General features: G+C 34.7%; 6 protein-coding genes and 3 non-coding genes across 9 annotated transcripts; 6 read left to right on the top strand and 3 right to left on the bottom strand.

Moving 5' to 3' along the window:
• Window positions 1–741: 741 nt before the first annotated feature.
• On the top strand, window positions 742–3446 carry LOC142987123 (cathepsin L-like). The gene is made up of 6 exons (XM_076135675.1): window positions 742–961; window positions 1223–1450; window positions 1624–1747; window positions 1818–1993; window positions 2535–2648; window positions 3292–3446. The coding sequence occupies exons 1-6, from the start codon at window positions 742–744 to the stop codon at window positions 3444–3446; spliced, it is 1017 nt and encodes a 338-aa protein (XP_075991790.1).
• A 1946-nt stretch (window positions 3447–5392) lies between these two features.
• Window positions 5393–7555, top strand: LOC142987120 (cathepsin L-like). The gene is made up of 6 exons (XM_076135674.1): window positions 5393–5630; window positions 5920–6141; window positions 6221–6344; window positions 6523–6701; window positions 7069–7182; window positions 7401–7555. Exons 1-6 carry the CDS (start codon window positions 5408–5410, stop codon window positions 7553–7555), a joined length of 1017 nt encoding a protein of 338 aa, XP_075991789.1. The 5' UTR covers window positions 5393–5407.
• Window positions 7556–11219: 3664 nt separating this feature from the next.
• LOC142987119 (uncharacterized) lies at window positions 11220–24006 on the top strand. Its single transcript, XM_076135673.1, has 17 exons — window positions 11220–11468; window positions 11550–11771; window positions 12242–12365; window positions 12817–12992; window positions 13305–13418; window positions 14043–14196; window positions 15597–15772; window positions 16502–16732; window positions 17074–17200; window positions 17826–18007; window positions 18528–18635; window positions 20175–20405; window positions 20925–21146; window positions 21842–21965; window positions 22397–22572; window positions 23047–23160; window positions 23610–24006. Exons 1-17 carry the CDS (start codon window positions 11246–11248, stop codon window positions 23762–23764), a joined length of 2859 nt encoding a protein of 952 aa, XP_075991788.1. The 5' UTR covers window positions 11220–11245; the 3' UTR covers window positions 23765–24006.
• A 2427-nt stretch (window positions 24007–26433) lies between these two features.
• LOC142987118 (uncharacterized) lies at window positions 26434–42239 on the bottom strand. Its single transcript, XM_076135672.1, has 14 exons — window positions 42017–42239; window positions 41504–41725; window positions 41302–41425; window positions 40880–41058; window positions 40277–40390; window positions 39900–40049; window positions 33202–33274; window positions 31193–31341; window positions 29431–29745; window positions 29018–29239; window positions 28537–28660; window positions 27864–28042; window positions 27418–27531; window positions 26434–27042 (listed from the first exon to the last, which is right to left on the bottom strand). Exons 1-14 carry the CDS (start codon window positions 42237–42239, stop codon window positions 26888–26890), a joined length of 2343 nt encoding a protein of 780 aa, XP_075991787.1. The 3' UTR covers window positions 26434–26887.
• LOC142987698 (uncharacterized) lies at window positions 34257–39167 on the bottom strand. Its single transcript, XM_076136647.1, has 6 exons — window positions 38954–39167; window positions 38477–38701; window positions 37406–37532; window positions 36566–36750; window positions 35652–35759; window positions 34257–34995 (listed from the first exon to the last, which is right to left on the bottom strand). The coding sequence occupies exons 1-6, from the start codon at window positions 39162–39164 to the stop codon at window positions 34850–34852; spliced, it is 1002 nt and encodes a 333-aa protein (XP_075992762.1). The 5' UTR covers window positions 39165–39167; the 3' UTR covers window positions 34257–34849.
• Window positions 42240–70132: 27893 nt separating the features above from the next.
• Window positions 70133–120472, top strand: LOC142987696 (uncharacterized). Its single transcript, XM_076136643.1, has 5 exons — window positions 70133–70380; window positions 82358–82617; window positions 94154–94348; window positions 110137–110279; window positions 118368–120472. Exons 1-5 carry the CDS (start codon window positions 70337–70339, stop codon window positions 118815–118817), a joined length of 1092 nt encoding a protein of 363 aa, XP_075992758.1. The 5' UTR covers window positions 70133–70336; the 3' UTR covers window positions 118818–120472.
• A 15208-nt stretch (window positions 120473–135680) lies between these two features.
• TRNAR-UCG (transfer RNA arginine (anticodon UCG)) lies at window positions 135681–135753 on the top strand. Its single transcript has one exon. It is a non-coding gene; the product is annotated as a tRNA-Arg (tRNA).
• Window positions 135754–139978: 4225 nt separating this feature from the next.
• On the bottom strand, window positions 139979–140097 carry LOC142987743 (5S ribosomal RNA). Its single transcript, XR_012960531.1, has one exon. It is a non-coding gene; the product is annotated as a 5S ribosomal RNA (ribosomal RNA).
• A 109-nt stretch (window positions 140098–140206) lies between these two features.
• LOC142987742 (5S ribosomal RNA) lies at window positions 140207–140325 on the top strand. The gene has a single exon (XR_012960530.1). It is a non-coding gene; the product is annotated as a 5S ribosomal RNA (ribosomal RNA).
• Window positions 140326–144179: the final 3854 nt, after the last annotated feature.

Raw genomic sequence — 144179 nt, 5'->3', positions numbered from 1 at the left:
CATCTGAAGATCAAGCGCAGGTCCTAGGGCGTGCTTTCCGAGGAACGGGGTCTACAGACCTTAACTACTTCATTTCGACCAAACACTAAGCATTACTTGACAGAAAACTCATTAAAAATTAATAAATTTTTGGCCTGACTAGGAATTTGAACCCGATGCCTCTGAACGACAGTGGCATACACTACCGACACGACACGCCATGTAATAGGGGGCAAGCCCATTGCCATTCATTGGGCATATTACCAAACGCCATGCTAATATTGAAAATACTCTAATATTAATTAGGAAAACGCAATAGCATTTTGCCGAATCGAATACGAGACTTTAAGATCGGCAGTCTCCATGTACTATCTAGATGACGGAGGTAAGGTAAAGCAGGGCTTGTTGACAACTACTATCGAAGATTGCACATCACTGTGCAGATCGGCTTATAAGGGAAAATGAAGCAAAAAAACATTTTTTATTATATTTTTTCGATAAAAACCGCCAGATTTTAATAATTTAATTTAAATGTATTATCCGTATCAGTTGAAACTTAGATGAACTTACAAACATAAAACAAAATAACAAATGTCGATATGGTTTGTTTTTTATCAAACACGGATAAAGCCCTTATTATTATTGTATCATTTATTTTTTACAGTTAATTTCAGATAATACGCACTTCCTATTGATTAGCATTAATATAAAAGCTCATAAAATCCTGTCCATTGCACATTCCCGTTAAAAAATTGATCAACAATGAAGTACATGTTGTTGTTGAGCGCATGTTGGTGCGCGAGCGCAATACAACCGGAGATGTACTCTCTCCTGGACGCGGGCAGACATTTTGTACAGTTCACTCAACGATTCAACAAACACTACCACAGCGATGAAGAGAGGGCAGCTCGCTTCCAAATATTCAAAGACAACTTGTTACAAGCAAACCGACTGAACAGAGAGAGTGATAATGCTGTGTTCGGTAAGATTTGTGCAAACCATTGTACCAATTTCTTGAAAGAAGGATTGTTATTAGTATAGTACTGTTACGATTGGTATTGTTGAATGTTTAAGAATATTTTTATTTTCAACGCCCACAAGCACTCTTCGCTTCATTACCTTATACATTATGGGCAACCAATTTTCTAGCTGATTTTTTATACTGCCAATATCTCCGAGAAATAAGATGTAGCATGGCGTTTAAATTGATATTATATACATATATATCATGTTTATTTTTAAGGTATTTCCAAGTTCATGGATTTGACTTCTGAAGAGTTTATCCGCCAGTATGCAGGTGTATCAATGAGTATAAAAAATATAAGCGTTACTGAAACTTGCAGACGTATTAGGGATCGTGATATTCGTAAAGGTGGGACACCAGCGTTCCTAGATTTTCGTCTTAATGGCTACGTAACAGCAGTCAAAGATCAAGGATCGTGTTCATCCTGCTACGCTTTCGGTGCCATAGGTAAGTAGATTTATCCAAGATTAAATATACGTACATACAAAATATTACGGTTATCATATTCGAAATAATAGGTAGAGCACTTTGCCCGACCTCAATAATTGCGGCTTATTCAATAGATAACAACTAAAAGGCAAACGTTTAGATTCATAAAAATAATTATTCTATATTTGCAGCAAACATCGAAGGACAATGCGCTAAGAAATTTGGAATACTTAGACCACTATCTGAACAACAGGTTATTGACTGTGACACGAGATCCGAGGGCTGCAACACTGGTAATCCTGCCAAAAGCTTTTGGTGAGTCATAAAAAAAGTGGTGATTGTTTAAAACAAAAATATTTCACACGCATAGTGATCAATTTTCCAGGTCGCTCATGGAGCTCGGCGGTGCAGTTCCTGAAGCCGACTACCCATACATAGCCAAGGAACAGCAATGCAGGCACCCACGTGCTACGGCATTGATTTCTGGCTGTCACTTTTATGATCTAAAATCTCAAGAAAAACTAAAGAAAGCGTTAGTTGAAAATGGACCCATAAGCATAAGTAATGAAAGTTACTAATAAAAAAAAATTGGTAATATTTTCAGAATAGCAATAATTCTCATAGAACAATAAGGAGTTGCCAGCATTCATCAATTCAACTTGCTCCCGAAATCGCGTTGTCGATGAATGGAAATAAATTTTAAGTGACTTCTAAACGGTTTCATTGTGTCGCTCTATATAGCTGGCTATTTTTCCCACATAGTAGTAGACTCAACCTTCTTTAAACTCTCCTTCCACTTCGCCCTATCCTTGACGTTGTCTTCCACAACCTCATATGCCTTCATATCTCACTGCAACACTCCTCTCCACTTGGTCTGGGAAAAATACCCCGGAAAAGACCAAGAGGGAGACCTCTCGTATCGTAGTCTCCTTCTTATATCATACAACTTTTTGGACCCGAAGTCAAAAGCCCGAAAAACGTCAAATCGCCGCTGACGAAAAAGTGACTCTTATAATATTTCAAATGACGTTCGATATAATTAACATGTTTGTATTAGAGGTATTTAAAAATGATATGCACTTATTGTTTAATATATCTACAGCTATGGAACCCGCGCGGCTGCACTTTTTCATTGGTAGAACATTGACGGACAGTATGTGCTATACCCGTAATCAACCAGAATTACATTCGGTTTTGCTAGTTGGATATGGAACAGGTAAAGTACAGTCACTCGTATTATATACTTAGTAATATAACTAACTAGTAGACCCGCGCAACTTCGCTCGCGTCACATAAGAGAGAATGGGTCAAAATTTCACCCGTTTTCTTAACATTTCTTATTGCTATTATGCTCCTATTGGTTGTAGCGTGATGATATATAGCCTTTAGCCTTCCCCGATAAATGGACTATCTAACACTGAAAGAATTTGTCAAATCGGATCAGTAGTTCCTGAGATTAGCGCGTTCAAACAAACAAACAAACAAACAAAGTTTACAGCTTTATAATATTAAGTATATCACAAATACCTATAGTTTTAAGATATTGTTTTAGTCGAGGTCGAAGACCTCCGTGCCTCAGAGAGCACGTAAAGCCGTCGGTCCTGTGCCTGACCTCTCACTGGTCGTTTCGGTTATCCGTCCCATCGGGTTATGAGAGTAAAGGAATAGAGAGTGAACCTGTGTATTGTGCACACACTTGGACACCATAAACATAGTCCTGCATCGTTGGCCAGTTCACTGAAACTGACAGCCGTAGACGCATCGGCAAGGACATTATTATTATTATCAAGATTCACAACACATTTAAATTACTTTTTCTTCACTAGTGTTCTTCACTTCACTTCTTCATACATTTTCAGATAAAAAAGGCATTGACTACTGGCTTTTGAAGAACTCATGGGGTGCCGATTGGGGAGATAATGGCTACTTCAGATTCCAGCGTGGTGAAGGTGCCTACTCTTGTGGAATGATGCAACATTTGAGGATATCAGCAGACGTATCTGCCTGCTACTAAACATTGATGTTATTTCCATACATTTTTTCTTTTATTATTTGCTTTATTAGAAAGTATATAAGGTTTAAACCTAAGTAATGTTACATATTTATCACCAAGAACTGGAAAAGTAAACTAGATTTTTATGCGAGCTATTTTTACTTATTTCTGTAACCAAATTAACCTCAAATTGTACGGTACTCATCGTTTAGGGATAATTACAGTAAGTAATATGTTGCAGTCAGAAATCATTTATATCAAAACAACATGTTTATCTTAATAGCTAATTAGATGAATTCGTTGAATGCATTATCGCTTTAAATTTCGATAATTTTAATGGAACCTAAACTTCCAGACTTCAGGTAAATAGCGTTAATCGATATAAATTGGTGATATTTTCCTTAACAGCTTTGTAGTAGGTTTACTACCTGCGATGTTAAATTATAATAACTATGAATTTAAAAAAAAATTAAATAATTCGATTTTAATATGTCATTTTTTATTAGTACTTTTTATAAGTTGGTTAGGTTAAACGATTTCCCATCACCAAGTTTCGATTCATATGAAGATTTGAGACCCCATCCGAGTAAATTTGCAGACATTCGGTAAATCTCCCCACTTTCACCACCTACAACTTTTTAAAGGCTCAATCGATTTTCATTAAACATATCAAAAAACCACATAACTATAATAAAAAAAAACTAATTGAAATCACTGCACAAGTTAAGGAGTTATGATGCCACAGACAGACAGTCACACAGACAGACAGACACGTCAAACTTGTAACAACTCTCTTTTTGCGTCGGGGGTTAAAAAATAGAATAATCAATTGTAATAAATCCATACAATTAAATGCTCAAGCACGAAAAAGTGATTGCAAATTGGGCTGCCAATTATTATATTTATTTAACCAGTAAACATTTAATTGTATGTATTTATTACATTATTGATTATGATCAAAATGCTTTTGCAAGATTGCAAAGGTTTTATTCTATCCTGTAGTATGGTTAGTGGCCAACCTAGAGTCAAAGTCGTTTAAGTCGCCCTTAAACGACTTTGACTCTAGATTAGCCACTAACCATAGGCCTTTGACATGGCTTAACGACTTCTTAGGAGACATCAACCGAGACCGACTTTTTACGTGCCCTCCGAAACACGGAGACGCTCAGTTCAAATACCACTATGCGGTCACCCATCTATAGATTGATTGAAAAATTTGTTTAATACATTTATTGAGGGCATGCGAAGTCCCCAACCCGCACTTGGCCAGCGTGGTGGACTCAAGGCCTAACTCCTCCCCCTCGTTTGGGAGGAGACCCTTGCCCTGCAGTGAGACAGTAATGGGTAAATAAAAAAAAAGTAGGGACAGGATCTTCGGCTAAATGTAGTCATAACAGATAAATAAATATTTGACTGATTAATGTCAAATAATGGGATCACACTATCTTGAATACCTTTAATGTTTGATGACAAACAAAACTCGGTGAAAATATTTAAATGTGGCAAAACAAGAATAATCAATTCACTTCACACAGCTTGATTATCAAGCTTATCCTGTGAGCGGATGTCTAAATGATGATGAAGAAAGTATCTTACGCTTGTTTCACAGTAAAATGAAGACGAGTGATCTAGATGTCCTGATTGTGCTAGCTTCCTGCCAGATATGTAAACAATTTTGAAATTAAATTACTGAATCCACTTCATTATAAAGAACAAAGATAGTAACGAAAAAATAGGCATGACTTTTCTAAAACATGAGAAACTATGGTATCTGAAATGTAGAGGTGCCAAAACTAATCTGATGTCTCTTGTGTGAAACAAAGTTAAAACCAGATTCTATAGATAGAATTAATTAACGAACATATAATATGGCTTTTCCTCATATTTGTAAGATATTTACCGTAGACACTAACCAGGAATGTATAAAAGCGGAGAACTGCAGTATTCCACAAATTCGAGTAGTGAAGATCACTTGATCAACAATGAAGTACATGTTGTTGTTGTTGAGCGCATGTTGGTGCGCGAGCGCAATACATCCGGAGATGTACTCTCTCCTGGACGCGGGCAGACACTTTGTACAGTTCACTCAACGATTCAACAAACACTACCACAGCGATGAAGAGAGGGCAGCTCGCTTCCAAATATTCAAAGACAACTTGTTACAAGCAAACCGATTGAACAGAGAGAGTGACACTGCTGTGTTTGGTAAGATTCGTGCGCTTCTCGATACAACTTGCTATTCTGTAATTGTTCTCTCGTCGTCGACATGGGCCCACCAAGCAAACCCACAACGTGGCCCTTGAACACTAGTGTGTTCTCGAAAACTACTCAAATTTTATTTCATTAGTAGTTATTAGAAGCTCTGAGCATAAGATAATTTCAATTTATTCGGTTATTATACTATTATCCTCCTCTTTTCGATTTGTTGCCTAAACTAGAGACGCAATGAATATTTGAAGAACAAAGTCGATATTATATAGCAATTTGCTTTCAGGAATATCGCCGTTCTTAGATTTAACTACAGAAGAATTCAGCCGACAGTTTGCTGGTATACCAGTGAACAAGACACTCAGTACCGCGCCTTGTCAAGCACTGACCGACGCTCAAATACCTAATGTGAATGCTCCAGAGAGTCTGGATTATCGTAACAGCCGCTACGTGACTGCAGTCAAGAACCAAGGATTATGTGGTTCCTGCTACGCGTTCAGTTCTACTGGTGAATAGACATTCTCATATACTCGAATACTAAACGCTTTTATAATTCATCATTTGATATATTAATATTAACATGACAGGTAACATCGAGGGTCAATGCGCCAAGCACTTCAGGAAACTACCAACATTATCTGAACAGCAAATTGTTGATTGTTCCTCGAGAAATTTTGGGTGCAAAAGTGGATGGATGTCGGAAGCGTTCTGGTGAGTATCAACTTGGTTTTGATATACATAACTCGTGTACTTTTTACCACGTGAGGGCTTTTTAATAACTCCTAGTCCTACACTCAATATTTTGTAATTTTTCAATTCTTTATCACTTTATTACACTTAATGGCAGTCAACTTTGAAAATAATGACAACTATGCATGTCGTTTCACAGGGCACTCATTCATCTCGGAGGATCAGTATCTGAACGTCAATACCCGTACGTCGGTCAACAGACACAGTGTCGTCGTCCACAGCCTGCAGTGGCGCGTCTCTCTGGCTGTCGTATATACAACCTTAAGTCTCAGGACAAACTAAAGCAGTTACTCTATCAAAATGGACCCGTGTCTCTTAGTAAGTTTTTGATCAATTTAAATGACTTCAAGACATATACCTATTTCTATTACGTCTGCCTGGTATACCCAAAACTACACGGATGCTTATCCAATTCACAATTTTTTTACCGTTCTTAATGTTGATCCTGAAAGCGAGTCAACATTAAGAACAAAAAGCAGCAAAAAGAAACCTGACACCTAACATACGTTGAAAACAATTCAAGATAAACTGATCAACAAAATTGCACTTTGTTTGATGCAGAAATCGAACCAATTAATGTAGAATTGCAAATAATCAGCCCACAGCCTTTTTGCTTAACTAGCAAAAAGGCTGTGGGTTTTTAACGGGTTTAAAAATGGGTTTTTTAACCGTGGTTTTCTTTCAGTCTTGGAGCCGACAAACTTTCAATTCTATAGAAGTGGAATATTATCTGACAAGGATTGTTACCAGCCCAATCCGGGACTATTGCATGCTGTTCTGCTAGTGGGATACGGAACAGGTATTTGAGTTTCCCTTTCGCTTTCACAGTTATAATGTCCGATACTTTCTGATTGTTTCACAAGGAACACGACTAGCTTCCTCAAAACAAGCGAGGAAAGAATTGAACAGGGTTTTTTTTATTGTAGGCCCCAATTTTCTTAAGGCGTTGATGCTAATTGAATGACCAACATAATTACTACATGCAAAAGCTGACTAAAATGATTATTTCTGTTTCAGACACCAATGGTAATAAGTACTGGTTACTGAAGAACTCGTGGGGAGTGAACTGGGGTGAACAGGGCTACTTCAGGATTCATCGTGATGAAGGTGCCTTCTCCTGCGGCATGATGAAATATGAGAGATCGTCGGCTGTCGTCGCTTCCTGCGGTTAATTTCTCATTTCTATAATTCGCTCGCTAATTATGTGCCCAATTTTTTTTATTTTTAATGAAGAATAAAAGTTTTGACGATCAGTTCCGTATTTTTATGTACACCTATTGTGCCTTTGTTCGAACTTATTGAATGGGATCAATGAGAAACATTTTAATATCACTAAATTATAAATGTCTTCCGTCAGTGATCTACACGAGAGATGCAAAGAGTCGACACCAAATAATATTTCTAATACCATTTTAAAATATTATTGTTATACTTTATTCAATTAAACCAATGATTGAATAACAGAACTGGGGGGCTATCACGTGTTTCAGTTGACAACTATTTGAAAGCCACTATGCTGTACATTGTTTCCTCCCTTAGGTAATAGTAATTAACATGTAACATTAAAGCAGTAATGTACTGAATAGTGACCATCAGTTTGACGTACACTAACTGTCAACTGAGATACGAGATAAGGCTGCTAAAATACTTACGCAAGGCGACCACTTTACCACTGCGCCAAACGTGCAGTTAATTTTCAATCTCGGATGTATCTGGTTTACAATTAGTTGCCAAAGAAAAATAATCCTTTCATACATCAAGCAGATTTTTTCACTTAAATTCATCTCAGGCTACGACAACGGCGTATGTAATTTGCGCCGAAACGTTAGGCACTCTAAGGCAGAAGGTTCAAGGTAACTTCCGTATACGAATATATTAGGTCGGAGAAATATCTTTTCGCATTATAGTATGTGTATATTGTGTATGAACTTGTAATAAAATCTTTTCTCTACACTTAAAAGCTCGATATTTGGGTACCGCACGAGCTCACTGAAAGAAACCTAATGAACCGTGTACTCATTTGTGATTCTTGAAGCCAAAGAGATTTTATGACCAATTCATACATACTATAATGCGAAAAGACTTTTTCCCCGGCCTAACATGTGTATCAGTATTTTATTCGATACTAGTGGAGTGGCCTTGCTTCGTCCGTGTATAGTAAAATTTTATCCCGTTGATTTCATTCCCGTGGAAATGTTGATCCCATCGATCCCATACAAACCTTGTCCCGACAGCAACGAACATATAACATAAAAACATTATGCAATTTAGTTCAGTTGTTCAAAAGTCATGCGTGTACCTCTACATAAACGGTAATTTTACTTATAAAGGTTAAGATATTAAATATGAATGTGCCCATAGCAAGCATTCCTTTTTTTTTCCACCGCACTCAGATTTGCTCTACTGTCTCGGGGATTTTTACAAACATACAAAAAGCAAAGCAACGGACGCAAACGGACACAAAGCACAACCAGACTGGAAACAATTATTTGTGGATCGCACAAATAATTGCTCCGTGTGGGAATCGAACCCACGACCTCCCGACGCAATGGTATCGACGTGGCGACCTAAACCACTGCGCCACGGAGGCAGTATTTTTTTTTATGGACTCTCTTTTCCTTTGCTCTTATAGCCTGGTGGGACGATCGACACGACCAGAGAGAGGCTTTACGTGGTTTTCCGAGTATTGGGAACTATAACCTGAAGTTTTCAACCACGGGCAATCACTGAGAAATTATTTACAGAAAACCATTTTTCCCGACCCGGGATTTGAAAACCTCTGCGGCAGTCAGTTGAGGATTTCATGACCTTTGTAGCTGCCCGCTAATTATTTCTATGTTTTTGAAAACATTATGTATCAATTATTAGGAGGCAAATACGTCGATCAAACCCATACGTATTCAAGTTTTAAATATTCTTTTCTATAAATATGCTTCTTGTTATACAATAAATTCTTTCCTAATTTTTTTCTCAGCAATGATTGCCGTCAGTATGCGAATTACCTTTACTTGCGCCTTCGAATCTTATGCTGGATAAATCTCTCTTATCAGAGTCTCACGGTCTGTTAGGGTATAGTCTGATATTTAGAGCAGATAGGGGGGATGTTATTTACTTTCCAGAACCCCTCACTATTTTTTTTTACAAAGTGCTGTTTCATGTTCACTATAATTAAAAACAGGAAATGTTGCACAAAATTACTGTTGATTATTACCACGATTGTATTCATTTCCAAGCTTAATTCGAATAAAATTTCGAATATTCGAATAAAATCTTCAAAGCCTATGAATAACTAAATTACTAAACCAAAAATCCATTCAGACATGATTGTTATTGAACATCGAAACTCACAAAACTTTGGATTAAAGAAGCTAGTTTTCTTGCAGCTCTGCGTTTTTATCGACATAACTAAAACAATATCGGTAAAACAGGGTTACTTTTAAATACAGCGGCGACTTTAAAATGAAAAGATATGGGCATGCTTAAGATCTACATATTACCTACTATATTCGAAATGCTAAAATTTTATTCATACCGATATTTAGTACCTATCAGCTTAGCCTTTCCTCCAAGCTATGTTGGAGTCGGCTTCCAGTCTCACTGGATACAGCTAGCTACGAATGTTTTACATGGAGTGACTGACTATCTTACCTCCACAACCCAGTTACCTGGAATTATAACACGATACCCTTTGGTAAGACTGATTAGACTTTCAAGCTTCTGACTACTGTTAACAACTGTCAACAACAACAAGACGTTCGAAAATGACAGCCGGGACCCACAATTTAACGTTCCTACCGATATTTAGTACCAGGAACCGAAAAACTAAACTAGACACTAGCTTTTTATGCGAGATATTTACTTATTTCTGTAACCAAATTAACCTCAAATTTTCTTAAAGTAGCCCTATTTTACGGTATTCTTTGTGTAGGGATAATTACAGTAAGTAATATGCAACAGTCAGAAATCATTTATATCAAAACAACATGTTTATCTTAATAACCAATTAGATGAATTCGTTGTATGCATTATCGCTTTAAATTTCAATAATTTTAATGGAACCTAAACTTCCAGACTTCAGGTAAATAGCGTTAAATGATATTGGTGATATTTTCCTTAACAGCTTTGTGGTCGGTTTACTATCTACAATGTTATATCAAAATAATTAACATATACCTCAAGTACGAAAAAGTGAGTGCAAATTGGGTTGCCAATGTTTATGTATGTTTTACTAAGTGTTTTAATATCTAAGTATTTTAGTTATTCTAGAATAGGGACAGGACCCTAGGCTAAATGTAGTGATAACAGATAAATAAAACTTTGTCTGATTATTGCCAAAGAACAATTTTGGAATAATGTTAGATGCCACACACGACTCGGCAGAAATATGTTGCTGTGGCGTAACGCAAAAGTGACTAAAGTACATAGGCCAGCTCATCCTGTGAGCGGCTTTCTTTATGATTATGATAAAAATATTTAACGATGTTTTTATACATTTGGATTTTGATATACTGATTTGGTAGCTTACTATCAGACATGTAAATGTAAAATAAATCCACTTTATTAAGTTTAACTTCAACAACAAAGACAGTAACAAAAAAATAGGCATAATTTTTCTAAAAACTGTTAAACTGTGATACATGCCGTATCTGAAATGCGGAGGTGTTAAAACTAATCTGATGTCTATTGTGTAAATGAAACAAATGTTAAAACCCAATTCTATAAATAAAATTAATTAACGAACATAAAATATGACATTTCCTCATATTTGTAAGATATTTCCCGTAAACATTAACCAGGAATATATAAAAGCGGAGAATTACAGTATTCCACACATTCGAGTAGTGAACATCACTTGATCAACAATGAAGTACTTGTTGTTGTTGTTGAGCGCATGTTGGTGCGCGAGCGCAATACAACCGGAGATGTACTCTCTCCTGGACGCGGGCAGACACTTTGTACAGTTCACTCAACGATTCAACAAACACTACCACAGCGATGAAGAGAGGGCAGCTCGCTTCCAAATATTCAAAGACAACTTGTTAGAAGCGAACCGACTGAACAGAGAGAGTGATAATGCTGTGTTCGGTAAGATATGTCTTTAACAGGATAGTTTTTTACGTATTTTTTTGGTATTGCTAATTCTGATATTATTGTTTTCTTTTCTAGGTATATCCAAATTCATGGATCTGACTACAGATGAGTTTGTGCAGCAGTATGCGGGTATACCAATCAATGCAACATATGGGGCTCCATATTGTATTATACATACAGATGCAACTGAACCTTTTATACAGACACCGCCGACTCTAGATTTCCGTCAGAACGGTTATGTCACAGCTATCAAGAACCAAGGACGATGTGGTTCCTGCTACGCGTTTAGTGCTATAGGTAATATATTTAATGTACATCGGTGTGGTACTGAAAACAATCCGTTGCAGACCGACCAGAATAGAATAAGTTAGGGGAGAGCTTTAGCTTCACTTCGATCTCTCGCTTTAGGTGTTTTTTTTATTGCTTTGACGTCAAACTCCGGCGACGTACGATGGAGTGGTGATGGCTCGCTGCGGCAAGGCAAGGGCAGACCACCGCCACTCAATCGACGTCGCCGGAGAAGGACGTCACCATCGAAGTGGAGCTCTATCAGACTTTTGTTTAGTTTATTTACCACTACATGATGTAATTTTTTAGATTTGTAGAATGCATGATAGTTAAAATCCAAATTAAAAGCGGAATTCTGGCAATTTCGGCTTTCTTATGGCGAGGATTGTTATTCTGAAGGGTTTAGTGCAATTCGGAAGTTTACAGTATTAAACACAATGTTCTATAATCACCAGGTATTGACTCATTCTTATTTTCAGGTAACATTGAGGGCCAGTGTGCTAAGCACTTCGGGGTTCATAAACAATTATCTGAACAACAGATTGTGGACTGTGCCGCGGGAACTAATGGATGTACTGGAGGATGGCAAACAGAAGCATTCCGGTAACTAAGACTTGTTACATATTTTTCTACTAGCAACTTTTCTTTGGCATCAACTTTTTTGCAATAGTTACGTGATTACCTCGCTACGATGACTTTCACGCCACTTGTTAGATCAGCACTCAAAAACTGTGTGTTGAGTACGAATCCAATCCTATGTGGTACCGATGGCCTGTTTCATTTTAACCAGACCATGGTACGAAACTTTGTTTATCGTGTACAAGTGTGTGCATAATACACAGATACACTCTCTACTCCATCACTCTCATATAGAACTTAATAGAATTGTCGGTGAAGGCAGATAGTAAGTCAAATGCTTTACAGACCATTGTGCAAACGCTGCAACTCGATTAAAACGATTATTATTTCAAATAGACGGTTTCACTCTATAGACGGCATATATCTGTGTAACTTTGTTATTTTGCTGGAAATAATTTTTTTATCTTTATTTTAGGTCACTCATTGATCTGGGAGGTTCTGTTTCTTTGGCCGATTATCCATACATACAGCAGAGAGGTCAGTGCAAGCGCCCTCAACCATCGGCTATACTCTCCGGCTGTCGTCGTTTCAAAATTAAGTCACAGGAAAAATTGAAACAAGTGGTGTATAACTACGGACCCATGTCTATAAGTAAGTGGTTTTACTTACTCGCTTAACATTTTTAAATAGTATTTTGACACTTGGTTGACCACTAACCATAGGATAAGAAGAAGTTACAATTTAAGGATATTATTATGTTTGAATATTTTGAAGATAGATCGACGATATAAATAAATATGATTTTTGTTTGTCTAGAAGACCTGTACCTACCCACATTACCATCGTGTAGCTGTTACGAAATAAGCTAGGGGCGAATCTCTTTTATATTTCTTGATAGCTTCTCCGATGATGGTGACAGACGTGGTGATGTTGGTGATGCTAATGTATGTTTGTCGTTTATAGCTTTGGAACCAGCGCGCTTGAAGATGTACATCAGTGGAACTTTGACAGACACAATGTGCTACCAGCCGAACCAGAAAACTTTGCATGCAGCCGTAATTATTGGATATGGCATTGGTAATAATTTCTACTTTTGATATAAACCCCATAAAGTCAGTTTCAGTTGCTGTCAATTTTATTAATAGTTGTTATACATGGTCGGTAAACGATGTCTCCGTGCTTCAGAGGGTACGTAAAAAGTCGGTCCCGGGTGTTTTCAATTAAGATAACAGTCGTAAAGCCACGTCAAAGGCTTTCGGGCGGCTTGAACAACTTTGACACTAGGTTGACCACTAACCATACGATAAGAAGAAGAAGAAGTAAAAGTCGCGGGAAGCCGGACGTTTTGGACATCGTTAGGGAGGCCTAATCCAGCAAGACGCGGAGTATCCAATTGGAGGTACCGCGTCCTGGCCACTTTATGGTGACTGTTGAAGGAACACCGTCAGGTTTTTAGTCGGTATGCCCAAATTTAAAAACCGGAACGCCTAGCCGGCGGGAGAGCCCGACAGACCCCCGCTACCTCCCTGGAGCGGGACATGCAGTAATGCATTTTCCTGACGAAAAAAAAAAGGCCTAATCCAGCTGATATTACGATTATGATGATGATAATGATTCATATCCAAATCTTACAACAACTTTATACATCGTTGACTCCACGAAAAGTATTTCCAGTTATATTAAACTATATATTGTTTTCAGATGAGAAAAATATACCGTACTGGTTAATAAAGAACTCGTGGGGTGCCAACTGGGGAGACCACGGCTTCTTCAAGTTCCAGCGTGGAGAAGGCGCCTTCTCCTGTGGAATGATGAAGTATCAAAGGTCTTCTGCGATTGTCAGTTCATGCAAATAATTATTAGATCAACTTTATCTTGTTTTTATTAAGCTTTTGATTATTAAGTCCTTAGCACACATAATAACCAACTCGTAAACGGAGTGACCAACACCAACCAACACTGCATCAGTTCTAACCCTTTCAATTCAATTAAGCGACGTTACTTAATGCAAACTAGTGGACATCATAGTCAAAGTCAAATAAGCTTAATTTCATAAAATTTTAACAAGTATTAATTAAATCGTCATAGTATTTTTATCTACCACCGTTTCGGAAAAGTGGTTGCTCGTGAGAAGAAACGGCAAGAAACTCACGGCTTGCTTTTTTTAAGGATAGGAAAGGCTAAGCCATTCAAGATGACGGTCCGTTTCTAAGTAAATTTGTGTGCTATGATAAATAAATAATAAGAAAAAGAGATAGATATTTTTTAAGCATTTTGTAAATTTGTGTTTTGTGTTTGTTAAAAAGATTCATTCTTTGATTTCATAGTTCCTTTATATAGTTTATTTAGGCCTTGTTAAAATGTTTCGATTAAAATGGTTTGATTTAGTGTAAGCCTTTCAAATACTGTTGTAAAATGTAACATTAGTGAGAAGAAACTGATAAGACTATCGTATATGCTTACTCAGTAGATATTTCACTTTTTCTTTTAATAAACGTTTCTATAGAAAAATGTATTTTTATCTGAGTACTACACCCCGTCCTCCTCTAGCATTTTATCTATACTATCTATACTATTATTATAAAGCTGAAGAGTTTGTTTATTTGTTTGAACGCACTAATCTCAGGAACTACTGGTCCGATTTGAAAAAATCTTCCAGTGTTAGATAGCCCATGTTTCGAGGAAGGCTATAGCCTATAGCCTTTCTCGGTAAATGGGCTATATTATTATCATCACGCTACGACCACAATAGAAGCAGAGTACCAGTAAAAATTGTTACAAAAACGGGGAAAATGATGACCCATTCTCTCTTATGTTACGCAAGCGAAGTTGCGCGGGTCAGCTAGTGTGTCATAAACGTGGTCGCGGTTGCTTTTATACCTAATTGAATACAATGCTTATATCGAAGAGGTGACACACTCCATAATATAAACCAGAGTGATTCATGAAGGGTCACGGAAATATCCAATTTTCAGGTGTCAGTAAAAAGTGGAATAATACAATGATATCATTTACCTCGAATTGTAATGTGCGTATTAAACGGGAGAAACCTAAATTGACAATTATCTAGAAATCAATTTTTTTTTGAGTCCACGCCTTGTATGGTACCGGGGTTTTTTTTGTACCGATAAATGATTGATATAAAAGTGGTCAATGGATTATCATTCGCACATATCATTTGTACATTCGATTGTTACAACATAGATCCACAATGAAGTACATTTTGTTGTTGTTGAGCGTGTGTTGGTGCGCAAGCGCTATGGATCTACAGAAACCGTTGATCTTGGACGCGGAAAGACACTTTGTACAGTTCACTCAACGATTCAACAAACACTACCACAGCGATGAAGAGAGGGCAGCTCGCTTCCAAATATTCAAAGACAACTTGTTACAAGCGAACCGATTGAACAGCACTAGTGATGCCGTGTTCGGTAAGATTAGATTTTTAAAAAAGATTATCTGTTATACACCTGCTTCATTTGTCCACAGTATATTGTCTACAGTATGTAGAAAGAACTTTTTCAGAAGTCATGACAATTTTAATACCATGCATGTGCTTGTCATAATTTCGTCTAGTCAATAGTTATACTTGAGCCCGTTTCAATAAGTGATATCCGAGCGGTATAAGTTGATACCTCCCATGCAAGTGGTCGCAGGTTCGAACCCGAGGCAACACACCAATGACTTTTCGAAGTTATGTGTGTATTAGAAATAATTATCACATGCTCCAACGATGAAGGAAAACATCGGGAAGAAACCTTGCAAGCCTAAGATTTGTTTAATACATTTATTGAGCGCATGCAAAGTCCCCAACCCGCACTTGGCTAGCGTGGTCAACTCAAGGCCGAACCCCTCCCTCATTACGGGAGGAGACCCTTGCCCAGCAGTGGGAGTTTTATTTATTATACGGTATAAGATTCATTTTTATCTTTTACGGCCTTTGAATTTACCTTATGTATTCACTAAGAGTGTATTCGTAGGTTCAGTCAGACTTCATATACTTCACCCTATTGGCTATACTTTCCAATTAGTCAGTAAAGCATCAACTCTAACTTTGATAATCATAAGAGTCAGAAATGGACTTAAAAAAAATATTTTCAAACGCGAAAATTAAAAAAAAATGCTTTTGGAGTAGTCGTTTAAAACAAATTCTGTTTCAGGAATAACAAAACTAATGGATTTAACTCCTAGCGAGTTTCGAAGACTGTATACGGGTCTTAAGTCAGTGGGTACCGATGGTGTTGCTGACGTATACTGTAATACAATAGTCACTGATAAAGATATAACATACAGTGATGCACCAGATTCCTTCGACTGGCGAGATGAAAACGTCGTTACTGCGGTCAAAGATCAAGGAGGCTGTGGATCTTGCTTTGCGTTTAGTACTACTGGTATGATTAAAATTATTTTATCTGTTATTTATATTATTATTTATTTTTATTATGACGCAGTGTACCTAGGCTGCCTCTGAGACGCAGTGGTTAAGGTTGCCATGCCGCTACCATTGCGTCGGGATGTCGTGGGTTCGATACCCACACGGAACAATTAGTTGTGTGATCCACACATAGTTGTTTTGGGTTTGGTTGTTCTTTTTGTCAGTTGTTTGTCTGTTTGTAAAAGACCCCGTGACAAGAAAGCAGTTTTCAGTGTAGGAGTTGTCTTTTTTAAGAAAAGAAAGCACTAAATATAGGTTAAAATGAATAATTACGAATGTTTTTCACTTTCTTTACAGGTCTACTTGAAGGTCAATATGCTATCAAGAATAAAGTGTCACCTATTGGCCTATCAGAACAGCAAATCCTTGACTGTGATCATAACTCCTCGGGCTGCGGAGGCGGACTCATGTCATTCGCTCTTAAGTAATACAACCAACTTAACACTAAAACATACACCAACTCTGGTTGTTTTATACATTATTATATACATTGGCTTAGCCTTTGTTCCAAACTATGTTGGAGTCGGCTTCCAGTCTCACCGGATGCAGCTGGATACCATTGTTTTACATGGAGCGACTGCCTATCTGACCTCCACAACCCAATACCTGGGATATAACACGATACCCATCGGTAAGACTGGTTGTCAGACTTTCAAGCTTCTGACTGCTGTAAGCGACTGTCAAAGATCTTCGAAAATGACAGCCGGGACCCACAATTTAACGTGCCTTCCGAAACACGGAGGAACTCGATATGTATAAGATGGTCACCCACCCACAGAACAACCTCGGCAAGCATAGCTTAACCTCAGAGATCGATCTGCGCGGCTGTTGTTAACTAAGCACATTATTGTAAATTAAAATTATATGACTGGTTTTATGGTCCGAAAATCCTAGATTTTTTCGAATCGATCGTAACCAACAAATGCTCATCGGGAGACGTCGTCGTCCACAGTTCTAAACATATACGACAAAGCATTTCCAATGCGTCTTTTGTGATATTTGTAAACAGCTCAAGATGATGTGAAGTAATAAAAACTACTGCTCCACAGGTCTCTCATAAAAGAAGGAGGATCAATAAAAGAAGAAGAATACGACTATGAAGGTTCCGTAGGAGAGTGCCGTACAAAGAACTTCACACCATTTGTAAAGGTTAAAAAGTGCTTATCGTACAATATGGCGTCGCAAGAGAAACTGAAGCAAATTTTGTATAATACTGGACCTATATCCATCGGTGAGGCAAAAATAGTTATTTTATTCGTAGCTATTCCTATATACTTTAAATGAATTCACTGTTATATTGTACTAGAGGCCGCCCGCGACTTTGTCCGTATGGAATCCCTTCCCGTGTAAATCTAGATCCCTCGGGAACTACGGGATAAAATGCCTATGTGTTATTCTGGGTCTTCAGCTACCTACATACCAAATTTCATCATAATCAATTCAGTAGTGTTTGCGTGAAAGAGTAACAAACATCCATACATACTCACATACTTTCGCATTTATGATATTAGTAGGATAGTAGCATGTAGCATATTTGCTTATTATGTTATAGTTTTTGGTGGTATTCTTTGGTAATAATAAGTCTGCTACAATGTTCTTTTGCCCTTTTAACAACTGCTTAGTTTATCAATCACGGTTTTTCATTTCATGGGGATACTCGTATATAGAGAGGAAAACGCTATATGTCTACGATCAACAGAAACTATAATTGTATACAACAATCTTATAAATATTAAAATATTTTTATACAGCTATCCAAGCAGAGGCACTTCAACTGTACTCGGAAGGAATAGTAAGTGATGAGGAATGTAATGTTGGTGATGTAAACCATGCCGTTTTACTGGTGGGATACGGATCAGGTAATAATTATAATTTGATATTCAATATTAGATATCTGCCCAGACGAGCCATTTACCGGGCTCGTTTCCAAACTTCGGGTTATTTATATTATTCAAACCCATTACTGTCCCACTGCATGGCAAGGGTCGCCTCCCAAACGAAGGGAGGGGTTAGGCCTTGAGTCCACCACGCTGGCCAAGTGCCGGTTATTTATTGAAGAATATATTTTCATATAAAAAAAGCCACGATACCACTTTGCCCAACTCGAGAATCGTAATTAATCCACTACCAATAAAATTGCTCCGGCGGCAGTCGGTACTAGCTTAAAACGGTTCAAAATTACATCCTTCAGTTAAGATACCTTAGATATTTTTCGTTAGCTTATTTGACTGTCCTATGGCTGAGCAAAAGCTTCTCTCTTTTCCTTGCAAATCACCCTATCGACGGCCATAGCTCCGCGCCACCTTCGTTTGGGTCTTCGGCTTCTGCGATAACCATCCCTTGGCAACTTCAACTCATATGTAAATGTTATACGTTTCAGAAAATAACAAGCCTTTTTGGATTGTGAAGAACTCTTGGAGTAAGAATTGGGGAGAAGATGGCTATTTTCGCATGCAGCGGGGAGACTATGGGCTCTCTTGTGGCATGATGAACACTCTCATGACTGGCGCGGAAATACAATGACAGTTTCTTTCGCATAAAGATCATTTTTAACTTACTATTGTACCTCCTATGGTTTTTGTTACCTTAATTTATTATCTAAAATATATGAATTTGAATAATATTTGCACTTTTTTTAACGAACGATGAAACATTCTCGTTTATTTTTAATACAACATGATTTTAATTTTAATTTACTTTATTCTACAGAGGCTCTTTAACAGACTAGACTAGACTATAGTTTTTGACTAAACTTCAAATTTATTTATCGAAAATAATAATGAAATGAAGAAAGACACGTCAAAGATACATTTAGGTATCTAAATAAATATTTCATAAATTGATAATTCCTGTGGATTTAGCGTAAACTTTTTACAGTGTCTGATTCCAATTAGAACAGTTGATAACATAAATGTCAGCCATTCGTAGTGACTTTGCAAAGATTCCAATAAAAATGTATGATATAAGGAAATTCCATATGATTTCAATAATAAACATTACATAAAACCGGATGGTATATGGAGTACAACAAGGTAATCTGATAGGTCCTTAATTAGGAATGATATAACAGGAAAGCCACAACAGCGATTAACAGCGCACAAAATGTTAAAAATGTCAATTTAACACCATTCCTTTATTGTCGATAAGCTTGAAAAGTTAGTTAGAGATAGAATAAGGAGCACTGTTGAAAATAATCACCATTTAATACCTGTATTGTAGAGATATTGATACTGATACAATAATAATAATCGTGTATTGAACAATACATAATCTGAAACTAGATTTTTAATTAGCATACTAAATGATTTCCTCAAAGCGTACATTTCCTGTAGGCACTAATCAGGATTGATATAAAAGAGAAGAACTATAACACATCACACTAGTAGTGAGCAGCACTTGATCAACAATGAAGTACATGTTGTTGTTGTTGAGCGCATGTTGGTGCGCGAGCGCAATACAACCGGAGATGTACTCTCTCCTGGACGCGGGCAGACACTTTGTACAGTTCACTCAACGATTCAACAAACACTACCACAGCGATGAAGAGAGGGCAGCTCGCTTCCAAATATTCAAAGACAACTTGTTAGAAGCGAACCGATTAAATAAAGAGAGCGACAATGCTGTTTTTGGTAAAATTTGTATTTTTCATATCTTTATTGTCTGTTTAGAGACGCCCATAGCCAGTTGCGCTCACCGGTCGGTAAGCGATCTGTGGGTTAAGCAAACCTTGGCGCGGTCATTCCATAGATAGGTGACCGCATAGTGGTATTTGAGCTGGGCGTCTCCGTGCTTCGGAGGGCACGTAGAAAGTCGGTCCCGGTTGTTGTCAATTAAGATAACAGTCGTTAAGCCACGTCAAAGGCCTTCGGGCGGCTTGAACAACTTTGACACTAGGTTGACCACTAACCATACGACAAACGAAACGAAAATTGTCTGTTTGAAATTCATCTTGGCTATGAAACTTTATTTGGAGAAATCAAATCCTTAATTTTTATTTCTGTTCTACCAATTTTACAACGCTTCATGCTATCGTTTAGTTTATGTTTTGTGAATACTCTAGTTCTTTATGTATCTGTATTTATTTTTGGCTGTATGATGGAGTTTGTAGGTTCTTTTAGCTTAGTACTGATCTCATAATATTTTTCTAGGTATATCCAAATTCATGGATCTGACTACGGATGAGTTTGTGCAGAAGTATGCGGGTATACCAATCAATGCAACATATGGGGCTCCAAATTGTTTGATACATACTGATGGAAGTATTCCTTTTGTACGAACACCACGATTTCTAGATTTCCGTCAGAACGGTTATGTCACGGCTGTCAAGAACCAGGGGCATTGTGGTGCCTGCTACGCCTTTGCTGCTATTGGTAAGTAGAATATATTACAAGTTCATACATACTCGTACTATAATGCGAAAATTTTTCCCCGACCTAATATTTTGAGTTAACCTGCAGTTGCATTATGTAACGTGTACAAGGCCGTTTGCTTGCCTCTTACAAGAGGCCAGCAAATTGATGTTGGAAGTGGGTGTTTTCCATACACCTTCTCTTACGTTTTTTTAAGACCACCCCCTTCCGCGAATCTCTTGTGTCGCGGAGACTTTTACAAACATACCAACAACGGACACACAGAGAACAACCAGACTCTTAACAGTGTTATTTACGGATCGAAAAAAAATGTTCCGTGTGGGAATCAAATCCACGCCGTCCCTAGTAGTAAAAAGTAAACCACTGTACCACGGGGGCAATCATCCTACTATCCCACTAATATTATTAATGCAAAAGTTTGTGAGTATGTATGGATGTTTGTTACTCTTTTACGCAAATACTACAGAATCAATTACGATGAAATTTAGTATATAGGTAGCTGAAGACCCAGAATAACACATAGGGTATTTCTTATCCCGAAGTTCCCGAGGGATCGGGATTTACACGGGAAAGGTTTCTATGCGGACGAAGTCGTGGGCGGCATTTAGCATTCTATAAATGTATAACGATATATTTCTGTACCTACAATATAAAAACATGAGATATTAGTTTGCGACCTAACTCTTCCTTTTCAGGAAACATTGAGGGTCAGTGTGCTAAGAATTTCGGAGTTCGCAAACAATTATCTGAACAACAGATTATTGACTGTGCCGCGAGGACTAATGGATGTCGGGGCGGACACATGTCAGAAGCTTTCCGGTAAACGTTAACTCTACTTATTTATTTTTAGATTCTTATAATTTTTCTTTCAAAAATAATATGTACATATTTTATTAATTTATTTACTTGGCCAGCGTGATGGCATCACGGCCTTACTCGTCCTTCGTTCGGGTGAAGACCGGGAGAGAATTTTGCATGTCCACAATAAATGTATTAAACAAATTATCAATTACTTCTAATTCACATATAACTAATTGTTAAAACATATAACTAAATCATTGGTGTGTTTTTACGTTTTTAAACTTTCGCGACTAGTACACATAATATTATAATGCAACGGGTCTTAAACGCGATTGAAAATTAAAGGTTAGAATACCTTACTTGATCACCCGACGTTGGTGTGTTGCCTCCAGTTCGAACCGTCGACAACTTGCGTGTGAGGTTATGTAAATACTTTATGTGTTTCATAGGTCTCTCATCGATCTGGGAGGTTCTATTGCTCAAGCTCAGTACCCGTACGTAGCGCAGAGAGGTCGATGCATGCGCGCTCGACCGACAGCAAGACTCTCTGGCTGCCGCATCTTCAGGGTCAGATCCCAGGAAAAACTGAAACAAGCGTTGTATCGTATTGGACCCATTTCTATAAGTAAGTAGCTTTTTTCTACGGTATGTGAGAGGATATTATTGAAGCTAAAGGAATATATTATTTCCAACTTAAAAAATGAGCTAAATATACACTATAATTACATACAAATAGAAAAAATATTAAAAATAATAGAGATGAAAAGGGCGCTACGCATCGTAGTACTTCTCCCCATCGCTGTCTATCGGGGACGTTCATAGAATGCTGGCAGCATTGCCACGTTGTATTGCTTGTGGAATATGTACCTAATTGTGAATTTTACAAAAGCTACTCTGTACCACGATTCTCTGTCACTATCGACTATTGAAAACTCGTTAGTTATCAAGAAAAGTTGGAAAATGTGATTAACGCCTCTAACGGGCGACATTAGAACTATTTTCGCATTACATTTTAAATGTCAAACTTTCGATATTTATTTGTACCGACTGAAGAGAATCGTGCTACTGATGATTGTAAAAGTTGCTTGTTGATTTATAGCTTTAGAACCAGCACGCTTGAAGTTGTACGTCGGTGGTACATTGACGGACGCGATGTGCTACCAGCCGAACCAGAGAGTATTGCATGCAGCCGTGATTGTTGGATATGGAATTGGTAATCATTCTTCTTTACTTTTAGTAAAAATTTATTGCAATAATGTAATTCTGCGCGCAGGATTACGCGTGAGAAAGCCGGCGCGCTCTTCGCTGATGAGCGCCACTAATGACTGACCTCTCCTGCACACCTTTTATACGCGCACTCCTTCACGCACGATTACTGTTTCATGTGCAATAGGGTGTGTGTGTACAGGTGGCTATCGTATTTCCCCAACAACTGTAGCTCGTTTCTCTACTACTATCGACTACCGACAACCGACCTGACATCGAGAAATTTTGTATGAAAATCTGATCAGCGCCTCTGACGGGCGGCATAGGAAATATTTTGGCTGTACATTCTAAATGTCAAAATTTCGATACTCAACAGTACCGACTGTACAGAATCGCGCTACTGTTTGAAATTGTCAAACATTCATGTTTGATTAAATTAAATGTTATTGTTTTCAGATAATAAAGGGGTGCCGTACTGGTTAGTAAAGAACTCGTGGGGTGCCAACTGGGGAGACCACGGCTACTTCAAGTTCCAGCGTGGAGAAGGCGCCTACTCCTGTGGAATGATGAAATATCAAAGAACCTCAGCGATTGTTCGTTCATGTGAATAATAATATCAACGGGCTTATCATGTATCTCAGTTGACAACTAGTGTACGTCAAATTGATAGGCACTATGCAATACATTGCTGCTTTAACGCAAGGCTATAATTACTATGATCTGAGGAATAAAACTATGAACAGCATAGTGACTTTCAAATATTTGTCAACTAAGATACGATATAGCCACTTTGACCATTTTCATCAGGTCTTATACTTAAAATTAGTGTAACCCTGTAAACTTAGTAGAAAGAAAATATGTTCGACTTTCAAAAATACTATGTTTCTCTTTTAAATAAAATTTTCAATAAAAGTTTTATTGTTTTAATTTGAAATCACAATACTTATTTTTTGTTTGGAACAGTTTTACTAACTTATTTATTTATTAAAGTCAATTGACTTTGATTGATCAGTAATGGCCAAGTTAGCACCTCCCACACAAGTGGTCACAGGTTCGAACCCGCGGCTATACCCTAATAACTGTTCGAAAGGAAAATATGTGATGAAACCTTGCATGCCTAAGTTTTTTAAACTAAGTTCTTGAAGGTATGCAACCCGCACTTGGCCAGTGTGTTGGACTCCAGACCTAACCCCTCCTTCATTACGAGAGGAGACCCTTACCCAGAAGGGAACAATCACTTTCAACGAAAATTGGTTTAAACGGGATACTGTCAGTAGTTTTTTAAACTTTAAATTTTTTGGAAACCACCAATTATGACTTACAACAAAAGATTTTCAACATGACTGATTGTCGTCAATCTAAGTTTCAACACAAGCATTCAGTCAAATACTCAATATCATATGTCCCTCTAGCGCGATTCTGTACAGTCGGTACTGTCGAGTATCGAAAATTTGACATTTAAAATGTACTGCCAAAATATTTCATACAACGCCCGTCAGAGGCGCTGATCAGATTTTCATACAACATTTCTCGATGACAGGTCGGTTGTCGGTAGTCGATAGTAGTTGAGAATCGAGCTACTGTACCTCGATTCTCTTCCACTATCGACTACCGACAACCGGCTAGCTATCGACATTTGACATTTAGAATGTACTGCCAAAGTGTTTCCTACGACGCCCGTCAGAGGCGCTGATCAGATTTTCATACAAAATTTCTCGATGACAGGTCGTTGTCGGTAGTCGATAGTAGTAGAGAATCGAGCTACTGATCTATACTTGCTTTAACCTTGAAGTGCGAGGCCGATTAACACGGTATTTTTTTTTAAATAATCGCCAAAGAGTCAAATACAATAAGAGGAGTTATTCCGTTCGGATCCCCAATACTGATACCCTAGTATTTTAAAATTATTTTCTATTCCGGTCTGATCCCCTGACTGTCTATTATCACATTTTTAGGACAGTCAATAACAAAATATGTATACAGGTTCTATTAGATTATGATAAAGAATTAATATATGTATATATTTTTATTAATCTCATCTCTATACATTTTGACCCAGAAATCTCCAAATCTTTCTTAGTATTTCAGGAACATGCAGTCTATTTAGATTTATTCATTTATTTGGCTAGCTCAACAGTTGAATCCTATTTATTTATTTGTTTTATTTTTTTTACCCATTACTGTCCCGCTGCAGGGCAAGGGTCTCCTCCGAAACGAGGGGAGGGGTTAGGTCTTGAGTCCACCACGCTGGCCGAGTACAGGTTAGGGGACGTTGCATGCCCTCAATCAATGTATTAAACAAATTTTAGGCTTGCAAGGTTTCCTTACGATGTTTTCCTTCACCGTAAGAGCAAGTGATAATTATTTCTGGCATCGTTGCGGCAAAGTCTGAAGCTTTTGTAATATATTTACCTGCGAAATAGGCTGTTGGTGTGTGAATGTATTGTCTATTGATTCCAAAGTAACCAATCATTGATGAGTTAAGTTCGTGATGTCGTTCTGAGAAATCGGTTATTAATGAGACTGTATTAGTCTTATTTCTACACTGAATATGATTACTGTGATAATTTTATATCAGTATTTAATAATTGAAATTTGATGTTTGTTATTTGATTTATGTTTACATTTTTTTATTATATCTTTTTTTTCAAATCCTAGTTTTAACAAAAGATCATTGTGCGATAATGTGATTACTGTTATAATGTTATATAGGTAGTACTTCTATTTCAAAAGACCAAATAATATATAAATCTGCGATGATTGTAACTCGAATCAGTTTTTATTTCTATAAATAAAAACTGACTCAATACTTTATAAGGCTTTTTACCCATAGATGAAACTAATGTGTATCGATAGGATTATAAACCCTAAGTTATATACTGAAGTCCGTCAACTTTTTGAGATATTTAATGTAATACCTACACTTAAAAATGTATAAAAATACCATATTTTTACCAAAACTTTTTTGTATGAGACTCACAAAAACTCAAAAATGGCACAGGTCATTCTTTTTTTTTAAACTGATTTTGATCAGCGTCTCTTAAAATAACCCAACAGTAATCGACTAACAAACGTTTATATCCAAAAACCTTTGAACTTCTCTTTACAATTTTTTTTTATAAAGTAGTGAATAACATCTGTTTTTTATTGACTGTACTTATCCATTAAATATAGGAAGGGGATCAGACCGGAATTAAAAAATAATATTAATTGGTAGTGGATCGGTTTGGGGGATCAGACCGGAATAACTCAATAAGAGTACGGTAATAATTGCAAAATATTTATTATCAAGCATATACAAATAAATCTTTCATAGTACAACCAATAACAATGACGACGAGTAGGCAAACAAGACAAGTTAATTTAAATTAAATAAAAACATAAATATAATATAATAAATAAATAATAAATATTATTGGACAACTCACACACGGTCATTTGATTCCAAACTAAGCAGAGCTTGTACTATGGTAACCAAATAACTGATAAACATAATACATACTTATATAGATACATTAACATCCAGGCTCAGAACAAGTACTTGTGTTCATCACACAAAAAGTTGTTGATATAATAATACTATATTTAGATTATGACACTTAGAAAGTTATATAAGACCTGAACAGGTTTGAATACATCTTCCCCATCGTCAAGACATCATTGATTTGTTACATTAGTCACAAAGTAAAAAAATGCATAAAACAGGTACAATGGCGAATTATAGAAATGAGAACTTAACCGCAGGAAGCGACGATAGCCGATGATCGCTCATATCTCATCATTCCGCAGGAGAAGGCACCTTCACCACGCTGGATCTTGAAGTAGCCCTCTTCACCCCAGTTCGCTCCCCACGAGTTCTTCAGTAACCAGTACGGCATACCATTAGCTTCTGAAACATAAAAAGAATTCAGTTAACACCTACATCTTATCATAATTAGGGCCTGCAATAATAAATCCTATTTAATTCTTCTCCAGGTTTGTTTTAAGGATACCGGCAGTGGTTCCAGATTGTCGTCAAAAAGGATCCGTAGTGCAATTCTCTACAGTCGGTACTGTCGCGTATCGAGAATTTGACATTTAGAATGTACTGCCAAAATAGTTCTTAAAGAGCCCGCTAGAGGCGCTGATCAGATTTTCGTACAATATTTCTCGATAGCTAGCCGTTTGTCGGTAGTCGATAGTAAAAAAACAAATAAATAATATTAGTAGAGTATCGAGCTACTGTACTTTAACGTTGAGAAAGCAAAAGGTATAAAATAAATACCTGTCCCGTATCCTACAAGCAAAACTGCATGCAATTCCGTCGAATTGGGATCGTAGCAAATTCTGTCAGTTAGTGTTCCAGTTTCATAATATTGTAAATGTTTCAGCTCCACAACTGAAATAAAAACACACATAAATTAATCATAATCATGAATAAATTGAGGGTCCCCTCCCGTAATAAGGGAGGGGTTAGGCCATGAGTCCACCACGTTGGCCAAATGCGGGTTGGGGACTTAAGACACCACATCAAGGGATCTTGAGTCCGATTACTGAGTCAAACAAATTACTATTCGATAATAATATTATTATTAGTGATCTCTCTCGGGATCACTATTAATAACAGTAAAAAGATGGTGTATTTGATTAGCCTCCGTGCAGGGTCGGGCATAACTGGCAGACGTTGTGAGAAATATGGCCTAGAGTCCATTGGCTTGAACGAATACTTACTAACTGATATGGGTCCATTTTGATAGAGCAACTGCTTTAGTTTGTCCTGAGACTGAAGGTTGTATATACGACAGCCAGAGAGACGCGCCACTGCAGGCTGTGGACGACGACATTGTGTCTGTTGAGCGACGTACGGATATTGATGTTCAGATACTGATCCTCCGAGATCAATGAGTGCCCTGAAACAGTTCATTCTAACGTTGACTAACAATAAATCTGCGAAATAGTATGATAAGAAATTTAAAAAAAAATGTTAAACAAATTGTTATCAATCTTTTTTTTATTTTATTTAGTAGAACGATTCTCTACAGTCGGCACAATCAAGTATCGAGAGTTTGTCAATTAAAGTTTACTGCTAAAATAGTACCAATGGCGCTCGTTAGGGGCGCTGATCGCATTTTTATACAAAATTTCTCGATGGCTTCGGTTTATCAAAGGTCGATAATGGAACAGAATCGCACTAAATGTTTCAAAAAAGTTTTAAACAACATAACATTTAATTATACTGTGATTATCTGAGTCTTTTGCATACAACCGTTAAATAATTATTAAAACGTATGTTTCAATGATCAGTTTCATCATTAAAATGGTTTTTGTATTGTAAATCTGTATCTTTAGATATTAAGCTATTATAGCTGTTATAACGATATATTCAACCTAAGTTAATATTTACCGGAACGATTCCGACATCCATCCGCCTTCGCACCCGTAATTTCCAGTCGAACAATCAACAATTTGTTGTTCAGATAATGTTGGTAGTTTCTTGAAGTGCTTGGCGCATTGTGCCTCGATGTTACCTGTGATATTATATTCGTTACATTATTATGATTATCATTACCCTAGGCTTTTCTTCCAACTATGTTTGATTCGGCTTTCAGTCTCACAAGATGCAGCTGGACACCAGTATTTTACATGGAGCGACTGCCTATCGGACCTCCACAACCCAGTCACCCGGGTTATAATATTGAAAATGACAACCGGGACCCATAATTTAACATGCCTTCTTTGAAGTTGATATGTATAAGATGGTCACCCATCCACAGAACAACCTCGACAAGCATAGTTTTACCTCAGAGATCGATCCGCGCCACTGTTGTTAACTAATCCACGAGCTTCTCCCGATAATAATAATATTAGAGCGACAGTCTACTCACCAGTAGAACTGAACGCGTAGCAGGAGCCACATGATCCTTGGTTCTTGACTGCAGTCACGTAGCCGCTGTTACGATAATCCAGACTTTCTGGTGCATTCACATTAGATATTTGAGCGTCGGTCAGTGCTTGGCAAGCTGCACTACTGAGTGTCTTGTTCGCTGGTATACCAACAAACTGTCGGCTGAATTCGTCTGCAGTCAAATCTGAGAACGGCGATATTCCTGAAAGCAAATTCTGTGTATATTCACTCAGTTCTAATAACGTTAAATGCGACCGTCGCTAAAAACAAGAAGGATAATGTTTTTGTTATCAGAGCTCCTAAAAAGTTTTAACTAGTATTTTATGTTTTGATTACAACAAACAATAAAATATGATCAACAGCAAGTTGTAACGGGAAGAGCACGTAACTTACCGAACACAGCATCATTACTTTCTTTGTTCAATCGGTTCATTTCTAATAAGTTCTTTTTAAAAATTTCGAAGCGAGCTTGCTTAATTTTAGCGTTGTCGTAATGTTTGTTGAATCGTTGTGTGAACTCTAAGAAGTATTTGTCGGCGTCCTGGGGAGAGTAAATATTCGGTTTAATCGGTTTAGTATCTGGTTTTATCGGTTTCGTATCTGGTTTAATCGGTTTCGTATCCGATTTTGCCGGTTTCTGAAGGAGCTGCAAGGCGCTCACGCTCCAGCACACGCTCAACAACAACAACATGTACTTCATTGTTGATCAATTGATAGTTACAACTCGAATGTGTGATCAACAGTCGTTGACTGTATTTATACCAGTCCAGAATATTACTAGGCAAAAACAGCCTATGTTATATATGGGTATAATACGTCAAAAAATTATACGTAAATTGTATAAGGTGTTGCATAAACCACAATATCAAATGGTCATAATTTTGTTGGCTATTTTTCCTCACGTACTAAGGTAAACAACTAGTCTCGAAAAGTTTTATTCAAGAACCACGATTTTATTCTTGCATTGAATAACTGGTACCATACCGCTGATTCAGAATTTGTTGATGAATTAGGTCTCAGAGAACAGCATCACTAATCTCAATGAAATTGCCTGATGGTTGACATTTTGCTCGCTTGCCTTCGAGTTTTACTAACAAGCTTTGTTTAGTAAGTAATTCATCGTTGTCGTTCTGTTTGTTGAATCATTGAGTGAACTGTACAAAGTGTCTGCCCGCGTCCAGGAGAGAGTACATCTCCGGTTGTATTGCGCTCGCGCACCAACATGCGCTCAACAACAACAACATGTACTTCATTGTTGATCAAGTGATGGTTACTACTCGACTGTTGGATGATAATTCGTTAACAGACCTGTACTTATATTAGTCCAAACCCTTGCGGAGTTTCCCATGATTTGTACCGAAACTGAGTGTTTGTTATGTTTGGGTATTTAGGTGACGCACCTAGTAACAATAACATATTTCAAATACACTATCTACGCAATCGAACTAGAAAATAGTGAATCACATCTGCTGACAAATCAATAGCTTGATTCACTACTACTATCGACTACCGACAACCGGCCTGTCATCAAGAAAAGTATGAAAATCTGATCAGCGCCTCTGATGGGCGTCGGAGGAAATATTTTGGCAGTACATTCCTAATGTCAAACTTTCAATACTCGACAGTACCGACTGTACAGAATCGCGCTACTGAATTCAATAACTAAGTAAAATGTAACTGAGCCTTTTATCTCGACATGAATTAAGCGTGTGTGTCTGATGTAATTTACCGAATACGGTACTTCGTTACAAGTCACATTTTGGTTTGGTTTATTTTGGTTTAATTAAATAGCCATTTCCGCAATTAGAGTTGTTCTTGTGTCGCGGGGACTTTCCAAACATACAATCACCGGATGCAAAGTACAACCCGAAACAACAATTTGTGAGTGGCACAAGTAATAATTAATGACTTAATTTTTCAATTTAAGTAAAAATTAAGTTACGTGCTGGCCTAGAAATGCAATTTTAGTTATGTTTTGTCTTCTTCTTCATTTGCAGCCACTTTATTTCGTTTTAGAGTTTAGACAACTTGTTGATATGATCTACTATTTGAAGTACGTTAAAATTACTGGGTACAATCCCTGAAAATCCCAACATAACAAACACAGTATTTTTTTGTGTAAATCATGGGAAACTCCTGAAGGGTTTTTGCCTACCAATACTCTGGACTGGTATAAAAACGGTCAACGGCTCTTCATCACACATTCGAGTTGTAACCACCACTTGATCAACAATGAAGTACATGTTGTTGTTGTTGAGCGCATGTTGGTGCGCGAGCGCAATACAACCGGAGATGTACTCTCTCCTGGACGCGGAAAGACACTTTGTACAGTTCACTCAACGATTCAACAAACACTACCACAGCGATGAAGAGAGGGCAGCTCGCTTCCAAATATTCAAAGACAACTTGTTACAAGCGAACCGATTGAACAGAGAGAGTGGCAGTGCTGTGTTCGGTAAGATTTGAGCTCTTCTTGGTATAACTTGCTATTCAGTACTTGCTCCTTCGTCGTTCGTATGGGCCCACCAAGTAGACCCACTAGTGGGCCTCTGAATAAGTAGTACATATACTTCAAAGTATTAGTAGTTTTTAGGTGATTTTAGTTTCGAATATTGTTAGTTGTTAAACTAGTGTAGCATTTAATATATTCTATTTGCTTTCAGGAATATCGCCGTTCTCCGATTTGACTGCAGACGAATTCACCCGACAGTTTGCTGGTATACCAGTGAACAAGACACTTAGTAGTACAGCTTGCCAAGCACTGACTGACGCTCAAATATCTAATGTGAACGCACCAGAAAGTCTGGATTATCGTAACAGCGGCTACGTGACTGCAGTCAAGAACCAAGGATCATGTGGCTCCTGCTACGCGTTCAGTTCTACTGGTGAGTACATATATTATCCTCTAACACTAGAATACTAAACACTTTTATAATTTATTCATTAATATATTTAATGAATATCACAGGTAACATCGAGGCACAATGCGCCAAACATTTCGGGAAACTGCCATCATTATCTGAACAACAAATTCTTGATTGTTCCGCTGGAAATCACGGGTGCGGAGGTGGTTGGATGTCGGAATCGTTCCGGTTAGAATTAGCTTGTGTTCAATATAATGTAACTTATACTTCTTATTTAGTTATTCAGTAGTTTAATACTTGCAAAATATACCATAAAATTATTTTACGGATTATAATGGCTATCATTTCTTTCATTGAACAATTTATTTTTGCATTTTGTAAATTTTCAAATCCCTAATCACTTTGATAGTTATTTATACAATTATGTATGTCGTTTTACAGGGCACTCATTGATCTTGGAGGATCAGTATCTGAACGTCAATACCCGTACGTCGGTCAACAGACACAATGTCGTCGTCCACAGCCTGCAGTGGCGCGTCTCTCTGGCTGTCGTATATACAACCTTAGGTCTCAGGAGAAACTAAAGCAGTTGCTCTATCAAAATGGACCCGTGTCTCTTAGTAAGTTTTTTTTCAAGTCAAAGAACTTAAAGACATAATATATTTCTTGAAACGTCTGCCTAGTATGCCTGAAACTACACGGAGGCTTATGTAATTCACATTTTTTTTACCGTTCTTAATGTTGATCCTGAAAGCGAGTCTGCAGCAAAAAAAAACCTGGCACCTATCGTACGTTGAAAACAATTCAAGATAAGCTGATCAACCAAGAAGCTTTATTGACGCAGTAATCGAACGAGTTCCTTAATGTGGAGTCGCAAATAATCAATCCACAGGCTTATTTGCCAGTTATTATGGGTTTAAACTGTGGTTCTGTTTCAGTCTTGGAGCCGACAAACTTCCAAAACTATAGAAGTGGAATATTATCTGACAACGATTGCTACCAGCCCAACCCGGGACAATTACATGCAGTTCTGCTAGTGGGATATGGAGCAGGTATGAATGTTGCCCCTACACTTTCACACTGATAATGTCCGGTTCTTTCTGATCGATCTACAAGAACACGACTAGTTTCCTCAAAACAAGACTGGAGAGAATTGAGCACGATTTTTTTACTGTAGGCCCTAATTTTCATCACGGGTTTGTGCTAATTGAATGACCAACACTACTAGTGTACTACATATTTAAACTAACTAAAATCATCCTTTGTGTTTCAGACGCCAATGGTAATAAGTACTGGTTACTGAAGAACTCGTGGGGAGCTAACTGGGGAGAACAGGGCTACTTCAAGATCCAGCGTGGTGAAGGTGCCTTCTCCTGCGGAATTATGAAATATGAGAGATCATCGGCTATCGTCGCTTCCTGCGGTTAACTTCTCATTTCTTTAATACGCCTTTTTACCCGTTTTATGTATTTTTTTGCTTTGTGACTAATGTAACAAATTGATGATGTATCACTTGACATGACGTTGAAACCTGTTATTTATATTTAAATTAAAATTCAATTAATTTACACAATCTAATCATAAGAAAAACATCGTGATGCAACCTTGCTTGCCTGTCAGTTCTTTAGAACAGTTCTTGAAGGCTTGCAAAGTCCCTGACCCGCAGTTGGCCAGCGTGGTGGACTCAAACTCCTTCACCCTCCCTCATTACGGGAGGAGAACCTTGCCTAGCAGTGGGACTATCATGGGTGTGTTCTGTGTCGTTATCAAGGGCAGAATATACCTATCACATGTTAACAGTTCTATGTGTGTGATACTTGTTGGTTATAAGCTCATATTTCTTCAATTAATCTAATAAATGTTTTGCAATCAGTTCCCTATTTTTATTATTTCTTTTTTGGTGGTCTTAGATGTTTATTCAAAGATCGAAAGATACATGTTTCGGTGTTTCTGAAGGTATAACTTGAGACCGTAGTGAGGTGGTTCATTAAACATGAGGAGTGCTTTTCAGCAAGTTAGGAAAATTTTGGATAGCATCCTACAGTACTAAAGTTTGATTATGGCCGGTCGGAAAATGTAATGTGGTTTTAGTCGGTAGAAATCCAACATAACCCGTCTTTCAGCCCCTGTGAGACTTGGGTATCTACTAGAAGATTTCCCTCTCTATAAAAAAAGTATAACTGGAGAGTGGAGAGGTCAAAATAGGGGATTTAAGTATTTATCACTGATGCTTACTTTTATAGCTATAAATTTCTACACCGTCTATAAAAACAAAACAGTGATAAACACCTCATACCCCATAACTGTATCTTGCTGTATTGTATACAAGAACACAAAAACAAAATGTGGTATTTATGATAAGTTTATTAAATTTTTAAGGGATACACAGCTTTATTAACGTAATAGAATATTATTTTTTAATAATGTTTCAAAAATACAATAAAAAATAAAAAAACGGAAAAAAACAGGGAAATGGAGTCCGTTACGCCTCTTATTACTCCTTTACATTGACGGCTTTTATTTGTGCCAAGTAAATACACGCATTCAGTAGGCGTATCATGTATCTCAGTTTAATGGTCACTATTCAGTACATTGCGGCTTTGACGTGACGTATTATTCACTACAATCTAAGAAAGAAAACAATGTAAAGCTTACTGGCTTTCAAATAGTGTTCAACTGGGATACGCGATAGCCCCCCTGCTCACGGGAAGTGGAAGAGCCCTGCCTCACTAGGACGCCATGGCGACGTCCGCAGTTAATATTAAAATGTTACGTTGCCACACCGTCGCCACGTGAGTTAGGTGACATACATTTCAATATTAACTGCTTAGATACGTAGCCAGCGACGCCGCCATGGCGTCCTAGTGATGTAGGGCTCTGAACCAGGTGTTTAGCAATGCATTTGAAGAGTAAGTAGGCGCTCGGTCACCAAGGTCCTATAATTGTAATTAAACTATAGCGGCTATAGTGATATGTTCATTCATAGCGCCGCAAGAGTGGGCCCTTTCTCCACGAACCATTCTAAAGTAGCCGGATTCTCCGAACTTAGTCCCATATGAATTCTTCACACGCCAAAAGGGGCCTTCTGCTGGATCTAAAACATACATATTACTCGGTTTACCCGAAGCTGTAGGCAGAGGTGTTATACACCCACGTTTCGCCGTTAAAAATAATGAAGCCGGCGTAATTTTGCCCTACCAGGGAATTGTACCCCAGACAAACTAAGTATGTATGATTTAATTACTAAATAAAATTCGTTACAGACGCTTACTAGTGTTTAATTAAATGGTAAATAAAAATATTTTTTTCAGGTCATGAAAAGTCCCCAACAAACTTGGCCAGCGTGGTGGGCTCAAGGACTTACACCCTTGCTTGTTTGAGAGGAAACCCTTGCCCAACAGTGGGATAGTAATGAGTTAAAAAAAATACTAGTGTTTGAGTAAGACTAGTGCGCAATACCGCATTTGAGTATCATACAATTAAATAAGCGGATAGTTTTGAGGCGCTCCTAGCCAGTTGTGCTCACCAGTCCGATGAGTGACCGCATAGTGGTATTTTGAACTGAGCGTCTCCGTGCTTCGGAGGGTACGTAAAAAGTCGGTCCCGGTTGTTGTCGATAAAGATAACAGTCGTTAAGCTATGTCAAAGGCCGTTCGGGTGGCTTGATCAACTTTGACACTATAGATAGAGCGGATAGAATGTGAACGGCACATGAAAGTGTATGAAATACTTGCAAAAGTAATGTTATACCTGTTCCATATCCCACCAGCAAGACGGCATGATTGACAGCGCCTTTACTACAATTTTGATCCTTTATAACACCTCCTTTATACTTCTGGAAATTATCACCCTTAATAGCTGAAACGTAACAAATACACTTTGTATTAGTAGCGCGATTCTGTACAGTCGGTACTGTCGAGTATAGAAATTTTGACATTTAGAATGTACTGAAAACATATTTCCTACGACATCCGCCAGAGGCGCTGATCAGTACTACGATTCTCTACCACTATCGACTACCAACAACCGGCTAGCTATCGACATTTTGACATTTAGAATGTACTGCCAAAATACTTCCTGAGACACCCGTCAGAGGCGCTGATCAGATTTTCATACATTTCTCGATGTCAGGTCGGTTGTCGGTAGTCGATAGTAGTAGAGAATCGAGCTACTGTTTTCACATCACTTCGGTCATGCGCCTGATGGTAAGCGGTTATCGTAGCTCATGGACGCTAGCTACACTAGCAGCATCACAGACCGTTGCAAACCCTGCAAAAACCTATTAACCCATGTTTTGAAAGACCACGTACTGTAGTCCCTTAAAAAATCCTCCGCTAGTTCGTTCCATAACCAAAGTATACTGGAAGAAAATTACTCTTAAGAAGGCTCTCTCTCTCTGAAGCCTTGGAGGTTCGATGCCGTTATGTTTTTGCGATAGGCCACCATTGTTGTCGACCAAATCGCAAGGTTCAAGGAAAACAATCTTGATGAAACCTTGCATGCCTAAAATTTATTTACTTAATACATTTACTGAAGGTATGCATAGTCTAAGACACGCACTTGGCCAGCTTGATGGACTCAAGGCCTAACCCCTCCCTCGTTTGGAAGGAGACCCTTGCCCAGCGGGTCCCAGTGGGACAGTAATACGATAAAAATATATATACCAATAGACACAGGTCCATACTGAACAAGAAGTTGTTTCAATTTTTCTTGAGATTTCAGCCTAAATGTGCTGCAACGGTTAACTTTGACGACGATTTTATTCTTGTTCAGAAGACATCTAGGTCCATCTTTTGCTGTGTATGGATAATCAGCTCCTTTCATGATCCCTCCAAGTTCCATGAGAGACCTAATGAAGAAGCAGGTTTTTTGAATATTAAATACTAGAGGCCGCCCGCGATTTCGTCCACGTGGAAACCCTTCCTGTGTAAAGCCCGATCCAAACTCCGGTATAAAAAGTAGCCTATGTGTTATGCTGGGTCTTCGGCTACCTACATACCAAATTTCATCGTAATCGATGAGTAGTATTTGCGTGAAAGAGTAACAAACATCCATACATACATATGTACATACTCACAAACTTTCGAATTTATAATATTAGTAGGATTTGTAGCCACAAGGAAAATTGTGTCTGATAGGCTTTTATGCAATAAATATTACCCGACCAAATTGGTTTAGCCGTTTTTACATAGAAGATGTACGTTTACTCATGGGCCTTTCCAACCTGTGGTAGCTTGAAATTTTGATAATTTATAAAATTGGTTTCTGCAACTATTGAGCTGCTAGTTTTGAAAATAAACTAGTAGGCATACATATTCTCTGGTCTCTACCTACCCCGATGGGAAAAAGGCGTGATTTTATGAATATAAGTATGTAGGTTTCTATACAACATTGCCTGACCCGAAAATCGAATATGAGATCTCAAGAATTCGTAATATATACGTATCTGAAATACATAGTAGAAACCAAGAAAAAATATGATAATATATAACAATATAAATTACGTGAGGGACCAAGACATAAATCCTCCACTTCTGCAACCATAAGACCTCTTGTCACAGTCCAGGATCTGTTGTTCAGAAAGTTCCACCAACTGCTTTTTTTTGATAGCGTTTTGCCCTTCAAGCAGACCTGCAAAGAGACCTCAATTTTACTCACCTGACTATAATATATGTTGATTTGTTATTGACTTTAAAAAAAACTTCTGTATTTTTCTTCTCCTGTTTGTTTTAATAAAATGTTTGTTTTAATAGGTGGGTATTCTACATCGTCTCATGCATTTGACAAGACGTTTATGAGATGTCCGTAAATAAAAAGATTATGATAATATTATGTTTGTGTTTGTTTGTGATGAAACCTTGCATTAAAATTTGTATGTTGGGGTATGCTAAGACCCCGAGCCCCACTTGGCCAGCGTGGTGGATACCGGGCTTAGCCCCTCTCGTTCAAGAAAAACCCTTGCAATGAGTAATTAATGAGTTGAAATAACAATATTTGTGCGTGGTATTACGTGGTGCTTGGAATATATTTGTTAAATTTCTTCAAAAATGACATTATATGGTTGCATTATACCATATAAATATTTTTTCCTTGAACTTCGAATTACTTTGAAATTACTCGTAACCTGCCTAGCAGGGAACAGCCCACTGCAGTTATTTATCATAATATACTATGAATCATCGTAACTAATTTTTACTAAAGATGGACACCATTAACCACACATATGACTTAGTATAAGTAAACATACGATGAAGGAAAATATTTACAAAAATCTAAATAGTACGACAATAATTTATTTAGAAAATTCGCCCAAAATGGTTAAACTAAAAAAAAGTAATCATTCGGAAATCATCGGTACTCCTTTTTTGATGTCGGTAAAAGTAAAATTACATATAACAATTTACATATTTATTTTATAGGCAATCGTAAGTATCAAGAGATTGAAATTTAAAATGTACTGCGAAAGTAGTTCCTGCGACTCCCGCTAGAGAGCAGATTTTCATACAAAATTAGTTCATAGCTAGCTGGTTATAGATTTGATAGTGATACAGAATCGATTACTATTACGTACTTACCCGTAGTACTAAATGTATAGCAACTCTGACAAACGGGTCCTTGGTTTTTGATTCTGGTCACCGCGTTTTGTTTGGTCCAATCAAATTGTTCAGGTGTCTGCACCGCCGGTATGTCTTTATCGGACAAAACCCTACATTTAGAGTTAAAAGTCCCATTTAACCTTCCAAAACCGTTGTACATGCTAGAAAACTCTTCGAGAGTCAAATCTGAGAACTGTGTAATTCCTGCAAAAAATAATAATTAGCTGACAAAAATTATGTCAATAATATTATTTGATCAATTTTGTTGTCCAAAATAAAATAAAATCAAAGAGTAAAATTATCTTCAATTTTATTAAAATATGTATTAACCCAACCCACTCGGTCATCGTGATGAGCTCAATGCCTTATAACATCACCCTCGTACGGGGGAAGACCCTTGCCCAGCAATGGGACGTTGTGATAACCTAAACAAAGAAAAATAATTGTGTTACGTACCAAAAACTTCACTGTTTAATACATTGACGTCATGCAAATTCGATTTGAAAATTTCAAAGCGAGCAGCCTTTTCGTGTTCATCAATATAATGTTTATCAAACTCGCGGATAAATTCTTCAAAATATTGAGCCGCGTTATTTAAATCATATTGAATCGTGGCATTTGCTAATGTTAGCGCAAAAAACGCACTAATTATCAATATTAGATACATGCTTGTGGTGTTCAACTATTCATAAAATTCGCTTGATGCATCCTTTTATATCGTTTAAAGGAATGTTGTTCTGGAATTTTATCGTGGCTCAAGTTTTCTTTGATATGTATTTAACAGTATTCCAATGAATTCCGACCTTCATAGATTTTTGTATATTTAAATCAGTAAACTGACATTTCTTGGATTTTTCAGATAATATTGTAATAAATCTAACTATCCGCAAATATAGTATTCTTTTACGCAAGTAGTACCGCTTTAATAGCGCAAAAAAATCAGCTCTTTACGTACACTTTTACTGGATTTTTTGTTTGCCTGTTTCGATTAACGATCACAGCTATTTACTTCCTCCGTGGCTCAGTGGTTAAGGTCGCCACGCCGCTTTTTTTCAGATCTGGTTGTAGTTTGTATCCGTTATGTGTATGTTTGTAAAGGTCCCCGCCACACAAAAGCGACTCTTGCCCCCGGTTTCTGAGATACATTTAGCGGTAGTATATCTATTCAATGGCGTTTACACTCATATAAAAAAGACGCTATTGAATACATAAACTACCGCTAAATGTATCTTAGAAATCGGGGCTAAGTCTTCACGTGTTTTCGTAATCTCAATGGGCTAAACAGCAAAATATAATAAAAATACGGAACTGAATGCAAAACTTTTATTAGATTAATTAAAAAACATAAACAAAAAATCTGAGCACATAATTAGCAAGCGAATTATGGAAATGATAAGTTAACCGCAGGAAGCGACGATAGCCGATGATCTCTCATATTTCATCATTCCGCAGGAGAAGGCACCTTCTCCACGCTGGATCTTGAAGTAGCCCTGTTCTCCCCAGTTAGCTCCCCACGAGTTCTTCAGTAACCAGTACTTATTACCATTGGCGTCTGAAACACAAGGGATGATTTTAATTAGTTTAAATATGTAGTACAGTAACTGTAGTAGTGTTGGTCATTCAATTAGCACAAACCCCTGATGAAAATTAGGGCCTACAGCAAAAAAACCCTGCTCAATTCTCTCCACGCTTGTTTCGAGGAAGCTAGTTTTGTTCTTGTAGATCGATCAGAAAGAAACGGACATTATCACTGTGAAAGTGTAGGGGCAACATTCATACCTGTTCCGTATCCCACTAGTAGAACTGCATGTAATTGTCCCGGGTTGGGCTGGTAGCAGTCGTTGTCAGATAATATTCCGCTTCTATAGTTCTGGAAGTTTGTCGGCTCCAAGACTGAAAAAGAATCACAGTTTAAAAACCTATAGAAGATCTGGTAAAGAAGGCTGTGGGTCATTTTTTTGGGACTACACATGATTAGTCCTTTGTTACTTCAGACGTTGTAGACAGAGCAAAACTTATCAATTTTGCTGTGCACCGATCCTGGAAGATCCATTATTTTTCTTCATAAACCGTTACATTTAAATTATTACTAGCAAATAAGGTTGTGGGCTGATTATTTGCGAATCTACAATCTCCAAATTAAGGAACTCGTTTGATTAACGCGTCAAACAAAGCTATTTGATTGATCAGCTTATTTTGAATTGTTTTCAACGTACGTTAGTTGCCAGGTATTTATTTTTTGCTGAAAACTCGCTTTTAGGATCAACATTAAGAACGGTAAAAATGTGAATTGGATAAGCCTTCGTGTAGTTTCAGGCATACTAGGCAGAAGTTTAAGAAATATATTATGTCTTTATGTTCTTTGACTTGAAAAAAACTTACTGATAGACACGGGTCCATTTTGATAGAGCAACTGCTTTAGTTTGTCCTGAGACTTAAGGTTGTATATACGACAGCCAGAGAGACGCGCCACTGCAGGCTGTGGACGACGACATTGTGTCTGTTGACCGACGTACGGGTATTGACGTTCAGATACTGATCCTCCGAGATCAATGAGTGACCTGTGAAACGACATAATTGCATAAATAACTATCAAAGTGATAAGGAATTTTAACATTTAAGTACAAAATGTAGCGTATGCGAGGTATTAAAAACCGTCGCATGGTAACAATTTTTTTGAAATGTGATGTTCGTTATGATCGGTATTATAATTTTAGTGACGTATTTTGAAAGTATTAAACAACTTATTAAATAAAGAAGAAGTATGCAATAGCTGCATGTATTGAACGCAAGTTGATACTTACTGGAACGATTTCGACATCCATCCACCTCCGCACCCGTGATTTCCAGAGGAACAATCAAGAATTTGTTGTTCAGATAATGTTGGCAGTTTCCCGAAATGTTTGGCGCATTGTGCCTCGATGTTACCTGTAATATTCATTAAATATATCAAAGTATGAATTATAAAAGCGTCTAGTATTCTAGTGTTAGAGGATGTGTACTCACCAGTGGAACTGAACGCGTAGCAGGAGCCACATGATCCTTGGTTCTTGACTGCAGTCACGTAGCCGCTGTTACGATAATCCAGACTCTCTGGAGCATTCGCATTAGATATTTGAGCATCAGTCACTGCTTGACAAGCCGCACTATTGAGTGTCTGGTTCACCGGTATACCAGCAAACTGTCGGGTGAATTCGTCTGCAGTCAAATCTGAGAACGGCGATATTCCTGAAAGCAAATTCGTACATAATATTGACGTTGTTCTATTTAAATATTAATTGTGACTCAAGCTTAGGTAACAACTAAACATGAGGAGGATAATATTATAATAATCGAATAAATTCAAATTATCTTATGCTCAGAGCTCCTAATAACTACTAATAAAATAAAATTTGAGTAGTCTTCGAGAACACACTAGTGTTCAAGGGCCACGCAGTGGGTTTGCTTGGTGGGCCCATGTCGACGACGAGGGAACAATTACAGAATAGCAAGTTGTATCGGGAAGCGCACGAATCTTACCGAACACAGCACTGTCACTCTCTCTGTTCAATCGATTTGCTTGTAACAAGTTGTCTTTGAATATTTGGAAGCGAGCTGCCCTCTCTTCATCGCTGTGGTAGTGTTTGTTGAATCGTTGAGTGAACTGTACAAAGTGTCTGCCCGCGTCCAGGAGAGAGTACATCTCCGGTTGTATTGCGCTCGCGCACCAACATGCGCTCAACAACAACAACATGTACTTCATTGTTGATCAAGTGATGGTTACAACTCGAATGTGTGATGAAGAGCCGTTCACTGTTTTTATACCAGTCCAGAGTATTGGTAGGCAAAAACCCTTCAGGAGTTTCCCATGATTTATACACAAAATTTCTGTGTTTTAAGTGTTGGGGTAATCAGGTGACGCACCCATTAACAATAACATATTATTTAAAATACCTACACCATCTACACAATCGAAACTAGAAAATAGTGAATCATATTTGCTGACAAGTCAATGAATAACTAGGTAAAGCTTCGCCCGTTAGTATTTCCTCTGCAACAAGCTGTAGAGTGGCGGCCATGGGCGTCAGCCATGTGGGGCGAGCAAACGCATGAAACTGCAAGAAATATGCCGTTGTCTATGTGTGGTCAGTAGACCGAGTGTGGTAGCTCTCAGTTTCCACCTTTACACAATGCTGATAAATCATACTATATAAAAAACTTCAAGAATTTTTTCCATGGGGATAGCAGTTAGAGTACAATTTCAAAAATAAACAAAAATCAGTCAATCTAAAACTAAGTACAAAGTTTAATTTCACTCACAATACATCTAATAACAAACATGAATACACATTTTCATTTGATATTTCCATTTAATTTCAATTTCGAAACCCATCTAAACGACAAAAGGACGTTCCACAATGGGCGCAGAGATTGTACTATAGTAAGGGAACCTGTTGTACCTAGGCCGGTTTTTTAGAAATATATTTTTTATTGTGATTTGACGTGCAGCACACAAATCATATTTGCATAGTTTGAAATGTCAATTATTTGGGTACTCACCAAAAAAATATCAGAAATGTATATTTAATATTTACATAATATTTCTAAATTAAAAAAAAATGGGAAATGTGGCCAAGGTACTACATACCCTATGTACCTAGGCCAGCAGTACGTTGTACCTAGGCCACATTGAAATTTGGGGGTAATTTAAGCAAATTATCAAGTTTTGTTAACTAAAATCATTTTATTTGATTTATTACAGTACACAGTATTATTACAGTATACAGTATTTAACAAAACATTTAAAAAATTCTCAAATGATCAAAATTTAAAAATGATAAAAATTAAAATAATATTCATAGCTTTTTTTATGCTTTTCAAACAAAATATTTAAACAAAAACAACTAACTTTGGCCACCGTTTCGTTACATTACATCGCTGCGCCTGCTAAACTCCATATGTGTATTTTGATGTTAAAAAAAATGAATATTGTGTCCCAAATAAAAAAAAAAGTTTTCCAAAATCTCACAAAAGACACATGTGGAACTTGGCAGGCGCAGCAACGATATCACATAATATAATATAGCAAATCAATATACCTATATAGCATAGCAAAGGAAAACAAAATATTGAAACAACTAGCTGACCCGCGCAACTTCCCTTGCGTCACATAAGAAAGAATGGGTCACAATTTTCCCCGTTTTTGTAACATTTTATACTGGTACTCTGCTCCTATTGGTCATAGCGTGATGATATATAGCCTATAGCCTTCCTCGATAAATGGGCTAGCTAAAACTGGAAGAATTTTTAAAATCGGACCAGTAGTTCCTGAGATTAGCGCGTTCAAACAAACAAACAAACTCTTCAGCTTTATAATATTAGTATAGATAATATTAGTATAGATAATTAGTATAGATTATCTTTACCTATATATAAATTATTATTTCTCTCTTAAATTTTAATCAGTCATTTGGACTAGCTATTATAAAAACACTATCAATAATGTAGATATATTATTCAGCCTTAAGCATTTAGTAGAAATCCCAGTACTTCTGTATCTCTGGAACATAATAAATTTCTCTGTTCTTGTTAACTTTTTGCGGGGTTTTAATCTCCTCTTTTTCAGGCCATTTCCAGTTTTTAAGTGATTTTTGCATCGATTTCTGAAATAATAAAGATATTTAATTAGGAATATTATTACGTAAATGTGAAATAATTTAATAAAACATTCTCCTGGCCAAAGTATAACATCCAGGTTGTACCTTGGCCAGTGGCCAAGGTACAACTGATCGACAGTGACCGAGGTACAACACTACTCCAACTTCACTAAAACGGTGATTTTATATAGTTTAGAATTTAAGTATCTCGTAAGTTTTTTATTGTGTTGAGACTTGTAAAATCAAAGAACCGATAGCATATAACAGTTAAGTGACTATTAGAAAACTTTTAAAACTATTAGACTTCAAAATATATTAGAAATACTTACTTTTTCACACAAAAAAGTTTCAGCGTCGATAACACCAAACACCGGCTTAATGGCGGTATGCGACTAACTTTAAATTAAATAGTCTGTAGTGACGTATCGAATACCGTAAACAGTAGAATTTAGTATCGCGCGAATATTTGAAAACGAGCCCAGTGGCCTAGGTACACATAGTGCCAAGGTACAACAGGTTCCCCTACTCAATGCTACTGTTGCAACTATGTTTGTGACCAATGTAATGAGTTACTTAGAAGGCGCAAATTTCATGGTGTTGTTCGATTTCGGCTAAAGTTGATTGTTAAATGTTCATTGATAGTTTTTTTGGACGCTATTGTGGACTGAGTCGGTGGATATACAAATGTCTCGTTTTTAGGATTCCGTCATTGTGATGATAAAACTAGCTATATAATAATGCAACAGTCTCAATGTTCAACTGAACTTATTTTCATCAATCATTTATACATTAAGGTCCAATTTTTAAAATTGATTGCCAAGAACTGCTTGTACATTGCTTCAATAATTTTAATTGTTAAACAACTATTTATTGGAATATTTTCTGTAAACTACACATGTTAAAGGAAATAAATAACACAATTTAAATTGGGGTACATATTATTATACCATTTATATAGGTAATAAAACAATGAAGACAATACGTTTTTCTATTACATTTTAAACATAATTACAAACAAACAAACATACAGAACCACTATCAAAGAATACACCAAACAAAGCATTGTACGTATATTAATGCACACACGACAAAATCGTTATAGATAAAGAACTTGGAGTTTTTTTAACTCATTTGTTACCATGAATGGTTGGTTCCAGCCAGTCTGCTGCATCTATGGGGCCCATTCATCATGGAGAATAACTTCGTCATATTACCTACAAAGGCTTTGTGTCCTCTTTATTGGCTGCTCACGTATTGTGGCCGTTTTCGGAAATTATCGGTCACTGTGTTCTGAAGTGGGAATGCATTGGGAATTAGATATCTTTTTCTTGTAGCATTTTTTGGATTTAAAGAGTCTTAAGTATTTTAATGCTACTTCTCTTTGGAATTGCTAAAATAATGGTCTCTTCCATTTAAGGTTTATAAACTATCGCGGCTTGTTCTTATAATAATAAATTACTGAAACGGGTCTTAACTTAGCAGCTACATTAGTCCTCCCGTGACAATGGTTGATGTAAGTCTAAACGTTGGGTAGCAAATAAAGTGTTGTAATCTTAAAAAATATTTTTTAGTTAGAAACTACATATTATTGAGAAAGACAAAATACAGATTAACCACTCTTATTTTAGTGTACACACGACAAAATTGCGATAAATAAATAACTTAGAGTTTTTTAAGCCATTTGTTATCATGAATGGTTGGTTCCAGCCAGTCTGCTGCATCTATGGGGCCCATTCATCATGGAGAATAACTTCGTCATATTACCTACAAAGGCTTTGTGTCCTCTTTATTGGCTACTCACGTATTGTGGCCGTTTTCGGAAATTATCGGTCACTGTGTTTTGAAGTGGGAATGCATTGGGAATTGGGAGTTTCTTTTAGTTGAAGTGATTTTTGGTTTAAAGAATTTGGTTCTTCTTTTTGGAATCGCGAAAAATTGTCTCTTTCAAATTAGGTTTTTAACTACATATAATATTAAATCACTAAACCTTGCTGTCGTTGATCGAAACGAAAGACAGCAAATAAAGTATTTAAGCTTAAAAAAAAATTACACATTTTTTGTAAACCGAAGATTTTTTTTCAATTTCTGTATTTTTTTTCGCGCGTTTGCGATTTCATTCATCAAACCATGAAACTCAAGCCGTAAGAAATAGAAACCAGTAATTTGGACAAGGAAACTACATTTCCATTTCTAATATTATCTTTATAAATGACATTACACAATTCCTTACAAAGACAAAATTCATTCTAAAGAGTGGTTGACACCCTTATTCATGGGTGTATGAGACATTATCATACACATCCGCTGCCCGCCTACTTGTCATACATTCTGTCATACATCTCATACAATTATGACAGTTTTTTGTTCTGTCATTTACATAAAATGTTGTCAGTTTCGATATAATGTTCTTTCTAGATTCATTTGTTTTCGTTACTGAGTATTTGCCGTGTCAGAAATGGTAAATGTAGCGCAATTCTCTACAGTCGGTACTATCGAGTAACGAGAGTTTGAAATTTAAATATACTACAAAAATTGTTAAATAGCCAACCAGTTATCGATTGTCGAAAGTGGTAGAAAATCGCGCTACTGGTCAAAATGAAGCGATTGCCATTAGTCCTAGGCACCCAAAAATATCGACGATTGATTGACAAGAATTAAATATAGCTTCCTAGGTGCTCTAAGGACATTATTAGCGTCACGATAGCAAATAAGAATTTTCGTAAACGGTTTTCTGAAACTTAACCTTGGTATTATTTACACTAAAGTCCAAGCCCCCTCATTGTCCATCCTATTAATAACAATATCTCTAATCTTGGAACCAAGCAACAGTTCAAACTCCCAGCAACGCTTATTTCGCCATAAAAAATTCCATTGTCACAGTCATAAAGCAAACTTTGACTTTCAACAATAAGTCCAGCTAAATCAAGTTTATTAAGAAAACAACGTATAATATAATAATGGGTATTTATCAAATTTATCAACGTCTGATCACCCCTTAGACTTACGCGTCGGACCGTATCAGATCCTAACCAAACTGCCCGCGGCAAAGATTAGGAAACGAGTTGGATGTTTTGTCTCTATCTTCGTCGTATAGAGTGAAAGAGAGGGGTATATAATGCGACAGCAAAAGAGCAGGTTTGGAAAAAATCCAATGTTACTGGTTCGACAGGTTTATAACAAGATACGTGGGTGCCATTGTGCATTTAGTACCCAATTGTTAAGGACTTAACGCCGAAGGGCTGAAGGACACCGGGAAGAATTGTGAACGAAACAGAAAATTGTTTGGAGCTTGATACTTTGACCTCCAACGTTAGAATTATAGGTATTATCAAGCTTATGTGTATGGATGAGTAATGAAACTTACTGTCAAATTAGTTGGCTTTGTAAGCAACTGTGTATGTGTAGTGAGCTTGAGTGTGAATACAAAACGAAACCTATTAGATTACACCGATGTTGGTGTTTCCTAGAAATATTGACTGCCTATGTGTTGCGGTCGACAATGTATCTGGCTACTGGCCACGATGTCCTTGGTTCGATTCGCAAGTTGGATTAAGTGCCACTGATCTATTTCGATAATAGTCCGCAGTTTAGCGCTCGATTCATAGCAATATGCTCGCCTCCTATTACGACTAACATTGTTAATGGCTAAAGGCAGTTGTATTTTATGCACCTCTGCCTACACTTTCAGGTATAACAGGCGTTATATTATACATGCATTATTGATTAGAACCCCTTCACCGAATTTATCGAGGTTTAGTAAAACATACATACATAATGTCACGTCTTATTGTCATTGAGGTAGACTAACACCTAAGAACACAACTTGGTACAATCTGTACAAACTTTCTTTGCCTCATTTATTCACGTATCTACAAAATAAAAACATTTAGCCAAATAACAAAGTACATACTTATTCTTTCTTTATAGCTATTCGATCAGCTATAAACATGATCAATTATATTATCGAGCTGATAGACTATTTTCCGCACAATATATGAAATAAAAGGCAGATCCTTTTAAAAAATAGCAAATACAAGTCTGTGACAAAACTGTAAAAGGATATTAAAGAGAAAAAAATACCAATTTAACATTTATTTTTCAATCAAAACGATCGCGGTACACTATAATAGGCTCTATTCAGTATATGAAAGCTATTCGAGTGGCGTTTAAAGCCAAGTGGGTTTTCATAGAAGCTTTGATGTAAGGCCTTGTATGGAGACTCCCCCTAATGTGAGGAGTGCTTTAAAGAGTGTCCACTGCTCTGGACTCCGTTCGACCGATTGTAAAGGTGTAATCATCAAAGAACGGTTGTTTTTTGACGGCAATTATAATTTTACCGGCGGGCTTTTCAAATAAAAATATTTAAATTCATCCTCCAACTTCAACGTTATTAATATACCTACAACTTCGAGCTAAGCAAAGATATTTATATATTATATAAAAACTGCTTTTAGACTCTAAATTTCTACAAAAGGGTAGTTCTCAAAATAAATTCGTGAACCACTTTCCACGAATCCAATCGAAATAAAACTCCCTCTGAAGTATTGAATTTAATATTTCAAAAGACAATGCACGAAAATAGACATTTGTATGATTGTAAGCAAATAGAAACATATGTTGCGTGACGTCACGGTGTGGGGGTGATTCGATTGTAATTGTATTACATGTAAATTGTAAAGTATGACATTATGCGTAAATTGATAGAAGTCAAAGTGGGGTGTGATGACCCTGCAAATGTTACGAAACGCTTACTTTTTTAATTAAATTATTTATAGGAGAATAGAAGATACTAAATATATTTTTTGTTTTTGTACTTCTTTCCACTCTCTACATGAAAAGAAATACTAGTACCTATTTTCTTTTGTTTAACTTCATAGAGAATGTGGTTTTAAGCATAATTACGAGAATAAGACAGTACCGATATAATATTTTTAAGTCACATTTCTTTCTAGAATCTATTAGCTCTTTTTATGGCCAATTTTACTGCTCTTGATTATCAGTACCAGTTAGTCAATCAAGCGAAATATCGACAGATTTTTTTATACACTTGCTATCAGTTTATCTAGTAAGTAAGGTATCCGAAGTCGTGAGACTAGCCCTATGCTTGCAAGTTTCAGGTTTGTATTATCTTCTGCAGTTTTTGATTCCAAATAATATTGTCTATATTTCTACGGGAAATCCTTCATTTACAACGCTTCACTGTTTGTCGTTCGATAATAATTTAGTAACATCTTTACATTCAGTCTTAAGACTCAATCACACATTTTAAAGTATTTTTTTCTTTTCCTTATTCAAACTGTTAAACTCAAAATATAACACATTTGTCCCAACCCCAATTAATAACAACATAGATGACCCAAAAAAATATATTCCAGAATTTGAGGTTCCATCGTTGGTGCCGTTCTGTCTGCTGCGGCAGACGCTCCGGCACCTACCTGTGTTCTAAACCCTCTTCTATCTCACTCCCACGCATTCACATTATATAAAAAAGAAAAGGACAGCAACACGTCATTCCTTTCATTTGAATGAAAAAAGTATGGCGTACGATTTTGTTTGTTCTAGCCGCCTGAACTGACCCACGTCATTATAAAGTGTTATCTCAGTTGAATATATTTTTAATGCTGGCTTTTTTTCATTTTTGAATGTGAGGAATGATATTTTTTGAATGTGTAGACCATAATGTGTAGGATATGTGAGGTTTTTAGAAGCTTTTGTGATGTCTAATTGTTTTTTTCTCGCATGCAAGTGATAAGTATTTATGTGTAAACTTTATTTTATGTCTGTAAAAGTATAATTATGCTAAATTTAATTTTCATGCATTGGTTTGGTATTCAAAAGCTTCAATAAATAAATGCCTTACGAGGGTCTTACCGCAATTGTTGTGGAATATTGAGTACTGGGCTCCCTAAAAATCTGGGCTTATCTAATAGGAACATTTCTATCAGCACTGGCTAATAGTGTGGCTTTGATATGACTACATAGAAATTCACTCTAAAAAGATATAAAAAAATAAAGAGAACTTATTTTAACATACCATGACGAATACAAAATTAATTTCACCGTGTATGTGTTGATTCAATTAATTTAATTAATAAAAACATTTTATCTAACAACTTTGCATATACTAGGGCCACCAGCGCCCGCGCACGCAAAGTGATCGAACTCGGTTTTATTAAAGGTTTTATTAATGTAGCTCGGACGGAGGCATTTTTATATCTCTGCCTTGCTCCCGAACGGCTAGCGTGACGTGGGAACTTGTGACGGTGACTTTACAATATTAAACGTTCATTTTTAAAATATAAACGTGTGTAGGTTTGGTTATGAATGATAGTAGGGTATCATCCGAGTTTTCTATTATTATGTTCAGTTCGGTGTTTTACGGTGGATTTTATTCCAAAGGGTTTTACTTGGTGATGTCCTTTACGAAATATTTTCTATGCGTAGCAGACGATTATCTGCAAAACTTTATACTGATATTGTTATTAGTTACTGGATTAACCAATGCTGCCTATATTTTTAATTAAACAAAAAAATACGACTTGTTCCCATAGGGATAGGCAAAGACCGTAGACCGCTATTGGTACGATCCTTACAAACTTCCCTAGCTTCATTCATCTAAAATGCATCCATACATCTTAAATATGTTTTTTACTCCGTCTAGACTTAAAACGTGCCTTTTAATATTCGGTAAAAGTTCGACTATAGTTCCTCTATTACCAAATCGTTATAAGATAATCGAAACTCGACAATCGAAATATTATATTTTATTCTAAAAAAATATACTGTTTTCAACTTCAAGGTATTAACTATTACTTAACTTTTGAAGATCTCTAGTAATACGTACAGTAATATGTAAACCTAAGTGATGTTACAGTCAATGAACTCAATTGTCAGCCGTGTGGAACAAAACGAGCTGAAATAGAAATATTATGTGATTATAAATTACTCAATTGTAGCATGTGGCTTTATTTGAAACTTACCGACTTTGCTTAGGTTTTATTAAGTATTGGGCAATCCATTTTAACCTACTAATATTATAAATGCAAAAGCTTCTAAGTATCTTTTTGCTCTCTTTCACGAACTACTGGACGGCTGTTATAGTTTGGCGTCTTAACCACTAGACCGATTACGATACAATTTTGCAAGCAAATAGATGAATACCCGGTATAAAATATAGACATATTTTATTTGCAGAAATCTGAAAAAGATATGGAAGACGTAACTTTCTACACAGGCAGAGCTATGCGGATAATACTGCATAATAAAGAAACTGATTATTTATTAAATCTTTAGTTTTGCGACTTATATAAAACTAAACTTCATCAAATATCACGCTAATAACATACACTACCAGTACAAGTATAAAATGACCCAATGATTTACAACGACTGTCACTAGGGCGTCACAAGGCGGGCGATCGCACCATGTCAAATTAAATTGCCCCGCACAATGCAACTACAATGAATAATAAGGTAAACATTATTTATGGGTCGTGTTTTAAATCTTATTTTATGGGAAATGTGGTCGGAGAGCTTAACGGGCACTTAGGGGAGTGTCCGGTTGTAGACCGGTGGTGTTACGCTAGTCATTGTCCGTTGGTTCGCCTGTACTTAGTTCGTTGTGCAAACGTCTTGTCTTTGAAAGACAGGTTCTGGATTACATGATTAGTTTGTATTGTATTTTTTGTCTAGTTCTATTAAATAGACACATTTTCATATGTCACTAGATTAATTATTGTATCAACCACATTGTAAATTTTATTCGGCGATTGAAAAGAGTGGCCGTGAGTTTCTTGCTAGCTCTTCTCACAAGTGTCTACCCCCTTTCCAAACTAGTATTAGATTCAGTAATTGTAACAACTACAAAACGTGAAAATACTTGACTTAAATTAATAAATCGACAGATCGAAATCTGAAAATCAAAGTAATTTAAGCGATTTAGGAAATTATTAATAATTAGAAACGTACGTTATAAGATCATAAATTTAACCTATTTATTTTTTAGGTATCTACCGATATTAGGTAAAAATCACTACGGAATTTAAAAAAATACGATGTTTGCATTAACTAATAGAAATTTTCTTTCGAAAACAACTTTAAGATCTCGTATTCGAGTAAGTTCCCACACAATCATACTTAAATTCTTCTCAACCTCATTAGGTGTATGATTTACAAATATTATGAATATTCTTACAATATAAGAGATGAAAATCACCAAAACGCTTAAATAATTCTTTACCTTCAATGGCCGACACACGGAAACAAAATTATTAAAAAGAAAGTGATATTCATGAAGTAACGTATATATTTTGAATAAAAACTCATAATTTATATAAACAGACCTTCTGTCTGCGGTGGCCGTGAGTTTGGTGCCGTTTACGACAACTTCGAAATTATAATGAACGTTAGTGAAGTTTTAAGTTATGGGATCAGGCGATTTTGATGTCAGCCGAGTTTTAGGAGAAATAATTGATCAAATATTTCGTCACTAGCTACTTTATTCTTTCAGGGTGACAAAAATCAGTGTAATTTTGCAAAAATAGTCATAATTAACTGCCAGACCAGAAATCAAATCTTTAACTGTTGCTAATGCAATGATAAACAATCTCATTACCACGTAATTAGCCATTTTAGATCCTTTTTGAAACGAATTGCAAGATCAATTTTATTGCGCATCGATCGCCCGATTGATAGAAAAGTCAACTGAGAGTCCACTGTACTGAGCCTACATTCAGTTTGGTTTCTAAAACACCTACTTGCGTTCAAGTTATTTAGCATCACCTATATTCTTAATTGGCAAGTTGAGAGAATTTATAGGAAACTCAGTTCGTTTTCCGCTTCTGCTTTTAACTTAAAACTTCATTTAAAAAACTGTTATACACATCCCGATGATAACACGTCAACATTTACGAGTCAAGCTAATAAACTATCACTTGTTTATGATATAGAAATACATAATATAACCCGACATATACAAAAAAATACCTTATTTACTAAGAGATAAGGTTTAATTCAGTTTGGTACGTCTTGTAAAGGATGTTGTGGCTGTAAATCAGTGCATAGGAAGAGGTTTATTATTTTAATGAAATTAATTAAAGTATTAATTAATAAGTTTGAAAGATTTGACGTTCACTTGTGGGTATTTATTTTTTCTACTGAAAAAGTACCTGCTAAATTCGTATATATGTAAAAAAAGTAACAAAAAAACTACATTAAAAAGTCAAACCTGAAACAGAAGTGATACAAAAATTCCACTACTAGTGTATTCTAACTGGAGTGCAAACAAATTAGTTTATTTAAGTACAGTTACATAAAATTCTAACTAGAACTTAATTAAATTATTAGTATTAGTATTTGTTAACATATCACAGTTAATTGTTAATGTTAAAAGCAATTCCCAACTGCTTATCTTCGCTTAAAGATAAGCTTATCTCAAGTCCGAACCTAGTTCAGTTGCTAGGCAACATCACTATGTATTATCTGTATCAAATCTAAAGATATCATATTGGGAGCCAGCTTTAGCAAATGTTTTTATTCATTGATATTTTAAATTTGAAGACTATACTCTAAGTAGCTTAATCTTATTATTTGGAACATCAAATCGACTATTACATACATAAAATCACGCCTTTTCTATAGGAGTAGGCAGAGACCAAGAACGCCCCCTTCTTACCTCAATCACATCCTTATACCTTGTCATACAGGACTGCTGATTACGAGTACTACGCACCTGACCTTTTTCTAAGACATCGCCGATAATATAATCTGTCTATTTCTATTACAATCATTTTTCAACTAACCAGTAAGACCATTAAAAATCTAAGAAATAATATTTAATAGTCATTATCGATTTATACACGCCAATTCAACTCCGCCCGAAAATACAATACATTAAGATCTCAATACAAATAAATTCAATATAAAATATCATACGGATAATATCTTCCGCACGATTTATTAAAACTGACATCTAGTTACGCCTACTTCACCCTTAAATGTACCAAATTTGCTAATAGATACCCCTTTGAGGTCTTCTATCTCTGTCTAATGTATGGGGTAAGAAAGAGAGATCGTAGAACCCTCGAAGCAATAAAGTTGTCAGCGCACAGTCGCGAATTTGACATTTATTGCTAAATTATACAGGATTGCTTCCTATTTAGTTTTTTTTGTTGGTCTGTGTTCATATTGTTTGGAGTTTTCTTCAATAACTTGTTTTTGTGCAGTAGTTTGATTTAGTTGCGTTGGCGCCGTGCACGAGATCGATTAAAGGACTCTGCAACGGATGTAGAAGATTGTCATCAAGGTTGGATGCCTGCAGTATTTGCTGAAAGCCTTATTATCCTTATTACGCATAAGAATTATGTACCAGGTCCAATAGAACTAAAGGTGGAAGTAGAGTTGTATATAAGAACTCTCACATTTTCGACTATAGACTATATTCAAATATATTTATAATGATAATCCCATGTAATAAAGGGCCGCCAGCATTCTACCGTATACTGGGCATGTCACCAAACTTTAGGTTGCTCTCGAGAATAATCTAAAAAAAGGAAAAATACCAGTAGCCATTTGCCCTATCTGTGAATCGAACATTAGATTTCGTGATAACTATCGCTCGCAATCAGTTTATTATTTTACATCAAAATATGAGGTTAAGTTTATTTCCCACACGAACGATACAGTCACAAGCAAAAATATGTATACAATATCACATTATCAATCGTACGTTTTTGGTACGATAGTTTCAATTTAATCATTACTATTACTCAAAAATAAATACACAAGGATAATAAGGTTATCAACTGCAGTAATTTTACCACATCCTTTGATAAAAACGCTCTTGAAAATGTGAGAGCGTATATATATTTTTGATTCTTACTGTACATTATGATGTCCATCGTAACATTTAATCCTATTTAGTCAGTCACTTTTACTCTACTACGAAAGCGAGAGTGTTAAGAGTATTAAGTATTTAGTGATGTTTTTATTAATTCACTCGTAAATTTATTTTGATCATAATCTAATAAAATCAACCCATACGAAATCCTATTTAATATCATAAATGCGAAAGTTTGTGAGAATGTATGTTTGTTTATAGCTGTTCCATACAAAAACCGCTGTATGATTTTTTATGAAATTTGGTACACTGACAGCAGTCAGCAGTCAGAAGGCTTGAATTATAGAGAATACTTTTTCCACCAGGAAATCTACTTACTTGAACTCGCAAAGTCGCGGTACTTGGTAAAAATAGGTCTTGTTAACTATGGCCGCCCAATAGTCAAGGCAAGTCAAAGAAAGAATTATACCTTAGAAGCTTAAACTTTCTTACAATTATTGCTAGCAAAATGAAGTTTAAGATGATATTAAAAAATTACTTTTATTTTGTAAAAACGTCCCAACTTTAAAACACTAGAACATGTTTTATTTCTTGTTAAAACTTCATATGCAAATCGTTATAAACTCATAATTTTGCTAAATGCTTTTTACGGAAACGATCTACTATTTTCATAATTTAAATCTTTATTTATTAATTTTTAAAACAATGAATAAACTTTCTCTAATAACTGCGAAGATCGTTAATTATAATTTTATTATTTCTTTATATTATTAAAAAGAATGACCCCAATAATTGGGACTTTTCTTTCTTTTTTTTTAAAGACAACTCCCGCATTAAGTTGTGCTCTTGTGTCGCGGGGACTTTTACAAACATACAAACAACGGACACAAAGTATAACCAGGCCCGAAACAATTATTTGTGGATTGCACAAATAATTGTTCCGTGTGGTAATTGAATCTACAACCTCCCGACGCAATAGTAGTGGTGTGGCAACCTAAACCACTGCGCCATAGAGGCAAACATCGTATTATTGAAAAAAACCGAAACAGCAGTTCCCAATACTGTTCCTTACAAACATACAAAAAGTACCATTACATAAAATAAAGAATTTAAGGCAGACAAACGATCAAGTTTAAATTAGGTTAAATAAGTAGCAACGTAATAATATTCATAGAAATATTAATATAGCGGTCGTAATTTTAATATATTCCGTGATATATGGGTCCGTTTTAGTGTCGAATTGTTTTTCTATTAATTCTTAATGTTTTAAGACATGTTATGTAAGAAACTGGCTTAAGAGACACATATAGAAGGACTACTATTTAGTTTCTTGGACTGTTAGTGTTAGTGACTGTAGAGAAGAGCAATAAGGCAAGACAAGACTTTAAGAAGCATTAAAAGCTTTTGTTTTTGGTATAAACTGAAGAACTCAAACAAGTAAAAAAAAATTTAGCTTACTTAAATAATGAAATTATACTCGAATGCGTATAAAGTTAGTCCCATGTAATAGGAGGCGAGCTTTTTGTATTTTTTAACATATTATTATCTTTTAAAATAAAAAGTGCGAAGCATCAAATATCTGCGACTAACCTATGAAACTACCGAATCTATTTACACCCATGTTAGTCCCATGTGATAGAGGGCGAGCACATGGCCTTTTTATGCAATTTTCAATATTATATTCAAAGAGTGTGAAGTATTTGATATCTGCGGCGCGGTAACTTAATAAACTACCGAACCTTACACATAAAGTACATACCTAATACCTGGTAACTGTATTGTGATATTCACTATAAAACATTTATCTTATATCAATCGTAAACTATACCAATAAAGGAAGGAATAATACTTGTTACCTCTTTAATTTATAAGTTAAAGTATATATCATTACAAGTTTATTTATAAAATGTTTTATGACGTCAAATAATTGGACTCTGAAAAAAATATTTCCTTTATTCCTATAAAATAGTAAAAAGATCACCAAGAATTTATTCAAACATAAAAATTGATTTTATTTCCATCATATAAAATTATCGCGATATTTCTTCAATAAACTAATCTATACTAATATTATAAAGCTGAAGAGTTTGTTTGTTTGTTTGTTTGATTGTTTGTTTGTTTGTTTGTTTGTTTGTTTGAACGAGCTAAACTCAGGAACTACTGGTCCGATTTGAAAAATTCTTTCGTGTTAGATAGCCCATTTATCGAGAAAGGTTATAGGCTATATTATTATATCATCACGCTACGACCAATAAGAGCAGAGTACCAGTAAAAAATGTTACAAAAACGGGGAAAATTTAACCATTCTCTCTTATGTGACGCAAGCGAAGTTGCGCGGGTCAGCTAGTTAATGAAATGTCTTATGACGTCAAATAACTGTATTCTGCAAAAAATATTTCCATTATTCCTATAAAATAGAAATAGTAAAAAGATCACCAAGAATCAAACATAAAAATTGTTTTTATTTCCATCATATAAAATTATCGCGATATTTCTTAGATAAACTAATAGTTTATAAAACATTTCGCATCCTCCTATTAAACGGAGTTTAAGTTAATCTTAAGTAAGCACTTAGCTATTAGCTTTACGACATGTTAACGAGACGTTAGGGATTAGTGTTTATGTGGGGATTACATTATAATGAGGTGTCGGTTTAATGCGATGCCTGACTTGTTTAGTAGGATTGTCAGTAAGTAGGTGGATGTTACGACCATTTCTTGATAAGTATTGAATATCCTATTATAAATGCGAATTGTGAAGTACGTTTGTCTCTTGAAGCAAAAATTACTCAAGTGTTTGTGATGAAATTTGGTACAGTGATAGTTTACGTTCGGGATAGGATACTTTTCAGCAATTTTAGTAATTTTAAATAATAAGATCGTGACCGAAGACGTGAGTTTCAGCATTTTTTTTTAGGTTTTTGTTAATTATTTAAATATACAGACTTTCACAGCCGATAACTAATATGCCTAAAACGTGGCCTTAGAAATAAGAACGCGTTTAAACCCCCGAAAGCACAGAGATGAGGCACATTTAGCGATAGTTTATTCATTCAATCTGTCATAAATAAGTCTTGTGTGTCTTAAACGCTAATTATTAGATAAACTACCGTTAAATGTGCCTCAGAAACCAGGTATTAGTCACCTAAAGCGTGTGATTTAAGATTACAATTAGGGGGTGATAAATGCTGAAAGCGGGACAATCCTGCTGAAAAGCTAGAACATGGTCACATTATGCATAAAACCTATGGGAATGTAAATAAGCGATATTTACAGGGAATCGGAGTTACAGGATGTAATGGAATATTATTTATCCTGTATTTGAACAACTCACAGAGATAGCATGCTGTAAAAATAGTCTAAGAGGAATAATGAAAGCAATTAAATATGTACGCGTTTGTTTTGGTTCAATAATTGGTTGTCATTTATGTTAACGAACCTCACTTATGATATGTCACGTTATTCTACATTTTTAGATCCAACAATCCAATACATATAATATATAATTATAAATTATAATTCAAGATAACGATTATTGTATTATTTGCTCAAAAAAATCTATAAATTTTTAATAATTATGAATTGACTCTGAAATGTCTTGCCCTGAGGTACTAGCCCACATTGATTGTCAAAAGAAGAACTATCACAAAAATTATAAAACATTTTTTAGAAAATAAAAAAAACTGGAGTATCTCTAAAGAAATAGACAACCGCGTCTTCAATGAATCAACGATGATTAGCCCATTCTGTTTCAAAAAGGGGTGATATTTCTGCAAAAATTGTCTTCTGCAAGAATACAAAAAGCGAAAGGACAGATGGAATTGTGCAATACAATATTCAAGACGTTGCGAAACAAAAAATACAAAAAAACAGACGTACAATTGTAAAGAAATTCGTACCAGTTATATTAAATTTAAACCCCTTTTAAATGCAATTGTATGATATTTATTGGAATTTTTTTTTTCGTCAATCGATTCCTGTGTGTATTGTGTGTAATGCTCCAGATAACGGATCGAATAAAAAATAAATAAAACTAAGGGTGCTTTATGGGTAACTTGAGGTCATACTTGCTCACACCCCTGTACTTCCTGTCTTAGAGTTACAGGGCTGTCACGAAGCACATTTATGAAAATATTTAGAATATATCTATAGATAATATAATATAATAATATGCAGGTATTCTAAGGATTGGTTTTTCTATAAAAAGGTGACAGAAATAAGTAAAATGAATTATGGAATTGTTGGATCAAATAATTAATTATCTATATAAGTATAACTATAACGGTGTAAATGCAAAAAAATGTCGAACATATATTTATTATACATCATTTCACGCTTAAGTTACAATTGTAGCAAAAAAACACAGACGCTTGCATTTTTAACAACCTTTTACATGATATTTTAAAATATTAAAACCAGTCTCATTATTCATAATTATAAAATACGGATTCTAGTCTGAATTTCTTTTAAACTCGACATTTAAACAAAAAACTACATTATTATAATCCGCATTTTACGACCGAAATCTCCATATCAAATATTTTAAAGTTTATTAGTGAAAACGTGAAACTGGTCTCTGTCATCCTAATATTATATCTTAGTATAAATCAAAATGGCCGTGATTAATTATATTAAAAATAACATTCACTTTTAACCAAAACAAATTTGAATATAAATAGGAAATTGAAAGAGGTTTGTTTTTTAAATCGATTTGAATTGGTAATTTATTTGGAAACAATAATTTATTCTGTTTAGCGAACGAGTATTTTATTATAATTAACGGAATTGTTGATGAAATTAACAGTGAGTTTCAATTTAAGATTTTAATATCAATTATTAGTAATTGGTTAATGTAATTTATAATAAGATTAACTGCAGCAGCATACAAGTATTTCAAAATAAGTATAAATTAACTAGCTCGTGCCCGCGATTTCGTTCGCCTGAAAGATTTCCTGGGATAAAATGTAGGTATCCTATAATTATGTTAGTCCAGTTAACAATCTTATCTTATCTTATGTGTGGGGTACTAATAATATAACCGGATGACACTTCGATCACTATTGATGCTTTCTACCTAACCAAGTTAAAAACACAAACTGAACAGAATTTGAAATGAAATGTCGTAGTATTGGAGTAAAGTAACAATTTTAAAAAAAATCGTATCTATCATATCCGATTTTAATTTTACAAAAGTGCCAGCCCTGACGAATATCGTAATTCGCAAGTACAACCGTACAGGTCACGGTTACATACGACAGATCCGTGAGAATGCGTGCTCGCAGCTGACGTCACCCGATCTTAGCCGATGACAGCCGATGACACCCGACGATGCCTGATGATGCCCGATGATGCCTATTGTTGAAGCCACCTTGTTTATTTGCCAAATGCTTTTTATTGTAGAGCAAAGTTTGTATATTCTTGAGAATGGTATTGGAATTAAAAACAAACATTGGATAAGGGTTTAAGAAATTGATTACTTATAAACATGTTTTACAAAAGGCTTAGCCAAATACGATTCGACGATTATTTTCTCTTAATTATATTATTTAAATTCACTAAATATGGGAGCTTGCAAAAACATTGGCGGTAGGGTTATCTGCTTTGTTTTTCAAAGTATATAGTACTATATTGCCAATATGTAGTCCAAATACATGGACTATGTACTATGTACTGTGTGTAGCTTTGACTAATTGCGTATGATTCAAAATACTTTCTCTGGTGGGACCTACCTGAGTAAGCTGTCAACATAAACAATGGATTTTCCAAAATGTTGTCATTACTTTCTTATGCACCTTGAATGTTGTTTATTATTGTAGAAAAGAGTAAAGAAATATAGAACAGCTTTAATAATTTTCATTTTGTAAAATACAGTATGCGTGTTCGTAGAATTAACAGTTGAAGATTCCCATACTAAATCGACAATGAACTGTACATCTGCAATTTCGCATAATAAGTACAAAACGAACCAAAATTGGTCCAAATCCATTCACTGATTAGTCGGAAAGTTTACTCTGAATCGAAGAATTATACTACAAAGTACCAACCAAGCATATGATCTTCAGATACAAATCTACTCAAGTCTTAATGAATGGGACTTTAGCACAATATAGGACTTCCGATTACGAGAATAGGTCATTCAAGTTCCATCTTTTCATTCATTATGTTCGAAAGTGAATGCCTTTCCTTACAGCAGATGACACCACTTAACTTGCAAACGACAATTCAATTAACCAGAGATTAAGTGTTACAATAATGTAAGCACTTTCTTTAATCCCCGATTTATAAAGAATTCAAACCGGATATTGTGGAACCGGCCACATAGATAACGATCTAATTTTGAATGCAGATTTGCGGGATTGCATTCTATTTACAAACTTGATTGTTCCACTATTCAAAAAACAGCTCTTGACTCTTATTGCATTGAGATAGAGATTAATTTCCAATAACGTTTTTTTCTTTAGCTGCATTGTTAAGTTTGTAATTCCATACTGAGCTTTTGGTGTAACAACAATATCTTTACAGTTACTATCGACTGTATTTCTACACAGTTAAGAATCAATTTCGTCTATCAAAGTGTAAGAGTTATTTGGTAAAATATCTCGTTCATTGGTAGGATTATCGATGTCCGATTTTCGTTAAAGATTCCCATAGGTTTTGTTTGTATCGGCAGCTTTGACTGTATACATGGTGTTGCGTATTGTCGCATTGTCATCTACAGCTGGTTGTTTTTTTAATTAAGTGGGACTTTTGAGGTCTGCTTTTACGGAAGTTACTTTGTGTGTATTTGTAAAGAAAGTTGTCCTGTTTAGTGCATTTCATGTAATAGTGAAAGAGTTTTAAAGTACCGGTTTCTGTATAGACTTTTCGAAGAAATGAATAAAACTATTTCTGTTATTTGGCGAATAATGGCAGTTAGTACGAGAAATTGTGAGAAATTATGAGTTTATTTTACCGCATTTTATAGGTACGAAATAAACTTAAAGTACGGTGCTAAATACCAGAGCTTAATTACTCAAATAAAACTAAATAATGCTTATTACAAAGATATGTCAAAGTACAGAACAAAAAATCTTAATTCAAAATCTATTAACCGTACCCTTTAAAACTTCATTAAACCAATATCGAGTCAAACACTCGAAAACTTAATAAAAATATTACAACTGATTTGAACTCAAGAAAAAACGAAATGTATAACGGAAATTCATCAACTATCTTTGATCACACATTCACATGAAAATCCACCTTAACTCTATAACCATAAGTTCCACATTGCCTTACATTTTTACAGGAAGATAATCCCTATCTATACCAAAGAAATTTGAACTGTATGAAACAGAAAATAAGGTTGATATTCTTTTGAAAATGTTTTCTATAAGAAAGGCTTAAGGGCTGTAACTATTGTATGTTTAACATCACGCCAGCAACGGAAGTGGGTAAGTAGATATTATAAATTGTTATTTAGTCGAGTGTCTGTACAATGGCGGTGGATGTTACTTGATATTGTGTTCTGAATATGTTTTGTGGAATTAGATCAAAGGAGGCTTTTGGATGTAGGTTGTATTTTTATAATCATATTGTAGTAATAGAAGATTCTTTTCAGTATTACCTTATAATAGGGTCGTTTTATGGGTTATTTTTATGAAATAATAACAGATTTAAGCTATGACTAAAACTAAAACAAGTTGCGATTCATTTCGGATCATAAACTCTCTCTATGCCAAATTTCATCATAATCGGTTCAGTGGTTTAATAGAAAAAGCGTTACAAACAGACAGAACGTTAGAAATACTTATTAAATGCGTAGGGTTTATTTAATAGGAGGAAAACTTAACGGTCAGGTAATTTTCTAAAAAAATAGTTTTTTGAAATCCATTGCTACCATAAACACAGCAGGATACGTGGCTTTTCCGTCTCTGCTGTTTCAACAGGAGTAGTAGGTTTAACAACCACGCAGAATACTTTTTTCTGTACAACAGTCATTGGCAGAAAGTTGAAGAATTTTATAAATATCTTAGACTACCTATATCGCAGATGTATGGATGTGAATGAAGTAAAGGACATTTGGAAGGATCGTACTAAGTGACATTCTCTTGTCGCTGCCTACCCCTACGGAAAGAAGGCGAGATTTTATAAGTATGTATCTGTCGCCTCTACATTTAAAAAAATCTCTAGATTTTCTCACAATAAACGGAATTAAACGTGTCTCAAGTTAACACTTACTTATTTTTAAGAATAATTATTTGCCAAAGGATTAAGTCTACGGCTTCTTCACTTAATACACGAACTAACCTGACAGGTTTCAGTACATTTTCCACTAGATTTAACACATTTACACATTGATACGAATTCATTGCTTTGATCTTATCACTGCACCTAAACAAATACGAGATGGATCTATTTAATCTCTTTTTTGAGGCAGGGTTTTGAACTTTATATAAGTATGGTAAGGTTGGATTTTGTGTGGGGTGACTGGTAAAAAAATGTCTCATTATGTGGTTTATTAGTTGGCGGTGACGTGTGGTATAAGTTAAAAGAAATGAAATTTGTAATCTATCGGTAGTATCGACGAATCCGACTTGCCATAACGCTGCTTGCTGTAAGCAATATTGGCGTTTGTTGTGTAAGTTAGTGAGTTTTGTCGCTAAATACAGTTTCTTAATTATCTAAAGCAAGGTCCGATATTTTTAAAGCAAGTCTAAAGAAAACTCATACATATAAATAAAAGTAGAATAGTAATACATATCTAGATATGTAATAGCATCCAGCAACCCTGGGTTCCCATATAGGAGTTCGTAGCGAAAAATCAAGCAACAGCAATAAGAGTTCACTAGAAGTTACCTATGAAACTATGCTAGAGACAATTAAATAATTTTATGACTCTTAATGGCCAAGAGTTTTTTAACAATACCGCTTTGCAAACAAACATACATAAAAGACACGCCAAGAGCAGTAAATAGAGACAAAAGAACCACTACTTTATCTAGCCCACCACTTATTGACAGCCTTACTGAAATTCTAAATCAAGTCATGTTTACGGCACTTTTATCTATAGCAATTCATTGGTACCTAAATCTGTTAAACTATCGGAAATAACGCGATCTCCTATAAAACTGTACCACATTAAACTTTCACACAAAATCATGGCAGATTAAGTGGCAGGTTTTTCGCTCTACTGACTGTGTATGCGCACTTTATTTGCGCATTTTCGGTCCCATAGACCCATGGAGCCTATTGTTGATGCAATAGTTTGATGGTATTAAGCATTGGTAGGGTTTAACTGATGAGATTGGCTACTGGTTTTAAGATAAACTTTTTTATAGGTTTTTATTTGTGGTTTAAATTCGTTGCCAAAAGGCTTATTGCGATGTCAATTGAAAAAAAACTGCAAACTGCAACAATACGACAAAAACAGAACTGAATCGTGTGATAGATCTTTTTCAAAATAAAATAGTTATCTGTAAGGAGATGTGTGATAGAACAAAATTTTTATAGGTTTAAAATTTCGCTAAACTTTTCCAGTTGCATTTTCATAACATTAACGTTTGGAGTACCAAACTAAGATTGCATCATAATTCAGAAGTAAAAAAATATTGCCTATCTTGAAAGCAATTTAATTTTCATACACCAGTTTCTGCTGTGCAGAATGTATTCAAACAATACCACAATTTAGTCACTAAGTATTTTGTCATTAAGTATGCTGTGAATTACCACCATCAGGGGATGGGTTCATGAAATGATCGCCGGTAAAAGATCAATGAAGCATCATTAACCGCATCAATCAGACGTCCACTCCACGTCTCTCACGACAACTTGTAGGTGAAAATGGTGTTCATTTCTGAGGACTACAGTTTACCACATAATTTAATCAGCGTAGGATTAATCTGATTAAGAGGAGAATTTCCTAGTTATTAAGTATCAAAAATAAAAAAGCATAATAAAATTTACCCCCGGTTTCTGAGGTACATTTAGCGGTAGTTTATCTATTCCATAGCGTTTTTTATATGAGTTTTAACGCTATTAAATCGAAATCAGGAGATAGTAGTTACCTCAGTTATTAGATACTTATCTACTTAGTGTGAGACAGTTATTTGCAATTGTTATAGGTTATAATAAATAAGTGTGGTTTCGCAGTTTCTATATACATATCTATTAGATCGCTTATCCGATGAAATTTCGACCGTTCTTTTCATAATATATTTCGTGTCACTTCTTTTAGTATGGGTTGTTTGCCACTAACCAACAACTAAGGATTTTAGGAATAACTGTTATGCTGGCCCTTATCAATTGTTGAGTTTTCTGTTTTATTAATCAGTTTAGCCATTCGGTTTACCTCTAACTACATTGAAGGATTGAAGAAAAGACTATCTGAATTTTAAACAATCAGTAATGTAAATTTCTTTGCAGATTTGAAATATATTAAAATAGAATTTCAGCCGTTTATCTTTCTTTAACAACCCTCTTAAAAATTGGATATCCGTTACAAAATAGGTTAAAAATTATAATGCTATTCTTAATCTCATTTTAATGTCTTTTATATAGAGCACAAACTTCTTCAGTTCCCATTGATTCGCAGCGTTATAATCCAATCTAACCGAATCGGGTACTTATTTAAATATCAATAAATCAATCGAAAACGGTTGCATCAAAATTTTGCATAAGAAACGGTATCAATCAAAAAATTTCGAATAGTAACGTTTCACGCCCTTCTATACATAAAGGAATCATCGATATTTTTCGAAAAATTTGCATGAAAATATCGATATAACGGATTTGTTCGATACAAACCGTAACAAATGCGCGAATTTGTATCCCTTTTGTTAAATCGAATGTGACATTATGTCAGTGGATAGGCCAGCGATATGCTAATGATATTTTATTGTGATCGGCGAAGTGAATCGCGCGCGCATCGAAATTATTTGTTGTTACGCGATTTCACGGAAAATCTGATAGCTTTATAGCTGACGCGAGGTATGGAGAATGTCTTTAAAGTAATGCGATACTATACAATACTTTTTGACTGAGTTATGTAATGCTTTGCTTTTGCATCGCTTATTGTACGTTTGTTCGATATTTTAACAAATGTTACAAATAGTTGTATGGCTTTGTCGTTTTTAGATAATGTAAATTGTGTTTTATGACTATAGATAGGTGGTATTAAGCTATAAATATAACTAATAACTGTGTTATCTGGAGATTTGGCTTAATTTAAAGTTCTATGTCAAAATTACGCAAATATAACTTATATTTATGTAATTTTACTTTCAGTCTGATACAATGACAGCCTTTCTTTATATAAATGATGAATAATAACTTCTTCCGAATAAAATGCTGCCAAATTTTCATTAAATCATTTAATGGATTGCCACGGGAAATAGTAGCAAAAAATAAAGAAGGCATCAAACAATTCGAGCCGGATGTCAAGTGATTTAGCCGCTCTATCTAGGTTATAATCAAATCTAGACTTTGAACGAATCAATAAACGTTTTACAAAGACACTCAGACATTAATTTCATGCTCCAATAAAATCACAAGATTTAGTGGAGGGGTATTATTACATTTAACACTTATTATCATTCAAAAGCCTTTCATTAATGGCCCATTTGCCTATTACTAAATTAAGTATTTATATCACTTTGCCAATAAACGAATTTGTAACGGTCTGTCGAGTTCCGTTGTGATCCGCAACGTAATTTAAATCACAGTGGTTCAAGCAATAAAAATAACAATGCTACCTGCATGTACACATGTTACCGAAATCTACATATCCATGCCATCCAGTCATATGCAAAAATCATTTATCGACATTTTGAATTCCTTTATCAGTGGCACATGTACAATGTTCAATAGATTTTTTTATTGCCAATAAAATGTGTACGTTGTTAATTTGCGTATGTTGCATTGTAGACCGCATTGTGTCCGTGTGTCGCCGCCCTAAGGGCGCGAGTCGCGACCCGCTGCCCTCGTGTCGCCAACATTTCACACAAGCTAACAATTCAATTATTGAACGCTTTCATTGTGTCATATTCATAATTTTAAACGGCCCACCATTTTTCGGTGGCCATGTCGATTTCTCAACAAACCTTCATTTGAATTTGAAAAGCATATGACAGTAGAATTTTTTGCATTTTGATATTTCTTGTATCACTTACGTATTTGCATATAAGTTTTGTATTGTGATGTTATTGGATCATATCGTTAGACACATGTAAATTTTAATAGAAATCTTATTGATCCTTAAGTTATTTCGTCCTTGCGATGTTATTCTTCAATTTAGCTTCCGTTATGATTTCTATTGATGTTATAATTTTTATATTGTGTACTTCGATTCTTGACCTTAGTATGTATTCTAACGGTTTTTCGCTTAGAAATCGATACGTATTGTATATTTGAGTGTAGGTATTGTGTTAAATGATGTGAGAAACTGATTCTCTTGTGAATGTTAACTGAATATTTCGATATTCAAAGAACATATTTTATGGAGATTATTTCGAGAACATTCTGTAAGCCCTTTTTCTTTTCAACAGACGCAATCTTATACTTATTGTAGACACAAAACATTCCCAAACTCTAAAAAAATATGAAACTTTACCTACCTTGTAAAATTGCAATTCCTGAAAAGGCTACTAAGTTGGTCACTGTCCTAGTATAAGACCTTTTTGAACATAAAACGTAGTAAGCAATTAATTACTCGAAAATGAATTAGAAAAAAGACTTTACAAAAACAGAAACGTATGTAGTGACAAACACAAATCGATATGAATAAGGGAAGTTTGTAAGGATCATTCCAAGTGGCGTTTGATCTCTGCCTACATCTATAGGGAAAAAGGCGTGATATTACATATGTATGTAGACTATTATTTGTACTGTAGACTTAACGTTAACACATCTATAGCCTGCAACCTAACAATAAACTATCTCATTCGCTTGAACGTCGCAGTTTGTGCAACGTGACATGGAACTTCAAGCAATTTGTTTTTATTGAGCAGAGAGATCGGATGTAACATATCTGAACGTATTGAAGGATATAAATATGAAAGTGTTATAGGTTTTGAGTGGGTGTGAAAATGCTTTGAAATATACCTGAAAATTATATATTTGCGTATTATTTTTGTAAAATTGTTAAATAGCTTTGTAGGACCTGAGTATATTATTGAATTATGTGGTTTGCCGTCGATTGCAGTTAAATAATAGATTATGTTTTTTTTACATTTTGCGCCTTTTAAAGCAAGCATTGCAATTAGTTGTTGCAACTTATTAAAGTTTATAATACATCTGTAGTCGTTTACTGTTATTGACTGAAAAATTGGTTAATAGGTATAAATGGCAATTAAATAAAAAAAGTGCTAATAAGAAAAGAACAGAATAAGATTTTGTACGTAAAAAAAGTAATGTATTTGTCATAGTTTTTTTTAATCTGATAAGAAAAGTAAGCTATATTTGTTACGTTATAATAAGCAATAAATTGATTCGATCAAATTACTGTCAAAAATGTTTATGGGAAAAATTTAATCTAGTTATTTCTAATAAGCATAATTACATCTCTGTACAAAAACGATAGAAATACCAGTCAATACTATATCTTGTTTATAAAAGTTAATCGTAATATGCTTTTATTTAGAGTAATCAAAACAATTCTATGTTATCTATGAAGCTTAACTCCTTTAATCCATACCCATCAAATCTATTTAACCTGAGCAAAAGTCTTAATACTAAAAACAGGTAAACCCGAACTAAATTAGCACATTGCTGAAATATTTTCTCACTTCAGTACCAACTACCAACTTTACCTACATAAATACATATTTAAAAAATAAATAACTCTATTCCATATAAAATCTCTATCAATAAATAACAACCAGTCGACATACAAGAAAGAAAAATATTTGAAACTTTGTTGAAATACTGATGTCAATTCAAACATTATTCATTTATATACAAAAATATACATAATATGATTTATATTACAAAACATATTACCTTTCTAATTAATCATTTCAACTGAAAAACTAAAAACTAGCCAAGTGCGAGTCGGACTCGTGAACCAAGGGTTCCGTACTATCCATATCTTATAAGTAGCTATCAATATCATGCGAATACAAGCAAAATAATCACGTTTGTTGTATGGAAGCCCTCTTAAATTTCAATTTTATTCCGAATCTTAGTATTTGTTATTAAAGAAAAACAGAACTAAATTATCTATGAACATTTCAACTGCTTTATTTGCTCGATCATGAGATACAGCAGAGAGACAGATAGACTGAAAGCGAAATAGTGTTCCCGTTTTACCCTTCGGATACGGGACCCTAATAATTCCTATCAAAATGTTTGAAATTGTACAAATATTTCTTCGTTTTGTACATAATTGATCAATTACTTACTTGTTTGACCCGAGTCTTAAGTAATGTGTCTTGTTGGTTATGTGATTTATTAAACTTAACTTTTACTGTAAAGTTCACGTTATATGGTAGTAGACTTGCTTAAGATGTGAGACTGAAAACCATAAAATATATATCTTTAATTCTGTCTATCCCTAATGATAATAAGCGTTATGTTTTCAATGCAGCAAAAGTTACTAAAAATATTTTATTTGATGCAATAATAATAATAATTTATTTGATGTACTATTAAAAGCATCAAAATGAAACCTTAGAATAAAATCAGAGTGTGTACTTCTATCTATCCCTAAGAATAAAAGGTGTGATGATACAATAATGTATAAGAAAACCACCGAAAATAATAGGATCGGAGGATTCGTCATATTAATTCATCATATTATTTCAAAGTAACAGCATATCAATACAAAATAATATAGTAATAACGCATTGTTTTCTGAACAAGCAGTATAACGAAATACTAAGTAGGATCAAGTGGCTCAGGTGTCCGCTGTCATACGAATTTATACACCGTAGTCCATACACCGAGTCATCGTAAACAAAAAGTGTTCGGAACGAGAAAGACCGCGGCACGAACGCAACCAATTTGCATTGTACGCCTCTAGTAAACGTTTAAAATTCTTATTTCGTTGGTTTCGTTCTGCATAATAACATCCGTAAGGCAATGGCAGTTGCTTGGCCAATGGGAGAGCTCACTTCGCACTTGTGGGCGTAGTGGAGCGACACGATTGGTCGACTCGCGTTCGTTGAACACTCGATTTGTCGCTCGTCGCCACCGCAGTCGGTGCGCGCGATTGTCGATTGTCGCCATTGTCAGGAGCGAACGACGGCCGCGCGGTGCGTTCGCTTGATTCGCAGAGATAACGCAAATCGAATAAATCGATCGTGTTTTAACAGTACAATGACAATTGTTTGATTATATTGAAATAACGTGTGTGTGTTTGTGAGAACTTTATTGAGAGAAAATAAGAAAAAATGGATCTTGAGTTGCATCAACGGGCGAGCGGCCACTTCATGAGGTATGTATAAACATTGTTTAATGTAAAAAGTGTTGTCGAGGTCATACCGAGTCGATGAACTTATATCAAATCGATTAGTTTTGGTGTTTGTTCGATGAGGATTGTGCTTTAATGTTTTTTTATTAGTCTGTTGTTACTAAACACCCGCGGTTATAATTATTCTTGTACAAGACGGTATGTGTACTTAAATGTGAAGTTTATTTAAGGACAGTGGGTAATCTGTGTTTTTGACGCTGTCCGCGGGTTATTATGTGTACAATTGGTCTAAATTGTATTTATATTTGTTAAATAATAGTTTGTGTTATTAAATTGACTGTAAAACTTAATGTGCTGAGCTATTCAAGTGATAAAGTAGCTTAAAGTAGGTATTAAACGCAAATACCTACAGCCTACTACAAGTACTAAATTCATGATTCTTTATAATATTTCATTGAAGAATGTTTTTCCTTTATAAACCCTTCCAATGTTTTAAATGTTATGCTATAGGTAGTATAATTAAAAATATAGTAATTGTGGAACTGTATTAATGGCAAAATTGGGTACAAAAATATCTTTGTAAGAGAGAGAAAAATATGAAACCGAAATACCTAATAAATTCTGTATGTTTTTATATATATACCTACGATATCGTATATAGGTACATACTACCAACTGTACTATAGATTCATGTTATATTGAAACATCACGCTGTCCATCTTTAAGAGAAGGCTAGGCAGGACACACATACACCTGCTTCCATACATTCTACCTTCTACAAATGATTCCATAAATGTATGTACAAAATACATATTAGAAATTTCTATTTATGTATGTAAAACTACCATTATCTTATCAATAAAAAGCCACACAGTCACCCCTTAATATCAGTATGTAAATTTAAGGGTGTGTTCAATTAACTACGCAAGTATAGCTTGGGGTGTATTAATTTATGTTTAACACGATTAGTTAGGTTTCATGTATGTTTGTTTGTATGTTATTAGTGGCTTTGGTGTGTTGTAAAACTGACCGTTTGCAGGTTCGATTTCTATGTTAAGTACACATTTTATTTTAGTTTATTTGTACTAGAAGTTCTTAGGAAACGGTTACTTTTCTGCAAGATATTTATTTCTTGTTAACACGTTTTTTTACATTATACTTCTAAATATTATATAATATATTTACTGTTTGAATTGAACCCGTATTGAGTTCTATTCTGCACTAAAACGATAGTGAAAGAGTTACTGTGTTTAATAAACTTATATCCTTATTTCAGTATAGGGGATATTTAAGCACAATTAAATAATGAATACTTAACTTAGGTATTTGATAGTAGGTAAATATTATGTAGCAACAATCTGTCCAAACGAAGTGTAGAATTATGTAATCAAAGCCTTTTTATTGAAACATATTTACTTATAAGATAAATATCTTAAGAAGTAAGAGCCGTCGGTGTCTTCTATAAAATATCTTAGAATATTTATGCAAAATTTCTATCAAATCTGACTCGAATTAGTTTGTGTACTTATAAGAAGTTATATAACATAAAACAATAACTTTGATTAGAGCGTTTGCTATTAAGATTCTTATACGCACCTGAAATATTTCATTTTTACATTACTGCTATGTAAACATTTGGTAAATTTTGACATTGTATTCAGCGATAAAAATTGAAAGCCGTGTGTTTTTCTCTAGCTCTTCTCATAAAGCACTACACATTCCGAACTACTAGTTAATTCAACAATCGTAATTAGTCTGAGATTTGTCAACATTTTATTTATTTATTATAAACTGGAGATTTCTTAAAAATCTTCTAATTTATTTCATTTATATCTGTAGGGACTGTCTTGGTGATAAGACGAATAAAAATAATTTCCTATTGGAATATTTACTTATTAGTTTAACTTAATACACATAACCTCTTTGATTCAAAATCTTATAAGCCGTCGGTCTTAACTCCAATAAGACTTTGAAGGAAACGTGTGTGCGTACACCTCTGCTTATAATATCTATACTGATATTATAAAGCTTAAGAGTTTGTTTGTTTGTTTGAACGCGCTAATCTCAGGTACTACTGATCCGATTTGAAAAAATATTTCAGTGTTAGATAGCCCATTTACCGAGGAAGGCTATAGACTATATATCATCACGCTACGACCAACAGGAGCAGAGAAAAGAGAGAGAGATGAGTAAAAAATGTTACAAAAACGGGGAAATTTTTGACCCATCCTCTCTTAAGTGACGAAAGCGTAGCTGCGCGGGTCAGCTAGTTGGTTATAATAGGCGTGGCGTTAAAAAATACCTGTCGTGAAGACAGTTCAGTCGAAACATAATAATATGTTTATTATTTAACTGCTATATTTAAAGGTATTGGTATAATAGCTAAATAGTGTCCTACACTATTGTTCTAACCACACAATATTTTATGAGATAATCACTACAAATAAAATTACTAAAGGAATACCATAATATTAGTATGAAACCGATCATAAAATACAATCGGTTTGTAATTAAGATTTACTTTTCATTGTTTAAAGAAACTTTACGTAGGTATGAGACTTTGTTACTAAATTACTTAAGTCAAATTAATCACGCTGCTTTATGGAATATTGAGGTTTCATTCAACTTGAATACCTACAAATATAATAAACACAAAGTATGTGAGGATTTTGATAAATTTAGTTCATGGACTAAAAAAACTGAATTAATTAATTATATGACTCTATTGATATGATTAATCAAGGACCCTTCCGCGCAGACGAAATTGCGGGCAGAAGCTAGTAAACTAATATATTTCTTTCTTTAAACTTTTCCAGATACATTCTATTGGTCTTATTAAATCTATCAAATCTGTCTTATTAGGAATACAGTATACACCTAAACAATAAAACAGCATGTGTTCCATCAAAAAATGTGTATCCGTTTCTGCGCAATACTCAAACAAACGAACCAAACATTTAAAACATTCGAACGATTCATAAAGCCGTTTATTTTTACGTACAAATACTAGTTCCTGAAGTATAAACGGAGATTTAATAAAAAACTGCTACAACAGGTATTGAAACGCATTTAATTTTAAACTTTGATACTAAAAAACAATGACTTGGCCAATTATTGAACAGTCGGTCAAGCGCGAATTTTATTTATTTGTCGGTTCCTGAGCAGTATAGATTTTTCTTTGTGAAAAATATTTTTGATTGCATAAAATATTATGCTTAGTACTACGTCTTTACTCTCTTTACTAATCTACTACTCTTTACTATTTCTTTTAAACACGTTTGATTTCGTTCAGCACAATCAGGAGTGCTGTTGTGTATTTCAGTTGACAACTGGTGTAGGTCAATTAACCACTATGCAGTAAATTACAGGTTTGTCATATCATATTTCCCATCACAGTTTTAGGAAACACACTATAAACAGAACAGTGTGCATCAAACAGTTGTTAACTGAGAAACCATTTTTTTGCCTCCGACGCAAAAATAGGCGTAACTTTAGTCTATGTCTGTGGAACCGAATCTCTATAATGAATCAAACAATTTCGAATAAACTACTTTGAATAACCTTCTGTCCGATCCTTGATGTAAGAAGTTACATTTAGACAACTGTTCATTAATTTATACTATGAATGACTATGACGTCATACGCCTTACGTACTTATATCTTACATCAATCGATAGTCATACATGACATAAATAAAGCATACAACCCTATGTGTTACGTAGGTACATTATAATCGTGATAAATTGTGTACGTATCAATATGTTTGACGTACGTTCAGATAATGTTGTTTTATAATTTAGCTGCATTGTCTATAGTGACGTAGATTAGACGTCATAGTTATAAGTTATTGTTTAAAGACAATTATCTCATAATGTAACAGCATACCTAGTAAAGCCGAATGGAACGAAGAGTAAATCTCGTGAAGAATTCTTGCAGTTATTTATAAGGGTTCTTGAAGCGAAGCAATATCTATCGAAACTTGGCACAAAAATCAAATCGGCGCCTCTAAATGTCAAACTCTCGATACTCGACAGTAGCGAGTGTAGAGAATTGGGTGCGAATATAATACAGCTGAAAAAGGTTATTGTTAATTTTAACTCGTTAATCTCTAAACTATTTGATTTGAGCAAGATCTTCATAACATCACAACATTAAGTACACAGCAAATTGAATCACAACAGTGAAACACACAGATGGTCTATCCAAAAAGAAATATCAAAACCAAAAACAAAATCAAAATCGCGCCGTACCCAAAGGATTGAATAACATTTATAACCAATTAAGGTCTGAACGGGCTAATGAGAGCCACATCTCTTATATAGAGGCTGTAAACGATCTGTATTACAGATTTACAATGGTGATTACCCTTTGTGTTAGCCGACGTTCAGATGTATTCACTAGTGTGTTCACGCGACTTCTGTTATGAATACGTGTAAGTTTTGTGAAGGTGATGCGAGGAATTTACATTTATTTTAGGCAATTTTTTTTTAGTTGCAGTTTTGTCAAACTATATTAGATAGTTTTCATGTGAAATTACTATAAAATCCACAAAACCATAATTTATATTCAGTTCGAATATTTTCCCGTAAACTGGCAACGATTCTTAATAATACCTACATAACATTTCCGATTTTTTGTTAGTTAGACATTTTCGTTTACTAATTTTTTGTACGAAACGTTGATCCATCAGTAACTAGCCTTGAATAAAACTAAGTTCTTCAGTATTCATCAATCGGTATATGAAATCGGTATCAGTAGCGCAATTGTGTAGGATAGTCTGTACTGCGGGTATCGAGAGTTTGACATTTAAAATGTGTTGCCAAAATAGTTTCTACGACGCCTGCTAGAGGCGCTGTTCCGTATGTCATACAATTTTATTCGATAGCTAGCCGGTTAGCTTATAGTAGTAGAGAATTGCGGCACTGATTTATACCTACGTAACTCCGACCTATCCGTCACTTAGCAAGTACATAGATAATAGTAATTACCACGTCATTACATTAGCGCGTATGTTCTCGCCGCGGGTAAACAATCAATGATGGGTGCGTGTGCGCAGCCTGTTAGCGACCGTTTCACTTGCATTGCGAGACAAGAGACGCTTTTAAGGTTACCGTGTTGCGAGATTCTGTGTTTTTTTTTTGATGAAAATGCTTGGAAGATGCGTCTGGCTGTGTTTAGGAATATAGCTTTGTTTATAGTCGATGTTTTGGTATAATTCTGATGATTTTGTGGTACTTTTTGTTGCATAAATTAAGGATTGATTTTGGAGAAATACAAAGCATATCTGCCATAGATCGATAACAGAGAATTACGCTAAACAACTATACCGATTTGGTTATAATTTCGCGTGTAGCAGTGGAAGAACCGGGATCAAAAATGCTTAGGCTTGGTCTTTATTTAAATCAACCTATATTGATGATATGATTTCAAAAAGGACTACAGCTCCCTGATTACGATATTAGGTTAAAATGAAATCTAGAAATATCTTAATATATTCTCCAACAAACCTATTAAAAAGTCAAAAGCCTCGTCCCAAGGCTGTCCAGAGAAAAGAACAGTAGCAAAGAATTTGTATTATTCTCAACACACACTAGTGTGACTACATTTTTGGTACGGACAAGCGAAACTCAGTCGTCATCTCATTGATAATTGTTTAAACTAACCGGACCGTTGTTTACTGCGGTGTCTTGCGTCTAAGTAGTTTACAGTAGCTTGTTTGAACGCGGTACCAGTTTGATGTCTGATTTGTACATTTATTTTTTGGATTTTTTTAGTCTTTTGAAGGGATTTTAGTACTAAATTTAAGTATAGTAGTGTATGCTGCATTTTATTGCGAGGTTTCAGGTTCGGTTCTCGGGTGGGATGTCTATTGGGTTTTGTGTCGGAAAATTATGAATAGTACGCTAAGCTTTGGTTACTACCCCTGTACCTATATTACGAAATTAAGCCTCTAACACTCGATGTAAAGTGTATATTCTATCCCTCTTATTCATAAAAATATATGAAGTTATAAAAGGCTTATAATGAGTTTTGTTCCTTACACTCCTTAGCGAAATGAACAAGAGCAAACATATAGTAGTTTTAACTAAAATAGGTTTATAGTGTGTTTATGAATAAGAGGGTATGTCTACATAAACGTGTATATAAGCTATCTTAAAGATAATTTGCCTTTCAAATAGAGCCCCAGTCTGATTAAAAAATGTTTCTTATGTGTCTGATTGGTTTAACTGTTTCAGTTAATTGATATTGTCACTTTCTAATTGTTGATCAATTAATCAATGACTCTTAATTACTAACGATATGAAAATCTATAGGTGAATGTGTTAATTTTCTCAATAAAACTTGACTGCAATATCAATTAATATTCGTTAGAACTATATCTAGTATACATATTTATCCTGGTTTTTTTAAACGGCACAAAATAGCTTATGTGTTGATGAACTACTCGATATAACAGAATTTTACTACATGATGTTTTTTCCTAAAAATATCTAATTATTTAAATACAGATACACACTTTTCCTTCCTCCCTTTCATGATATAAATACTACTCTTCTAACCTAATTAGTATTTTACAGAACAAAAACTAAACGAAAAACTATAATAATTTCAAAAAATATTACCACCAATCTACTTAAAATTCTGTCATCTCCACAAAGTAACAAGGTAGCTAAAACAAATAGCTGCTTCGCAAAACACAATAGCTTGAACATTTCACATGAAGATTGTGCCTGTTTGATCAAAACTTCGCGGACTACCGTCATACCGTGGTTAGCTGGAAGCGTAACTTAAAAACAAACTATAAAAATAACGCACCATATTGAAAATGTTGACGGAACCCATTTTTGTTATATTTGCTTGGTGTGACTCAGAGCTATGCTTTTCAAAAATATAAGCTTAAGCATATTTAACTGACTACTGAAACATCTATGAACGGAAAAGAGAAACTATCGTAAAAAGGCAATTATTAGTGTTGATCTAATGTATCATTCTAATAGAAATCATTAAAATTAATAATATAATATTAGTCACTTGATTATGTAAATCTAAAAATGTAATCAGAATCTATTTCAGGGATCAAGTTAAAAAGACAACCTTATATAGGTTTCAATGATGGTACAAAATTAATTAGACTTAATCAACCTGAACATTAATTTTAGTTCCGTTTAAAACCAAATACAAAGCATGATTCACAGCTGACTAATAATACAAAACATATCCATTACATTTTTCATTAACTACTACAAAACTATTTCAAAATTGAAAACAATTCAGTAGTTAACTACCATTACTACACAACAATACCCACTAATAGTGTTCCAACAGAGAGTCTAAATTAAAGAATAACACAAACACAGACAGGACGGTTGCCAGGTGACAAATATTGACACATTCCACTCACAAACACCACCCTTTTTGACCCAAATACGTCCTTCCAGGAACAAACTGACATACAACATCAAATATATACTAAAAAGCGATGTTTTAAACCACTTTTATAGGTATATATTATAACAGCTAAGCCTTTCTTCCTATGTTGGAGTAGGCTTCTAGTCTCACTGGATGCATCTGAATACATGAATGTGTTTTACATGAAGCAACTGCCTATCTGACCTCCACAACCCAGTTACCTGGGATATAGCACGATACCCCTCGGTAAGACTAGTTGTCAGACTTTCAAGCTTCTGACTACTGTTAACGACTATCAAAGATCTACGAAAATGACAGTCAGGACCCACTATTTGTGCCTGTATATGTGCCTTGCGAGCCAGAACAACCTCGGCAAGCGTGGCTTAACCTCAAAGATCGATCCGTGTGGCTGTTGTTAACTAAGCCACGGGGTCTTCATTTTTGTAGGTAATCCTGGATTTGAATTTAATTAAACAGGCCACCCTATTACGTACACTACTACACGTGTACACACATACATGTAATGGAGAATGTTAACAAATTTGGATTAATAGCTCTCCATATTCTCTGTTAAAAATAAAAAATACTAGTGAAAGAATTACTTTGATACGTCAATTAGTTTCCGATTTATAAGTAAAACAAGTTGTAACCGCGCGAGTCGGTGTGACGTCATTCTACATTACTCTAAGTCTGGCTCACATAGTCTTTTTAATAATATTTACTATTATTACACTTTAAATGTAATAAGCAGACGAAAACACAACAAAATACTGCATAAGCTATTACATCTACGGCTGGAGACTTGATATTAAGCGGGACGCGGCCCGCGCGGCATGGTGTACTATGACGTCACGCTGTTAGCGGGACTCGATATTTTTTGAAACTTTGAATGCTTGTAAAATCAAAACTACTTGGTATTTTTGACTAAAACAAAAACTAGTTTTCATGTACATGTACAGGCTTTACCGAGTCAAAATTTCAAGCGATTTGGCATACCTAGTAACATTCTCCATTAGGAGTGTGCTGTCGCCGTTTTCCAAAATGTAACACGGTGTTTGAATATCGATTCACTTTATGACAAAACATTGTATCGTTTTGACACTGTGTTTCCAACTGACGTGGATCGAAACGGGTTTTATTACTTTTGATTGGCTTATGAGATGTTGTATTCCATTCAAAATGACTTTATTCATCAGGGTTGTGCTAAAATTCCTTTTTTTGTTTTTGTATTTCTGTGAATACGCCCATAAAATGTAAAGTGAAACTGAATGTACAATATAATTCATTCGTTTTGTAGTTTTCATTTCAGTGTTCTCGGTATCGATGTACAGTTGTATTTTGTATGGAACAAAGGTCGCTCTTTATCTATGAAAATGCCGCGTGTACATATTTTCATGCAAAAATACATTGAATAGCCTTTACGGGAATGTTAATAAAATAATTTTACTTGTACACAATTTCGTCGGAATTGATGCGCTCTTTGTTTTAAAATAAAACGATGGCAGTTTATTTAAATGTTTTATGTAATCTGTCTGTGGAATATCGTTGATATATTAATTATGTATATATTATGGATATAAATATCATTCAATGCTGTATCATCAATGTCAACACGACCACTTTAAGCAAAAGACACAAACTACTTTGAATTAAAATGCAAGGCATTACAATTTAAGGAAACTTAAATTCTTCTTCCACTATGTTATTAGAGAAGAAACGTAGAAATAAACAACAACTTATGACTAACTTAAGAGTTTTTCAAACGGATAAGTAAGGCACGGTGTAAGAAATATTTCATTAGAGATTATTTCTTATCAGGCCAGCTTTTCTTCCAACTATGTTGGAGTCTGCTTCCAATATCACCAGATGCAGCTGGATACCAGTATTTTACACGACTGCCTATCGAACCTCCACAACCCCGGTACCTGGGTTATTATTACTTATAATAGTAATTAACAACAAACTTAACCTAACATACACAAAAATATTCCCCAAGAATATCAATACTTATTTTCTACATCTAAGATATTAGCAGCCAAATGCACCCCAATTGAGCTATAAAGACAACAGCAAAATAAATAAACACATTAACTGAATCGTAACACCCCTCGGTAGGGTGACCATCGAACATACGTTTAACGATACATACTGTATATGCTATAAACGATACTCCCCTTAATACAGTCGTGAGCTTAAAATCTTGTACATTGATGAGTTTTATATTTTTGTAAGTTTTGTTAAAAATATGATCCATATGGCTGTGTGTGTGAGTGTACTTATATCATGTTTCATGGTCTTAATTTTGTAAAAAATAAAAGAATACGAACATAAAACAGATAGCTCTTTAGATCTCATTGAAATGCCGCATATTATATAAATACAAATACAGTCTCTCGAATAAAATTTTATGGTTATTTAATTAATTAAGTGTGGATTGAATTAAGCATCATCGAAAGTACCAATATGTACTTAAGTACTAAATATATTACCACCAATAAGTAATACTTTACCGTCATTAAAAAATAATTATCCACATAATTACAAAACATCGATCATAAAAATATGCAGTGACAACACAATTAAAATGTTTATAAAGACATTTCACATTTATAGCAACTCTTATTTAAATTAATAAAAGTTTTTAACATTCATTATAGTGATTTTTCAACTGAGCGTCTCCGTGCTTCGGAGGGCACGTAAAAAGTCGTTCCTGGTTGTTGTCTACAAAAATAACAGACCTTAGGCAATGTCAAAGGCCTTTCGGTCTTGAACAACTTTGACACTAGGTTGACCATTAACCATACGATAAAATAAAATAGTCTCATTTTAATGTTGATGACTGTACGTTTTGTTTCGTGGTTACGCTATCGTATGAGTGGGATTGATTTGTTGCGTATTTAGCTAATAGTGGTTTGTTAAAGTGGATGTTTAAATGTATTAGTGGTTGTGAGATATGTGTACTAAATACCTTATGAATACGAAACAGATGTATAAAGCCTTACTTTGTGAGAGGATATTTATATACTTAAAACTAATCATAGGAACTAAAGCTCGATTTCACCACTTTCGGATAAGTATCAAATGGAATTTAGATGGTTGTTCTCATACATTAAAATTTGCTGTCATAATTATCAAGCAGATAGGTTATCCGACGCTTATTGGAACTGGCCCTAAACATTTTAAATTGATACACATCTTTGCGCCAAAATTCAGACACTAACTTAAACTTAAAAATTGTTTAGACCTATAAGGATATTCAGGGCAGAAGATAATTCCCTCAAAATGTTCAACACCAAAAATCCCTAACTCCTACTTTCACGATAATCCGAAACAAGGACCACTCAAATTAATTTACAAACACAAACCTCTCACCAAGTCTTAAAGTCCGTTGCTCATTTGAAACTCAAAAAGCGTCTCAAGGAACCTCGTCACAAGAGCCAATCAGTTCTTAAACCATCCCCCAAACATTATAACACCCTAATATTAATATTTTCCACATTTTTGAGCACAGTAATTGTCTGCCATATTTAATGTTACAAATCGTAACAATTGATGCACGTGGTGCCAACCCTCGTTAAAGGTGGATCAGAATTTATTAATATTTTCGAGATACCCTATTTATAAGTTTTAATATTCGGAGGGAATTAATTTTAGGGTTGGATACTGGTGGAAACATGTGTCGTTAGATTTTATCATGTAAAAGGATGACTTATTTGGTTAGGTATAGAAATAATTGCATCATCGACCTAGCCTTCCTTCGATTATACCTATTTACTTTTTGTTGCAAGGATACAAAAAAACCTTTACTTCTAATTACTGAAACTAGTCCTATACTACGACCACGCCTTATCTTTAGGTTCAGAATATACGCGTACAATAAAAGGCTTTATAAAATTAATATGAATGTAGACTAAATTGTTTAGTTATACATATAAGTTTACCAACACAATTTTGAAATCGCAAAACACTTAGTTCGCCTGAAACTAAAAACTATTAAGTATTTAACTATTCATTAATGTATACAAATTGTTGAAAAACATTCAAAATCATAACAAAAGAGCCTTATTTTTAGTAATATTTTGATTGCCGCGATATTTTCAGATTTATAGCCGGAAAGTATTTAATACTATGTTAACAAAAAACTCACAAACTTTTACATTTTTCATGCTTTCGTACCAGTTGACGGGAACTTTTTGAATGCTCATTGTTTCTCGAGTATTGCCTAAAAATGTTTTAGTTAATAGTATTAAACTCATATTAAACGCATTACTTTTTGACTACGAAACTCTCTGTAGGTATGACAGTGTTCTGTATAAAAAAAGTTGAGCCTTTCGGAAGATATAAGAGTTAAATACTATTATAGACTAGTATTAATGACATAGTATTATTTTCCATTAAACACTCATGTGAATTAAGTATTATGCATAGCAGTAATTACAAAAAAAAGGTACGACCGAAATTGGAACTTAAATCTTGCAATAAGGGAATGCAAAATCTTCGATCCGCACTTGAAGAGGTCTTATTGGACACAAAGTACCTAGAAGTAAGACAATACTTAACATTGATTTAAAACTTTTATTCTTATCCGCAGTGCTGCCGGCGCAATGTGTGACCGCACTGGCTTCGGGACCTCCATGAGCCACTTCCCCATGGGTCCTATGTCTGCGATGGGAGCGATCGGGACCATGGGCTCCATCTCCGCCATGAACGGACCCTCACAGCAGAAGAAGGCTCAAGAGGAACATATAAAGAGACCGATGAATGCCTTCATGGTGTGGTCCAGGCTTCAGAGGCGGAAAATCGCACAGGATAATCCTAAGATGCATAACTCGGAGATATCAAAGAGATTAGGTAAGTCTTAATTTTTTTCTGTTATGCGATAGGCAAATAAATTGCTTACCTTCAGAATACTTGTTTACGAGGATTTTTTGAGGTTCGTCTCGCCTTTTATAGATTTTGTTTTGATTTACACTAATTATTTTTAATTTCTAATCATTTTCTTTAGTTTTGAATCTGTTTGTTGGGATCATAGATATTATAGAACACACGACTAGTGACTTAGTGACAAACTAACAGGCAGTTGCCATCAAGAGGCAAAATAGGTATTTAATTTAAATAATAATATGTTCACTTGCCTATATTTCATCACTATCGGTTCAGATTTACTATGATAGCGTAAAAGACAGATACATTTTTTCATTTATAATAGAAGTATGGATTAACTAACTATTAACTTAACACAGTTTTCACAACTGCATGAACAGTTAAAAGAAATCGAAGCGTGAAGAAACTCCAAGATCTGTTCTCTAGCGAAGCGTGGTGTAAAACTCGGTACCAGGCACGAGTGCTTGGATAAGAATACATTCTAGTTTATTTCAAGAACTGATAGAATAAAAAACTATAATACCATTGGCATTAAATTAGTTGAAGAAATTATTTTCAAAAGTCAACACCGTAGCCACGCGAGACAGTTAACCTAATCCTTATATCGAGAAATCCTAAAAGTTTTGATGTTTGTTAGTCAATCCCCTCAATACTACTGAACGAATTTCGATACAATTTTATACTCAGATAGTTTATAGGTAACTTGAATTAACAAATAAAATACTTCAAAATCAAATGAAAATCAAATCATTTATTAATTTAGGTCAAATATTGACACTTATGATAGTCGTTACAATTACTGAATCTACCACTAGCTCGGAAAGGGGGTGGAGCCTTATGAGAAGAGCTAGCGAGAAACTCACAGCCACCCTTTTCAATCGCCAAAAGTTTTACAATGTGGTTGATACAATAATTGATCATGCGAGGAGCTGCCAACATTTTTACTTGGTTAAATCCTTAAACGCAGACGAAGTCACCGGCAGAAACTAGTTAATATTAAAAAGTATTTTTTTTACGCCTTCAAATCCAATAGGTGGCGCTAAGTCTAACATGATAACATGTAGGCGTCACATTGATATCCTAATCAGTTCTTATTGGTTCAAAAATTAACACGTTTTTGCGTAGTAGGTATTTGTATTATGAGGTAACAACATTTTAACATAATGATTGACAATGACAATTTTAATGTGAAAATATAGTAGTAGCACGTGCATGTTTATAATGGATTAGTTAAAATATAGTGATCTATAGATGTTAAAATATTTCAATATAGTTTAGTGAATTACTTGTAAATTACACATAGATACTGTGTACCCTACATGTGTGTATTTTCAAAAATCTTTCAACAACAATGGCATTTCTTAAATAATTAATTTATCTTAAATATTTTTTCCTAAGTATTGCTTTAATGCATTTATATCAAAATATTGTAGGTTGATTTCGTACTAGAGATAAGTTAGGCAGGTAATCATAACTTTTAAACTCTCGCGTTGCATGTTTAATGTAACTCCCGTATGCGCAAGTTAGACACTAAAAACAGCCTATAAAAAGATCCAAGATAACATTTTAAACAAATAAAAAATAGGGTCGTCAACCTTAATCAGAGATATTCACGTAACTAAAACTATTCTAACCTACCACTATCACAATTTGAATTAAACCTCCCAACAAAACCTTTTGTACCTCAAGCGGTATAATACACGATGACGTCATCACTCCCTACCACCATTGTTTCCCACAATCCATTGAATTCTCACTAAATTACTATTATGCAAAACGATAGTACTCCAAGGGGCTCATTTTCATTGCAAATTGATCAATCTGCTTCAAGATTTATTGAACCAATTTAATATTAATTTATGAAGTGAGAAATGGATTACGTGACAAGTCTCTTAATGTTATTTATGGTTTAATACTATAGGAATAGTAAATTTGTTGCATATTTCAGTTACAAAAGTCGCCTTGTATGTTCTGCAATAAGGAACAAGGCACTATATGGACTATTTGTGATATTTAAAACTTAATTGTCTGGAGTCTTAAGGAGCTTTTTTTGACCCATTAATGTCCCACTGCTGGGCAAAGGTCTCCACCCATACGAGGGAGTAGTTAGGCCTTGGATTCACCAAGTGAGCGCTGGGTACTTTGTATGCCTTCAATAAATATATTAATGAAAGGATTTACAATCTATAAAATACCTAAGTAGTAAAAATAACGGTCACTAAATAACGATTAATTTAAAAAGAACACGTTCGAAAATCAACCCACATAATTCAAACCATAAACAAAACTACCGCGCAAATTAAAATAAAAAATAAAAAACGAATCTTAAAAACCGCCGCAATCATCCTACAGAAGCGACACAGCGGGGGTATTTTCAAATAAAGAACACCTCAAATGTAAGCACAAGTTTCGAAATTTAAAAACGCCCAGAAATAGGGATGGGACGAACGGAAGAGCATGGAAATACAAGCAAAAACGGCCACAGCCATTCTGCCGGTGACGCGGCGAGGAAACGGCATTTTCTATTTTTTTTTTCTATTTATTTTTTACCCCCCTCCATAGGGTATGTAGGGTGGGGAGGATTTTTACGATGCGGTGTTTTATAGACACCTATTTGTTAAATTTGAAGAAGGTTTTCAATGTAGTGTGTTTTTTAGTTTGTTCAGTTTTTCCCAATTGTGTTGTTGTTGTCGATCAAATTACGCTACTTTGGCGAGTGTCCAGCATTCTGTCGTGAAGATAAATAACACAGAATATTCAAAAGCCTTCACTTCAAAAGCAACTAGTCTTGTTTTCGAAAATAATAGCTATCTGTATTCATATGGAATAATTACAAGACGACTAAACAATACCACTATAACAATCTAGACAATAAACAGAAGAACAATTAGTATGACTTACACATCCTTGCAAAATAATTCACTCGCTTTAAAATTCATACATTTACAACTGACAACGCCATCTATTGTCAGAGGAAGACAACTGTTGGAGTATTAGTTTTTCTTTTTGCGATTTCCCGGGCGAGGGGCGACAAAGCTTTACGTAAAAGTACTCTTTGTCCCTTACAAACATACATACATTATTCATGTTGTGTTGTAGTGTTGAATTTTTGTTTGTCAAGGGAATAATCGTGGATGGAATCGGATTAAGGCATATTCTTCTGGTTGTTATTCTGAGGGGAGGTTTGATAGACAATTTGATATCTTGATTTTGCAGTTAGCTTGTTTAAATTGTATGGAAATTGTTTGAAAATAAAGACTAGAGTATAATATTTTAATAATACAGTTTATTAAATTAATTCGTATCAAAATTATTTCGTTTTGCATTGTTTTAATGTCTTATGGCAAAATAATAGACTGTCATGTCAATATCAATTTTATCATTACTTATATCATTAATGTTTAATGTAAACGTATAAAGTTAATTTCAATCAAACAATCTATTACTACTCAATAATTTACCAAAGATAACCTCTAATTATCACAAACAAATAAACAAGGGTTCTATTATTTAAAGTCGATATCGTATTGCGAGCATGCTGCATCCCATCTGTTCAACCTGTCGGCCGATTGTTTATCGAGCGTCTAATAATTGTGGCCCGTTTTGTAAATCAATCGTCATGTCGAACAAACGTGAGTGTACAATGGAGTTTTTAATGTTCGTGACATACGGTATGGTTGGATGGATAGTATGCTGGGTTGGTTGGTTGGTTGGACGTTTGTTTAGTATAATCAAGACACGGTTTAATTAGTTGTTTTACAGAGCTATTACGACATTGTTTAACCTTTCGAATTATGCAAGGTAAATTCAATCATCAGTTTGGGCCGCTACAAACTCTCAATATAATACTTATTTTATTAATAACATTGTGGTACATTTTTTTACTGTTTTATTAAACAGTCTGTTATACTGAACTACGCCAGAAATCCAAATACAAGTTCTTAACGTTCACGTTTTCCTTTTATTAATACAACACAGATGTTTTATAATTTATTATTAAACTTAAAAACATAAAGACTAAATGACTCACAACTATTTCAATCATTATTATTAGTCATTTACACTTCAACGATAATACACTTCATGTTCTATTTTCTTACAATACTCTTAGTTTATTATCATCCAACACCCAACATGTTGTCCAATCAGTTAGCCAACCTAAACACCTTTACACCCCGCATGTTTGTTTTCATCAGTGTCCAATGCACCTACCCTTAATAGTTTCTACACAAGGGGTGGTACCAGTTAATATTAATTAACGTAGGGGGCGCCACCCTCGGTATCTAGGTGTCGAAGACGTGTACAATTTGATGACTATGTAATGCATATTAATTCAGTGTGTGTTGGTGTAAACACTTTTAGATTAAGTGCATAGGAGTGTGTACTTAGCTTTACAATTATGTTATGAAAGAGGAATTGTTAGTTTTTTTTTTAACTTTGAGGATAGTGGCAGTATTTTTTTATGTTAGTTTTTTTTTGTTAATTTTTTTCATTTTTATAATTTGCTTTAAGTAATGATTTGGGATAGCATAAAGTTCATACTTAGCTTTAGAATAATATTTGAAAAAGGTACATTAAACGTTGTATTTTAAACTTTCAAAATAGTAGAGTTTGAAGAAAGAATTGTGAGGTATTTTTCATGAATAATACTATATTTTTCTTTTTTATGAGAAATGATAGAAGCATAAGCAGAAATGCATTTTTGCTTTATATTAAATCACTTAATTTTCCTTATTCGTTTGGTATCTTAGCTTTATATCTCAAAGTAGATTGCAACACTCTGATAGTTACGTATGTTTTTAATCTCATGAAATAATGAGGCGACCCACAGCCTCAAGGTATCCTGTTTGTGTTTTCTTTTTTCAACTAAACGGTATATCTATTTTTAGATTAAATGCATACACAGTTAACACTCCCACCGAACTAATTTGCCAATTTCCAACTCATCGAACAATCAATAGGGTAATTAAAGCCACCTGTCTCAAAAAAGCCAAATTACCCCACTTTTGTAGATTAAAACCGAAACAGATGTTCCAATCCATTGTATTACATAACAACACATGCCTTAATACCTAATTTACTACGATTTTCCTCGCTCCAACTAACGTAGGCGTATCGAACTTTTTTACACCACACTTTTTACCAAACATTTTTTTCAAGTTCTTTTTTTCACGTCATGTAATTACCATCGTGGCAAGCACTATTGGATATTTCGAAGCGGGCCACCACCAATAGTAGCAGCGAGACTAATCAGTAAAAGAACTCTCTTGTAACATAAAACTCGAAGGCTTTTTTACCATCAAAATTGTGTATAGTCCTCACAAAATAACCTATACTCTTTGTATAGAATCTATTAAAGTGTTACTGTTGTAAATTTTCTGAGAATGACTCTTCCGTTTATAGTCAGGGAGCTGATTGTAACTGATACGAATTGCATAATTCTTTTTTTTAACTTCAAAGGATGAGTATTGAGTCTCCTTTTATGTTTAAATTGATTTAAAAGGTTATTGTACTCTTGATGTCTCGTATTCTTGTCGTCTTTACATCTTATAGGATATCGTGTTTTTTACTAATTAACTATAGGTTTTTTGTCGGCTGTCGACTTTGATATAACTGTTTGGGATTTGGTGTCGCGTGTTAGATAAATGATCACGACAAATACTTAAAAATACCTGTTGTATGTCGATGGTTAGTTTTTTCTGTGCCTTTGTGTGTTACCTTTCATGTGCCGCTATTAAGTCCTTTAAGAATGTATTTAACTGTTCCAAACAGACAATTCTTTGTCGTTATTTATTGATATGATTATAGATTGTTGACCGTTTGGCGGTGTTTCAACTGACAATATTTGTTTCTTAGTATAGTAAGAGGGAGAGCTTTAGAGCCTAGCAAGTGGTAAACTGAAACCTCTTTGGTGGTATAAACAGCGGTATACTCATATACAATAGAAGATAAAGATAGTATGCGTTTTCCAGAATTTACTATAGAACATAATTAATAAATTTAAGTAGACTTAAAGTAAAAACAATACTTTTTAGATAACTCAAACGAATTTCAATTGTTTTATCTATCCACATTATTATGATTAAACTAAAAGCAACATTTAATAACAAACAAATCTCTTTACTAAACTTTATTTAGAGGCAGCCACATAATGTAACACAACAAAAACACAAAACACCAAAACCTTAGACTGAAATTGTCGTTAGTTTAAAAACTCAGTACAGCAGCTACATTCGAAACGGGGCCGCTTATCACTGCGACACAGGCGCGCGCCCTACGGGGTGTTGGCAACAAAAATACTCTTGTTTCCTCATTGTCGCTTGTTGTCGCCTGTTGTCGCTCGTTGTCGCCCGTTGTCGCGAAGGGCTGTTGTTTGCCGTTGTTTAATTACTAGCGTTTTTGTGACGCTGTGAAACGATGTGATATATTTTTGTTTAGCTCTCCGACTAGTGGGTCATTCTGAGATAATGAAGGCTGTGTTTTGAATTAATTCTGTTCTAAAAATGTATGGTGTGTGGTAATGACATCCGTTTTTACTTTTGGTGAGTACATATAGTATGAAATGTAACGCAATGAAATGAAAATGAAACAGTTCTCATCGTTTTAAGTAGAAGATTATACAGAACTTTATTTTAACAAAAATAGAAATGTAAAACTAATAAAACATGGTATTAAAAGACAAGCACATTGTAACTAACATCCTCCTCTTCCAATCACTTAAGAATCACTCATTTGAAAAGCCTAACTCGCACACAAAGCCTCCACTATCCTCACAATGGCGACACTCCCCTTAAACTCGTAACAAAAAAATCTATTAACATTTAATAAAATCATGACCTAAATAACGTTTCTTACCATTTCAATTTTACGGACGAAAGGGTGGTGGGGGTTCCTTCGCCATGCGTCTTTGTAAACCCTCCCTCCCATTCCATTCTGCCCCTCTTTTCCCTCCCCCGTTTCACCATTGTCGCATAGCACACAAGCTTTCAGAGTAATGAAGAGCATTTTCGTCCGATTCCGAGTACAATAGCGCCTTTAATACAAGGCAGAGAGGAAACTTCTTTGTTGCCGTGAGTATTGTACCTAACGTGTGTGTTTGGTGCTCTGCTATTGTTTTTTGTTGTGTTTGTCTGTTCGATTGTTGGGACAATGGCGTGTTATGTATGATCTGTCTAATGTGATGTTTGATGTTTCGTGACGTGTTTAGGGACTATTGTCTTACGCTTGTAGCTCGGTACCCTTCGATGTGGAGCAACACTTTCTATATCTACTCTTGGATATTATTAGCCATTTTTTGACAGCAATTTCAACCTGCAAAAAATTTTGCTAAGTTTCTTTCTCAGGTCTTGATCAGTCTTCTCCATTATACCAAAGATAAACCTACAGAAATATCAGTGTATTGTATTTTATAACGAACTTTACCCCTAAAATGTCCTCTTCTATAGATCTAGGTATGTTTTTTGAGCTAGATATCATTCTATCTTTGTCTAACTCCCGTCTTTCAATTGTAACGCTGGATTATTGATCAAGCCGCCGTCTCCCAAATCCGTTCTTGTTATACAATGTCGGTCACCGAATCGGCGTGTTCAATCGGTTTGTGATAGATAGTCACTTTTATTTAAAGGTATTATGAAGTAGTGAATGTGCTATTGAAACTTGAGAATGAGAGTACTTGTGTTTTGATAAGTAAACTGGTGATATACATTATCAAGATACAGTATACGAGGCCTTTTTTTTATATTTGCCAAACCAAATAAGACTAGGGCATGATTTAAAGAAAAATTCTAGACACACTAGATTTACTTTATTTATCGCTTATTCCTACATACGAACCTTCTTATATACATACATAATATCACAGCTTTTATATCGAATGTGTATTCAGAGGTCTACGAAATAATTTATTTACGAAAATTGCATATAGAATTTTTCAACACTCTAAACTAAACTTTCACTATATAATTTTGTATAAATTGTTGTTTTTATACATTTAACCATATAAAATTAAATACAAAAATGTTCCTTTACGCAGCGTTAATTAATATTCTAAACTGAATCCAGCATCATAATATCAAAGTGTTATAAACTAAGTCAATTCTCACTCCATTTAATTCAGTTCTAACAATTTTCAAAGACAAATAACTATTAATACCTAATTCCACAACTGTGTACCGGACAATCATTGTTCAGTGTTGCCATCCTATTGCCATTGTTTCTATAACGAACGGGCTGTGTAGGAAATAATTATTGTTTAGTGGCAACACTGTAGTATCGACACGTGTCTTTTGTCGTTTCGTTGTTGCTGTTAATTAAGAATTAATTAATGGGGAAGGTTTTTGAAGAAAATGCTTGAGGGAAAATTTTGATAGTGACACTTACGGATAGTGTGTGTTGTTGTTAATGTTTGTTTTTAGACACTGAAAAATATTGAATATCAAAAAAGTTCTAATACTTTTTTCAGATACAACATCTTAAGACTATAGACTAAGCCTGTACTTGGAACTAAGTATAGAAGTGCTATAGAAGTTAGTAAAATTGTTTATATAAACTATTTCATCAAAAAAAATATACAAGTAATCATTCTCTTAATTATAATAATAAAGATATTCATAATAATATAAACACATTGAAGCATATTTCCCAAAAACGTCACAACTAATTGTCAACTCGAACTTATTACGATCTAAAATTAATTCGCAAAGGTCGATCGACCCGCAACAAAGCGCACACAATGATTGATAACGTTTCATTATCACCGGCCATTGGTTGATTGTTCGCTCTGAAATCGAATATGTTCAAACTTCGAGTTTACGTAGTTACGCCTTTATATCGAGTTATGTAACTCATTCATTTAGTTTATTGACTAGTTGAACCACGCGACTTCGTTCGTGTATAATTTGAACAAGAATTACTCTGTGTTCAAATATAAGCTGATTTTTGTACAAGTATACTTCAGTATCAAAGCTCAAGTCTATCTAAACTATCTTTATACAAAATTTTACCGCAATTGGTTGAGCAGTTGAACCGGAAAAGCGTAGGAAACAAGCTTTCGTATTCATTGCTATAATTATGGATTAACATTATCTCACGAATTCATCCGCATGAAAAATGGGCCTGAATTAAATTGCTCTGTTACTGGTTATGCACTATCTATATGTCAATTTTCATAAAAAATCATTCAGTAGTTTTTGCGTAATCGAGTTACAAACATCCTAACAAGCTTTCGCATTTATAATATTAGTTCGTATTGTTAATTTCTAATTATAGTCAGTATTAAATCCTTTTGTTGTTTGACCTATTGCGTTAAAATGTCAAGTGATGATGACACTGTGATTATTTGCTGATGTGTTCGAAACTTTTAATTGGTTTGACACATACGTTGTGGGTGTCTATAGAAATAAATTGTTGCTTTATTTTGCTGGTAGTCGCATGATTTCTGCTATTTACTTTTATATAATCATACTACACATGAAAATGGAAAGTTCATGACAGTGATTTGTTAAAAAGTCGGCTAACGGCCGTTTTCAGTACCCTTTTATATTAGCCACTGTTTACTAAAGAAAAGTATTTTTTAACATTTTAACGTGATTTTGCTTAATATAATCAATCAATGGATAGTTATTCCTACCAAAATCAGCAAAATTTGATGATTTTAGATATAGAGCAATCTATCTGAAATAAGTATGTCTCTCTCTTTGAATGGCCGTTCATCTACATTCTTATTACCAGAAGTAATTATTTAAATTTCCAAAACGATTACGACCGTCTAAACCAATATAAGAACGTCAGAACAATACAATAGACGTTATCAAGAACACAGCCTTACCAAATTAAAATCCGTAACTAATTAAAAATGTAGGTTAATCAACCTCTTATAAAAATCACCAATACACAATACCACATTCCAGGCTACATGTATTTACTCAATTGCCTACGTAGAACAAACATTCAATATTAGCTAATTACAGCTTGCATTCATTTGCAAGACAATGGGAAAACAAACCTGTGTCAGAACAAATACTTCGTCAATACGCTTTCCAACTACCACCGTGCACGCTTGTCAACACGCATTTTGAACTCACAGTGTCACAATTTCTTTGACTTCGAGACACAAACGTTTTGTGTGTCGGACTTGAAGAATATTTTTCTTGTATAGTACAATGCAAATATTATAATGTTAATACAGCTCGTTCTGTTTTCACGCATAATGTATGTTGACGTGAAAGTTTTTTTGACAAGCTTAGAACAAAAGTTGTGTGGTGAGTTAAAGGGTGTTTGCGAATGTATAGTGTTCAATGAACGCTTGCGTAAGTGAAGCGAATTTTGATTGATTTTCACACGAAAATGTACCGAAGGGAAAAGCCGTAGTACTAGAAGTGTATCTATGTAGTAATTGGTATTTAATCTCAATCCTTTTTCGTACTGAGAGCGTCGTCTCTCAAGGTGCGGATAATAATTGCTATACATAGCTTGTATGCTTTGAGTTATTCTTAGATCCAATAAATTCCAACACGACCAAAGCTCCCTAAATTCTTATAATGTGCCAATATTAGTCCCACACCTAATACCTCACGATACGATAGAAAGAGCCCATTTTTGCCAAACAATCGCCAAACCGTCGACGTAATTTTAATAGAACATTAGTCCTTTGTACCATTGTCGTTACTAAGTACACGATCCTATCATCCCCAGCGACAAAAGAGGAGAAAACCCACCCCAAAGTATCGACATAATAATGAGGAACCGGGAAAAACTTCTGTTGTGGAATGAAAAGCGCAAATTCGTCATTAGGCGGCGCTTTCCGCCATTGTTGTTGCTTTCTCCCTCGCTCCAGTGTGATACTTTATAAGTGGGAGCGGGAGTACCGATGGTCCTCCGAGCCGGATTGTTCCTTTCTATGTTAGCGACATTGTTTTCGCTTTTATACCCGCCTGAATTGGGATTGTCTTGTCTGTTTGAATGGCCGGTGGCGCCCCTCCACGGTGGATGAATACAGCCTTCTATAAATGGGGGGAGACAAAGGGTTGGTAGAGGTTGGTCTCTTGAATCGGGTGGAGACAGGTCGTTCGATTATTGTATCGATTCAATGCATTGTCCCAGCAATGAAGGATGGTTAGCAAATTACTTTTCTGCGTTTTGTTCTACGTTTTAATAGTTTGATTTGTTCTTGTTAGATGGGATTTTATTTGTATTTATTAGACATACAGTTCAAAATACTGTGATAGTACATTATTTCATACTTTATTGATTACTACTTTGTTACTTTCTTAGTTCTATTATCTCCTGTGTTATTTTTTTTTTCAATTCCTTTTTTATTCTGCTGTGACTTCCACACGGATATTTTTTGCTATTTTTAATTTTTATTACGATCATCATAATATATATAGTACAAGATTTTTACTATTGTTCATATTTGTCTTCAAATTAAATCTCCCGCACCACTTTAAACTAAAAGCATAATAATTCAAAAAGATAAAATACTTATCCTCCACTTCTTTCCCAGGTGCAGAATGGAAGCTGCTGACCGAAGACGAGAAGCGTCCCTTCATCGACGAGGCTAAGCGCATCAGAGCCATGCACATGAAGGAGCACCCGGACTACAAGTACAGGCCAAGGAGGAAGCCCAAGACCTTGAGGAAGGAGGGCTATCCTTACTCCATACCGTACCCTAGCGTGCCCATGGACGCGCTCCGAGCTGGTAAGTGGGAACATTATGAGAATGATAAAAAATTACTGATAAATACAATCCCGGGTTCGATTCCCAGGTTCGACAAAGTGCTATTGATATTCTGTGTAATGCAGTTAAAGAGATTGAGAAAAATCTGATACTTTAATAAGTTTCCGATTTTCAAACCTGAAAGCTTGGCGAGTAACATTATCTGTTACCACAAATGTAAAAAATACTTTTATTTCAATAAAACAAAATATATTTTTATAATTCAAATCTTAAATGACAATAACCTTAAACAAAAATCTTCGATCAGAAAATCATTGTTGTATTAATGAATAATAAAAAAGATGCCCAGGATTAACTAGTGTTGAGATAAAATACATTAGTGTGCCCGAAACAACTTGGGACTTAAAGCAAGAAATACAAGTACGATAAAAAAGTAAAACTTTCTACCATTTTAAATTAATAACGTACATTACAACCTACAATAAAAACAGTAGCATTTCAATGTAACAAAGCTGAAACAAAAGCTTTCATTACATTGTAGTCTGAAACAGAGGTATATTGTCCAACTGTCATTATAGGCCGTCAAACAATTTAGTTTTATCGCGTTTTATTGAGGCTTCTGATCGAAACAAATGTGCATTCGTTAATGGAAGGCATAAATGCAGGATGTTTTTTGATGTCTGACTTTGTATCACTTTCTGTTGTAAAAAATGCTCTTGTAATTTATTTGTCTCTCTGTTTGTCTGTCTGCTTTCATGACTAGACGGATTGTAATAAGCTAGACAAAAAGTCGAAGAGAGGATGCTATTTTTACCAAAAGACGGACCCTAAGATGCTGTACAAGGAATAAGAAATTGTTCTTCTTGTAGGAAAATAGGACCTGCACGACTTGCGTTTGGTTTGTTACATAATTTACATATTTATATCTCGTAGCTCGATGAATGACTTCCTAATTTCACCATAAGTAATCTATCTTTCTCAAATATGCATCCTTGACGTACTGTTTAAAGTGACCACTGCGCGTAAATGCTAGACTTACCTTAATGCAGGAGTTGTCTTTGGAAGCAGTGGGCAGAATTTCACAGATCCAATTGAACATTTACAATCTCTCAATTTCAGCGCGTGCCCACAAAAATACGCAAGAAAAATCATAAAAGATACTGTTACGCATTCATTATACAACTAATTTGAGTGAAAACCTTCGTTCCGGCCGAACAGTCCAATATCGCGTTTTTTTCTAAACAATCCGTTATGTTCGAACAAAACTTTTCTATACAAATACCTACAGAAGGTCTCACAAAGGGCGCTGTGTTGGATGTTATCAGACTATTCATTGAATGTCATCGATTCCGTAGCCGAATTGGGGATTACACAATTGTCGTGCCTCGTTTACTATGCTAGTTGCGTGGTTTGTTTTTGATTCACTTGACTGCTGTTGTCTGTATATTTTATACAAAAAAACTGTTTTAATATCGATACAGTGTTTTTGTATCAATGCGGTTGAATACGACCGCGGTGTTTGATACAGGGTCTTCAACTATCTTGATGATACATTTTATGAAAATCGGTAAATCGGTTTAGCTAAAAAAAGGAATTACTTACATAAAAAGACTTTTAGCTTGACGAACGACTGATTTTAGTACTAATTTTATGTTATACTTTTCACGACTTTATAGACTTATAAATCCATAGGTACACTTAAAATCGTAATATTTCTAAAATTCAGAATCTTCTATTGATTTAGATAATAATATTAACTATTTTAGAAAGGATAAGTAAGACTAGTTTTTAAAAATGAAATTGCTCTTCTCGTTATCATCACTACTCTCTCGCCGATCTCCTTTCATCGTTAGCTTTACATACAAATACAAAATATTGTAACATTATATTCCCTTCTATAATCAACAATAATAACAAAACTCTACTATCACAACTACTATCTCAACCACTCGCTTATATCAAACGAGGCACGCGGGTCAGTCGCCTTTTCACGACAAAAACGTACGCCTACAGTGAAATAGTCACGACAATACATCGTGACTTCGAAAACGTTACATTTTTACACGTATACATGTTTTTATAATAAAATATATATAGTATCTTACTAATAAATCGTAATATCTGATTAGTTAGAAAGTGTTTAGTGTACCGACAAACGGCTAGCTAGCGAGAAATTTTGTATGAAAAATTTGATCAGCGCCTCTAGCATGTGTCGTGAGAACTACTTTGGCAATACATTTCAAATGTCAAAGTCTCAATATTGTACCGATTGTAGAGAATCACACTACTGGTCTCAAGCTTGAAAATTAAAAGTTAGGATACTTTATATGTTTACCAGACGCTTCGATCGAGTTACATCGGTCGTGATCACGGGCTGGCATATTTTTTTTAACCCATTACTGTCCCACTGCTGGGCAAGGGTCTCCTCCCAAACGATGGAGGGGTTGAGCCTTTGAGTCGATCATGCTGGCCAAGTGCGGGTTGGGGAATAATCATAATAATATACAGTTTTAAAATTGATTCAAAGTGACAAAATGCTGTATAACTAATCAGAGTTTAAAGGAAGTTCATCAGTGAAACAGATATTTTATAAACTGCCATTGTGGTCTGGGCGGTAACACATTTGATACTGAACAAGTGGTCTCGAGATCGATTCCCTGGTTCCTGGCTTCTTATTTTATATAAGAATAATGAGTCGAAAGAAGAAGAAGATAAGAATAATGTTCTCAATGGCATTTCCATCTCCGAGTTCAGTAACATGCCCTGTATATGGCAATAGACTCGCCCCCTATTACATAGTACTAACATAGTATATGGCAAAACGTGGGTGTATGATACACCTTCGAGTATAACAGGCGTTATAAAAAAAAAACATTTATTCGATAGTAAACTATAAATATTTTTTATTACACGAACTTATAGTTTTTGATGTGACGTGTTACGATACGATTTCGTAGTGCTTTTTGTGCCGTTTTATTAGAGAAAGTTACTGTGGTTCTTTTGCATGTAGATGGTCGTAATATTCTTGTTATAAATGTTACAATTGCTGCGTTTGATGTTTTGCCGATTCTGTTGCTAAATGTGGAAGTTTATTGATTTAGTATTTGTATGGGTTTTTGAATGCTGTGGGTCTAAATTTTCCGATTTTTATTTGTGTTTTCTTGCAAACATAAGAACATGATTATTGACGATGTATACAATATATAGGTAAAAATAATGAGAAATATGTTTTTATTAGATTTCAGGAGATTTCCCTTTTATACGGTTTAACTAAAACATTCAGTATACATTATCAAAAGAAAATAATAACTTAAAAATATTACACGAACACATTTCAACCTGACTGCATACACTTAAATAAAGCTTAGTACACAATACATGTTCCGAAAAAGCGCTTACCCAAAGACCTCTCAACAAAAGATTCCAAATATGAAAAGCGAGCATAGTTTAAACCTCCTTGGCTGCTTTTGACAGTTGACAGTTTTCACTGTCAAAGTGACAATGGGGTTAGTTGGGGGACGTCAGGGCCCACCCCATTGACATGCGATTAAAATTATTGAAAGATTTCGCGTTGTTATTGAATTTTTAAAGGGTTGTTTTGAGGTTTTAAAGTAGGGTTTCTTGTTGGGTGTTAATGAAATGGAAAATGACCCGTGCTTTTGATATTAACATGAGAAAAGATGTTTGTTTCTTATTACATTTTTGTAACAATTTTTGCTATTTGTCGTTTCTCATACTTTGTTCGTTAGCTTCGTGGTCTCTTGGGATTATGTTAAACTGAACTCTCACACGCTAAATTACAACTAAACTCTTTTTAATTTAAGTTACAGTTAGAGTAGTTTTAGTACCTAATATTTAGTAACTTTAAAATGATTCAACATTGCACGCGGTGCATTCTCATCCAAAAAAATACAAGCACAAAGTTACCTAATCAGAAGTCTTCCACAACATGCCTATGTAATATAACATATTTATACCATGCCTCATAATTCCAACTACGAAAAACCGTAAACATTTACTTTGAAAATAAATAGCCCCACTAAATTACCCAACTTAAATATTTTTACCCATTGCGGTTTGTACTAAACGTGGGCGGAGTCGGCACGTGTGTTCTGACCCTTATTTAAGGGTCGCGCCACACTTTGCACTAACATAGCTTTTAAGTTAATTGCAGTGGTGAATTTATGTCGTGGAATAAAACTGGGGGTGAATAATTACTTCGAAATGATTTTTAATATGCCTCTAGATGTTTTAATTAGTAATACAACATTTTTGTTACTACATTTTTGTGTATGCGTTTTTTGTACGTTTGGAGGAAATGTTGATTTTGATGTAAAGAAATAGTTTAGTTGTGTAATGTTACCTTAGTTAAAGGGAACTGAAAGATATCCTCGATTATAGTTCTCATTATGTTTATTTATGGTTACGGGATAACATAGAAGCAAGCTAACCTCTAGAGCTTTTTCGGTGTATAATTTTACTTGCCTAGTTTATAAAATAAAACTCTTTTTTGTTTACAAAAACACTTAATCACAGTCACTCACTTTATGCAATTTCCATTTAAAACAGAAAGATTTATCGACGTTGCCAATCATTATCTTAATTTTGTCACATTTTGCTTACATACTTGAAAAAAACACTCTTAAAATTTTATACCCTTTCAAATCGAAACAAAACACCTACACAAAATAATAAAATCCACTTACTCCCGTCCCGACAACGTAACGGGCACGCGACGGGCACGTGATGGGCACGTGACGGGCACTGAACGGGCACGTGACGTAACAGGGGTCGCAAGTGCAAGCAATGACGCCCATTGCGGGTAATTTGGGACATAATTGATAGTTTTGTAAATGTTGCTGTTTGACGTACTGATTTCATATTTTGCTACTAGATTATTATGTTTTTTGAGTTCAATTGGTGGAAAACTGGTTATTAGAATAAAAAGTTAAATTAAAATTTCACTTAAATTACTTGAACATACTTAATATGTTTGGTTAGTAATTAGGTGCTAACTGTGTACAACGCAAGTTTCCCTGCGTCCCTATAATATTTGTTAAAGACCAAAATAAAAGAAAAAAATAGGAATCATGGAATTTGATTCATACAAACCATAGTTCATATTTCTTTTCTAATTAGGTCTGGTCTAATTTAAGTTAAATAATAATTATCTTCATACACAAATTCAAAGTTTCCGTAACTCAAAGATAAAGGTGGCTAAAGTATGCATTCTCCTCCTTTTTTCACTTCTAATAATCAAACAGTACAACTTCGATTGTGTACGGTAATTATCATGATTCGTCGCACAACATTTGCATTCGCAAGTTTGCGACCAATAGAATGCTTTGTTTGTCATTGATAGTTACGGAAGTGCGATAAGTCACACAAATTTTTCGACTAATTTAAATCCCACATATAAGGTATATTTACATTATATTCAGACTAAAAAGACGTTGCCAAATTAATTTAACTATTATGATCAGTTTTGGCACTACCTTCTGCCGTCAATACGTATTACGAATCACGATGCTAAGTATATAAGGGCGTGAAAATTACAAATTCTAAATAAATTCCTTCAAAATGTTCGACTATGTGAAAAGTGAACTTACGTCCGGTATTTTTAGGAAGATTTTCCTATTGTAATTTGGAGGATCTCAATAGATCATTAATAGTCATCGCACTTAAAACTTTATTTTGTTTTCTGATTGTACCTTTTGTAAGGTGTTTGAAAACGTGTATCAATTAATTAATACAACGTCCCACATAATATGTAACACGTGTCTACATTGTTCTTTAATAACGTTTGATGTTTGGACACGGTCGCAGTGAAAGCGGAAAGCGTTACATTTCACGAGCTATTAGATACTAACCCACAGACACATGCGTGTCATAAAGATGCATATTGGTAAGTGTAGTAGACGCAAGAAAGTATGCTTAAATTAACTTTTGTCTGTGGCATCATTTGGTACATCGGTATAGCCTTCCCTTCTGTCAGCTGTTAAGGGAACTTCCACCATAATACGCGGGCTAAATATCGAAATATTGAATTTGTTTTCAAGACAAAAAAAATATCCTTCAAAAGAAACCCATTTCACCACAATAGATTAGGCAGAAGACATTGCACCTACTCATAGTTATATCAGCAGAAAATGGGGAATTTTCATCGGTACATTAGAATATATTATGTCATACATATCTTGCTATTTCCCGCTACCTCTCCCGCCTCCTCCCCGCTACCACTTAGACCGATAATTCCCACTATTTGTACAAGAGATTCCACGTAACGTTCGACATCACTCGTGTAAACATTGTGAATGAAACAATGGCGGCCGAATGAATCCCCTGTTATACCCTGTTTATATTGTCTCATTATTGGAATTGTTTATCTGTATAGCTAAAAATAAAGCGAATTGGGCTTTCTATTTTTTTATTACATCGCTCTTAAATGCACTTATTGCACAAAATGTGTTTTTCGATATTTTTTCATTTCAAAATTTTTGTATTTTCGAATTCACATTAGTGTCCAAAAATCAAAAACATTAGGTCACTTTTATTTGACAATTGCTTTGAGATCGAAGGTACAAATAAGCTTACACTTTGTCTCGTCGTCAAAAAAAGTAGGTGGTATGTCGGGAACTGTTCTCATAAGACACCCGATATAAGTGAGCACTTGAGAATACTCGTTCTACGAAAAGATATATGTACTTTCTGCCATTCAAACCATTATTATCTTTTAAATAATATACTAAGCTCTGATCTCAATTTAGTGTTTATCGAAACTACCAAAATAACCCATTTAAATAATATTTTAAAACAAAATCTCACGATTACCTGTACAACAAACAGACGTCATGTATTACTGAGTTTGATCAGGTGCGTCTCATTATATAGATAATGTGGCCATTGTGCGTTGTTTGTCTCTAGTTTAACTGTGAATGTGGAACTTTTGTTAATTAGTAGCTGATTCACGCTGATTGTATCAAAGATAGCTGATAGTTTCTAATAAAATAATTGCAGCCATTTTTCCTTAACTATTGAAATGGAGATGGAATAACTGAGGAAGAAGTAAACAAAGTGTTGCACAACATGAAATGAAACATGAAATTTGACAGAAGCCCAGGTCCCGATGGAATCAGCACTGAAGCTTTAGTATTTGGGAAACCCACACTTCTACCCCATATTACAAAATTATTTAATTCAATACTCCAGAAAAGTCAAGTCCCAACAAAATTTTGTCACTCCAATATCATCTTACTTCATAAAAAAGGCGATAAAAGCGAAATTACTAACTATCGTCCTATAAGTCTAAGTTCTCATCTCTATAAAGCCTTTATGAAAATCATAGAAAATCGCATTAGTGGCCAATTAGACAAACATCAACCTCCCGAGCAAGCCGCGTTCCGTCCTGGTTTCTCAACTACTGACCATCTTCATACCCTTAATCAAATAATTGAAAAATTTTCTGAATTTAATAAACCGCTATATGTAGCGTTTGTAGATTATTCCAAAGCCTTTGATAGTATTACACATTCTGCAATAGAAACAGCCCTCATCAATCAAAACATAGAGCCTGGTTACATCCAACTCATAAAAACCATATATGAGAATAGTACAGCAGAGGTTCAGTCTTCTGGTCAATCCTTCCAGATAGAAAAAGGCGTCAAACAGGGGGACCCGCTGTCTCCGAAACTATTTACGAGTACCCTGGAGGAAGTTTTCCGTAGCCTAGCGGTTCCGTGGCAGTCACAAGGCATTATTATTGACGATAAAAGATTGACAAATCTCCGGTTCGCCGACGACATTGTCCTTTTTTCAACATCGGCATCCGAGCTCCAGTTGATGCTTCAAGATCTGAGCACAGCAAGCCTTCAAGTTGGACTTCATATGAATCGGACAAAGACTCAGGTCATGACTAATAGCACGACGCGTAGGATCGAGGTAGATGGGCATGTCATACACTATGTCGACGAATATGTCTACTTGGGCCAGATAGTCTCGTTCAACAACAGGCAACACAAAGAGGTTGAAAGACGTATTGAGAACGCCTGGAAGAGCTTCTGGTCCATGAAGCATCTAATGAAGGGTAACCTTCCACTCACCTTAAAGCGGAAGCTCGTCGACATGTGTATACTGCCCATCCTAACCTACGGTGCCCAAACATGGTCCCTGACTGAGATTCAGAAGTCCAAATTGAAGGTTTGTCAGAGAGCTATGGAGCGTAGCATTCTTGAAGTAAAGAGGACGGATCACGTCCGGAACTCAACGCTACGCTCCAAAACGCGCATAGCCGATGTAGGGAAAAAAACCGCTAGGCTAAAGTGGGATTGGGCCGGGCATGTTCACCGAATGCACACCGAAAGATGGGCTAACATTGCCACGAAGTGGACGCCACAAGATGGTCGGCGCCGAAGAGGAAGGCCTAAACGGAGATGGCGGGATGACCTGGATGCGTTCCTGCATGGATGGCCAGACGCAACAATCGACCGAGGGGACTGGAAACTCAGGGGAGAGGCCTTTGCTCAGCAGTGGGACATAGAAACAGGCTAAATAAAAAAAAAAAAAAAAAAAAAAAAAAAAAAAAAAAATGAAATGGACTCCCTGATTAGAAAAAGAGTAATTATGTTGTCTTCATGAATCAAAATTGTTAAGTAAAGTTCGTCTTTTATGACATTTCAAAGCGATCCGAGGGCTGGTTTGAGGAAGAGATAACTGTAATGTTTAGTGCTCTATTCTAAAGAGCGCTTTCATATGTCCAAGTACAACTCAAAATATTAAACTAAATCATTATTTCATATTCTAAGCCTTATTTATAGACGTGCTAAACCATGAATGAAACCTCGAAATTATCAAAGCTTCGTCAAGTTACAGTTTGTAAGATATTTCATCACATGATCAACTGTCACGTTTCATTCAGCTTTATGTGCTCGGCCTTCACATACTCGTGCCTACAGCCTGTTCTAGTTTGACTACCGCAACGATCCATTAAAATAGGCCTGCCAATTAACCACTTTTTATGTTCCTGTCATTACACAAGCAACCAAACAAAAACACTGTGACTAACCCCTACAGAAAACCAGCAAAATTAAAACTAACCAATAGATGTCGCTAAACAATCCATTTAATTATTCACAGATGGCGCTGTTCTCAAATAAAATTACCTATTTAAAAATCACGAATTTCAATACAATTGTCAAAAGAAATAAAAATGGTAAATACATTGACAGGCATTACTTAAAACACATATTTTACTTATTTTAACAAGTGTATCTGACATATGGTATTGTATCAAATACAGACAGGTTTCATAAAATTAGTCTATTATTTCGCAACGGGTATACATAAACGTTTTATTGTTGGTACAAGTTAAACTATATTAATTATTATGTAAATTTTCATATAACAATAGCATCTTTTCAGACGATTTACGTATTCATATTGGTTACAACATGTTTTTCTTTGATTGTTTGGTAAAGTTATTAATAATGGTAATAATAATTGACGCAGACATTCTTTTGTTATATTGTGCACCATGTGTAGTTGTGTTTTTAGGTGAATAGTATGTATTGTTCTGTGGGCGTGTGGTGATTGGCTTGCCCACGTGATTTCAAGGTTATATTGTCTATATGTTGAATCATTTCTCCTATTGTTATTAAGTTGTATGTATCTATATTATCGTGACATATACCGGGATTGTATATTTAGAGTAATAAGTACAGTCGCAAGCCCTTGTTTATACGCAGTATAAAATGTATGAAAGCTTTCAACTTAGTTTGATTTGATTCTCTACACAAACGAAACGGGTCTTCATTACCATTAAATTAGATTATTATCTTAATAAAAAGAACTTGATTTGTTCATCTTAATTGGTTGATTTGTATTTCTTCCAATAAATATCTAGATGTACACGTTGATTAATATTGGATGACCCCAACGCCATCTGGCATGATACGTAAACTATAGTCAAACAAATCAGTAACCAATAACTATAACAATGTAATAAAAGTTTAGTTTGAATATCAATTTACAGTATTTTCCTGTTGTTTCACACGACATTCCTAATTAATACCGTGAAAACTTTTTACAATCGAGGGCAGAGTTTTTGCTCACGAACTTTTTGTCTTAATCTTATAGCAGCTGTTTGTTTAAATGATCAAGTCGAATTTTCCTTATTTTAGACGTATTGTTGCAAAAAATACTCACCACGTGGTCTACGAACACTACTAAAATAGTAACTTCTTAACGAAAGTAAAAAAATAGAGCTACGAAATATATTTTTTCTAAGATTTGAGAATTGATTGGTATTGAATCATGATCGATTGAAATTGAATATACTAAAGAGTATACTTATGATTTTAGTAAAGCTTTGAATACTGTTATTATAACAGTTCACGAAATTATGATTAATTACCCACAAAAAAAATTGGTCTTTCTCTACCCCCATAGCAAAAAGGCGTAATTTTATGTATGTAAAAACTGCTCGTTACGTTTTACGTTAAAACCCAATATATTTATTTTTAACTCTACGTTTCTGTTGAAAAGGCTACAGTTACAAAAGGTTTAATGACTCGGTTGTAAGCCATGAAAAAACCCACTGTAGCTAATATGTTGTTTGTAGGAAAATTCCGTCGACCGTCGGCCTCTGTCTCAGAAGAGCATGGCCAATTATTTGCGGAATCACCCGCTAAATAATGATTTTAAAATTAGATCTTTCACACTTTCCTGCGATATAATTGGTTGGACGTTTACCGTTGGGTTATTCGGTGAAAATTTTCCATGATCTATTGTTTTATTATGAAGGTATTTCTTTGAATTAGTTCGTTGTGAAAATTTCGATTATTAGATAAGAAAGCTTGCTTAGATACAGTTTTCGGAATATTTGATTTACTGTGAGAGTTTCGATCTTCTGGAGAGAAACTTTGATTTAATGCTGGGGCCTATTTAGATAGAGTTTTTGGAATATTTGTTATATAAGTGTGAAACCGTGGTGACTTTCCACTTAGAATTTTTTAAAATTGTGCTCTTTATAATTCGTAGCGTAAAGACTCTCTGTGTATCTTCTTGCTAAGTTACATTTCTGAGTAAATACAGATTTACAAAATGAAAGCTTTATATTACAATTGGGGTACAAATCGTTTCTATTTTTATAAAAACAGAGTTATCGCAGAAGGAAATCGTAGCACTAATCCTCACTTACATTCAAAACATTCGGTGCTAATCCATAGCATAATCCAATAAATTGCTTATTCATGATTAGCATATTATGTACCAGCAGTTTGTTACCGAACGGAAGTGTCCAATCGCGTGCTTCGCCGGAAGCCCCTCCCCCCACCGCCAAACTGCTTCCGGTCACGTGACGTCATTTACATGACAGTTGAGCGCTCGACGTTGGGGAGAACGGACGTGTAGAGCAAGAAATTTTTGTTTATGGCTCTAGGAAATGACTTGTCGTTTTGTTTATGTTTTTGTTTCTTTTTATTTAGGTTTTTGGGTAACGTGGGAATGTTTTGCTTTTTAGAAAAACAACAAAAACGGCTTAAGCCATTGGTCTATCGACTTTTATATGGCAACGGTTATACCTGTACCATATAAAGTCCTTTCTTTCCAAATTCACAAGAGCACACTGTACAGAAAAATTACAAAAACTTCCTACAAAATTTTACAATAAGAAGTATCACACTTAAGTAATTGTAAAAAAATCATTTTCATTAGAAAGAAAATTCTTCATAATCCATTAATTTTCTTGTACCCGACAAAGATCTTAATAAGTACCTACGCAAGAAAATTCCACACCAGCCATTTTTTCCCCAAACCATAAGCATGATGTCATTGCACCAATCATTGCCATAGCAGAGTAAGATAAATACCCTCCTACCAAACTGGGATGATTTGCACGAATCGCAGCTAATCTATCAATTTAACCACGGTTTGTTAAGTACGTAGGCACCGCTCCCTCGCTATGAAACGGCGAAATTTCACCCTAACTGTCATTTGGAAAAGCTTAAATATGTTTTTGGTGATCTAGTTTATTTTTTTCTTGTCATAATAGTTGTTACGATATTTATATAACTATACTATTTAGTACACAATGTAGGAAAATGCGATCTTTTTACGAGAGTGACAAAATCGTATTAGTGTTAATAATCTTGCAATGGTTTATTCAGTCACACAGTACAAACTATGATTGCTTATACCTTTCAAGTTGGTTAAGGGGTATAAAAAATCCTTAAACACTTGAAGTACCTAAACGTTTTAGAGAGTAAAAGTTCCAGTTCTGAAAAAAAATACATAGAAAAGAACCAAAAGCTTTTTCTAAAGCCAGTTCTATCCCACACATAATATGTCATAGAATTCTGCATCATTCGGTATAATGTAAATGAGACACCATGACGAATACGCAAACACAAATACCCAAAAATTCACCATAATCTTCACATCATCATTTGTCTAACTCACCACTCACAACAAACTGAAACCCTGTTCAAGAAAAAAATTAAAAACCCTTACACAATACATGTAATTCCATACAGGGGTCTACGTCACGCCATACATCCATAATGACCGTCTTCCGAATAATGTATGTAAATATAGCATACTATTGTAAAAGGATCGGCAGAAAGGTCGGACACCGACTAAATGGGATTTTCATGCGGGTTTCCTTTTCAATAGTACCCCGAGTTTTTTTCTCTCTACTCTTTATATTCGAATGTGTTAAATTTCTTGGAAAAATGGTTATTTTCTGTCCCGTCAGGTGATTTATCGACTGACCAGTACGGCTTGTTACGGTTTACAATTGTATGTTTTCAATGCAATTTTCGAAGGGTGTTGAGATTATTTGTCTGCGGTTCTATGGGGTAGAATATAGGGGATTATGTTGAGCTTTACTAAATATAGACCTGTTAAAATTGTTTTGAGTGCTAGAGCAAATAAAAGCTCTTCCAATGCTGAGCCAAAACGATTATTAGGTAAATATATTAAAGTAAAAGAAATTTCGAAAAATCTGTGGCCACATAAAGGGATTGTTCAGCTAAGTTCGCTTTTGACAATATCGAATATTGGCAAAAAGAAAGAATATTAGGTATATAGCAATCATTTAAACTTACATATATACGATGCCTAATAGGATATTCTGCCCACATTACATAAATCTCAAAGTTTATTTATAGAGCAAATTGTGATATTCACTTCAAATCACGTGCTTAAGAAAACCTTTTAACTGAACTAAATACATGAGAATGTACCTTAATTCCGACGATAAAACGTAAACATTTATAACTCTAACTCGGAACAAATTATTTCTTTTTACTTTACCAAACTTTTACAAAGTGACAAAAGGGTAAAAACCTACCTATTTTAATAATAACCCTTTGGCCTTTGAAAAAAGTTTTCAACTTCTAAACCAAACGGGTACAAAAGACCGTAAACGACTCTTAAGGAAAATTTTCGTATGTTTTAATTAAAATTAGTCATTAAATTGCATTTTAGGGGTTTCTGTAAACCTCTGGTTGGGAATTAATTGGGTTTTTGTTCGGTGTTTGGACCAACAGCGGGTTAATTTAGGGTTAATGCAAGCCTTTGATATTGTACGGCCTCGATGGGGTTGTAGTGAGAATTATTGGTTGATGGTTTGTTGTGGTATTACTGAAGTTAGTGCTTGGTGAATGTTGAGTTTTGTATTGTTTTGGTTTAGACTGTTACCTATACTATTTTGTTACTTATTATTTGACTGAGGAATTATTTATATAGCAGAATGTTAAAATATGAAGGGTTAGAAAAGCTTTGTTTTTTTAGCTACATGGAGTACAATAATAATATTACTGTTTTTTGTTGAAAATTATCTTTTATATTGTTAGTATATTTCATGACCAACAATTGTAATACTGAATTGCTTGACATATCGGTAGGTGAAAAGGATAGCGATTACAAAACGCAAATTTCTAAAAGATATAAATAATTCACTAGACTTACCCCTTTTACATGACTTCGAATATAAATCATCTTATTATTCGCTAGTTTATTCTTACGCCAAAAGAAAAACATTTTGAATAATTTCAGCAACAACCAGTTTGACTCGTGCTATAGACACACCCCATATTTATCTTACATCAATGTTCATACTAAATAATAGCTTGTCCATAATAACAACAACCTGTATGTATTCAATAGCAAAGTGAACACCTTGTATATCATTTAAAAATTGCTATAATTTTCTCTTTATTGAAGTGCTATTTTCAATACGGAAACGAGATCTCTATATAGCTATTTATATCTCTATATAGCTTTATTCACATTCATACATTTTGTCTTACATTTTGAATACTATGTTTTATTTTTAAACGAGCTTAGATATTATTATGTCCAAAAATACCTCTACTGGACTTTCCCATCCGTTGTTAGCTTGTGTGTAAAAGCGACTTCTGCCACAATTTTCCCATCCGTTGTAAATTGTTTTATTCAATTTCAGTTCATTATTTCTTCTTCAGTAAAATCAACGGCCATTAAAATCAAGCCACCCTGTCAATCAACATCATTGTAAACTCAAAACTCAATACCATGCACAAATAAATAAAAAAAACTTGGAAAACTTTTGAAAAAAGAAATCCATCGGCCGCACGCCAATACCAGGAGACCAGATACCCACAAGAGATGACAGGGAATTTAATTATAAATATAATAAAAAAAATCTCGAACGTCCCTTTCTAAAAACCTTGCTGTACACCATCCAAACGATTTTGCACCTTAACGCCCTACCATAGAACTCATTGTCCTTTTAATAAACTGCATTGTAATTTTGACGCGGTTTATAATATATTGTAGATTCGATTGACGTCACCACAATAAGGGTGTCTCATATATTTTTTATTTAAATTCTATATTCAAATATTTCAGGCGGGACATGAAGTGTATTTCGATTTGCACGTAATAGCACCACGAGTGGTTAGATTGTCGTGACATCCTAATTTGGTCGCATTATAAATATTCGGCGCGAAATTTGACAGTTCCATTTTTTATTTGACATGGATTGCTGACTTAATTTGATCAAATATATTTTTTAATTTATGCTGATTCGTTGTATACAGCTGTGAAATCAATTTGTGGGTACTTTTTCATTCTGAAATTAATTATTCGATCTAATTAAAACGACATATTTGGTTGTAAAGTTCAAAAATTAGTTCACATTAAAGTGACAATAAAACTAAATTTACAATGTAATAAATCAGAGATATCGAATTAAATTCCTAATCCGGAATTATTTATCAATGAGCATAAACTAGTTCAACTAAGGCGAGTTTAATAAACACCTCTAAGGAACTGACCGTTGGTTAATAGCTCTCGAGGGAGGGATTATTCGAGGCACAATGAAATAATTAATTGGTGCTCGAATCAGAGTTCCCGGCGAGCTATTATGACGTCACTGTGGAGTACTGTCCATTACGGCGGCCACTTGCCGACTGGCTGGTGTGAATTAGATTAGACATTCCGCACATAGACTGTTTTGGAATGTTGTGGAATGTTTTAAATAGTTTGTTTTAATTGGTTAAGGATTAGGGATGGCAGTTCATACAGAGATAAGCTTTATTTAAGCAAGTGGAAATGTGTGAAATGTTTTAGCAATGGTAAATTGCTTTGATATAAATTCGCGTATAACTGGATATTGCACAGTTCACAGCTATTGAGATATGTGCATAACTTCGAATATGCACCTTTTCTCTAGTTCTAGTTTCCAAACCAGCGTAGGTTTCCTTCACCTTTCATTTGCTTTTTCCATATGTAGGTTTATTTTTCTTATCCTATGTTTCTTTGTCCACCAGGTATGGCTGGAGGAGGTATGGGTCAAGCCATGGGAGGGTACTACGGTGCAGCATACGGTCCGCTTGGAGCCAGCATGGCGGCGGCGGCGGCGGCGGCTGCGCAGCAAAACGCTATATCAGCTGCCCTTACGCCTAATCCTCAGGTAAGAATAAAAATTGATTATTTTAATATAGTACTTTATAACAGTAACATTACTTTGTGATCCAAAGGTTTGTTTGTTGTGTTTCGTAAGAATTACACTAATTGTTAAGATAGGTATCTCAGTGTATCACTGGAGTCCGTTTAGGTTAAGTATGGGATAAAATGGGAGCCGTAGCAATGTAATTTTGCGTGTAGTTTGGATAGCAGGCTCTTGTTAGACTTTGTGGGCCCATCAATGATATCGTAGTGAAAAAATAACGTGACAAAAAATACTCATATTTTTTGTTCGTAAAACTGACAAGCACATAAATCATTCCAACAACCCTAAACGTCGGCATCGAAAACCTCAATCGCGGTGATTACCGAAAATTGCCGAGAATTACCGAAGCACCGCCCAATCCAGATAATTATTTTATCAGCCTCTCGACGCGGAAGGAGCATGAAATCTTAAACGATTTGGTTAAAATCATTAACACCATGAAATGGGAACATTACTGGAAGAAATTTTACCAAAAATTACAGAAAAAACGGTCAAAAATCGGTTAAAATGTGCTGACACATCGTCATTATGAACCGTGTTAAAAGTTTGATTTAATTTTTCGGAAATTCGCCACTCGTTAGAACCCAAAAAAGTAATAGCCGTTTAATAAAGTTTGAAAATTAATAAACCGCATGTTACGGTTGAAAATGTGGAGAAATGATGATTTTATAAAGCGAGAGAAATTAGGATTTAACGGTACGTAAATTAGAAGCTGTTAACGATTTGGAATTCAATTTTGACGCCATCTTAACGCCATCTCTGACGTATTATCGTTCTTTATTAAGAAATGAAATCCAACTTAGAGCTATGTTTACTTGACTCTACGTTAATAATAAAACTATAAAAAATCTAACTGTTGGACTATTACGTATAGTTTGGGACTTCCTCAATTATCTCCATGGAAAATTTTAAGAAAACCTGTTCAAGGTTTAGTTGTAAAGCTTAATAAATATACAGAAAACCTTTCACGTAATAGTACGAAAGCTTGTAATTAAGTTACAGTCACATTTTAATTTAAACTACAACATATTTCTTGTCCCAGAATGAGACCATTTTAAACAAAAGGCTTCAATTTTAATAAATTCTCGTTCAATCCGAACAAACGATTCGCATTCATAAAGGCCCATTCACACACAATCACTTCATTCCCCAAAACATTACAACAGGTACAGAATGTACAGATTAATATCTTGTGATTCCTCCCGTCACCGTTCTGTTCGTCCCCTAGCGCGGCGGGTAGTCGCAAAATAATTAGCGAGGGGTGCAAGTTCGATGCTCGGTGATTATTATGTCTCTAGGTGATGGTAAATGTTTTAGTGTTAAATGATACCTCTTGGGATTAATCGGGTTAGCGAATTACTTCAAGTTATTATGTTGTTTCGTACACGCATTGCTATTATTATTATGATTAGACTATAGACGTGGTAAGGAAATTATATGTTGAGTTTGTCATTGATTCGTAACCAAATATCGGTAATAAGCAAATACCTTCTTGTGGCTACGCATAAAAAAGGGAGGTCTTTATTCTTAAAGTCGGTTAAAAAAGACATCAAACATTTTACCTTATCTTACGTAAAACCTTTAGCTGACTGCCTCTGTGGCGCAATGGTTTAGGTCACCATGCCACTGCGTCGGGTGGTCGTGGGTTCGATTCTCACAAGGAACAATTATTAGTGCGATCGACAAATCATTGTTTCGGGTCGGGTTGTACTTTGTGTCCGGTGTTTTTATGTTTGTAAAAGTCCCCGCGACACGAGAGCAACTCTTAGTGCGGGAGGAAAAATGAAACTGTATTTATACAAAAAATATTTCAAAAAGTACCTACTTACCCCAAACTTACATTAATAAGATCACAAACAGATTTAACTCACCTCATTGAATATCTCGCAATCCTTCCCCCTACAGCAAACGTGTGTAACTTAATACCCATCAAACACAATCCGCGACAACCCTAAATCAAAATACATCTAAATTAATACACACGCACACATACACAACAGAATAATAATTACACTGTATTGTTCATGTGTGTGTGTACTAAGTGCACACATTGATAGATTGTTCTAAAATTAAATGAACGATAGTTGGCCGTTGCAATTGCAATTCTGATTTTGAATTATTTTATTTTTAATATTATACGACTTTTACGATGATAAATTAAAAAAAGGTTTATATATAATAAGGTGTTTGAAAATCATCAATTTATTGACTTGTACCTACATAATACTGGAAAATATGATAGCTTGTTTTATTGTTGGTATTATGTATTACATTTAGTCGTTTTATTTTAATTGCAAGTCAATTCGAATATCATAATTGCTTAAAAATAAAGAATCGTTTTGTCTTTACATATACATCCGAACCACAACAATAAGAAATTTTATACTTTTACGATATTGACTGGGTATTGTAATTCAATTCAGGGATTAATTCGATCATACAGCTTTATTCGATAACTAGCTGACCCGCGCAACTTCGCTTGCGTCACTTAAGAGAATGAGTCAAAATTTTCCCCGTTTTTGTAACATTTTTCGTTGCTACTCCGCTCCTTATGACTGTAGCGTGATGTTATATAGCCTATAGCCTTCCTCGATAACTGGGCTATCTAACACTGAAAGAATTTTTGAAATCGGACCGGTAGTTCCTGAGATCAGCGCGTTCAAACAAACAAACAAACTCTTCAGCTTTATAATATTAGTATAGATGTGGACACAAACTCCAATTTAAAAACAAAAATAGCCCCATATTTTTACAATAAAAATGTACAAGTTGGTTTCAACACGCTTGTTATTATCACAAACTTAAATAATATACTAAACACAAAAACAAAACAAAAAAACACCACATTATTTTTTTTACAAACAAAAAAAAATGTCTTTAAAATCAAAAACATCACAATACGTATCTCGCAATCATCTTTCATTCATGTCTACATGTCCAAAGCCCAGAGGACTTTCCCTCCTTAAAAACTTCCCTCCTGTTTGACGTTTAATCTTGTGAAAGTGACGTAATACGGAGGGCAGAGGGTAACGCCTTATTTGATTATTATGTGAGGGATTATTGAGTGATTTGTTTTAAGGGATTGAGGTTAAGTTGCTGGGAAAAAAGTAGGGTTAGAATTGTTTTATAAAGCGTTAGTAGTGGGAAGATGTTGTTAAACGTGTCTTAGGATTTATTTACATACTTGATATACATAATGTCGCGTCTTTTCCCATAGTGGTAGGCAGAGACCAAAGAAAGATTAAGATAGAATGGAAATGGTTTTATCTTTATTGTGCATAATTTCATCCTTAATTACCCGTTTGTGAAAGTGCGTTTATTAAAAACTGCACCAAACTACTAAAAAAAAACAAATTAGGAAGCTAAAAAATATCAATAACCATAATTTTAGAATCAAAATAATAAAAGAAACTTTTTAAGCGTGATCAAAACGTTTATAATAAAGCAATCCATCATATTCAAAGGTGAAGACTATGTCATGACCCCTTTCAGCACAATATATCTTAAGACATGTCTTAAATCTGAAGATAAAAGATAAGATTAATCTCGTGTGTACCCGTCAATTAGTCGTAATGTAAATGTACCATTAGAGTTCGAATTACTTTGCGATTGTTGATCTGCGATTAGTTAATAAAAGGTTTACAACGTCTGCGTGAAGCAATGTTACGTATAATAATAACTATAGAAAAAATAAGTCATTTTTGACATACGTTTTTTCTTCATTTGATTAATTGCGGTGTTTTGCTTTTCTTACCTGTCGTAGTGCTAATAAACATATAAATAAATAAAAAATAAATTTCAACCCATTAATGTCCCAATGCAAGGGTCTCCTCCCGTAATGTGGTAGGGGTTTAATTTTGTAAGATAATCAGATCAGCACCTCTATCTGGGGCCATAGAAACAATTTTCGCAGTACATATTAAATGTCAAACGCTCATTACTCAATAGTAAATTGTAGAGAATCGTGCAACAGTATTCAAGACACACTCCCTAAAGCAAGCTTACATTCTATAAAAAATTAAGAAACATTTAACTATCAACTTATAAAATTAAAAATTATCCCATGAATTGCAGGGCTAGGATCTCCTCCCGTAATAAGGGAGGGGTTAGGCCTTGAGTCACTTAAGTCTCATTCAACTACCTACTAATATTAAATTAAAACATATTTCTATGGAAACCATCATACCAAAAGAAACGCCATAGAAACCCCAAAACCCCACCCGAACTGTGGCCAAAACATTTAATTAACCCCACATGATACGCCGGTATCACCATGACTGATGCACGGGCACCGGCAGAGAGACAATATAATCAGCTACCATTCACACACGGCTACTTTACCTGTACTGTATTAAAAATAGTGATTGGGCGTTTTCTAATCATTAGGGCTGTATAAGTTGAGTTTTTGGTAGAAATTTAGAATAAAATGTGTTGTAGCGTGTATTTTTTATTTTATAAAACAGCATTTAAAATAATAAAATTATAATCTAGTGAACCATTTTCATATAACCTGGAGACCGATATATAAGTCTATTACGGCCAGCGTCATGTTATTTTACGATATGTAAGGAAGACTTTTTAAAGTCCAGGGGGCTATCACGTATCTCAGTTGACAACTATTTGAAAAACACTTTCCTGTACATTGATTTCCTTTTAGATTTTAGTGATTTTTACGTAACGTCAAAGCAGCAATAGTAGTTACCATCAATTTGACGTACACTAGTTGTAACGTACGCATACAGGTGGCGTATTTCGTCATATTAAAAACTGTGTTAATTAGAGTATAAATATTCTAATCCTGCTTTGGCGATTTATTAATCTTTTATAAAAACAATATTATAAAATTAATCCTCTGATTAGCATTCAATTAATTTTAAACAAGGATGTAAAACGCTGTCAGCTCGTCACATAATTATCAAATTATCTTATAAAATATTGACACTAAAAATATATACAACACAAAATGCGACACACTTAAAACATTTTTTCAGTAATTGACTTGCATTCGCAGCAGACAATTATTTTTTTAAACATATCTAAATCAATCTAAATTACATGTCTGTCTTCTTGGCTATCCATTTCATATGGTAGAGCTTTTCTTTTTCTTCCACAAAAAATACAGTAATTTAAATAATTTTAAATAACTTACTTTATAAAATCGAATACAATGAATGAAATGCAGAAGAGTCTACAGTAATTCTTTATCATAATTCAAAACTATTATAAACCTTTCCAAAGAAAACAAGCGTCAACCCTAACCTCAAACTACCGCCAAATGTCGAGTATCTAACGAACCATTGTGGTTTCAGAACTCGATTACGATTACGATGATTTATCCACGGCACTCGATACGAGTAACTTTCGACTCGATTACTCATTACTCGATAACTCGACGTGAAATTGTCAAATTCGCTACCAAAGTGCTTAGAAAAAAGGTTTATAGGCGATTTAACAATAGAATTTTTCGATTCGAATGTATTTCTGAAAGTTTAGTTTGTTTTTTCTTTGTTGAGGTCAATCTGTCAAGTTAAAAAGTAAATGTGATTTCTTAATCATTGAACTGCTTCTTTATTATATAGTATTCTTCGTGTTGCGGCAAAACGGTGACAATAATTTGACAGCAGATATTTGTGTATTTCAGTGTGTTGTTCCATTTTATCGTGATCACTTCGTATACGATTATTAAGTTTAGTGATCATTATTTCGAATTATCAAGGCTCCGGTCATATCTCATCTTAGTCACCCTCGTCCATTGATAAAGCTACGAGTTTCATACAAATGTTCATGATACTATAACCTTTAAACCTACCAGACTCGGTGTTGAATACAATACAACACATAAAAACATAAAAATCCTGAACACATTTCCACTCCCATACATTCCCACGCGTATCAATAAAATCTTCTTCAAACATCCTACAAATTATTTTTACATTGACAAACGCTGAATAGTTTTCAAAAAAACAAAAAAATATTCTACTCGTATATAACTGGCTTGCAATAAAATAGCTGTAAGGGCGAGCCGTAAACTCCGTACATGATGCCTCTGCGTCGAGCTAATCCTGATTTAGCGCCCTAGCTGTGACCGGCCGCCGTATATAATGCCCAAGCGCATACTACACACAGCCACATAAAACAGCCGACTTGTGGGCGAACTTGTTAGCTCCTTTTTATAATGTAACCTTTTATGTTGCTTTGATGGCGTTCCAATAGTTCGAAATCGGAATACGGTTGGATAAATGTCCACGTAATCTTGATTCAGTGCGCTAGTTAAATGCTTTGTGTTGTTACATTTGTTAATAGAATATTATACGGAGATAAATGTTGTTGAATGCACTCGCTGAGATTTATTGGATAATATGGAAACTAGTATTCGTTTATCGCACGTACCTGTGTTTATAGGTTTAATTAAATAATATTTTATCGCTGCATAGGCTATGAAACACTAAGTACCTATTTCGCTGTATGACAAATTATATAAGTTTCTTAATACAAGCTTTCAAATTCTGCTGCAAGAAGTATTGCGCCATTGCGAACAGTTCCATACATATTTCCTTCTTTATTCAAGAATGTATGTTTATTCCCGTGATGTATATGGATACAATACACAGGCCGTTTAAATATAATAAAGGTTTTACAAAATTCATCATCGTTCAGTACCGTTGAACAGCCACATTCACGAGCTCTTTGTTCGTTGAACAAGTAAGCTGTGTGTCGCCTTCCAGCGATATTTTCCTCACAATATTGTGTAGAGCCCACTTCATTAAAAAATTTCAAATTCGAACCTTTATTCGATCCCATTGTTACGTTTGATTTGTGTGTCTGACCGTGGAAAATACAGTACTGCATTACGTACAACTTCACATTGAATATTTAACTTTATTGAATAAAGAATACGGTTGATTCTCCCTTGAATACAAGTGGTAGGTAAATACAATTTTAATTTCAATTGAATTATGTTATGTGTGAGTAATCTCGTTAATATGGATTAAGGTTTTTTCATATAATAGTGCCTTTTCAGGGGAGGTTGATATTGCTAAGCGCTATATGTCATGATCTCTCCATATACATACGTAGAGAAATGGTCGAGGCCTTAGAACTAGCTAAAGAAAACCAGATGCATGTTATTTTACAATCAAAACATCTAAAATAGTGGAAAATCATTATTTTTCAAAAAATATATTTCAGAACTTAAATTTTCCTACGATTTTATTGAATTTGGTACAGCAATATTACAATTCCAAAGTGTCGCCGTTTTGTTACGGTTTCAGTTTGTTTTTAAAATTAAAAAAAAAAAAAACCACTAAAACGATTTTGATAAAACTAAACATGGAGATAAACTTTTCCAATTTCCGAACCACACAATCGGAGTCGCGGGCACAGTTATATAATATAGATAATTATTTTATTAATAACTTAAATAATAATTATCTTGCTAAGCAACATCCGTATATACAAATTTGCTATAAGTCCATTACGCTCGTGAGTATCAAACTATTGAATATTTATCATCAAGTTGAAATGAAGATTTTATTCATTATTAGTTAATGCAACTTGATTTCTGAGGTCGTCTGATTTCGTAAAATGTTTTCAATAAACTAGAATCTCGTTAGATTGGTATAATTTATTCATTAAAACGACTTTACTTAATATAAGTATGTAAACACGGAATATCTATTTTTAACGACGGTATAACGCAACTATGTATGCTTATTGGACCTTTACAGGGTTTATTTCTATTTACGTAACTTGAAAAGACTAGTTACTAAGTAATAACACGCATAACTTTAAGATTTCCGAATAGAATTGAAGATTAGCGCGATTATTAATTGTATATCTTAGTTTGCTCGACATTTCAATACGCATTTTGGATGATATAAAAATACGTGAATATGCACTAAAACTTACCCCTAATTTCTAGTATCACCAGGGACAGTCTGACCCGGGGCGGAAAGAGAGGATGCCAGAAGCCTCTGATTTTATAGAGGGCCTCTAAAAATACAAACTTTATAAAAAAATGTACTAACCTAAACTTTTCTTTGTCAACAGGTCGGCCCATCAATGGACATGTCAAAGTACTCAATAGAGGCAGAAAAATATCGCAGCTACGGAATGTATCCCGACCCATCTCGAGGCTACCTGGACTCCGCCGCGCTCTCCAAGGCTTACATGTACATGGACCAGCAGCAACAAAGGTCGTACCCAGTCGACATCAGCAAGATGTACTCCGAAGCGTCTGCGGCCGCCATGGCTGGACTCAGCTCCGTAAATTCTGCTCCCTCAAGTCTATCCCCTCGCTCCCCAGCCGAATCTCCCGATATGACAGCTAAGACACAAGACAGGACCGAAGGCAGCTCCTCTTCAGGCTCAAACCCGTCTCCGTCTCTCCCCTACTACCAAGGATCTTCAAGTATCCTCATGCCCCAGTACCCTGGCCAATACCCACAGGGTACCCAAGGAGGTTCCGAGTTCAGGAGGCCACTTACTGTCATATTTTGACCTGAAACCTAGTTTGTTGTTGTTGAATTTAATTTATTTGTTTTGTTTTTTGGACTGCATTTTGTTTTTCGGATACTGTCCGACTTTACTTTTTGTATCGGGGAAATTATTGTATAATAGAAAGTTCTATTTAATTATAGATTGAAATTTATTTCAGTACCTCTGTGATTTGATTCGCCTATTTTTTGGTACTGTTTCGGTTTCTAGCAATGGGCTATTCTTTTATTTGTTTCGTGGTCCAAAGTTCCTTTTTAATTTTCCTTGATAGATAAAAGTTGATATTCCTGTAAAGGCAACTACTTGTACATTGTAAATATATCTGTTATAATAAGAACTGATTCTTTATTGGTAGATAAGTTTTTAATAAAAAGTATAACAAAAAGCAGCTAGCAAACTAATCATATAACTTTTTTGGTATTCAGAATTGATTTCATTGGAGAAAAACGTAAATGAAACGGACAAACTGGACAAAAACCAGTGACTTTACGCTTTGGAAAGTGTCGCAATCGATAATTTTAGAACTCGAGTAATAAACAAAAAACTCATTTATCGATAAAGAACTACTTTTATTAGAATTATTGTTATAGCAACACTGGTTTACTTCAATTTTGGAACATTCAAAGAATTCGTTGACATTCGTTCTGAAAGTTATTGAACTTGGTGTTGCTATAGCAATAATTAATTGGAACTTAAAAGTCCAAAAATAATTACAACGACTTTTCATAGATTTGTAAATATAGAATTAAGTAATTGTTATTTTTCTCTCTAGATTCGTACGTGTCATTTGTAAAATACAAATTTATGTTTGCAATGGCGGTGATGTCGTCACACATAATAATTTTAATCTCATTGCCTCTTACTAATATGTAGCGTAAAAAAGGGATAGGTAATGTTAGAATAATATTAGAATCCCGTATTTGTGACGAATGTATAATGAAAATGAGATTAAAATTAATTTTGCTTGTGGCCACATTGTCGTATTGTCAAACAGCTTTAGATTAAGGTTTTTGTGTATTCAGAAAACCTGATTTTATTTCCTGCCAAAATTATTTATAAAAATCTGAATTTCTAAGTAATGATAAGAGTTTAAAAATTAATATTATCATTACAATATATTGATATTATAGATGATTAATAAACTTTCAGTTGGTTTGACATTCCATCTTGAAAAACGTTGAATTTTTCAGACAGATTTTTGGAACCAGATTTGGAAAAATATTTCTATGCATTCGTAATACCACCTCAAATTTCAGATATCTGAAACTTGATTCATTTAATCTGCCTGTAAAATTTTACCGGACTGAAAACTAGTAAAATTCCATTCATTTATTTCTAGCAGCTTTTAAACATTAAATATATGAATTAATATTTAAAACATTATTTAAATTATACAATTTAAAACAATGTTTTAAAATCCTAGCCATTTTTCAACGCATTTATATGTTGCCATATAAAATATTGATTTCATAATATAGCATTCCATTCGAAATATATTCTGTAAGTTTAAATACAAAAAGTAATTAATCGATATATTTAGAAATTGTAATTTATGAAAGAAAATAAGGTATCTTGTATAAAATATGTTGTAAAGTCGATTGTAACGACGAGACTATCTCGATTTAAAAAATATTATACGTAATTAAAATGATTAGAAATTTTAATACAGTTTTATTTATTTTGATTTTTATGTCCTATAATTTTAACTAGAAACACAATCATGATACTATCTTAGGAAGGAAAAGGCATCATGGCGTAGATCGTGGTAAAACATCACAATAGTCGAAAAGTGTCCTTTCTGCAAGAACTTTTAACCGCCTTCTTAAACATAGATTTTAATATTTCCGAGACTTCCTCCTGAATCTTTAAGTCTGAATATGTACTACGGCTGGAATAAATATAAAGAATAGAAAAGATAAGAAGCACAACTACATAAAAACTAATGCAAGATTCTCGTTAGCCACTATTCTCAGTGAATCCACCCTACAACAAACACATACAGTAAAATAATGTTTTGTTTTTTTGCGATAATTGATTTGTTTGTTTAGTGCAAAAATAGAAGGGCTTAATTTTGTGCATTTATCAATATCCCACTTCATACTAAACCAACATATCAATTTTTAACCCAAACACAATATTTATTCTATCATTATCACCTCTCAATACTTTTTAAAGTTCATTAAAATAATAAAACACCCTTTGAAAACGATCAATTTACCACTTAAAGGTAAAGCCAAAACCAACCCTATTGTCTGTAGAATAAAGCTCAAAATTAAATGTGCAATGTTCTAATGAATTATGAAATTTCTTGTTAGCACAATTCCCCTATGTTTTATAATAAAATATGCGTGCTTGATATCATTGCGAGTGTTGGGGTAGTGATTTGGCATAAAATAAACAACTGGCCTGTCTTTTGTATGGCAAATACGATGGAATAACATAAACAATACCACCCTCTATAGTGGGAAAAGGTAAAAATATATTCACAGGATGATTTATAAGGTGGGTTTTTAATATTATATTTCCTGAAGCAAAAATGCCAAAAGCAGAAAAATATAATTATGCTTACTTTCATTCATATTTATTTTAACCTACAATATCAGTTTCGTAATAATACACAGAATTAGACTAATTTACAAGAAAATGCATTTCTTTCAGTAAAGATACGACCCTTTATAGGTTAAAAACCAAAAACTTAGCATTCAAAGGCATTTTATTTTCAAAAACACCTCACCTTTGCCCAAACGAAAACTAACAAACATCGTCTTCCCAATCAAAATTAAATGTGCCTATCAAAGCGGTAATATCAAACCATGTTCAAAAACTCGCTCCGTTATGACCCACTAGACCACACATATACGACATCAAGCGTACATAATAAATAAATACATATCTATACTAATCTATACTAATAAAGCTGAAGAGTTTGTTTGTTTGTTTGTTTGTTTGTTTGAACGCGCTAATCTCAGGAACTACTGGTCCGATCTGAAAAATTATTTCAGTGTTAGATAGTCCATTTATCGAGGAAGGTTATAGGCTACATATCATCACGCTACGACCAATAGGAGCAGAGTAGTAATAAAAAATGTGACGCAAGCGAAGTTGCGCGGGTCAGCTAGTTTTCTATAACACATAACATTCGCTTGATGCGTGGGAGTGGGCCACATTCTCTGTCGGAGACTGTTAGTAGTTATGTAAATAAATGTGATACTGTTACATACATTTATGTAAGGAGATTTTTAGTGACTGATTGCGTAGAAGTTTCGCTTTTGTTTTGTTTGTTTAGGTTATACAAAATGGTGTTAAGATTAAAATAGGAGAATATAATACCTCGAAGTCAAAACTTCAAAACAACGAACTATGTACCTAAAGAAAACGTCCATCTTCATTTTTTCCCTTTTCTAGTATCTTCATATCCTGTACTCAAACATCGAGTAAGGGCCAATATACATACAAAACTGAATGGAAATATTATTTTAACAAAATTTTCACAAAAATGAAGATCTTCAATAGTATACCTTACTATTATTTGAAACAATAGAAGCTTTATTAAGGAAAGAAAACTGAAAACATCAAACAATCTAAGTAGCGAAGATGTAAACCAAAAAAAAGAAAATCTACGTCAAAATGAATACAACCACACCCTATACATCTCTCCCTAACTAAGCAATAAAAAAACGCAGTAGACTAAACAATCACGTCAGATGCAATACCGTCGATTGTTTCTAATATAAACAATACTAATATCACTACAACGCACTTGTAGAGGGATAACTAAACGTAAGTGGAAAAAATGCCGCAATTTATTATTCACTAGTTTTTATTCGCGTGGTTTGTGACTTAGGACAGAATTTTTATATAAACTTTCAATCCACTATTTAACCCCTTGGGCCCACCCAAGCACTGATCAAAATTCTTCCTAAATGGATGCTTACATCATAACATCTACCTGCATGCCTAATTTCAGCCTGATCCGCCCAGTTGTTTGGATTGTGCGTTGATAGATCACTATGTCAGTCAGTTACCTTTGAATTATTGTATATATTAGATACATACATACGTGTGATATGTTTTTCTCAAATCCAAATTACAAAGACTGAGTAAGCTAACTGTAGTAGAAATTGCAACGCACTTGTGAGAGGGTTAACTAAACGTAATAGAAAAAATAGCGCTATTTAAAATTCATATTTGGAACAGTCAATGTTTTTTTTCGAGTTTGAAATTGGAACAACTGAATAAACTGTTGAAGTAAAAAATATTGTTACTAATTATTGTTGTGATTTTAAGTTCGGAGTGCAAAAAAGTGTCCCTTTTGTTAGTTTTTGAAAGTGAGTGCAGTGAAATATTTGTGAAAGACAATTAAATAGCAGATAGGAACACACATAGGGACGATACGCAGTATAATTACGTAAGTTATTTTTATGTAATTGTAAACATTGCCGTATAACCTAAAATGTATAAATAGATATTTCGGAACAAGAAAACCCCGTGAGACCCAATTTATAAACAAAGACCGATTTTATTATGATAATTTAAGGATTCAATTAAATATTTTAATCCAATACTCGATGCATTCTTCGTCAAAACTATGTTTGATGTGTAGCATCATCGAGCAATCATAAACGTGTATCAACATTTTCCAACAATTTCCCTATAATTAAAACATTACCCAACATCAAACCAAGGGTGGTAATTACACACAATTACTGGCAGAAAACAGTTATTATCAGTAATAACCAGTTATTATGTCGTTCGATTATCGATATTACCTAGCTATTTCTAAGAAATTATTTCAGTGTTGAATGAAAGCGTGTGGAAAAGTTGGCAGGTGGTTTGGTCGATTATCTTCATAGTAGAAAATAGGCATAATACAGCCTTCAGTGTTCCAGTTAAATTTATTGCTCTATCATAAAATAACAGCTGTTTTACAAGCTTACGTAATTTATAAGCATGTTTGACTATTTTTATTTCAATGCTTTTATTGTGATTAAAATTAAAAGAAAACTAGCAATTACACGATTGTTGCATAGTTGTTTCTTGCAAAATGAAAAAAGGCTGCAAGATATCTTGACAAAGGGTTAATCTTACAAATAGTAGCGCTGTACCACTATAATACAATGCAACATAGTGGTGTATATACGAAATGAGATGAGAATAGATAAAGATAGCATGCGAGCTAAATTTCTTAGACATAATTTTATTATTTTGGTCTCTATTTTACTTTGTTTGGACTAACATCATTTATCTGTACAAGTAAAATGTTGACAGACTTTGACATACATTATTTCTCTTTGTATTCGTCAAAGGTTAAACCAGCATTTCTTATTATAATGTTTAAGGTAAGTCGTTTACCCTCGTTTGACTTCTTCCCATACTCCCACCGTTCTATTAAATAGCAACAATTTCAACTTCACACATAACCCCTGTGGTCAAAAGTCAATTTAAAGAACAAAACGTTGACCACTCGCTCACATTGTCAATGTTGACAGGTCCCGACATGTCAAAACGACACGTGACGTGCGCGTGCGCTTTAAAATTTTATCGGATTTTGACAGGAGCTGTCAAATTTGTAACACGCTGTGAATTGTGGGTGACGGTCGGCGATAATGATTTTGGTTTTGGATCTTTGATATTGTAAATGTAATTTTGATAAACTTATTTCACAAAACTTCTGACTCTCATAATATATATTTCCTTTAGTTAAAGTTTGTAGAATAAACTTCCAAAGACGCTCTAACTTTTGATGTAGGTACGCGTGTACCTATTAAGCAATACTTTATCTGAAGCCTGTGATACCTTTAACAAATAATGTCCAAAGGAAACCTAATATCCGCATCAAAATGTCAACTGGTAGTGAACGAACACATTTCGCATAAGCCTTGCTTATAAATGATGCACGAAACTTTATAATTAAACAAATTAAAGGTCAAAACTGCATCTAACTACACTTAAGACACAATCTCCGAAACTTCAAATGTTAAAAAATTTTCGTAAATGACATCGGTATACTTCTTATCATAAGAAACTGTATCATTTTCATCTTCCATGTACCACTTCTCATTTTCAAAACAATATTGTTTATCTCCTGCACAACATTCATCTTATCTTGTCACGGCACCTCATTACGTCACTCTGCCGTATATTTTAAACATACACAATAAATCTATAAATCGAAACTTTTAGAAAACTCGTACGAAGTTCGTACGAAACACATAATTTTGTCCCGACTGACGTGTATTGTGGATCTACCCCTCTTCGATGAAAAACATCCATTGTCCTGCCCCAGGAGTTAAAAACCCTCGCTTATATCTTTAAGATTGTCCCTCTATTTGTTATTGATTATGAATGATATTGAGTATTGGGTTTTGTTTGAATTTTTTTTTAATCTCGAGGGTTACTTTTTTTCAGGAAAATCTTTGGGATATCTCGCGTGGGATACATTTTTTGAGGCTTCTTGGCTTAGATAGGTGGATGGTTGGATGGTATTCGAGTGACTGAAACCGTGAAATAAAACTATACCAGCATAGAAGTTACGTTTATGGGATCCAAAGAAGACTTTTCTTACTCGTATATATGACTTAATGGTATGATTGAAGTTTTTCACGTTTGGAAATCATCAGTGACAGAAAGTAAGGCAGGTCGTATGATTGCTTACTAGCTATTGTTACACTGGGAATCACCTTTAGGAGGTCCTCGAGTTGGTTTGACATTTTGGCCAAAATGGATCTCACCGTCGCTCGTTGAAGTGTATATCAGGTAGAGAATAAACATTTATAACAACATTATGTAACTAGTAAAGAACATTTAATCATGAGCACTATTATTTTTTATCCATATTTTTTTTAAATAACCAACGGGCATCACTTTTAAGCTGTGTAGTATTTTCTTCTACAAAATCGAAAGTTATAAAGTTTCAATCACACAACCCCCCTACTTTCATTGACACGACTATCTCTAACAGACAGACAGACGCCCATCACTGATGTTAGATAACAACACAATCATATTTAATTACCATTTTTAACACCAGGGGGCGCTTTGTTTGTTGTCAAAACCTGGTATTATAACATGACACATTTTCAGTTGAAAAACGACGTAAGTGGTTTTATGCTGCTTTCGAGTTAGACTTTTCTTGTCTTGTTAGGCTACTGGAAGTGAAATCGCATAATAAGTGGAATAAAGTCGTAAGAGACTCAGTGTAGGTTCAGTATTAAGTCATTCTTCCTCTAAAGGTGCGAAATGATGGTTGCAGGCAGGCCATGGAGTCAGCTTGCGACCACGACGGGTGAAACCAGCGCTGAAACGTTAGGCATTTCAAGTAAATTGCGTGTTCGCTTTAATTCCCGTATTCTATTATATATTAAACATGCAACGCGAACGTTTATAAAGCTTTAATTACGATATTAACTCTAACACACCAATATTTCTATAACACCTAAACACTTCTATAACAATATTCTTTTCCTAGTAATCCTATTCTATAACATTCGTAGTAACCTAGCCTAGTTATTTTAGTATACAATGCGTATTGTAAGCTTCCACTGCTCCCACACAGTAGCGATTGTCACGAACAATACGAGTGTTTTGATTGTGCCGACATTAGTTCTATGTTATTTAGGTATATTATGTAATAATCTTAATGTATTATTAGGGATTCGGAGAATATTGTTTTTGGGTGTGAAAGCTGATTATATTTGTCAGTCTTTAGGTTATAGAAGTAACTAATAATGTATTATAGGTAGTGTTGTTTAGGCTCTGTTTGTGCCAATATACAAGGCGCGATATGTTATGTGTAATTTAAGTAATACGAGTATTTAACCATAATTTTTACGTACAATTTACATGATAGATTTAGTTTTTTTGACTCATTTCCAATGCGGACGGGTACATTTCAATAAGATTTTTAACTAAGTACCTATTACCCATTAAAAACATCGTTACATTATCTTTAGCCCAAAATATGTGTCTACAAAACACTACAAAAATCTTTGACATTTTAGCTTGACAAATTACACAAAACCTTCCCCAAAACAGACAGTATATTTAGCCCAAAACACGAACTCCACAATCCACACCAAAAATCTTTCACTCCAAACAAGACGCAGCTCAAAACAAAAACAATCAACTGCTAAGACTTCATCAAACAATTCAATTATAAACAACCAACTAAAACAATTGGGAGTTAATTAAAAATCGAAATCTCTCAACGTAAGGAGCCAATCTCCAGTGCGGTTTTAATTATTGGCCTATTGAACCTTCGGCCTGATGCTGACGCCGTTCAGTATACCACAATAAAACTTGGCTCTACTGAATTGGCCTTTTCAATATAATTGGTCCGCAGAAGTGGAACCAATCAAAGTTTGCTGGCGACAATACTACTACAGCCTAATTGGCTATTGGTCTGATTAAAAATATTATATCTGATGTTAGCTGCGTTTATTTACCGTTTGGATCAGGATTTTGGTTATTCCGGTTGCCAGACTGCCTGAAAGAAGTTTTCTGGTTATTACAATTGGCAAATATACTTTTGAAAATACATAATTATATCAAATGTTTGGTGAGTCATTGTTTTTGGGAAGATGTCAAATGTTCTCTTGCGTATGTGACAGGTTTTCATAAAGAAAGACATTTAATACACATAAATCCCCGAAAACGTTTGAAAAATGGATTAACACAAAAATATTTAAAACTGTATCAAAAATACGTATAAGAGAAAGTTTTATCCCTTTTATGATACGTTAGTTTTTGTTTATATCCATCCAAAGGTATAAGACGTCTTACTTTAAGCACCTACTATACATTTTTATGATATAAGTATAGTCTATGCCCAGTGTGTAGGTACATAGCAAAAAAATCTCAAAATCATGTCTTGTTTTTCAACAATCATCACGCCTCTAAAAATAATGATCACATGCAAATCTCCACACTCCTCAGGTGAAATTAAGACACAATTCCTCATCTCCTTAACTTTTTTTCGTCACCCAAAAACCTTTTTTACCCATTGATGCAAAGGAATGCTTCTTCGGCTCCCATGGAGTTTTTATGCAGCCGTAACTAAATGTCCTTGTGGGCTATGAGTCAGCGGTATTCTGGAGGTGGCTGTTTTTTGACGGTACTTGTTGAAATGGAACTGGAACTTAACGATTTGGGTTTATTTATTGGGTGTGTTTCACCTGTTTAGGGATGTTATTGCTGTGGATAGAAATGGTTGGAATTGAAGGGAATTCGAATTGGTTTCTTGATGAAGGTGTGGTTGTAGTGGGTTAGGAATAGAGGTGTAAAGGAAGGTTTTTAGGGATTGATTAAAGATACTTAGAAATGGAAACTGCTGTCGTAGGTCATGAATAATGTATTTTGATTCTTTATCATATATTTCCCTGGTTATAGATAAGTAACGGATAGATTTCCTAATAGGTAAAGTATGACAGAAAATGAATGATATCTAATATCCATTAAAATTTAATTATTAAACTAATGATATAATTTAGTATTGAATACATCGAAACTTACAAAACCTAAATATTTTTTTTATATAGAAGAATCCCATATCTAATTCTTTACTAAACAAGCGTGATTTTACAAGTTGTAACATCACGCTTTGTTATAACTTACAACCAAACATTCCAACACCCGCGAAACTTCCATAAACAATAATTTATGAATGAAATCCAAAAAAAACTGAAGTCCGAACCAGTATTTATGGTGTCAATATCTATGGTTTTTTATACCACTTCCTTTTCATTCATGCGAGGGTGGTTTTTATAGATAATAAAGGGCCCAGGTGTGAAGTTATAAAGTTGCACCCTGCACCCTTGCACCCTTACACCCTTGCACCCAATGATTAGCCAAACGGTTGGCCGTATAGCTGTTTGTCATAGCCTGTGTGCCGCCATGTTTTTTTATAACCTGTAACACCATTTGTAAATGATCGGTTTTTTAAGATTGATTATGGTGTGGGTGTTTTTTTAAGGTAGGATTATTTTGATTGGGTTATGTACCTAGTAGGTTTTATATGAATGGTTGAATTAAGGGTATTTAAGACTCAACTGTCGTCATTAAATATCGTCATTTGAAAAGTTTTACTCGTTAGTCCTTTTCAATAATTCGGCTCTACATGAAAATTATTTTGATATGTTAATGTTTATAACTGAATTCGTTTATTGAATACATATATTCAAAATCTAGTTTCGATTCTTTCTCAGTTTTGTAACTGAAATCGTATAGAAAACACGCAACGTGAATATATTATTATTCTTTTCATAATCGTGACCGTTTGCACCAATACTTTACTACTTCTTATTGTCTTTTCCTAAACCACATATCAAAAATTATGCATTATATAATAATCTTATAAGCACACTCAAATTAATAACAATCTAACATAACAGAATAGTAGGTATAAAAGACAATACACATAAGCTCGAACAGTCGAGACACTGCGCGACAATGGCGTCGCAATGAAAATTTTAATTTTAATTAATGGCAAGTGGCGTCGGCCCGATTATATTATTACTGGGAGCATTGTGCGGTAGACGGGAGATGCCCCCCTACTGTAGGGGGGATATGGGGGACGGGGCGAGGGACAGTCTTGGTACTTGTGACGAAGGTATATTGTTGTTACTGTTGATAATTTTGTTTGATGCAACGCAGGAAAAAAATTATGTTAAAGAAGAAGAAGATATAGCATTTAATTAATTTAAACTTATGTAGATTAACATTTTGAAGATGTTACGAACATTAGATTAAGACAATTTTGTATTTGTAAACCGTTAACCGAGAATATGAGTTTTTAGATCTTTAAAGGGTTATAAACTTCAAACGAGTATTTTAAATTGTATTGTTAGATATTTGAACGCAGCTTACAATAGCCGTGGCGCATTCCGCGCTGAAGCCTCAAGCAAATCAAATTACACATCCATTACCTATCATATTGTTTTTAAGATTTTTCTAAGATATAATAAAGTACGATATTCAATTAAAATCCGTACAGTCCTACATTTTCCTCCAACATGTGGCCACTAGCGCCCCCACCCGAGACGCGTTAGGCGTCGCATTGTTGAGCAAATCTGAGTGTTGCTTATACCGCGAGCTTTACTTAAATGAATACCGCTGATAACTGATATCTACCACTGTGATGTACGCACACACTGAGAACAATCTGCTGAAAGTGTTTTAATATTCGATTCAAAAAGAGACTAGTTTGATAGACTGATTTTCGTGTTAAAATACAATGCCTCTTAACTAACAAAGTTATTACGGCCACATAACAACAGAATGAAGCTTGGTTATGTGTGATAAAATTAATAAAAGGAATTAAATTTAGGTAAATGTATGACTTTTACAAGATATCGAGACTTGGGAACAAATTTATCAAAACAAAGATGATAAAAGATTTGATCTAATTGTGTTTTCTTTTTCTTACCACAATCTGAAATAATTATTTCCGAAATATCGTTCAAATCATTGTACGAAAACAATATTATAATTTATATATAAGGTATGCCCATCATTGGATTCCTGCCTACTTTTTGTGCGTCAACAGAAATTATATCTCACAGCCAAGCATTAGTTTTATGCTGACAGCTCACACTGACCTCCTATAATCTACACCAACCAACCAGACCATTGCCTTCTAGTCGTTCACTACCTCTTTACAATATTCTACGAGTCTCGAAAATTAAAACCTCAAGTCCTCAAACTTTCAAATCCCACTTCCTTGTGCCATCAGAATGAATAAATCAATAACACACAGGTGTAGTTGTCGCATTAGCATTGAACGTGTGACAATGGGCCCCGCCGCCCCGGCGTAGGGGCCCCGGTATAGGGCCCCGTGTTACATACGTATTATGAAACGGTCTAGCCGCGTGTGGTGATATTTGTATGAAGATTTTTGTAACTTAGCCTGTTTTTGTTCAATTGCAAGGTTTGAGTTCCCCACGCTGCTGGACAGGATGGGGAATGAAAATTATGCCTTATTTTCAAGCGTAAGGGTAAGGGTAATGAAAGCTACTTGCTAAGATCCTTACAATCTTATGTTGCTTCAACCATATTGTCATAAGTACCCGACGGTAGCCTTTAACCTTTTAACAGGAAGATATTGAAGACCTGTATACGTCTTTAGAGCGCCATCTCCGAAGATTGCGACTTACATTACACAGTAGATATATTTTTTACATAGATCTCTCTATATAATTGACCAAACTATCGACACATATTGTTCTCATCTTCATCTTTGAAATGTTTCTCTGCCTACAACTGCGTTTAAAACAGGCGTAATATTAGATTATGTATGCATTGTAGTAATTATAGTAGGTATATATTTTCGGATATTTTTCCAACAATATGAATAAAATGACATTTACTTAAAAGAGATCTTTAGAGGACTTCAAAACTCAACTTTAATACCTTAGAGACCTATTAATCAGTAAGTTATTATGAAGTTATCTACAAGATAGTGAGCGAGTCACAGTAAGTCTTGGCTCGTAGATCGTTGTATTATATCGGTGTGCACACTCGGGGGTGTGCAGGGCGCGCCGATCGATATCATTGTCTGCTGCCAGACACATATTGTTGTGTTATGTTGCCTTTTATTGCCTACATTTAAGTTCTACTGTTTTATATGTTTTGTGTTTCTATAGAATAGTTTCCAAGGATCAGAATTGACATTGTGTGAAAGCAATTAAAACATATCTACTATACTAATATTATAAAGCTGAAGAGTTTGTTGGTTTGTTTGAACGCGCTATTCTCATGAACTACTGGTTCGAAATGAAAATAAATATTTTTGTGTTGAATAGACCATTTATCGAGAAAGGCTTAAGGCTATATAACATCACGCTAAGGCCATTAGGAGCGGAGTAGCAACGAAAAATGTTTGAAAAACGGGCAAAATTATGACCATTCTCTCTTATGTGACGCAGGCGAAGTTGCGCGGGTCAGCTAGTACAACATATTAGACACTGTTTTGCGCTTTACCTACAACCAATTAGAAGAAATGATAGTTGTTGTATGTAAGGTAACAGTATAGAATTAAGAACACAAGTAGATAACTTTAAGAAGTTGATGGAGGTCTGTTTGCTACAACAGTAGTATTAATATTAATATAAACAAATTATAGATATGCCCAGGCTCTCAAGGAACAAATCGATTAAATTAAAAGGATATTACCATTTTCTGCAATTTTGTGTACTTATGTCAGTAATTAGTACTTATAGGGTGAGACGTGGTAACTTAACATGAATAAGATTGACACTATAATAATAATAGGAAGGTGAACAGATGTTGTTTGTTGAAATATTGTCTTTGAAATTAATTTACCTAATTAAGGAGCATATTAATCACTCACTAACGAACTACCTATAACCGTACTTAAAGACAAAGACGGTACAAGAAAAATGTTCTTCAAATCTTATAAGACATATAGGCATCTCAAGAAACAATACAAATCTATCATCTAACCTTTGTTCACCAATCAAAACCTTCAACATTTAGGTAAAAACGAAATTTCAGCACATAACCCCGCCCCCCGGAGCCAACCACGGCGAACAATGCCCCACACAATAGACACAAAGGGAATTTCTGACATCCCATTGTAGGGAACAATGCAAGCCACGCCCACAACAAAAGCGGTATTGTTTCATCTCAGACCCCAAGCTCCTGATTGGAGGAGATGCCTTATAACATATGACCACCCGCCGTCATAAGAATGTTTGGAAAAAAATTGGTCTACACACTTGACGTTGTACGATTGATTTTCAACTTTATAGCTTGAAATTGAAAGTCGAATTTCCTATGTGTGGATACAACAGATGCTTTTAATCGACCAGAACTTTGATCCGAATTAAATTGACAGCTTTCTATAAATAGTGTTTTTTAATGTATTGTTGTTTGTGTCAGACGAATTTGGACTTTATATTTATGAGTCTAAGGTATAATATTCTTTGTGTAGTTATGATAAAAGTTTTTTCGAACTACCGTCTACGCATCGATCGGTAGTCGGCCGAAAGATTTTAATGGCAGATACGAGGCAATTATAATTTATAACTTTTGAATTTATTTTAAGTAATAAAACATATGTATTGATATTATTAGATATCGTTAATTTGTAGCGGTTGCTTTCGGGATTCGAACCTCCACCCTAGTTCGTGTGGGTGTTTGACTATGATTGAAAAGGCCGCCCCTCAATGTTTTATAATGTTATTAATGACTTTGTGTTATTGACAAGTAGCCCAGTATTTATACTGACAAAGCTAAAATTCGGTTATGGGACACCTTTTAGATCGTAGCAAGTGGTTTCGTGGTGGCAAGAAAGCATGGTTATTATGTACTTATGTTTGTATAACTGTATCACCAAGCCTAAAATTAGAGGATTGAGTGATCCATACATTGATCTTTACTTGTGTTTGAGTAAAACTATCTCGCTATACCTACCTACTTACTTTATTATATACTTACAGTAACATGCTGATTCAAAAGGTTTTTTTACGTAACGTGTAAATCTACATGGAGCAGGCTATAAGAATACGAATATTTACGTACATAGTGCAATAACATAGCTCCCTGTACAAACACAAAAAACTACAAAGATATTAAATTATTAGTTGAAAGACCGACTCACAAAAATTTCATGTCTTGTTCTTCCTCTCTATAAACACAAATTAAGTAGATACACGAAAAACATTGTGTTGAAATTCGTCAACAATTATTAATAGTCGCAAAATAGTCAAACAAAATAACTAACAAGATAATCCAAAAATATCGAGCTAATCGCTACACTTTATACCAAATAAACGGTCGCACTCGAGAATGGCAAAATTGCCAAGTTGTCGTTAAGTCGAGGGCACAACCTAAGGGGCAAACACATTCGTCTGAGTGTTTCCCGGGAACAGCAAATTGGCACTCAAGACGGACTACCGTGCCAAGTCAATGGTAACCTAATGATTTTGGCTCCAAGTGTACACGGCTCGATGGGATAAGGTTTAGTTTTGGATTTACGTGATTGTAAAATAGTTCGGTGTGATTCGTTTTATTGATTTTCAAACATTTTGGAATTAGGCCCACATATAAAATGCAAGCCAACAGGTATTTTTAATGTTCTGATGATGTACAAATCTAATAAGATAGCCAATTACTTATTTATGTTTGCACATAGGTACTTACTCCTAACCCACAAACATAACAAAAATTACCATGCCTAAATAAATTGAGTTAAGTAATTGACTAATCCATAAGAAAAGCAGTGATTAACATTAACACATGTAATTCAATAATTATTGTAAGAGTTTGGTGTCCATAAAATTGAACATAGAAAGACCATCGCACACCTTTCTACGACTTCTGTAACACAATTAAAGAAGCTATTAGCGCCATCTGTTAAAGTAATATTGAAGCTTTTAGCGCCATCTGTGTTATGCTTTAAGAACTAGCTTCTTTGTGTACATACCTTATGTTGACGTCTTACATGGTTTCATAAAGTGTTAATAGATCTCGCTTTACCCAATAATTTATAAATCGGTGTCATCAAATTGATTGCTTTCCATTCGTTTCTCAAAAAACATCCCAAATGTTGATGAATAGGATGATTACTATTATTTAAATGATAGCTTTTTAATAAGCTTTAAAACATAATTAGTTTTCTACTGGACTAATAACTGTTAGGTACCTATACGAAAAAGTAACTTGAGCATATCGCATGACAAATAAGGTACTTTTTTGATAATTTTGCAAAAACACACATTTGTATTGAAAGCAGATGATAGACACGAATTATAAAATCGAAAGTATCTCGTGGTTTTTACCTAAAAAGACATAAAGAGCCTGATAATATTATTATAGCAATACATCTACACGCGTAATATTTTGTTCAACTTATATTTTTTGTAGGCTTATTTTCGAATTATCTTTGGGATTGCATCGAAATTACTTAATACTGCGGTTCCAAAGATAATTCATAGCATAACTTTCAAATCGGTACAAAACCTTATAATAAATCTTAGTAGGTAAATCCTGTGTTTTATTTATTTATTTACAAATTAGGTATGAGAAATGTTGACAGTTAGCAGCTATCCTTGCCTGACAAAGTAAATATATAATAATGACATAGTAGCTATAACCATTGGTACATAATGTTTAATTACAAATATATATAGTTCCGAAGTTCACACTCATAAATAATTGTAATGTTAAACACAGTACAAATAATTGTAGTGATCTAATTGAAGTTGGTAAATAGCTAAAGATAAGAATAACTTACTACCTAGGCTTTGGCCTTTTGGCTTTCTTACTAAGCCATGGGTACAAAATAAGTATGTATAAATACTTACTTACCTTTACTTATTTTCTTACCAGCAAAATTTGCCATAGCACATTATTAAAATATTTGATTGCCTTTTAATCTCGTCGAAATCCATTCAATGGTTCTTACTGGTTGCTGTAAAGATTAAAAAATATTAGCTTTCGTTTTTTAATAGTTATTAGGTTTAAATTTCTTTAAATAATACGCTGTAAGTATGTATTCAAAAAAACATAATCTCAAATGACGATATGTAATAGAAATAGCGGTAGAGCAATATAGTCGTCAAGCTAACACTTCATTTGCAATCATATAATTACAGTTTTTACTAATAAACTAACATTAAAAAACAATTAAATTGGACAAAACATACGAACCGTACAAATTACTACCTCAATAAACAAAAATGTGTTACGCGTAGTACAAAAAATACTTAAAGATTGTACAAGTACTGCCGATACCATAAATATGACGTAATTTTTATTTATTTCATGATATTTTCATCAAATTTCGTACAAGTAAGACCGATCGATAAAACTTGGAACATGTACGGTAAATTTGTCCTCTTTCGCAACGACCGTGTGGCCTAATGGATAAGGCGTCGGACTTCGGATCCGAAGATTGCAGGTTCGAGTCCTGTCACGGTCGGTATAGCCCCCATTTTTAGCTTTTGCATTCATACGGTATTTTGTTGGTAATATGAAGTTAGAATATTCAACTCCGAATCATGTATTTTTTTTTAATTAAAAAAAGCTTTTTGTATATTTTGATTACAGTTTAAATAACATAGCATAGCTGGAAGTAAATAATATTATTAAATTATTTGTTTTTGTAAAAAGTATTTTGTTAAAATTGACACCAACATTTTTAACTATAATTACTATAATCAAAATACAACTCGTTCATAATTTATTTGATTTAATCATTAGAAATTGAGATAACTATCAATTTAAGGCTATGTAGTAAGTCTCTGAGAATAAACTTAATCAAGTAAATTTTATTCTACTTTATTATCAGCTACAAACTCAAGGTTTTTAGAATTTGAAATATTATATTATTGGATGTACTATAAAATTTTGTATATTTTTACAGTGCCATCTACTGGAATTGCTAAACACTGCCAACTATTTGGAAAAGAGAGAATTACGAAAATATCTGAACTTGTCAATAGATGTCGCTCGCTGTCGTTGTTACCTAATAAGTTTCAGTAAATGCTACTAGATGGCAGTATTACAAACTATGTAAAAAAAAATATCTTGTTCTAAATTGTACAGATTTAAAAATAGCTCCGGTTGACTTTTATAATTTATTTTTATGTGAATAAAAAAATCTGTGAATAATTAAGTATAACGAAGTATAAATCCCTTCTTCCACTACTTGGTCTTTTTTGCGAAATATGCGTGTTATGTAATATACCTACCTATTAAAGCATTTACAGTTACTGTTAGGAGCAATTAACGTTTTCATTAATTAACACAAAAAGTATGACAAAGTTTAGTAACCATGTAATAAATTTTATTACTGCGAGTTTTTAATTGAATAAAATAATATCAAATAGGTTACATTCACTCTCAAGTTACGAGTAAATTTTTATAATAGTAAAATCGTATTATAGCAAAATGTAGCCATAAAATGCACTTAACATTAAAATCTTTGTTACAAAAGTAGTGTTATTCATCTGGCCGGATGTCCCGTGGCCGGTCAAAGACCACGGCTCATATCCGGCCTTTATATCCGTGCTCTGATCACACGGTAATGTCACTTGAATGCATTTACCTTTTGTATTGCGATATTTTATTTTGAGTTAGAATCTAGAGGCTGTATTTTAGAATAGTAAAGATACTAGATGACTAACCCGGTTTTTCCAATATGAATAAGTAGCTAAGAAGTCATTTTAACGGTTGTTTTAGTACATTTGCCATCACTTTGTCTATGATATAGGTAATTTAGAAGAAATCTTAAACTAATGCGAAGGGTTTTAAGGAAAGACCCCTTTCACATTTTTAATTATTGTTAATATATCAGTGACTTATTTTGTAATATGAGTTGGCGATATTTGTGTAGGCGAATTTAAAAAAAGAAAGAAATAAGAATGGGTAAAAGGTTTTCCATCTGGTGCTAGCGATAGCCATGGTGATGATCGAGTTAAGGTTGATCTCTTTACATAGGTGAACCGTGTTAGGGAATATTATTTAGTACTAGCTGACCCGCGCAACTTCGCTTGCGTCACATAAGAGAGAATGGGTCAGAATTTTCCACGTTTTTGTAACACTTTTTACTGTTACTCTGCTCCTATTGGTCTTAGCGTGATGATATAATATATGCTCTTTTTTCACGAAACATATTCTCAAAAGTATTTATATCTCTTAATATAACGAAATCGCGCTAAGGAATATCCGCCATTAAAACAGTTGCCATGACAACGGAATTTTGTTAATTCAGTGTCATTATAATATTGAATATTTGCGACTTCGTTCGCCACCTGAATTTTCCCGGGAAATGCGTCATTTTCCCGGTGTAAAAAGTAGCCTATGTCCTTTCTCGGGTATCAAAATATCTCCATACCAAATTTCATGCAAATTGGTTCAGTAGTTTAGGCGTGATTGAGTAGCAGACAGACAGACAGACAGACAGACAAACAGACAGACAGACAGACAGAGTTACTTTCGGATTTATAATATTAGTATGGATAGCCGTGGGTGTCGCTACTTAGTTTCTTAGCAACATTTCACCAGCCGCGCTGCTATGACTTTTTTTTTAATTTTCCTGAATAAAGCCTGTCCATAATCTTGTGCAAGTATTTTTTTAACTGCTATTTTTAGCCGAATGTTTCTGATGCGTACCTACTTGGCCCTAAAACCTGTCTAAATAAGACGATTATATTCTGTAGGTATTTTATTATCTTTAGCTATTGACATTAAATCTACTAATGATGCGGTATGATGTTACTACTTGCTACAAATTTGGGATTCGGGAATTGAAGAAAAGTCCTACCTCCTTACATCTCTTGCATGCGCTTGGCGCCACAGGGAAAATAAATAAGTAAAAAAATGTAACTATTTTTCTGCTAAACACATACACCAAGAATAATCCTAACATAACTAACTAAAGTACGCAGTACACCAACATCTTCCCAACTGCCCTTCCTACTCTATGTCCAAAGGTAATTTTTCTCACATCAACGCCTGAGTAATGGGCCGATTAGGAAATTGATGGGGAACTTCGCAAAAGGTTTATTGGTTAAGATAACAGGCTTTGCTTGTATATTGGCAAGATTTTTTTGAAGGCTCTTTGAGACTTTTATAGGTCAGTTTTTGTGTAAAACTAGGTTAAGTTTGTGTAAATGTCGATTCTCTATTTTATAAATAGTAGTGTTACAACCAAGTGTTGTAGAATTTGCCAAAAAAGTTTATTAGCGACAAAGGTGAAATAACTCGGATGAAATATCCATTAGCTAAAATTAGATAAATGTTTATCGCAATGATGATAGGAAATCTTTCTAAATAATCATATTTATCTACTACTTAATTGGTATTTTTTACCAGCAAGTACGTACATTAAATCAAATATATGCTAAAACGTAAACCTAAAATCTGAATTACAAAACCACAAAGGCCGAAATCGAAAATCTATAAGTTTCAAACCGAAATTAGGAGCGATACTTTTGCCCTATAAAAATGAAGGTCCCGCCTTTATTCCTTTCGCTTCAGACTTGAGCCTTTTATAATAAACTGAAGAAATAAAGAATACATAATAGTATCTATACTTATAATATATTATTATGTTAAAACTAAACATATTTTTCTGTGTGTTTGTACGCGCTAAACTCGGAAAATAAGTAGGTACTGGTTGGTATTCAACTTTGACACTAGGTTGACCACTAACCATACGATAAGAAGAAGAAGGTTGGTATTCAAATTACACATTTATGGATAACGGGATAAGGGATATATACAGCATGTATCTTTTTGTATAAACAATTCTTATAATAGTAGATACCTTTTAATAAACTTTACTTAGGTGTGATACTAAAGCCGCTCATAGATAGCCAATATATTTCGCAATAATATTGCACAATAAACTTAAACGACACCTTGTAAGGAAATTGATAAAAATAATGCACAGTATAAACCCAAAACGGCTAGAAATATAGGACAAAATGCCATACATACTGTGCAATAGTCTTGATAAAGTCCTGATCTTCTAGAAGCGATCATACATCTCGCAAACCCTCGGTTAATTCAATAGCCATTTTCTACATGAGTTTAAACGCTATTGAATAGATAAACTACCGGTAAATGTACTCAGATCCCGGGGGTAAGTCTTACAGGAGCGAATCACCATGAGCGCGAGACAAGTCGTGAAACAGAGTTAGTTTTGTAAAAAGTACCTACAATCTTTAGATATTATTTATACAAAAAGGTATGGACGTAAAAATATTTCGCGCCATTTGTAAACAAACTACGGTCGTGGTAGTTTTTCTTAGGGCATAAAGTGTAGTTGCGGTACTTTGAGTGTTGTGTAAGTGCGGTCTGTTTGAGCTATGAAGGACTATGAGCCAATAATACCTTCAGGTACCTTACCTGTACCTACCTATAGTACGAAATATATTTACTTAGTTATATTTATAGTTATCATTGTAATCTTTCTTTCCTTTTGGATAAGAAAGAAGATCATTGTAATGGTAGATGAATACGAAATCAACAACATTTATAAAAAAAACAGAATTCGCCAAATTCTATTAATTTCGCAAGCAATGTAGCTTTCTGAAGCAACTCTCGCTATGTTCAAAGGTATTGCACAATATTCTTTTAGGCCTAGAGGCGGCTTTACCAAAGTGTTAATGGAATGAAAAATATACATTCATGCAAAAAGCCAACGTCACGCGGTATTCCCAGGCGGTCACCCATCCAAGTACTAACCGCGCCCGATGTTGCTTAACTTCGGTGATCGGACGAGAACCGGTGTATTCAACATGGTATGGACGTTGGCGATAGCGGAGCTGCAATTTCTATTCAGAATATTCTGTAAGATATTTTTAATTCCTGAGATTATTTTTAACTTTGGCAAGCTACAGTGCGAGTGTTTTATCATCACTATTGCCAACGTCCATACCATGTTGAATACACCGGTTCTCGTCCGATCACCGAAGTTAAGCAACATCGGGCGCGGTTAGTACTTGGATGGGTGACCGCCTGGGAATACCGCGTGACGTTGGCTTTTTGCATTTTGCTAATCTCTCATTCACTCAATAACTGAGATTTGCATTCGTTCGAAATTTTCACATATTATGACTTTCTTCTACTTTTTCACTATAAAAATATAATAAAATAAATATTTAAGAGAGCTTCCATACAACAAACGTGATTCTTTTGCCGTTTTTATAAATAATGGTACGGAATCTTTCATGCCCGAGTCCAAATCCCACTTGACCGGTTTATTTTTAACTGATATCTCACTGTAATCACATAAACTTAACTTAAAAACAGCACTTCAGTATTACATATAATATAAAAAGCTTATATACCTAGTACGGCGCGCTCGGCCGCCGAGCGAGCAGGCCGGATATGAGAGCCTTTTGACCGGGCGCCGCACGGATCACCGACTTTACATGGTAAATAAGATAGCTAAGATTATTCTTATCCGGTTTAAAATATCATATTGCATGAAAGGATATGTTTAAATAAATTTTATGTAATCACAGGTTTGAATAGAAAACTTAAAGTGACTGTAGAGTACGTGGTCGAAGATTCGATTGCCGGGTCGAGCAAAGTACTATTGGTCTTTTATAATTCATAATAGATACCAGCTGACAGAGCAAACGTTGTTTTGCCATATAAATAAAAAAAAATTGTGTCACTCAGGGGTATGAAAAACAGATGTTGGCCGATTCTCAGACCTACTCAATATGCTCACAAAATTTCATGAGGATCGGTCAAGCCGTTTCCGAAGAGTACGGTAACTAACATCGTGACATAGAAATTTTATATAGGTACATATTATAAGATATTTCATAATAACTAGTAGCGCGGAGTGTGGTAAGATGCCCAGTAAAGAGCAATGGGCTCGTCTCCTATTACATGGGACTGGCATTAGCAATGTGGAAACATGGGTGTATTTCATCCACCTTCGGGTATAACAGGCGTAATGTATCTATTTATGTATTTTAAACCCCCGGCGCAAAAAGAGGGTTGTTATAAGTTGGACGTGTCTGTCTGTGTGTCTGTCTGTCTGTGGCATCATAACTCTCGAATGGATGCAGTGATTTCAATTTAGTTTTTTTTAAGTAGTCATCAACAGGCGGAAGTAATCACCCAAATCAATGCATTCAGTAACTATGGTATAAATTACTTGATAATCAAAATTATCAGTATAGGTACTAGTCGTAGCGCAGATTGGCTTCAACCCATTTCTGCTCAGATTTATAGTTAATAAAACGAAGATGGTTTGAAAGTGAATTAATTTGTTGAATTTTCCAATTAAACTTGGATCTGAATAACTTTCAATAGTTAGTGGTTCAATTACAAAAGTGCAATGGTTTTTAAACTAGTTGGTAATGCGGTTTTGTTTCAAACAGTCTTATTTTTAAGAATTTAGTATAAATCCATATTATTCTATAATTAATTTTAAAAACTTAGGGCGCGTTCCCACTATATCGTAACGATGAATTTATCGTTGGACGACCATAAGATAGACAGTCGATAAGTTCATGTTGAAATGATTCAAATAGTTCACAGACACTGATAATCGTACTCATATATATCTGCAATCCGCGTTTATAAATAGGTAAGTAAATGTTTGTTTGTTTGTCGTATGGTTAGTGGTCAACCTAGTGTCAAAGTTGTTCATGCCGCCCGAGAGGCCTTTGACGTGGCTTAACGACTGTTATCTTAGTAGACAACAACCCGGACCGACCTTTAACGTGCCCTCCGAAGCACGGAGACGCCCAGTTCAAATACCACTATGCGGTCACCCATCCATGGAATGACCGCGCCATTGGTTGCTTAACTCACAGATCGTTTACCGACCGGTGAGCACAACTGGCTATGGGCGCCTCGGTAAGTAAATGTATATAATATTATAATTATATCACTCCAATAGTCCAACAGTTATTCAGTTCTCAATGATCTTCAGTTCACGGTTCAAATATTAGATGATATTCACATGATTGCGGTGATGCCGATCAAGCTGGCTTATATTTATTACTAGGTAGGTACTTCAGTTATTTCAGTGGTTTACAGATCGGTGGATATAGGGAGTACTGAAATAGATTTTCTTTTCTAGACTATGTTATTACTATTTATCTATATTAGGATATAATTCAGACGTGTTTAGTATTTATGTAACTATGCATCAATTGCTAAAAGCTAGGCAAGCTAGCAAAGCCTTAGGAGAAAACCTGCTTTTGTTTGTACCTACCTACATAAAAATATCACCTTACGTTTAGCCATGATAGTTTAAAAATAAAATTACATATACATAAAATCACGCCTTTGAGGTTTCCTCATAGGGCTAGGCAGAGGCCAAAGGCCCAGTTTTGAAATTGGAAAACATAATAAAGTTAACTGCCAGATTACAACTGCAAATTAATTTTAAAGTTTCCAAAACAATGTCAAACACCTATTTACATATAGGTACTTATCTATTCAAACCCACCTCATGATCACAATAATCACAACAAAATTCCAACCAGACCCTAAATACGTATTTAGTTTCCGCGACTCCTCAGGATTACGATTGACACAATTTATAACCACTAGATCATCAGCCATTAACCAAGCCTTCCATCCGTACCCATAGATCCCATATACAACATGCCTTCACTTTAGAAAACAACGGTTCACCATAAAAGATTTACATTATCAGAAAGCATAATTTTATTCATAAGCCAGCCCTGTAACCTCTCACTGGGGGCCGCTGCTACACATTATAATAGAAATTTCGGCGATACATGACCTCCTACCATGGTGGTACTAGGGGTTTGCGGTACGATCGAGTTGTTGTATGTTTTTGATGAAGATTGGACCACCTGAAGTCGAAAGATGATTAGAGTTTTGGTCTTGAAATTGATGTAATTAACGATTTTAAAACTCTCGCAACTTGTACACACGTAATAAATTAATCAAACGAGCTTTAAGCGCGAATGAAAAGTAAAGTTAGAATACCATATTTGTTTACCCGACGCCGCGACGTTTCGATCGAATTACATCAACCCGTAAATGTGGAATGGATGTAGTTCTTGATTGGTGACAAAATTAACTTTCGATTAGTACATTATTTGAAGATCTACATGGTGTTGGCATTTATTTATAAACATTTTATCTCGGGGACAGTAAAACACCTTATGCTTTGTCTGATGTTTGTTCACCAATGTCAGTTGAAGACTAGACTACATTTAAACAGTTCCTGAACTCGGGACAATATTGACTGATAACTGTAATTTATAAAGAATAACGATGATTTAGTATTTATTGATTATAAAGTGCACTTTAACTGCGAGTCGTGTTTCGATTTCGTTTCCTTTTAGAATACAAAAGAATGGGTTTTATTCCAGTTCGTATGTTCTTAGTAGTTCATTTCCCAGATCGTCCCCCACGGGCCGCGGTACGTAACCACGATTATGATTTTATGTCTCTGTATCCGTTTATTACTCGAATGTGCCGCCATTTGCGCTCCAAGCGACTTACACGATTCACTTTATTGACTAAGATGGGAACGTACTCGTATTGGTAGGAGTTAGTTATTGTGAGTGCATAATTGAAGTTGTAAGGTGCTTGCATGTGTAAGGAAGCTATTTGTATCGATGTTTGAAAAAATTGTATTGTTTTTAATGAAAATCATCGTACATGGGAATGACAAAATATCAATACAACAAAACACCAAAATATTCATCATCTTTCTTACATATGTGTTTAGGTTAACGGTGTCTAGATCTAATAGCTTTTCGCCGTTAAGGTGATTTGGAAATAGAGGGGGAGGCGACAAAAGCGGGACACTTAATCAGGCGAAGGAATTTTTTTAAGTACGTGTAAATACATCAGATATTTGTTTTGAATGTTATCAAACGTTTAATT

The sequence above is a fragment of the Anticarsia gemmatalis genome, chromosome 3 (assembly GCF_050436995.1).
Source record: "Anticarsia gemmatalis isolate Benzon Research Colony breed Stoneville strain chromosome 3, ilAntGemm2 primary, whole genome shotgun sequence".
In the NCBI taxonomy this organism is placed as follows: Eukaryota; Metazoa; Arthropoda; class Insecta; order Lepidoptera; family Erebidae; genus Anticarsia; species Anticarsia gemmatalis.
This window is presented reverse-complemented; position numbering and strand designations above follow the sequence as displayed.

What these genes read in the sequence shown, in the direction of transcription:
- LOC142987123 (XM_076135675.1), top strand. Translation starts at nt 742, where the DNA reads ATGAAGTACATGTTGTTGTTGAGCGCATGTTGGTGCGCGAGCGCAATA. An exon ending in AATCCTGCCAAAAGCTTTTG is followed by an intron (nt 1,748 to 1,817) that starts GTGAGTCATAAA and finishes TCAATTTTCCAG; the next exon opens with GTCGCTCATGGAGCTCGGCG. An exon ending in AAATGGACCCATAAGCATAA is followed by an intron (nt 1,994 to 2,534) that starts GTAATGAAAGTT and finishes ATATATCTACAG; the next exon opens with CTATGGAACCCGCGCGGCTG.
- LOC142987120 (XM_076135674.1), top strand. Translation starts at nt 5,408, where the DNA reads ATGAAGTACATGTTGTTGTTGTTGAGCGCATGTTGGTGCGCGAGCGCA. An exon ending in TGGATGTCGGAAGCGTTCTG is followed by an intron (nt 6,345 to 6,522) that starts GTGAGTATCAAC and finishes GTCGTTTCACAG; the next exon opens with GGCACTCATTCATCTCGGAG. An exon ending in GCTAGTGGGATACGGAACAG is followed by an intron (nt 7,183 to 7,400) that starts GTATTTGAGTTT and finishes TTTCTGTTTCAG; the next exon opens with ACACCAATGGTAATAAGTAC.
- LOC142987119 (XM_076135673.1), top strand. Translation starts at nt 11,246, where the DNA reads ATGAAGTACTTGTTGTTGTTGTTGAGCGCATGTTGGTGCGCGAGCGCA. An exon ending in AATTATTGGATATGGCATTG is followed by an intron (nt 13,419 to 14,042) that starts GTAATAATTTCT and finishes TATTGTTTTCAG; the next exon opens with ATGAGAAAAATATACCGTAC. An exon ending in TACTGGACCTATATCCATCG is followed by an intron (nt 18,008 to 18,527) that starts GTGAGGCAAAAA and finishes ATTTTTATACAG; the next exon opens with CTATCCAAGCAGAGGCACTT.
- LOC142987698 (XM_076136647.1), bottom strand. Translation starts at nt 39,164, where the DNA reads ATGTATCTAATATTGATAATTAGTGCGTTTTTTGCGCTAACATTAGCA. An exon ending in TTTATGTCTTGGTCCCTCAC is followed by an intron (nt 36,751 to 37,405) that starts GTAATTTATATT and finishes CTTCTTCATTAG; the next exon opens with GTCTCTCATGGAACTTGGAG. An exon ending in GTATGGACCTGTGTCTATTG is followed by an intron (nt 35,760 to 36,565) that starts GTATATATATTT and finishes GTTACGTTTCAG; the next exon opens with CTATTAAGGGTGATAATTTC.
- LOC142987118 (XM_076135672.1), bottom strand. Translation starts at nt 42,239, where the DNA reads ATGAAGTACATGTTGTTGTTGTTGAGCGCATGTTGGTGCGCGAGCGCA. An exon ending in CTACGCGTTCAGTTCTACTG is followed by an intron (nt 28,661 to 29,017) that starts GTGAGTAGACTG and finishes ATAATATCACAG; the next exon opens with GTAACATCGAGGCACAATGC. An exon ending in GCTTGTAGGATACGGGACAG is followed by an intron (nt 27,043 to 27,417) that starts GTATTTATTTTA and finishes TTTATGTTTCAG; the next exon opens with AAGCTAATGGTATGCCGTAC.
- LOC142987696 (XM_076136643.1), top strand. Translation starts at nt 70,337, where the DNA reads ATGGATCTTGAGTTGCATCAACGGGCGAGCGGCCACTTCATGAG. An exon ending in CATGGACGCGCTCCGAGCTG is followed by an intron (nt 94,349 to 110,136) that starts GTAAGTGGGAAC and finishes TTTGTCCACCAG; the next exon opens with GTATGGCTGGAGGAGGTATG. An exon ending in CCCTTACGCCTAATCCTCAG is followed by an intron (nt 110,280 to 118,367) that starts GTAAGAATAAAA and finishes CTTTGTCAACAG; the next exon opens with GTCGGCCCATCAATGGACAT.